Source organism: Eschrichtius robustus, chromosome 13 (assembly GCF_028021215.1).
Source record: "Eschrichtius robustus isolate mEscRob2 chromosome 13, mEscRob2.pri, whole genome shotgun sequence".
Classification (NCBI taxonomy): domain Eukaryota; kingdom Metazoa; phylum Chordata; class Mammalia; order Artiodactyla; family Eschrichtiidae; genus Eschrichtius; species Eschrichtius robustus.
The window spans coordinates 91,100,405-91,222,032 of record NC_090836.1 but is presented as its reverse complement, the minus strand read 5'-3'; the positions used below and the strand labels follow the sequence as shown (position 1 = coordinate 91,222,032).

Sequence of the window (121,628 nt, the reverse complement as noted above, 5' to 3'; positions counted from 1 at the left end):
CCCGGGCCTTCTGCCTTGGGAGCACAGAGTCCTACCCACTTGACCATCAGGGAAGTACCTAATTACTTATTTCTTTATAGGGGTTAAACTTGTCTTTTAATTGTATTTTTACTAGGATTGGTGTTTTTCTGTTGTTGTTAGTGCTGTGGTTATTAAGTTGCATACATTTTAAGTGGTCTGGCTCAACCAAATATTTTCCATAAGACGTTGTTTTAACTGTGCTTCTTCGCAGAATGGAGATTTTTCTGAACATACATATGGATTCTTGTAGAACTGCCTGTAGTTCTTGCACTAGCCACCAGCTGGCATCACCAGGTGGTTGCCCCAGGCAACTTTGCTTTCCAGTAATTCTGAGAGGTTGGGGTCAGGGAAGTTCCAGCTTGGGTAATGCCTGTTCCCACAACTTGCCTCTTCTCACTTGCCTCAATCTTGTCTGCTAACTATTCTTACTTAAAAATCTAGCTTTAAGGACAAAAGACTTGCTCTTCCCTCTTCTGCCTTGAGTTCATAACACTTGTCATTTATGAGTATTTTCTTTAGAGAGTTCCTAGCAGAACTTCTTTGGCCTTGATTAACTTATGAAGCAACTCCTAAATCCACTTTTCTACCCTGACCCTTCTCTAAGTGCTACCATCTCAACACAGCAAACCCAGGAGTGGCTGGTTTATTCTTCATCAGATGCTGAAGAATTGTGGAGATGAGTCCTTTAAAAGCACATCGATAGCTCTGAGTAATACGCAGCACAGTTCAGTGCCATCTTTCTGCCCTTTCTTTCCATCTCCGCCCTCCTACGCTGATGTTGCAGTTATAGCAAATACCCTCCAGGTTTCTGTCACTGTTCACTAGGTTTTCAATTTATACTTGACAACTGTTTTTCCTCTATACACTTTACCACATGAACACTGTTATTTATTTATTTATAACATCTTTATTGGAGTATAATTGCTTTACAATGGTGTGTTAGCTTCTGCTTTATAATACACTGAATCAGCTATACATATACATGTATCCCCATATCTCCTCCCTCCTGCGTCTCCCTCCCACCCTCCCTATCCCACCCCTATAGGTGGTCACAAAGCATCGAGCTGATCTCCCTGTGCTATGCGGCTGCTTCCCACGAGCTATCTATTTTACATTTGGTAGTGTATATATGTCCATGCCACTCTCTCACTTCATCCCAGCATACCCTTCCCTCTTCCCGTGTCCTCAACTCCATTCTCTACATCTGCATCTTTATTCTTGTCCTGCCCCTAGGTTCTTCAGAACCATTTTTTTTTTTTTTAGATTCCATATATATGTGTTAGCATACAGTATTTGTTTTTCTTTCTGACTTACTTCACTTTGTATGACAGACTCTAGGTCCATCCACCTCACTACAAATAACTCAATTTCATTTCTTTTTATGGCTGAGTAATATTCCATTGTATATATGTGCCACATCTTCTTTATCCATTCATCTGTTGATGGGCACTTTGGTTGCTTTCATCTCCTGGCTATTGTAAATAGAGCTGCAATGAACATTGTGGTACATGACTCTTTTTGAATTATGGTTTTCTCAGGGTATACGCCCAGTAGTGGGATTGCTGGGTCATATGGTAGTTCTATTTTTAGTTTTCTAAGGAACATCCATACTCTTCTCCATAGTGGCTGTATCAACTTACATTCCCACCAACAATGCAAGAGGGTTCCCTTTTCTCCACACCCTCTCCAGCATTTATTGTTTGTAGATTTTTTGATGATGGCCATTCTGACTGGTGTGAGGTGATAACTCATTGTAGTTTTGATTTGCATTTCTTTAATGATTAGTGATGTTGACCATCCTTTCAGGTGTTTGTTGGCAATCTGTATATCTTCTTTGGAGAAATGTTTATTTAGGTCTTCTGCCCATTTTTGGATTTGGTTGTTTGTTTTTTTGATATTGAGCTGCATGAGCTGCTTGTAAATTTTGGAGATTAATCCTTTGTCAGTTGCTTCATTTGCAAATATTTTCTCCCATTCTGAGGATTGTCTTTTCGTCTTATTGTGCAAAAGCTTTTAAGTTTCATTAGGTCCCATTTGTTTATTTTTGTTTTTATTTCCATTTCTCTAGGAGGTGGGTCAAAAAGGATCTTGCTGTGATTTATATCATAGAGTGTTCTGCCTATGTCTTCCTCTAAGAGTTTTATAGTGTTTGGCCTTACATTTATGTCTTTAATCCATTTGGAGTTTATTTTTGTGTATGCTGTTAGGGAGTGTTCTAATTTCATTTTTTTACATGTAGCTGTCCAGTTTTCCCAGCACCACTTATCGAGGAGGCTGTCTTTTCTCCATTGTATATTCTTGCCTCCTTTATCAAAAATAAGGTGGCCATATGTGCGTGGGTTTATCTCTGGGCTTTCTATCCTGTTCCAGTGATCTATATTTCTGTTTTTGTGCCAGTACCATACTATCTTGATTACTGTAGCTTTGTAGTATAGTCTGAAGTCAGAGAGTCTGATTCCTCCAGCTCTGTTTTTCTTTCTCAAGATTGCTTTGGTTATTTGGGGTCTTTTGTGTTTCCATACAAATTGTGAATTTTTTTGTTTTAGTTCTGTGAAAAATGCCATTGGTAGTTTGATAGGGATTGCACTGAATCTATAGATTGCTTTGGGTAGTATAGTCATTTTCACAATGTTGATTGTTCCAATCCAAGAGCATGGTATATCTCTCCATCTGTTCCTATCATGTTTAATTTCTTTCATCAGTGTCTTATAGCACATGAAATTTCTTTCATCGGTGTCTTATTTTAAATAAATATATTGCCTTATATTGCACAATTATCTACTCCTTTGGAATCTTTTCTTCATTTCTTTAATTTTTTTTTCCCCCGTGCAAATGCTACTTTCTACAAAAACCCTACCCAGATTCATCTTAACCAGAAATACTCAGCCTTCTCCCCATACTCTGATAGTCCTTGTCCTGCATCTATATAAAGGCACTTAAATGCCAGGGCAGTGAGAGCAGGAGAGTATGCTGGGCAACCCACAGCCTCTGGAGTTGGGAGAACTTGGGTCTGCTTCCTGCCTTTTCCACTTTTGAGGGCAAGTTATGAGGCCTTAACTACTTTGGGCCCCAGTTTTCTCATCTGTAAAATGGGAACAGTGATATCTACTTTATACGGCTGTTGTGAAAATTAAATCACGTACCTAAGGTTCTTAGCACAGTGCCTACTATAGTAGTTCTGTGTCTGGCACATATTAAGGACTGAATTGATCTTGGATATTATTAATATTATTTAGGGTATTTATCCATTCATTCACTCTATAAATACTGTGGGGTGTCTTACTTCCTTTGGGTTGCTATAACAAAATACCACAGACTAGATAGGTTATAAACATCAAAAATTTATCCCTCACAGTTCTAGAGGCTGGAAGTCCAAGATCAGGGTGCCAGCACAGGCTCTGGGGAAGGCCCTCTTCCCACTTGCAGACTGCCGAATTTTCACTGTGCCCTCAGGTGGTGGAAGGGGTTAGGGAGCTCCTTGGAGCCTCCTTTATAAATCACTAATCCCATTCATGAGGGGGATTAGGATTTCAACATATGAATTTGGGGGCAGGGAGGGGGGAGACACACACAAACATTCCAGCCCATAGCATGGGGCTTACTCTATAGAGTGGACTGAAATGTGTCCCCCCAAAATTCGTAAGTTGAAGTCCTAACCCCCAAAGTGTCTGTATTTGGAGATAGGGGTACGGTCTTCCTGCAAGTATTTAAAGTTAAATGAGGTCTAAGTATAGGGCCCTGAACCAATAGGATTAGTGTCCTTATAAGAAGAGACACCAGATAGTTCTCTCTCCCCATCTCTCCACCTCCCTCTCTCTCTCTCCCTGCCATGTTAGGATACAACAGAAGGTAGTCTGCAAACCAGGAGGAGGGCTGTCACCAGAACCCGACCATGCTAGCACCTTGATCTTGGACCTCCAGCCTCTGGAACTGTGAGAAAATATATTGTTTAAGCCACCAGTCTATGGTATTTTGTTGTAGCAGCCCAAGCTGACTAATACGGACATGTAACCAAATAGATAAATATATAATTCATATACCGATGAGTACTAGAAGAAACATAAATGTGGGTGAGGGGATTTTAGAATGATAAGTATAGATACAGTAGACAGGAAAGGCCACCCCAAGGAAGTGACACTGGGACAGACACCTGAAGGAAATGAGGAAGGATTTATGAGAATATCTTGGGTCACAACATTCCAGGCAAACAGCAAGTGCAAAGTCCTTGAAGCATTCTTGGCCTGCTTGAGGAACAGCAAGGAGAGAGTAAGTGGGAGAGTGAGAGGAATAGGGATGCAGACCAGATTCCACGGCCAGATAGCTTGTGTAAGGTCTTTGGAGTTTCTATAATAATTGGCTGGATTTTGTAGTAAGTATAACATTTTTTCAGTCCACAAATCATGGTCCAAAAGTAACTGTCTTTATTTTTCTATAGCTAAACGTAGTTTCTATCTTAAGGTCTCAGTCTGCTCACTGGTTGAAAACTGGTCGGTCAATTCAGGATTTTCCTGTCATTCCAAGTTTAAAATCAATCAATTCTAAAAAAAAAAAAAAAATTTTTTTAAATCTCCTTTTCTCTGCTTCTCTCTAGGGTAGCATTTAAGTTCCCAGATATTTAAAGGACAGTGCAAAGGAGTATTGATCTGTCATTCCTTACTTGCCAACACTGACACCTGCTGAATGTCTCATCCTGTCTGGTCCTCAGATGTCGTTATCTCTCCGGGATGGCGTCTGTTGAGATGCCCACATCTCCATCTAGTCCTTGGTCACAATCTTTTGTGACATTTTGCACATGCTGTACCCTTTGGCAAAACCCCTTGGTTAACTGGTTTTCTCTTACAGCTAACTCTAAGGAAGCCCTCTAAGGAAGAGGGGATGTCTAGAAAAATCCAGCTGTTCTCTTAGCCAGCAGGATGCTTGGCAGGGCTCCCCAGGCCCTCTCTGTCCAATGGCATCCCTCATGGGCTTTTGGGCTGGGTCACAGTAAAGTGGTAATGGAACTTCCGTGAGGGGTCAGCCTCCAGATTTCAGATGGAAAGTTGGCACAGTCTATTCTACTCTCAGATCACGCTAAGCTTATCTAGGAATCTGGAGTTAAGCCAAAAAGGATAGGTGAGATTATCTTCTTATTTTAGAAAAGATAGATAATTATCTTTCTCATTCCCCTCATATGGCACTCATTTCCCACTTGCCCCCTGCCAGGATAATTCGAAGTAAATGCTGTGTAAATAGAAGTAAATACAGTGTAAATTTTATGTAAATAGTTGCCTGTGCACAGCAAATTCAAGTTTAGCTTTTTGAAACTTTCTGGAATCTTTTTTTTTTTTTTTAATATTTTTGATCTGCAGTTGGTTGAATCTGTGGATACGGAGAGCCAGAGAGCCTAAGAGCCTGATGTATGTTCCTCCCCCAAGTGCCTGCGGCATCAATGGAACAACAACAAAGAAACCAAGCATACCAGAACCAGGAAGAGAAGCCCCTTCCTCCTTCAGTTTCCCTCCAGCACCCTCTACTGGCAATGTTTAACATGGTGCCAGTGGTGAAGGAGAAATCCTTACAGAGGTTACTTCCATTAACACAGAGGAAGCACAAAAGGTGAATGTGGAGCTGAGAGGCAATAAGTTGATAACTGACATGTGGATGACGTACAGCGTTCATGTGATCAACTGGGTGTTATCACAATTTGTAGAAGAACATTGATTGAGAGTCTGTTGGGTACTGGGCACTGTGGCATGTGCTAAGGGTATAATGAGGAACATGATAGATCAAAATATCTGCCCTCCTGGAGTTTGCATATGGGATTGGGGCAGGCATAGATTGCCTGACAATAAATAAGTAAACAACCAAAAAAATACAGATAACAATCGGTGCTATGATGAAAGTAACAGGGGACTATAATAGAAACTAAGAAGGGGTCCTTTTTAGAATGGGCTGACAGGGAAGACCTCTCTGAGTAGGTGACAAAAATTATGAATGACTTTGAAATGGGCAAAAAAGATTACTAGGTCTCTTGTTTGGGGTACCCTTCAAGTTATTCTCTGCCTGTCATTATCTTTAAACTATTTTACAATTCTGTAAATTGTAGATAAACGATGCAATGCAAAGGAATGTTAACTATGGACATGTAAGTGGATTTTTCCTGTGAAAGTGAAATTGATTTCCCTCCCCCCAACCTCTCTGTAGAAGTGTTTTGCATATATTAAGCAAATTCACTTTTAGCATTCCTGATGGCCTACATGTATAACTGCTCTTTGGAATCTCCTTTTATTTCATTGTAACATCTTACTGGTTCCCTCATTAATTAACAAGTTTAGTGAAATCTTTGACATGTGTTCATTTTATATTCATATGAGAATGACGTCATTAAAAAAATGACGATCCTGGGGGGAAGGCAAAATGGGTAAAGGGGGTCAACTGTATGGTGATGGATGGAAACTAAACTTGGTGGTGAGCACACTGTAGTATATACAGAAATCAAAATATAACATTATACACGTGAAACTCATATAATGTTATAAACCAATGTTACTTCAATTTAAAAAAAGATCCCTGAACACATTTAAATTCAATCCCCCCAAAGACTCCAGTGCTGGGGGGGTCACTCAGCCAGGGACTACTAGCCTAATATTCACATCACATCAAGACTGAGGGAGCTGATCACACTGTCTACTCCTTCATTATTTGTGTGTTGATAACACATGCCCAAAATCACCTCTATAAGATAGGGTCAAGGGAGAACACAGGCTTTCAATTTAGAGGCTGACACAGTTTTATCAAGGGTGCTCATGAAATCAAAGAGATATTGATTTTTCTAACATAGTGGGCAGTTAAAAGAACGTTTAATAGGACTCTTCATAGATATTTTTGAGCCCATGACAGGGCTGTGCTTATAGACTCCTAGAATTTTAAAATAGTATAGCAAACTTAGAAATCTAGTTCAATCCCCCCATTTTAAGCAAGCCAGGAAAGCCTAGATGACTAGCTCAAGATCATTAACTAATTAACGGCGAGCTGAGATATAACCCAGTGTCTTCCTCTTAGTCCCATACTCTTTCTACCACCAGGATGTTGAAGCCAACCAGAATTTCACAAGAGATTCCCAGCAATGCTCCCCATCCCTTCTTTCCTTCTTCATACATATACACTCACTCTGAAAAAGAAAGGGAGTGGTGGTGTCAGTGATGGTATGTGATAAGGAAAGAACTCTGGCCTCAGAAACAGTCTTGGTTTTTCATCTGGTTTTACTACGTATTTGTATTTCTGAGCTTTAGCGTCTTCATCTGCAAAGTGGGCATAAACTATTACTAAATTATAATAAGCTGCCTTATAAGATTATTCTGAGGGTTAATAATAACCTATATAAAGTGCCTGGCATATAGTAGGTGCTCAATAAGTCATAGCTTTTATTAAATGCTTACAAAAATATATTAAAGTAACAACCTACATGCCATAAAAAACCTTTACTCTTTGAGGAATGCACAGTTGACAGTACTGACATTTTCATAATAAGTTAGTACTTTCATGTGTAAATGAAAGTTATACACCCACCCACATACAGCCGTCTGTTAAAAAAAAAACCCATCTTTATTGAATGGACAACTGGCGAACATAAGCCAACTCCACACAAATCAATATTCTCTCTACCTCCCACTGTTTCACTTAGATGCTTAAAATAATTCTTACGTCTTTAGACAAAATCTGCTTACTTTTTTTCGTTTGTTTTTGTTTTAATATTTATTTATTTATTTGGCTGTGCCGGGTCTCAGTTGCGGCATGCCGGATCTTTAGTTGTGGCATGCGGGATCTTTTTTAGTTGTAGCATGCGAGCTCTTAGTTGTGGCATGCAGGATCTAGTTCCCTGACCAGGGATTGAATCCAGGCCGCCTGCATTGGGAGCACAGAGTCTTAACCACTGGACCACCAGGTTAAGTCCCAGAATCTGCTTACTTTCAAACTGCCTAAAATGAAACATGAACTAGAAACACTGTATTTTTAAAAGTACAATAGCCCGTGGAGTATGATGCAATCCAAATGAGCGCACAGCTCTGTCTGCCACATCCTCTGCAAAAGTGATGGGACCCTGGGTGTGGTAATTAACCAAGGCTCATCCCCACTGATAAAAATAACTGTTTAATACTTCATAGTGAACAACAGGTTTTCATATACTATATAATTTTAAATGTTCTTAAGAAACTAAAAAGAAGATGCTATGCCCTCCCTATGGCAACAAAAGCAGGGTTAGGGAAGACTATCCAGACATATTGGCTCACTGGAGGACTAAATTTACATTACAGCTGTATTAGTTTGCTAGAGCTGCTGTAGTGATGTACCACAAAATGAGTGGCTTAGAACAACAGGAATTTATCGTCTCACAGTTCTGGAGGCCAGAAGTCTGAAATCAAAGTGTTGGCAGGGCCATTCTCCCTCTGAAGGCACTAGGGAAGGATCTGTTCCAGGCCACTCTCCTAGCTTCGAGTAGGTCCTTGGTTTGTGGCAGCATAACTCCAATCTTCACATGGCCTTCTCTGTGTGTGGGTCTGTGTTGCATCCAAATTTCCCCCTTTTTAAGATACCAGTCATTGGATTTGGTTCCCTAATGACCTCATCTTAATTTGATCATCTGCAAAGACCTTATTTCCAAATAAGGTCACATTCACAGGTACTAGGGCTTATGTGAATTTTAGAGGTACACAACTCAATCTATAACAACCACCTCAAAGGTGGTTGTAGTGAGCAGCAGATTCTAAAGAAGAGCATTTTATAGAGGGAAAAATAGAACATATAAAGGTTAAGAGACAGATTGTGAACTCTGTGAGGGCTGAGATATTTGTCTCTTTCTCCCTTGTATCTGCAGCACTTCGAACAGTGCCAGTTCATTCAGTAAGTGATTGTTGAATGAATATACGGTCATCGCATGTCTAAGGAATGGCATGGCCTTAAGTTCATTGTCCCCAGAAAGGTAGGCAAAGGCCCTATTACGAAGAGCCCTGCAAACCACACTAAGTGTAAGAAACTAGGGCTGACATGTTGACGATATTAAGGAATTCCACGGATGCCTGGCACCCGCCCCGCCAGTTACTCCTCTTCCCGAGAGCACGTGCAAGGGTGCCACGCCTCGAGGGCCGCAAGAAGAAGGGCGCCAGCTCTACACACTCCAAAGTAGAGTTGGGTTCTCCAGCTAAAGCTGGGTGGAAGCACATGGTTTGGGCTCCAAGTCTACGTGGAGCCTCCTACTTTGCTCTTTCCAACCTATCCTGCCCTCACTCCCCGCCCGGCTGCCCCGCCGACTCCTGGAAGACACCGGGCTGTCTCCAGGGCTCCGTGAACCCCGTGGCAGGAATCCCGGAGCGCACTCCAGCCCCCGGCCCCGCCCTCCTTCCCACTGGAACACAGCGAGAGCGCAAGCGCGCCTTCCAGAGCAGAGCGCGCGCTCGCGAGCTCCCCGCATACCCGTGCTCATCCGGGTCTCGGCGAACCTCAGCCAATGGTGGACGTTCACGGCCCTCGGGGGCGGGGCTAAGCCTTCCCTCACATGGGGCCTCTGCTCACAGTGGGCGCTTCCAGGCAACACCAACCAGTCAGCCGAGAAAAGTGGCAGAGGCAGAATGTCTAGCGTCTGGGCGAGGATCGACGGTTTTGATATGGAGCAGCTGTCGCCCCGTAGAAGCGACTGAAGTGCAAGCAGATTCCCCAGTCAGAGCCGCTGTAGTAAACACACTTCAGAAACGTGAGGTGCCGGTGGTCACGTGGGGAGTGCCCCCTCCAATGAGGAGCCGAGGGCGGGGCCGAGGCCGCTGACGCGGCGGTGGTGGCGGAGTCACCCGGCCAGCCTCGGGACCGGTCACCGGCCGCCAACCGTCCAGCGGCCTCGACCACCGCTTCCGTGCTCCGTCCTCACTCCTCTTTCCCGAGCCGAGAGGCAGCGTGGCCGACAGTGGCTGAATTCTCTCTCATTCCTGTCGGCGGCTCGCCTCAGGCGGGCCGTCTGCTCCTCGGGGGCCGCCTCGGTGGGGCTGTTTCCGTGACGAACCTCCTGGGGCTGCCCGCGCCCGCTCGGGCCGTCGTGTCGGCTCGGTGTTGTGGAACTTGCTCACCCTCCGGCGGTCCGGGGCCCTCGAAGTTATGCGTCTCGTCCAGGAGGTGGCGGCGGGTGCCGGCTCCTAAAGGCGTCACACCCGGACTCCGCTGACTGGGCAACCTCCATTCATCTTCCAGCTGCGCCGCCAGCGCCCTCTCCCTCTCCGGTCCCCTCCTCGGACTCATTTTTTCCTTCCCTCCCCTCTGCCGCCCTTTCCTCACTCCTTGGGTGCGGCGATTCTCCTGCGGCCGGAGGTGTCGGTTATGAGCCGGACCCCCTTGCCCTGAATTTCTCCGCGGAGGAGCTCGGCGGCGCCCCGCCACCCGCCGCGTCCCCGGGATGGGGGTGAATGCTGTGCACTGGTTCCGAAAGGGGCTTCGGCTTCACGACAACCCCGCCCTGAAGGAGTGTATTCAGGGCGCCGACACCATCCGCTGCGTCTACATCCTCGACCCCTGGTTCGCCGGCTCCTCCAATGTTGGCATCAACAGGTGGCGGTGAGTCAAAATCCCGTGGGAAATTGGTTTCGCTGTTAGATGAATCAAGACTTCACATGCGATCGGCCAGACCTGAGAATTTAGACCTGGCACCGGCTTGCCTATGCTGTTTTAATTACTGCAGGTGCTTTAAGTATTAAATAGAACGGATTTAATAGTCCTCTGGCCAGAGAGTGCTGTGCTGGCAGCCTGGAACACCTTGTCCTTAAGGTGTGAGTTGCGTGTCTCTGCGCTAATGGGAACTCTTCCCCTGGATTTATGGAATGCTTAGTGCTGGAGTTAAAGAAACACCCTTCCAGTTCTCAGTGGCCCGTGGGTTGATTTCCTTGGCCTCTTTATGGCGTTTGAAGGGATTGCGGTTTTCAATGTTTACGTTTGTGTGTGTCTAGTTAACTCATAGTATGGAGAAAATCATTCATTCAGTAGAGTCGCCTCCAAATCTGGTTTTCTTCCACCATGAGGTTGCCACAGGCAAAGCAAGGGAAACATTTCTCTTTGCTCGGCTCTCCCTCTCCACTCCTCCTTGTGGTTGACTAGACAAGCACAGTTTTTCTTTCTAGGCAATGTATAATCCTTCTAGGATTCAGAGCACTGGAAGAAATCTTAGAGAAGCTTTATGATCTTTTCCTGAAACGCCAGGCTAGAGGATTGTTAGGCCCCCTGGTGGAAATGAAACCGTTCTTTCAACAGATTATTGATCACCTACTGTATACCAGGCACTGCTTTAAACACTAGGGATACGGTAGTGAATGAAACAGATAGAACTTCTTGTCCTTTTCAAGCACGTGTCCCAGAAAGCATGTAGTATTTAGTGATGATAAAAGATTTGCAGAAATAGAGATAAAAGGGATGAAAAATACAAGGGGTTGGGGTTGGAGTAGCAGTTTAAAATATGGTGATAGGGAAAAACTCAGAGAAAGTGACAGTTGAGCAAGATGATGAAGCAAGTAATGCATTACAGATATCTAGGGAAAAGCATTCCAGGGAGAAGGAACAGTAAGAGAAAAGGGCCTGAGGTGGAAATATGCTTAACCTTTGGAAGGAACAGCAGAAGAAACCAATATGGCTGGAGCAGAATAAGTGAGAGGAAAAGTAGTGGATGAGGTCAGAGATGTAATAGGGCCAGACTGAGTAGAGCTTTATAGGCAGTTGTCACGATCTGGGCTTTTACTCACAGCAAAGTGGGAATAATTGTAGGATTATGAACAGAGAAGTGATGTGATTTGACGTTGAGTTTTTAAAAAAGTTCTCTGGCTGCGGTTCTGAGAACAGACTCAAATTGTGGGATGGAGGTGGACAAAAAGCAGTAAGACCAGTTAGGAGTCCATTGCATTCATCCAGGTAAGATATGATAATGACTTGGACCATAGTAATTGTGGTGAACGTGGTGACAAGTAGTCAAGTGCTGAGTATATTTTGAAGGCCGGATTCACAGAATTTATTGACAGATTGGATATATGGTGTGAGAAAAAGAGAAGGAATTAGGAATGATTTCAAAATTTGACTTGAGAAACTAGAAGGATGGAACTGCTCTTTGCTAAGTGGTCAGTTGAAGAAGCCATTGAGAGGGTGATTTGAGTTTTCTTTTGAACTTGGTTAAGTTTGAAATGTTTATTACACATCCAGGTAGAGATAGCAGATAGGTAGTTGGATATATCTGGAGTTAAGGACAGAAATCCAGGCAGGAGGTATAAATTAGAGAGTCATCACTTTATAGGTAACTTTTAAAGCCATTTATTAATCCATTCAGTCATTGAACAGATATATGGCATGCATCTACTACATGTCAGACACTTTTAGGTGCAGGGCATTCAGTATAAACAAAATAGCTAAAAAATCCCTATCTTGTTGGAGCACATTCTGGTAGAGCCATGAGACTATATGAGAACATTAAGAAAATGACTGTAGATAGAAAAGAGAGGCGGTCCAAGAACTGAGCCTCGGGTACTCAAATGTGTTGAAATTGTGGACCTGTGGAAGAACCAGCATAGGAGTTTGAGAATGAACATCTAGGAAGATAAGAAAACCCAGAAGAGTATGGTGTCTTGGAAGCCAAGTAAAGAAGGAGAGAGAGTGTTTCAAAGAAAGTGTTTTACCTTTGTCAAGTTGCTGGTCAAGTGAGATGAGGACTGAAAATTAAAAATCATATTTAGCATTTTGAGGTCATTCATAATCATGACTAAAGTGGTTTCAGTAGTGTCAGAGACAAAAGCCTTTTGGGAATGGCTTGAGAGAGGCTGAGAGAAGATGGGAGACAACTCATATAGATAGCTCTTTTAAGAAGTTTTCCTCTAGGGGAATCAGAGAAATGGTGTAGTTCCTGGAGGAGAACATGAAGTCAAGAGAGGATTTTTTTTTTTTAAGATGGGAGAAATTACGGCATGTTTGTGTACTGATGGGAATGATATAGCAACTCTATATAAAACACTTTCCTTAGCAGAATTGGTGTCAAAGTTGATTCTGGAAAAAGATAATAAATGTTATATATTTTAATCTATTAATATCTTAATATAGTAATGATTCCCTCTTCATAAGATTGTTAGGAGGATTAAATTAGTTTAAAAATGTTAAATGCTTAAAATGTGAGTGGTAGTAGTAAGTGCTTATTTGCTATTTGCTCTTAAATTGGAAGTCCTAGGTAAATAATATCTAGTTAAATGCCTACAGTCAGTTTCTTCTAGAGTACTTTATAAGTTTAGAAAATCTAGACTATAAAATTCTGTAGATTAGGGGTTATATATTGCTTTACTTTGTACATCCAACAACTCACATTGTTAAATAATGAGTGAAATAAAACTCGTAAGCATAATAGGAATACTCCCATATTTTCCTTTTTAAAAAAGATTTTTTTTAACTACTAAATATTGCCCTAGATGAGTAACAGATAAAGATGTAAATAATGAAGAGACAGACTGTTTTCTTCCACTGAAGTCTGTTATAAAAAGGAGGGACAGATTTTATTTAATTTGTTCTCATAGCACCAAATACAGTGCTTTTCATATAGTAGTAACTCAGTTACTGTTTGTTAATGAAATGACTTCCAGGAGTCAATAATTTTATGTTTAAACAACTTTATTAATTTACTCATTGACCGTAGAATAAGGTGCAAATTCCTTAGCTTGGCATTCAGGCTGTCTTGTGGGTTTCTGTCTTCTTTCCTTTGTGCCATTTCCTTTAATCAACAGTGCTTCCTAGATTTTTGGATTTAACAGGAAAACAAATTTTTAAAAATTTATTTTGCCTAAGTAAGTTAACAGAACTACCTTTTAATGTTGCCATCATTTCATTTAAAGCAACTAGAGAAAGAAGAACAAACAAAACCCAAAGTTAGCAGAAGGGATGAAATCATAAAGATCAGAGCAGAAATAAATGAAATAGAGACTAAGAAAACAGTAGAAAAGATCAATGAAAGTAAAAGCTGGTTCTTTGAAAAGATGAACAAAATTAATGAACCTTTAGCCAGACTCATCAAGGAAAAAAAAGGGAGAGAGCCCAAATCAATAAAATTAGAAATGAAAAAGGAGAAGTTACAATGGACACCACAGAAATACAGAGGACCATAAGAGACTACTACAAGCAACTACATGCCAATAAAATGGACAACCTAGAAGAAATGAACAAATTCTTAGTAAGGTGCAATCTCCTAAGACTGAACCAGGAAGAAATAGAAAATATGAACAGACCAATTACAAGTACTGAAATTCAATCGGTGATTAAATAACTCCCAACAAACAAAAGTCCAGGACCAGATGGCTTCACAGGTGAATTCTACCAAACATTTAGAGAAGAGTTAACACCTGTCTTTCTGAAACTATTCCAAAAAACTGCAGAGGAAGGAACACTTCCAAACTCATTCTATGAGGCCACCATCACCCTAATACCAAAATCAGAAAAAGATACCACAAAAAAAAGGAAATTACAGGCCAATATCACTGATGAACATAGATGCAAAAGTCCTCAACAAAATACTAGCAAACTGAATCCAGTCGTACATTAAAAAGATCATACACCATGATCAAGTGGGATTTATCCCAGGGATGCACAGATTTTTCAGTATCCACAAATCAATCAGTATGATACACCACATCAACAAATTGAAGAATAAAAGCCATATGATCATCTCTGTAGATGCAGAAAAAGCTTTTGATAAAATTCAACATCTGTTTATGATAAAAACTCTCCAGAAAGTGGGCATAGAGGGAACATACCTCAACATACTAAAGGCCATATATGACAAACCCACAGCTAACATAATCAATGGTGAAAAGCTGAAAACATTTCCTCTAAGATTAGGAACAAGTCAAGGATGTCCAGTCTTGCCACTTTTATTCAACGTGGTTTTGGAAGTCCTAGCCACAGCGATCAGAGGAGAAAAAAGAAATAAAAGGGAGCCAAATTGGAGCAGAATAAGTAAAACTGTCACTGTTTGTGGATGACATGATACTATACATAGAAAATCTTGAAGATACCACCAGAAAAATACTAGAGCTTATCAATGAATTTGGTAAAGTTGCAGGATACAAAATTAATACACAGAAATATGTTGCATTTCTATACAGTAACAATGAAAGATCAGAAAGAGAAATTAAGGAAACAATTGAATTCACCATCACATCAAAAAGAATAAAATACCTAGGAATAAATTGACCTAAGGAGGCAAAAGACCTGTACTCCAAAAACTGTAAGGCCCTGATGAAAGAAATTGAAGATGACACAAACGGATGGAAAGATGTACTGTGTTCTTGGATTGGAAGAATCAATATTGTCAAAATGACTCTACTACCCAAGTCACTCTACAGATCAAATTACCAATGGCATTTTTCACAGAACTAGAACAAAAATTTTTAAAATTCGTATGGAAACATAAAAGACTGTGAATAGCCAAAGCGATCTTGAGAAAGAAAAATGGAGCTGGAGGAATCATGCTCCCTGACTTCAGACTATACCACAAAGCGACTAATCAAAACAGTATGGTACTGGCACGAAAACAGAAGTATAGATCAATGGAACAGGATAGAAAGCCCAGAAATAAACCCACACACCTATGGTCAATTACTCTACAATAAAGGAGGCAGTAACGTGCAATGGAGAAAAGACAGTCTCTTCAGTAACTGGTGCTGAGAAGACAGGACAGCTACATGTAAAAGAATGAAATTAGAACATTCTTTAACACCATACCCAAAAATAAACTCAAAATGCATTAAAGACCTAAATGTAAAATTGGATATTATAAAACTCTGAGAGGAAAACAAAGCAGAACACTCTTTGACATAAATCGCAGTAATATCTTTTTGGATGTGACTCCCAGAGTAATGGAAATAAAAACAAAAATAAACAAATGGGACCTAATTAAACTTAAAAGCTTTTGCACAGCAAAGGAAACCATAAACAAAACAAAAAGACAATCTACAGAATGGGAGAAAATATTTGCAAATGATGTGACTGACAGGGAATTTATCTCTAAAATATACAAACAGCTCATACGGCTCAATATCAAAAAAAAAACAACCCAATCAAAAAATGGTCAGAAGATCTAAATAGACATTTCTCCAAAGAAGGCATACAGATGGCCAAAAGGCACATGAAAAGATGCTCATCATTGCTAGTTATTAGATAAATGCAAATCAAAACTACAATGAGGTATCACCTCACACCAGTCAGAATGGCCATCATCAAAAATTCTACAAACAATAAAGGCCGGAGAGAGTGTGGAGAAAAGGGAACCCTCCTACACTATTGGTGGGAATGTAAATTGGTACAGCCACTATGGAGAACGTATGGAGGTTCCTTAAAAAACTAAAAATAGAGGTACCATATGATCCTGCAATCCCACTCCTGGACATATATCTGGAGAAAACCATAATTCGAAAAGATACATGCATCCCAATGTCCGTAGCAGCACTATTTACAATAGCCAAGACCTGGAAACAACCTTTATGTCCATTGACAGATGAATGGATAAAGAAGATGTGACACACACACACACACACACACGCACACACTGGAATATTACTCAGCCATAAAAAGAATGAAATAATGACATTTGCAGCAACATGGGTGGACCTAGAGATTATCACACTAAGTGAAGTAAGCCCGGCAAAGACAAATATCATATGATATCACTTATATGTGGAATCTAAAAAAAAAAAATTATACAAATGAGCTTATATACAAAACAGAAATAGACCCACACACATAGAAAACAAACTTATGGTTACCAAAGGGGAAGGGGGGAGGATAAATTAGGAGTTTAGGATTAACATATATATACTACTATATATAAAATAGATAACCAACAAGGACCTACTATATGGCACAGAGAACTATACTCAGTATTTTGTAATAACCTATAAGGGAAAAGAATCTGAAAAAGAACATATATACGTGTGTGTATATATATATACACACACACACACAAACACACATATATATAGTTATAGCTGAATCACTTTGCTGTATGCCTGAAACTAACACAACATTGTAAATCAACTATACTTCAATTTTAAAAAAAGGGTGCTCTGCTATTTACAATAGCCAAGACATGGAAACAATGTAAATTTCCATCAACAGCTGAATGGATAAAGAAGATGTGGTACACACACACACACTCATACACTGGAATATTACTCAGCCATAAAAAAGAATGAAATAATGCCACTTGCAGCTACATGGATGGACCTAGAGGTTATCCTACAAAGCAAAGTAAGTCAGAAAGAGAAAGACAAATAACATATGATATCATTTGTATGTGGAAGCTAAAATATGATACAAATGAACTTATTTACAAGAGAGAAACAGACTCACAGACATAGAGAACAGACTTGTGGTTGCCAAGGTGGAGGGGGGTGCAGGAGAGGGTTGGATTGGGAGTTTGGGACTAGCAGGTACCAACTACTATATATAAAATAAAGAAGAAGGTCCTACTGTATAGCACAGGGAACAATATTGAATATCCTGTAATCATAATGAAAAAAATATGAAAAATAATATATATGTAACTGAATCACTTTGCTGTACATCAGAAACTAACACATTGTGAATCGAATATACTTCAGTTTTTTAAAAAGGGGGGCTTTAACATTAAAAAAAAGTTTGAAGCAACAAACAAATTGTTTTGTAACAATAAAAGACAGTTCTTTGATTTGAATAAATTAAGCTTTATGAAAATTCACTTTGCCCCATTTGATCTCAGACCAGTGAAAACTTTATCGTGAATTTGTCATCTTTGGATTTGAGTGATTTATAATATTTCAGTTCCTTCCTTCACTTATTTCTTGTTGAAGTTATGTGACACAAAAACTGATATGTGAACGTCCATAGAGTTACTATCATTCATAATAACCAAAAGGTAGAAACAACCCAAATGTCCATCTGTTGATGAATGGCTAAACAAAATATGATATATCTGTACAATGGAATATTATTCAATCATAAAAAGGGGTACTGATACATGCTACAACATGGATGGACATGAAAACATTATGCTAAGTGAAGAAGCCAGTCACAGTATCCCACATGCTTTTTGATTCTATTTATATGAAATGTCCGCAATGGGTAAGTATGTAGAGATAGAAAGTAGATTAGTGGCTTCTTCGGTCTGGTGGGGGAGGGGTTGTGGGAGTTGAGCTAAGGGGCATGGGGTTTCTTTTTGAGGTGATGAAAATGTTCTAGAAGGTGATGGTTGCACAACTTTGTGAATATACTAAAAACCATCGAATTGTACATGTTGAAAAATAAACAAAACCCCAGAACCCTACTCACCTCTTTAAGGCCCAGTCCAAATGACACCGTTTCCAATATACCTTTCTTTATCATCTTGTCTGGTTGATGAACAGTCTTGTGAGCTCTTATATCATTTTTTGATACTGCTTATATCATCCTTAGTAATTACTTCTTTCATTTGTAAATATTGATATAGTTCTCATATATTCATTTCTTCCCTGTTTAACAGATTACACTTCTTCTTCCTAAAGAGAAGATACCATTCATTTAATCAGAGTTTATTTGGGGTTCATATTCATGGCAGGCACTATTCTTGGTACTGGGGATACAACAATAAATAAACAGAAAAAGTCCCTGCCTTGAGAAGCTTCTAGTATAGGAGGAAAAACAGACAATAAAACAAACATGTCAGGTGGTGGTAATTGTAATGGAGAGAAATAAAGCAGAATGTGAGAACAGAGACCTAAATGGTGGAGAAAAAAGCTATGGAAATATCTGGGGGAAGAGCCCTGTGTATTCTTCACAATGTCTAGCATCATGTCTTGTACAAAGTAGGCATTTGGTAATTATCTTTTAAATTTTCTTTGTTAAGTCTAGGATTTGGGAGACGGGCAGTTACTTCCCTTAACTTAGATGCTAACGTGTAACAAACTCATAATTTGGAAAAATAATTTTTAATGAACAGATTACTTTTGATATTTAAACTTAAACATGTTTATTACACAGTTGATGCTGTCACATGAGAGTCTCTTAATTTTCAGTAACCGGATCTATAAATGTATCCACATCCTTACTTATTCTTTCCTTCTACTGTATGACTTCAGTGAAAGAGATATTGCTTACACTATTCAAAACCAGTATCTTTTCTCCATTGTATATTCTTGCCTCCTTTGTTGTAAATCAATTGACCGTAAGTGTCTGGGTTTATTTCTGGGCTTTCTATTCTGTTCCATTGATCTGTGTGTCTGTTTTGTGCCAGTACCATATTGTGTTGATTACTATAGCTTTGTAGTATCATCTGAAGTCAGGAAGCATGATTCCTCCAGCTTTGTTCTTTCTCAAGATTTGGCTTTTCAGGGTCATTTGTGTTTCCACACAAATCTTAAAATTATTTGTTCTAGTCCTGTGAAAAATGCCATTGGTATTTTGATAGAGGTTGCATTGAATCTGTAGAGTGCCTTGGGTAGTATGGTCATTTTAACAATATTGATTCTTCCAATCCAAGAACACAGTATATCTTTCCACCTGTTTGCGTCATCTTGAATTTCTTCCATCAGTATCTTATAGTTTTTGGAGTACAGGCCTTTTGCCTCCTTAGGTAGGTTTATTCCTAGGTATTTTATTCTTTTTGATGTGATGGTAAATTCCATTGTTTCTTTAATTTCTCTTTCTGATCTTTCCGTATTAGTGTATAGAAATGCAACAGATTTCTGTGTGTTAATTTTGTATCCTGCAACTTTACCAGATTCATTGATGAGCTCTAGTAGTTTTCTGGTGGTGTCTTTAGGATTTTCTAATTTGAAAAGATACATGCATCCCAATGTTCATAGCAGCATTGTTTACAATTGCCAAAATATGGAAGCAACCTAAGTGTCCATCAACAGCTGAATAGATAAAAATGGATAAAGAAGATGTGGTGTGTGGTGTATGTATATGTATGTGTACACACACACACACACACACACACACACACAATGAAATACTATACAGCCATAAAAAAGAATGAAAATTTGCTGTTTCCAGCAACGTGGAGAAACTTGGAGGGTATTATGTTAAGTGAAATAAGTCAGACAGAGAAAGACAAATACTGTATGATATCAGTTATATATGGAATCTAAAAAATACAACAAACTAGTGAATATAACAAAAAAGAAACAGACTCACAGACATAGAGAACAAACTAGTGGTTACCAGTGGGAAGGGGGAGAGGGATAATAGAGTGGTGGGGGAGTGGGTGGTAAAAACTGTTGGGTGTAAGATATGCTGCAAGGATGTATTGTACAACATGAAGAATATAGCCAATATTTTGTAATAATTGTAAATGGAGTGTAACCTTTAAAAATTGTATAAAGTAAAATAAAATAAATGCCTTTAAAAATCCCAATATCTTCATCTGTACTCTATTTTATAAACTTTGTTAGCTTTATTGAGGTATAATTGACAAATTGAAATTGTATATATTTAAGCTGTAAGATAGATGTTTTGATATATGTATTCATCGTGAAGCTCATTTTTGATTATTCACTTTCACCTTTTCTTTAACGCCGTCCTCTTTTTAAGTTGCTTCCAATCAACATTTAAACATGCTTAAAACCAAATTCTATAAACAAACAAACAACAACCAAAAACCAAACAGGAACAAAACCTACCCTTGACATTCCTCTCCTGAAACTATGTTTCTCAGTTCCTTTATAGCCACACTTCCTGAACAAGATGTCTAAATACTGACTGACTTCATTTCTTTATCTTCTACTCACCCTTGAACCCACTCCAAACTTGGTTTCACCCGCCCCCCCCCCCCCTTCTCCACCAAAACTGTTTTCATCCAAAGCATACTTTAAAACTTTTCATTCCTGGACTTTTTACTGTTTGACACATTTGAGTACACCTTCCTCTTCTTCCCTCTGCTTTGGTTAGAGGACTCTCCTATGTTTGTTTTTCTGCCAGAGCTATTAGTGTTCCTTGACTTCTCTTTTTCTGTTCAACCCTTAAATGCCCCTTAAGTCTGTAATCTCCACCCTCTTTTGCTCATTCCTAGGTAATCTCTCTTCATAAAGTCAGTTACCAATCTATATGCCCAGAATTCACAAATTAGTATTTGCAGCCCAGATCTCTCACCTGACCCCCAGATATGTGTCCACTATATATAGATTTCCTCCATATTTGAATGTATTATATTACCTTAAACTCAATTTGTTCAAAACAGAGTTCATCTTTTCCCTTACCTCTTTCACAAAAACAAACAAAAAACTCCAAACTGACTTTTCTTGTGTTTCTTATCATAAATAATACTGCCATTTGCCCAGTTGCTCACAGAGTTTACATATTAGGTTGTTAATTGTGTATTCATTTATTCTACAAATAAATGTGTGTCCCTACTGTGTGCCAATCACTTTGCTAATTTCTGTGGATAAAATGGTAGTCAACAGCTAAATTCTCTGTCCTCAGGGAGTTTACAATGTAGAGAGAGATTTATTCAGAATTAAGTAATCATGGAAGTACATTCTTCTATCTCCATTGCCACTTTAGCCCATACCACTATCCTTTTTGTGTAGATTTTTCGTAGTTTACAAATCATTGTTCCCCTTGCCTTCCTCTAATTCATCCTTTACACAACAACCAGAGTCATCTTTTAAAATTGTTAATCTGATCATGTCCTTTGCTATTTTAAAATCCTTCAATGACATTTATTTACCCTTACGTAAGGGTTCAAAAAGCCATAGCATGGTTTAAAATCTCTGTGTAATCTGGTCTTCTGCTTCTTTTCCCAGCCTCCAGGGATTGCCTCACTGAGGCATTTGAACTAAGCATTGAAGTATGAGATGGATCTTAATAAACAGAGAAAAGAGGGAAGGGGATTCCAGCCAGAGGGAAGAAAATTCCAGACTGAGGAAATAACGTGAGGAAGGCACTGTATTCTGATACTGGCAAGGAGGTTGATGTAACCGAATCATATCATGCATAAAAAGATAGGCGGTGTTGTTTAGCACTCTTGGTTCAGTGCTTTAGATGGTTGCCTGACTAAGACGAGCTTAAGCAGAAAGACAGTTTATTGGCAAGTGTAATTGAACAATCCAAGGGAAATTGGCTTCAGACATGGGTTAATGCTAGGGCTCAGAAGGGCCAAATTCTCTTTGCATCTCCAAACTTCACTTATTCTGCACTGGGTTTTCAGACAGGCTGTCCTCTGGTGGTAAAATATAGCAATAACAATAGCAGGTATATAGTAAAAAGCATTTGCTTCTGACCCAGAAGTATCAGCAAAAGTCTGTGGCATTTCAGTGGCTCTGTTTGGGCCAATTCTGAACCAGTCATTATGAACCTGATTGTCTGAGCTGGAGTTGTTTGCCTCATGGGTGGAATCAACTTGACTGGACTGAAGTAACTGAAGTAGAATAAGTAGGAAGTAGGTGGATGTCCTAAAACAACAGATGCCTATTATATAAGAACTTGGATCAGAAAGTGGGACCAAGTCAGAAAAACTTTGACCCCTGTTAGGGAACTATAACTTTGGCATCTGAGTGAATGATAGAGAAAAGAGACAATATAGCAGTGTGAAGCTTTATCAACAGTTCAGTTGAAAGATAATATAGACTTGAATTAGGGAAATGGCTGTGAGGAAGGGGAGGGACGCAAGAGAGTAATTGTAGAGGTGCGATGGATAGTTTAGGTGACTGTAAAAGGCAGTTACGTAGAGGAGGGTGAGGGAGAGAGTAAAATGTAAGATTCTCATGCTTTATGCCTCTTTGACAATTAGACATTAACTAAGTTAGGGATAGATCATATTTAGATGATGACAAGAGTGAGTTTAGTTTAGGTCATGATGAATATGAGGTGCTGCTAAGATATCAGCATGGGAAATGGAGAAAATAGAAGTTCAAGTTCGGGGAGTATAGACATTAGAGCTGTGGATATGGGAGTAATTCCTATAAAATTAATAGGGGAAGCATGACTGATGATATTAGATAGAATAAGACCCATCAATACCTTGGAGAATACTGTATTTAAGATGAATAGGAAGTGGTGAAGGAGACTGAAGAGAATCAGAGAGAAAGGGAGTCAGGAAACCAAAGGTGGCAAGAATTTTCCTTCATTGTGCTAAAGAAGGCAGGTTAGGATGAGTTTTGACAGTTATGCAGGAAAAATTTGTCAAGGACTTGGAAATGGGCAGAAGAAATTGCTGCGTATCTGAATGCTGGGCATTGGACCCTCCAGAACCTAGAGGACCCTCCAGGAATTATATTATTTTGATTTAGAGATATATATTTTTGTCCTTGATTGACTAGACTGTTTTACAACTCTGCAAAAAGGCAGCAAAAGTTTCGTTCTGGAAAACTGGTAACAGAACAGATGTTTCCTGCCTATACTAATGCAATTATTCCTGTTCATGCCATGCAAATGAATTTTATAGACTGGGCAATATAAATCTCTGAATGTCAGATTCTCATTTGAACCAGTTTTAACATCTTACTGGTTCCTTCATTCATTAATGAGTTAAATAAAATCTTTGCCATATATTCATTTAACATTTGTATGAGAGTCGTGATTTAACCATTTTATAAATTATACTTTAACTGTTACAAAGGCCTTTGGTAAACTTTGGGAAAGCAGCTTCAATGTAGTTGTAAGGACAGAAATCAGATTGTATAGGGTGTTACAGAAAGTGTGTGTGTGTGTGTGTGTGTGGCTGGTGTAGGGGAGGAGGGTGATGATTGAGGGAATGGTGAAGAGAGTTTTTATGGGAGAGGTAAGACATAAGCTGGATGTACAGGTTCTGGACAGGCCGAGGAAAAGTGAATTTTGGGTAGATCAACAGACTTGTAGTCCAGACAGGATGACAAATAGAAAATAAAATATATAGATAAGGTGAGGCCCGAATGTGTAGTCCTTTTAATGACAGCCTGAAGTGAGTTTAGAACATCTGACTGTCCTAAAACCTAGATACTAATCCCTGCTTTCCTATTCAGTAGCAATTGGGCTGACTTTGGGTAAGTCACTCCTCCTTCATTTTATTCATTCAGTAAATGTTCATTAAGAGATTGTTATCTGCCAGGCACTTTGCAAGGCACAAAGATGAAGGTCATAGTTTCTGCCCATAAAGAAACTTTCATACCACTCAAGGACAAATAATTAGAATATAGGATGTTAAATAGGACTTCTGTAGGGGCTTCCCTGGTGGCGCAGTGGTTGAGAATCTGCCTGCCAATGCAGGGGACACAGGTTTGAGCCCTGGTCTGGGAAGATCCCACATGCCATGGAGCGACTAGGCCTGTGAGCCACAATTGCTGAGCCTGCGCGACTGGAGCCTGTGCTCCGCAACAAGAGAGGCCGCGACAGTGAGAGGCCCGTGCACCGCTATGAAGAGTGGCCCCCACTTGCCACAACTAGAGAAAGCCCTTGCACAGAAACAAAGACCCGACAGAGCCATAAATTAATTAATTAATTAATTAATTTAAAAAAAAATAGGACTTCTGTAGAAATATTCTGGAACTCCTCCTCTCTCAAACCAGTATCTCCCTCCCTCCTACCTCCTACACTTTCCCTCCCCGCAACTCACTCTCTCTCTCTCTTTCTCTCTCTCTCTCTCTCTCTGTTTCTCTCTCTCACACACACGCACACACCACCTCTACTCCTAATCCCTCCTCCTCCCCCAGGGTTGTCTCTCTTCTGTGCTCCTAAGATTATCCTAATATGAAAAGGGAGATACTAAAAAAAAAGCCCTTTTATCTGATATCATTGGGACTAGCAGTTAGTTATTTGAAAAAGGCAAGTATAAAAAATAACATATAAATGTACATTAATTTGACAGCTTTTGATGTAGGGTGGAATTCTAGATCTCGATTCTCTGTCTCTCTTCTTTATCCACGTTTACTCCTTAGGTGATTTAATCTAGTCACATACTTGAATACCTCATGCACTTCCTGCCCTGACCTCTATCTTGAGTTACAGACCTAGGTATCCAGTATTTTTACTCAGATTCCAAATAAGCATCTTAAACTTAATTTTGCCTCCCTCTCCTCCACCTCCCACTGTTTCTTTATGTCACATATGGCAACATTCACCTCGTTGCTCTGCAAAAACCTAGGAACCATCTTTCCTTCATTGCTTTTTTTCCCTCACAACCCCATCTCTAGTCCTTCAGCAATTACTATTGCTTTTCTTTCAAAATAATTCCCATATTCATTCAAATCTCATATTTCCGCTGCTATCATACTATCCAAGTCAACATTTCTTGCAGGACTACCGCAATAGCCTCCTAACTTCTCTACTTCCATTTTTATACCTTCCTTCCCAGTCTCTTCCACGTGGAAGCCAGAGTAGTATTTTAAAAAACCTTAATCAAATCAGGTCATTCCTACGCTCAGAATCCTCCAGTGACTTCCAGGGTATTAGCATTTCTACTTCTCTACCCGAACATTATATTCCCTTATAACTTAACAGGGCTCATTCCTTCAGTATCTCTCCTTAGAGAGGCCTTTTCTGACCATCCTGTGTAATTGCCCCTACTCCTTCCCTACGTCTCCCACTTTTCACTTTCTTTCTCCTTGCCCTGTTTTATTTTTCATGGCATTAATTACTACCTGAAATCATTGATTGATTGAATGACTGATTGATTGATTGTTTTATTCCTTCACCAAATTACACAAGAGAGGGGTTGATTCATTATTGGTTCCTCAGTCCTGTAGCACAGTTCTCAATGGTTGGTCTAGGGACGTTTTGGGTTCCCAAGACTCTTTCAGGGTATTTGTGAAGTCAAACTATTTTTGTAATAATACTAAGACATTATATGACTTTCTTACTGTCATTTTCTCATATCTGTACAGTTGAGTTTTCTAAAAGCTACATGGTAAGTGATGACACTATTGGCTATGATGGCTAATGGAATGTGTGCTGATGTATTCTTGTGTTTTAAAATTTTTTCAGTTTTAATTTCTCACATGAATGTTGGTTGATATTACCTATAAGACAAAGCTCTTTGGGGTTACTCAGTAATTTTTAAGAGTATAAAGGGTCCTAAAGCCAAAAAAGTTTGAGAACTGCTGCCTTAGAACAGCACCTGGCACAGGGTAGGTGTTCATTGTACACTTGTGGATTGAGTGTCTAAATGAATATTGTTCTGCTGAGTTTGCTAATGGAGTTTCATGTTGGCTTTCATGCATAAATTACACTCAGTATGATATTGCCTATCATTTTCTTTAAAGTTGTTTAAAACCTTAAAGACACTTGTGAAGCAAAGCAGTACAGAATTCCTCTAGTACATTTTTTTCTTCTGATCTATTATAGCTATCTTATCCACAGGTAATTAGAAACTTTTTTGGTGATTTGCCGTTTATCAAGCCTTTTTGAAGCATTCAATTTAGTTTTCTTTTTACACTCATTCAGTCAGTTTATATAAAATGTAATTATGTGATTACAATAAGAAATTCATCTGGCATGAACAGGTTTAAATAACACAATTGACTTGACATGCCTAGAAGTTTAACTGATTAGAACAATAATCGGATGTAACACAGAGCAATAGCTTGCTTTTCTTAAGCTGAATTTAGCCATGGCCATCAGTCAGTCAGTATGGCTTTGTATGTTTCACAGAAGTTATGGAGAGATTGTATGATGTCTGTATGGAAATAGCAAAAATAGTTATTAGTAATATAAAAGCTGTAACTTTTCTTTTTAACTTGATATTTTAAAATTAATTCTGACATTTTTATTTGGTTTGGAGTGCATATTTGTTTTAATTGGGCATTAGAGTTTCCTAGAGATGAAAGAAGGAAAAATGCAGTTTTAAAAATGGGATTCTATTGACTCTAGTTATTTTTGCCATTTTTATCTTATCCCAGCTCTCTCCCCTCAGTAGCAACAATAACAACAAACTAATATCTTAACATTTGTGGTTTTTTTCTAGTTTTGCTGTTTTAAGTGATATAAGCCAGCAGGAATTAAAAGGCTATAAATACAATGACTTAATATTAAACTACTATGCTATAGTATGTATGTACTGGGCAATCTTTTTACTGTTATTAACATATGATGGGTGGTCAGATTCTAATTTGGGGGTTAAAATACCTTTTTTATTATAGGATTTAATGTTATTATTTTTTGTAGTGAGGGTCATAATTTTGGATGATATAATGGGAATAGAAAGGAAAGATTGAATGAAAGGGAAATACTAAAAAGGATTTGGCAACATATATGAGAGATTTTAGAAAAAGAAACAATGATGATTCTAAGTTTTGAGATACCAGAAAGGGAGCTATAAAGTCAGAAGGAGCTAGTTCAGGAGTTAGGATGATAAGCTTGTTTCATGGTGTACTGTAGTTAAGGAAACAGTAGGATACCAGGTACAGGTACAATTGGTTAACAGGGACTGAAGCTGGGAAGGGAAGTTGGGACTAGATGTATATACATAATTGGAAATAATCCTTTGTGAGGTAATAATTCAAAATAGAAAATTATGAAAATACTAAAAGAGGGACATAAGAGAAAACAAAAAGGAATGACAGTCTTTATGATTTTTGAAAAAATATACACGTTAAAATCTTTGTACTCAAAATTTTTGGTTTATAGCAGTAATAATAAGCTTCAAAGGGCCTTTCCCACCCAAAGATGATATATTTATCTGTATGCTTTTCTAATACATTTATAGTTTCATTTAAACATAAAAATATCTACTATTATATTGACACTGAGGTTGAACTCTAACTTCTTTTTCCCCAATTGAAGGTCATTTCCCCCAAATGGTGTTCAGATGCTCCAACAGTATTTATTGAATAATATCCCCACTGAAGTGATATCTTAACCATATACTAAATTTTTTAATATTTTGAGGTCTGTTTCTAGGCTATTTAATTTTCAAAATACGAATTTTTTTCTGATGAAAAATAAATTGTAAATAATTCAAACAATATGAAGAAAGTATCTGGTAATAGTTTAAAAGTGCAAAAATATGAATGCATATGTGTATTAATATTAAGCATATTTATACATAAACTTTGGTGTCTCTATTCAAAAATGTAAATGATTCATTGAATATTACTTTGGGAGCTAATTTTGTTAGGTTTTGATAATGGGATCATGTTAGCCTTGTAAAATACCTTATATCCTTTTTATACTCCCTAACATTATAAAAAAGATGAATTCTCTGTTCCATAAGGGTTAGCTAGAATTCACCCATAAAGTCTTTTGGGTTGGGGTCTTTTGGGAGTAGGCAGATTCTTTTTGTAGATATCTCAGGGTACCTGTGCAGTCCACACACTGTACTGCCAACATCAAAAACCTTGCTAAAGGGATGAATTTTAGCTTCCATTTTAGTAGTTTATGACTCTGTAATCTACTTTTCCTATGGACCGTTTATTGGATTTAGAGTCCATACCTGACCCAAACTGTTCCAGTTTGGAATTTGGAAGTTTGGAAAAGGGATACACAAACTCTAGTTGGTTGATACTGTGCCTTGACACTGAGCAGTCATAAAAAGCTAGATATCTTAGCATAGAAAGGTGATTGTAGAAAGAGAAAAACAAGACCATTTATTTCCAAAAAGGAGCAGGTATCCTGGGTTCCTAACATTCCAGAATCCTTAGACTTGACTGTATTTCCTGAGCATAGGTTACATGAGATACTCCAGTATTCTTCCAATTTTCTTTTTTTGTTTTTTTTTCTTGACTTAGTTTCTTTTTGGTCACTTTGATAATTGAATTTGATAATAATTCATATTTTCTTAAAATGTCTACCACTTAATCTAATCACATTTTTGTATGTATTGCCAAAGTTGTATACTATATTCTTTTATTTTAATAACCACAATTGATGTTATGGTCCCTTTCTTACATTACTAATAGGTATTTGTATAGTTTTCTTTTTTTATTTTTTAGTGAGACTTGACAGATGCTTTTCTGTTCTATTGATCTTTTGAAAGCATAGCTTTCACAGAAGGAAAAAAGAATATTGCCAAGAGTTACCTCCACAAAATGCATCGACTCAGATAGTTGGGTTCTACCAAACTTTTAAGAACATGCAGCTTCAGTGCTATAAAAAGCACTGTTCTGTAGTATGGTAAAAGAAGAGGGAACTATAGTCCAGTATTATTTAGGAATAAAATGTACAAATTTATCAAATGGAATACAAAATCATATTTTAGAAGTATACTCTATTGCATATAGAAAATGCAAGGATAATTCAGTATTGGACATATATTAATATAAATCTCTATATTTAAAGAACAAAGAAAAATCATAAGATCATCTTCATAGATGCTGAAAAGACTTTTGATAAAGTTCAACATCCATTCTGAATAAAAACTAGCGCTAAACCAGTAATAGAAGGCTGCCTCCTTAATACAGTTATATTAAAAAAATCAGCTCAAAAGCCAGCATCATGCTTAATGAGTAAATTTTGAAAGAATTTCTGTAGAATTGAGAACAAGATACAAATGCTTGTTACCATCACTATTACTGTCATTGTGCTAGAGGTACTAACCAGTGAAGTCTAAAAGGCGTAACAATGGAAGAGAAGGTAAAATTATTGTTTTTAGATGATATGATTGTACATCTGAAATGTCCAGGAGAATCAACTGAAAGTGTTGTAAATAATAAAAGAATTTAGTAATGTGGCTGGACACTATTTTTCTTAACCTTGGGTGCAGAGAGTTAAACTGATGTTTAGGTCAAGACACATTGTTGTCATGGGTGTATATAAAATCTCTTGCTTGATTTCTTTCTTTCTTTAGTCTCCTTTGTATCTATCTATTTGAATTTCCTTTCCCTCATAAAGAAATGTCTTAATGTTTGTTTATGTTATATTATTTTTCATAAAATAATTATATAGTATGTTATTACCTATATTCTAGTATATTTGTTTATCTTTTTGTAACTGTATTCTTGAAAAAAGGGTATTATTGTTTTCTGTACATTTATTTTTTAAGTTATGTAAAAGTCATAGAGTAGTAAATCTTATTCTGCTACTTTCTGTCACTAGGCGCTAAAATTTTAAGATTTACTCATGTTGGTACTTCTAATCCATTGCCTCTAATAGCTGCATAATACTTTTGTGGGACATTTACCTCATTTTACCTACCTGTTATCTTAGTGATAGCTACTTCCAATTTCCTGACATCACAAATTATGTTGCAGTGAACATCCTGTACATGACTCTGTGTAAGGATTTCTTTGGAACATGTATAAAAATGAATAGAATTGCTGAGTCATAAGATAACCCTGTACTTGGTTTGACTAAGAAATGCCAGGTTGCTATCCCCAATAGCCTAACTAGTCTATATTCCCACAAGCAATGTATGAGTATTCGTATATTCATATATACCAACATTTAAAAGTTATCCAGGTTTCTAAATTTTACCAATCTAATAAGTGTAAAGTAATGTCTGATTGTTTTGTACTTTTCTGATTATAATAGGTTTGAACATTTCTTGTTACATTGGCTTTAGAGGCTTTTTTCCTTCTATAAATGGCCTTTTAATAGTCTTGCTCATTTTTCTATTGATGTTTCAACTGTCTTTTTAAATTTTATTTGTAGGAGTCTTAAAATAAATATATATTAAAAAATACCAACAATGACTAACAAGCACGTAAAAGGATATTCAACATTGTTAGTCATTAGGGAAATGCAAAGCAAAACCACAGTGTAATACTACTTTACACCCACTAGGATAGTTATCATAAAAATTCTTTTAAAGGAAAATAAGTACTGGTGAGGATGTGGAGAAATCTGAACCCTCATACATTGCTGGTTGAAAGTGTAAAATGTAAAATGATGTAGCCATTGTGGAAAACAGTTTGGTAGTTCCACAAAAAGTTGTAAACAGAATTGTTTGTGGCTGTGTTATGGGTCATACCATATGACCCAGCAATTCCACTCTAAGAATTCCAAAAGAATTAAAAACAGGTATTGAAACAAAAATTTGTACGTGAGTGTCCATAGCAGCTCTGTGAACAATCACCAAAATGTCTTATCAACTGATGAATGGATAAAATGTAGTATATCCATACAATTGAATGGTTATTCAGTGATAAAAAGGAATGAGGTACTACAACATGGATGAATGTCCAAAACATTATGCTAAGTGAAAGAAGCCAGACACAAAAGATCACATATTATATGATTTCATTTATGTGCAGTATCCAGAATAGGTAAATCCATAGAGACAGAAAGCAAATTAGTGGTAGCCAGGGATAGGGGAAGGGAGAAATGGAGAATGATTGCTTAATGGGTACAATGTTTCCATTTGGGATGATGAAAATTCTTTGGAACTAGAAAAAAGATAATGATTATGCAACATTATGAATTGAAGTAAATGCCACTAAATTGTGCACTTTAAAATGGTTAAAATTATGTGATGTGAATTTTACCCCACAAAATTACAAATAGCTTTCTTTCATATTAGGGATTGGCAAACTTTTTGTGTAAGGGCCAGGTGATAAATATTTTAGACCGTACAACTTTTGTCACAACTACCCAAATCTCCTGTTGTAGCATGAAAGCTGCCATAGACAATTTGTAAACAAATGAACATGTCTGTGTTCTAATAAAACTTTATTTACAAAGCAGGCAATGAGCTGGATTGGCCCACGGGCCATACTTTGCTGACCCTCTGTTACATATAAACAACCAGTTAGAAAGTATCATAGGAAGAAAAATCCTTTTTATAACAGCAACAAAGAGAGATGACAATACCCAGTGATAACTTGAATTCAGATACAAAGAGATTGGTGATTGGATCTTATTCTCTGCCTAAACTCTTGTTCTCAAATAAGGGAGGAGGGAGATGTGAAATAGCTAGGAAATTAACTGCTTCATGATCCATGAGACTTCCTCAGTTGAGAAGGTTCTTTCAAGATTGAACAAAGAATATAGTTTTAAGCTTTCCAATGAGAAGAGGCAGAAAACCTATAATATCAGTTATCGGTCATTTGTAAGGTTTCAGCCTACATACAGACTCTTGCTCATTTTCCTCTTCCTCTTTTCTAAACTTTTCCAACATCTCCCTTCCCCAGTCAGCCTGCAGTCTGGTATCCTGCTGCGTAGATTCTCTTCCTTTTCTCCTAGAAAGGCCTCAGGAAAGTAATCTGTGTGTCTCAGTGGTTTAAAATATAAAAAACAAAACTATAAAACTTGTACAAGAAAACTAGGGAGGAATTTTTAAAGTACTCTTGAAGTACAGGGTATATCTTTCTAACATGCAATTTAGAAACTAAAAAGAAATGATTGGTAAATTCAGTTAGATAATCATAGAGAAGTTGTACATGCCAATATAATCATAAAGTCTGAAGACAGTATGTATAGGGGAACAAGTCAATATGTATGATAAAAGTCTGGTTTCCTTAATATATTAAGGCCTCCTATGTATAAGTTAACTATGCATTAGTGTAGATTGTACCTTGGGTCAGCAGATTAAAGGGCTAGATGGTAAATGTTTTAGTCTTTGTGACCCACACAGATAGTCGCTGTCTTTTTTTTTTCTCTTTTTAGAGAAGAATTTTTTTTTCTTAATTAATTAATTTTTTTTGGCTGTGTTGGGTCTTCGTTTCTGTGCGAGGGCTTTCTCTAGTTGCGGCAAGCGGGGGCCACTCTTCATCGCGGTGCGCGGGCCTCTCACTATCGTGGCCTCTCTTGTTGCGGAGCACAGGCTCCAGATCTGCAGGCTCAGTAGTTGTGGCTCACGGGCCTAGTTGCTCCGCAGCATGTGGGATCTTCCCAGACCAGGGCTCGAACCCGTGTCCCCTGCATTAGCAGGCAGATTCTCAACCACTGCACCACCAGGGAAGCCCCTAGTCTCTGTCTTATATTCTTCTTCTTTCTTCTTTTTTTAAATATAACCCTTTAAAAATGTAAAAGCCATTGTTAGCTTGTGAGCCAATATAAAAACAGGCCATGGGTCAGATTTGTCCCATGGGCCATAGTTTGCTGACCCTTATTTTAGACAGTTCCTTCTTTCTTTTTGTTGAGCATTTTTTTTTCTTTTTGCCTTGTGTGATGTTGTTAATGTTGCGATTCCTGCTTTCTCTTTGTTTTGACTTGTCTGCTCTATCTTTGCTTTTATTTTTTGTATGACTCTTATAAACAGTATGTACCTGAGTATTCTTAACCTTATTTGAATTTTTAATCTTCAATAGCGAGATATGATTCATTCACATTTGACAGATTCAGTTCCCTATTTCAGAGACATTTTCTTCTAACATAGTTTTGAATACTTTTTCTATTCCATGTGTTGTGTTCACTACTTGAAGTTTACTAATTAAGTTGGATTGGCTTTGACTTTCCTATCTTTATGGTTTCAATCATTTCATTGTTTTTCTCTCAAATTGTTGTAGTCTACATGTCATCTCCTACAATTCCTACATGTTATAGTCATTTGGGTATACTGTGTGGATTCTGCCCTTTTCTATTTCTAATATAATTCTGTAATGGGGGCCTATTATTAGTTTTTATTCTTCTTACGTAGCTCTGCAATCTTTTTATCTCATTTTTCTGTTTTATCATTTTTGTCTCCAAGCATTTGGTAAATTGATTTTATGTTCTTTTTAAGTTCATCTGAAGGTGCAGATCTTTTTGGCAGATTTTTCTGCTTTTTTCTTGTGTTCTGTTTTCTTCTGTACTGGATTTTATGGGTTTTTTGCCTGCTGTGGAATTATTTTTGTCTTTTATTTGCATTAATATTGCAATGTTATTTCTTTTCATCTTATTCATGCATGATGTGGGAACGGTATTTTACTTTTTTAAAAATTTAAATTAACATGTAGTAAAATTCACTTTTTTTGGTATACAGCTCTGAGTTTTAATGCACAGAACATTACAACCACCACCAAAATCAAGATACAGAATGGTTCCATCATTCCAGAAAAATTCCCTCATTCTATCCCTTTGTATTCACACCCCGCCCCCGCCCCCCCCTTTAGCCCCCTGGCAACCACTGATCTATTTTGTATTTTCTAGAATGTCATAGCATGTTGCCTTTTGAATTTGGCTTCTTTTACTTAGCATCATGCATTTGATATTCATCCATGTCATTGTAGGTAGCAGTAGTTCATTTCTTTTCATTGCTGAGTAATATTCCATTGTATGGATGTTCTATGATTTGTTTATCCATTCCCCAGTTCAACAAATATTTGGATTGTTTCCAGCTTTTGGCAATTAGATAAAGCCACTGTGTAGAAAAGAGTTAACATAACAGACCTGAGATTGCTATCCCTGGAAAGCCTGTTTGCAAGGTTGGCTCTTGGCTATTGTCTGGAACTCGGATTTCAAGAGTGTTCCCACCATTCTCTAACTGATAAGCGTGGTTTATGTGCCTAAACTGTTTATGCTAAATACCTTCATTCCTTCTGGAAGTATGGAATTTTGGTACATACTATAAGCTATGGTGACTGTATGACCAGCCCCCAATAAAACCTTGTACTCCTAGGCTCAGGGAAGTTTCACTGGTAGATAGTACTTCATATACACTGTCGTAATTCATTGCTGGAAAGATTAAGTGCATCCTGCTGGGAGAGGACTCTTGGAAGCTTTCATCAGGTTTCCAATTTTACCCCATGTGCCTTCTTCCTTTGCTGGATTTGCTTTGTTTCCTTTCTCTGTATTAAATCTTATTTGTAAGTATGACTATATGCTGAGTCCCATGAGTTCTTCAAGTAAATCACTGAACCTAGGCATTGTCATGGGGACCTCCCACATAACCACTATAAACATTCACACACAGGTTTTCTTGTGAATGTGGTTTTCATTTTGCTTGAGCATATATCTAGGGGTGAGATTGCTGGGTCTTATGGTAAGTATATGTTTTAGCTTTATTAAAAACTGCCAAATTGTTTTTATACCATTTGCAAATGCAAATTGTACCATTTTGCATTTCCACTGGCAATGCATCAGAGTTTGAGTTGCTCCTCATCCTTGTCAGCATTTGGTATTATCAGGTTTGTTTTTTTTAATTTTCATTCTAATAAGATGTAATGGCATCTCATTGTGGTTTCAGTTTGCATTTTTATGTACTTCTCATATCTGTATCATCTTCAGTGACATGTGTGTTCTAATCTTTTGCTTATTTTTTATTAGGTTGTTTTTTGTTGTTGAGTTTTAAGAGCTCTTTACATATTCTGGGTACAAGTTGTCAGATGTGTGATAAATGATTTGCAAATATTTTCTCCCAGTCAGTAGCTTGTCTTTTCATTCTCTTAACAGTGTCTTTCAAAGAATAATTTAAAATTTTTTTAACAAAATTCTGTTTATTAATTTTTTTTGGTATGGATTGTAGTTTTAGTGCCTAATCCAAAGTTACAAAGATTTCTCTGGTGTTTTCTTCTAAAACTTTCATAGTTTTACATTTTATATTTAGGTCTTTGATTTGTTTTTAGTTAATTTTTGTGTGAGGTGGTGGTATGTGTCAAGGTTCATTTTGTTGCATATGGATCTCAGGTGGTTCCAGCACCATTTGTTGGTAAGACTGTCCTTTCTCCATTGAATTGCTTTTACATCTTTGTCAAAATTCAGTGTGTATGTGTGTACTCATGTATAAATTAATTTATTTGTGGTCTCTCTCTTCTGTTCCATTGATGTATGTATCTGTCCTTTCATGAAAAACCATACTGTCTTGAAATCAGGTAGTGTGAATTCTCCAAATTTTTTCTTTTTCAAAAAAATTTTTTGTCTATTCTTGTTCCTTTGCTTTTCCATGTGAATTTTACAATTAATTTGTCAATATTTACAAAAATTCCTGCTGGGATTTTGACTGAAATTGCACTGAACCTATAGCTCAGTTTGTATAAAACTGACATCTTAACGATATTGAGTCTTTCAATCCATGAACATAGTATATCTCTCCATCTATTTAGGTCTTTTTTTATTTTCATGTGTTTTGTAGTTTCAGCATGCAGAGCCTGGGAACTGTTTTGAAGCCCTCTGTTTTGTTATAGTATGTGTGTGTTCTCCCTAACTCCTTTCCTATCTATCGACACCTTTTCAGTTTTTCCCTGGAAACTATACTTGGAGCTAAAACATTGCATTTAATCTACTTCTCTTTACTTGGTGGCATTGGGGTGTGTGAGTGTGTGTGTGTGTGTGTGTGTGTGTGTGTGTGTGTGCTTTGATTAGACTACAGCTTTTGCTTTAGAGCTGAACTCTGCTCTGTGTTAACTTGTGTTAGAGTTCTATACTAGTGTTCTTTCCATCTAGATTAGGAAATACCCTTTTCTCATGGGGGCATACTCTCAGGTTTTGAATTGTGAATCTTCCTCAATTTGGGGCCCTAGAGCTATGTTTTCAACATTTAAAGTCTGCCATGGTTGTTCTCCAGGGGTATCTATATCTCCCAAGGCAAAAAATGATAAGGGTTCCTGTGGGTTTGGGCCCCAGTATTGATAGTTGCTGAAAATGGGAGTGGGGAGTTAGAGAGGAGCAGTTCACTCTGATTTTATTGTAGGTTTACAGAATCTTAATTTTTTTCTCTTTTACTTCTAGTTTGCTAAGACTTTGTTGATAGAAGTAAATAGCTCTAAGTAGTTATGACCATTGAGTTTTTCCTTTTGGCTTTTCTCCTAACGTAGAGGGACCAAAATGGCAATCCCTGTTAATTCCTCCCTCTTCTGCAGAAATTCTGCAGTCCTGCAGTGGTTATATGGGTTTCTAGTCTCAGTAGTTGTGTGCATTTCTTTATAACACTGATCATCACACTTCTTTATACGCTGATGCCAATAAAATGTTATTTTTGTGACTGCCAGTGGCTTATTTATTAAGTAGTGAATCTTAATGACATGTTACAGTTTCTTGGTGGGGCAAAAATAGTGATTTTTAATGTTGAGGATAAGATAAAAGGATTTCTATAGACTGAATTGCAGTACAGATGGCTTAATAGTCGAGTTTGACTCTTTCCTAGCACTTGATGATTTTGTTCATTTGTTTAGAGAAAGAAATTAATGACATACTAGTGGGTATATTAACAGCAAATGTGTATGTTTGTGTATAGCAATAGAATTTGAAGATATAATTTTAAGTCCAAATGCAGGTAAAAAGTAGATTAGCAATCCATTTGTCACTGTTTCCCCAATTCAAGCATTTAGCTGTCAGCTTTTGTGGGGGTGCATTGATTTAGTTTCTGAGTTCTTAAAGTATTCATGTCCCATTTTTGGTTATGAAATCAATTTTGCAGGTTGTAATGGACATTAAAAATAATGATATAGAATTAGAACTATCAGAGGGCACTATGTTATAAGGGTAAGCCATTTTATGAAACTTTCAGTTATACACATAAACACATACATGATTAGTTGTTCTCAATCATATTTCTTGCTATGGATCACTATCAAAAAAGTCACTGATTTAGTCTATTTGTCAGTTGGAGAAATAGGTCCAGTGAGATTAAACCACTTGCCCCAGGCCATGTCTATGCCAATAGTGTCTTAATATAAAGCATGATTATTACATTCAAAATCCTTTTTTGTATAATTGAAAATAATGATGAAATTGTCAAGAGATATATGAGTACAGACATATGAGTACAGAAACTCACAGAGTTTCATATTAGAGTCCTTGCTCCAGGTTAACATTAACTAATTCAACAGTTCCCTATTGAATACAATTCATAGTTAAAAATATTATCAAACTGTTCAGAATTTTCAATATTGTCCACAAAAAGCATCATTAACTTTGTCATATATCCATCAGTCTAATAGTCCTGTCAGAAAGTGAAAAGAGATTGTTATCTTGCTGTTAACTTACCAGCAATTCTGTTTTTGTTTTTAGAACAAGCGTTGTTTTCTAAGTGCTTCTAAACTTTACGTTTAGTAACCCTTTCTATTATTTTCCAGGGGTGAATAATTAAACTTACTAGCTTATAGTTTTTGAATCTTCCCTACACATACACACCTGTTAAAAAAAAAAAAAAACAGACTTATTTTCTCATCTGCCGTCCTCTGACTCTTCTCAGTTTGAGCTTGTTCATTATTCTTGCCAAGATTCATCTCTTGGACTTCTGTTCTCTCTTTAGGTTTGTACATCCCTATTTAAAGTTTGTTGTTAGGGTATGTATATTTACCAGGGGCTAGTGGAATAGGACATTCTCTATTCTCTGTCATCTATTAATATTATATTATTATCCTGAGTATAGACTTGAATTCTCTCTGTTAATTTTCTTGGCTTGAGCATGATTTTTAAAAGGGTTGTGTTGTCATATCTAGCATTTAAAACAAAAACAAACAAAAATTTCAGCCTTAACATTGCAGACATTTTTTTTAAAGGTTTTTGTTTATTTTTTCAATTTTAATTGGTTATACACCAGTCTTCTCACTTTTGAAATTTGGGCTTATGAGAAAACTCCTTTAGAGAGAGAGAGAGACATTCTTTTATCCCCTCCACCCCCAACTTAGTTTTTTTTTCTCATTGCCCTCATTCATAATAGGGTAGTCAGGACTTTATCATTTTTAATTCCTATGCTATATTGCTTCTTGATTTGCCAACCCATCATGTAACAATTGTCGTTTATGCCTGTTATGTAATAGGTACTTTGTAAATCTTTCTACTTGGCATTTTTTGTTCTTTCTTTATACCATTTTCAATCTTGTCCAGTTAGTTCAGATTTTACGGTCTTATCTACAATACTTTTTAGATTATAGTGCTTATATAACTCTTTCCCTTGCTATATTATAAACACTTGGAAAGCCCCTAATTCAATGATTCTAAATATGTATCTGAGTTAGAACAGGAAACTCATACTAGGAAAGATCAGTGGTTTGTGTATTATTTTAGAGTTGGAACTAGAACCCAGATCTTCTGATTATTAAATATTATTCTCCCTAAGATAGGAGTAACTTGGTATCCATGTGGGAAAAAAAATCTGAATCCCTACCTTGTTCCATAACACAAAAAACCAATTGGAGATCCAGATGAGTAAGGTGAATCAGTAATGCTCTTAAAGAATAAAATGTAGGAGAGAATCTCCATGAGCTTAGAGGAGGCAAAGATTTCTTAACCAGGTTGCACATTCTTGTGTACATGTGCCTGCGCGTGTGCGCGCACGCACACACACAAGCATTAACTGTAAGGGAAAATACGATAAATTGGAATTCTTTTAAATTAAGAACTTCTACTCATCAAAAATGGCAATAAGATAGTAAAAAGGCAAGCCAGTGAGATGCCAGTGGGTGAAGATATTTGAAACACATATGACTGACAAGGGAGTTGTATCAGGAATGTATAAAGAACTAAAAGTCAGTAATAAAAATATAGATAACTCAATTTAAAAATGGGCAAGAATTTGAATACGCGTTTCACAAAAGAAGTTATCCAAATAGCCTTCAGACATGGTAAAAATTGCCCAAACCATGTTAAATATTTGGAAAATATAAGTTAAAACCACAGCGGAACACTGCTACATACCTTCTGGATTGATTGGCTAAAATTAAAAGATCTATCAGTACAAAGAACTGATGAAGATATGGAACAGCTGGAACTTTCATACACTGCTATTAGGAATGTGAACTGTTAACACTTTGGGAAACTCTAGGTCTCTATGTTGAGTGTTACATTACCAGTAACCCAGCCCTTTCACTCCTAAGTATATACTCAATAGAAATCTATGAACATGTGTAGATGAGTTCACTTTATATTCCTAGCAACATTATTTGTAGAAATAATCCCAAAATTTGGGAATCCCAGTTGTTCTCAAACTAGTAACAACCCAATATTCACTAACAGTAAAATGGATAAATTGTGGTATATATTTATATATAAAAAAGGAACTGCAGCTATACACAGTGACATGGATAAAACCCAAAAATATGTTTAATGAAAGGAATCAGAAAAAAAAAAATATATATATATATATATATACCACATAGATTCCATGAACTAAAGTTTAAAAACAGGCCAAACTGATTTTTGGAATTAGAAATCAAGAGAGTAGTTTCCTTTGTGATTTGGGAAGGCGTAGAAGGGGAGTTTTTAGAATGTTGGTTATGTTCTGTTCACAACACAAAAGTGATTAATCAAGGATGTTTGCTTCATTGTATACTTAACTATATTTCAATTTTAAAAGCTAAAAGAAGCAGTATGGGGGGGATAAACAATGGAATGCATTGAAGAAAGATTGGAAAGAATGGAAAATTATTTTTTTAAGAGTCAAGGTGAGACCTTCTAAATCCATTCATCCATTCATCCAAAAGCAACAGTTGCTTAAAATTTGGCACATTTTCATTCATTGTTAATATTTTTTCTTTGCTATGTTTATCTTTATCAAAGTTAAATATTTTTATAGTTTAAAGTGTCAAAAAATGCTAAGGCTCCTTAGAAAAAGCACAACATGGTCCCTGTTGTCCCTTCTCCAATCATCCTCTTCCCTACTCCCACAAACCACCCATTGGAATTTTTATTGGAATTGCATTGTATTAAATCTACATACAAATTAGGAGGAATCGGTATCTTTACTCCATTGCGTCTTCCAATCCATTTTATAGTATATTTCTTCATTTACCTTGGCAATAGCTAAAATTGTACTGAAAGACATTTTTCTCCATAAAAAGCTTTTGCACTTTTGTTACATTTATTCCTAGATTCTTCATGTTTTCTAATGCTATTTGACACAGTATCTTTAAAAAATAAATTTGTTTGTTAGGAGAATATAGAGATGATTTATATCCATTAATGTTTAATTCTTATTTACCTATAGAGTCTCTCAAATTTTCTATGTATACATATCATCTGAATAATGGTAATTTTGTTTCTTCCCTTCCAATCACTGTACTTTTTATTTATTTGGTATTTGTTTGTTTAGCTGATTGTTGTTTGTTTGTCTTACTGCACTAGTTAGGACCTCTAAGAAGTACTGAATAGAAGTGGTCATAGTAGGTTTCCTTGTCTTGTTCCACTTTTTAAAGGGAATCTTTTAATATTTCTCCATTGAGTATGCTTTTTGCTTAGATTTTTCATTAGTAGCTTTTTATCAGGGTAAACAAGTTAAGGAAAATTATTTCTAGTTTTCTAAGAGTATTTTCATATATGTGGTTAAATTTAATCAAGTGCCATAAATATAATATATTCTATGACTTTTAAAGTGAAAAAAAAGATAAGAAGATAATATACTTAATTTTTCAAAGCCTGAAGTAGATTCATACCTTTTGCTTTACCTCCTGCATAGTACAGGGAGTCTAGAATCTCATTTACTCCCTTCCATACTTAAACGTTTGCTCTGTGTTTTAATTCTGTCCTTTTAAAAAAATTCTATTAGGCATTATTACATAATTATTTTGTAAAGTCAGAGTTCATTTATATTTACCCATATATTTACTACTTTCTTTTCTCCTTGTTTTTCTTGCATACTAGACAATCATCTGAAATCACTTTACTTCTGTCTGAAACATCATTTAGAATTTCCTTTAGTGAGATCTTTTAGAGACAGAACTTTTCATCTTTTATCATAGTATGTCTATATGTTTATCTCAATTCTTGAAAGATATTTTCATGGATATAGAATTTTAGATTGCTGTGTTTTGGGTTGTTTTTTGTTTTTCCAGCTTATTGAAAATATACTACTGTCTTCTAGTTTCCACTGTTGCTCCTTTGAAGGTAATCTGTAGTCTACCCCTACCCTCGAGCTGCTTTGAGGATTTTTCTCATTGTCTTTGAAAATTATTGGTGGGAAATTCCTGAGGGTTCCTTTCTTCGGAGAGAATTTGAACTTAATTCTTAGTGGCATTAGAGTCATTGCCATTTGAGGGACACTTTTAACTTTTTGGTCTGAAGTTTCTCAGACTATCCTGATGATTTGAATTTGGGCTGCAAATCTGCCCCAGGGCTGGTCAGTGCTTACAACTTAACAGATTCATTTCTTTTTGTTTATTTTCTTCCCTCCTTTTCTGCTGAATGCCAAGGCAACCTCACCATAGTGCGGTGTGAAAGATTTTGTATCTGGTTTACTCACTTCCTAAGAATTTGTGTAGTGTTTATTTGGCATATTGACTTAATATTTTTGGGTATCTTCTTTTAGACTGTCCGTCTTGGACTGATCCTAGGCTTTGTCTTCTGTTCGCCTTGCATCATTAGGTGATCAAAACCGCTCTTCAGATGCTTTGGGATTAGCAAATGCTCTTAGGGTAAAAGCTGATTATGTGTTCTACTTAGCTTTTAGTTTGTTAATTTTTATTGTCTTGTCAGCTCTTAGCTGCTTTAAGAAGATGTGTTTTTATATATATATTAACCAATATTTTTATTTGTTTTTCATGGGAATGTTGATCTAAATAATTAGGCCATTACTTGAAATTGAAACCCACTTATTTTTGTGTGTGTGACCCAAATGTATGTAGCATCTGGACTTATTTTGCCCTTTTCATTCTTGATATTGCTTATTTGTGTCTTCTCCCTTTTTGTTGTGATGAATTGATCAGAGGTTGATTAATTTTATCATCTTCAGAGAACCAACTTTTGTCCTTGCTGATCGTCTTTCTCTATTGTAGATTTGTTTTCAATTTTATTAATGGCTCCTGTTACTTTTATTTCTTCCTTCTGATATCTTTTTCTTACTCTAACTTCTTGAGATGCATACTTAGGCTAATAATATTTAGCCTTTTTTCCCTAATAAAAGCATTTAGGTGTGTAAATATACCTTTAGTATTATTTATTTATAATATTTATATATTTCAAGCCTGTAAAGTTTTTCTAATTATCTTTTTAGTATTAATTTTTAGCTTAAATACACCAAGGTCAGAGAATATGCTCTGCATTGTTTAATTCTATGAAATTTGTTTAGACTTTTTTAATGTCCCAGTATATTGTCAGTTTTTTAAAAAAGTTCCATGTTCATACTATTCTTCCAGCAGTAGTCTACTACTGTGATTGCATGGAGTATTTTTTTTCCTCATTCGGTCAAGGTTGCTAATGTGTTGTCCAAATCTTCTGTAATCATTTTTGGTCTGCTTGTTTATCTCAGTTATTATCAGAAGAGTATTAAAATCTCCCCAAATTTACTTATTTATGTATTTTTATTTTTAAATTTTTTTTAAATTGGGGTATAGTTGTTTTACAATGTTGTGTTAGTTTCTACTGTACAGCGAAGTAGAGTTCCCTGTGCTATACAGCAGGTTCTCATTAGTTAACTATTTTATACATATTAGTGTATATATGTTAGTACCAGTCTCCCAGTTCATCCCACCCCCCCCCTTTCCCCCCTTGGTGTCCATACATTTGTTCTCTACATCTGTGTCTCTATTTCTGCCTTGCAAACCGGTTCATCTGTACCATTTTTTTAGATTCCACAAATATGCGTTACTATACGATATTTGTTTTTCTCTTTCTGACTTACTTCACTGCATGACAGTGTAGAGACGTGGATGGACAAGGTCCATCCACGTCTCTACAAATTACCCAATTTTGTTCCTTTTTATGGCTAAGTAATATTCCACTGTATATATGTACCACATCTTCTTTATCCATTCGTCTGTCAGTGGACATTTAGGTTGCTTCCATGACCTGGCTATTGTAAATAGTGTTGCAATGAACATTGTGGTGCATGTGTCTTTTTGAATTATGGTTTCCTCTGGGTATATGCCCAGTAGTGGGATTCCTGGGTCATATGGTAATTCTATTTTTAGTTTTTTAAGGAACATCCATACTGTTCTCCATAGTGGCTGTATCAATTTACATTCCCACCAACAGTGCAAGAGTGTTCCCCTTTCTCCACACCCTCTCCAGCATTCATTGTTTGTAGATTTTCTGATGATGCCCATTCTAACTGGTGTGAGGTGATACCTCATTTTAGTTTCGAAAATCTCCCCCAGTTTAATCGTGCTTCTCTCTGAAGTTCTGTCACTTTTTACTTTATACATTGTGAGATTATTATAATAGATATATGTCCTCCTGATTAATCAGTGCTTTTAGTTTTTATCATTATGAAGTGTGATGGGTGTATGTGTAAAATTTATATATATATATATATATATATATATATATATATATATATATATACACACACACACACACACACACACACATATATATATATATAAAATATTTTCCTGGTGAATTGAAGTGTTATCATGAATGGTGCCAAGTATTTTTCCTTAAAGTTCATTATTTGATAATTGATACGGCTACGGCAGCTTTCTTTGATATTTTTATGGTGAACTTTTGGTATCCTTTTGTTTCAGTTTTTCCGGAAACTTTGTTTTAGATGTCTCTTGTAAACAGCATATATTTGGTTTTTTGGTTAATTGGTCTGACAGTTTGTATTTTTTTAATTGAAGCCTATTTACATTTGTTATAATTGCCTATGTGTTTGGATTTATGTCTACCATCTTATTTTGTGTTTTCTTTTTGTTCTGCCTGTTTTATTTTTTTATCTTTGCTTCTTTTAAATTTAATTAATTGTTTTAAATTTTATTCATTTCTTTGTACAAGCTTGGGAATTATACATTATTTTAACTATTCTTCTAGCATTTACTCTAGAAATTACTGCAACTATACTGATCAATGTCTAAAGTTAATCAATGACTTTGTCCATATATTGGATCATACCTTAAAACACTTAAACTTTTAAACTCCAGTTAGTTTTCCTCCTGACTTATATATTCTAATTCTGTCTGGTTTTTGTTTGTTTATTTGCTTTTTAAAAAGCCAAAATGCATTATTTTTATTGTTTTATAGAACTAGTGTTTATTTACCTACATATTTACTACCTTCTGTGTTCTTTATTCTTCCTAGCATTTCAAATATTACACTTGGAATCACTTTTCTTTTATCTCAGATATATCTTTTAGAATTATCTATAGTGCTAGTGGCAAACTCTCTCAAGTTTTGTTTGAATACTGTATTTCTGTCCTTACACTGGGTACAGAATTCTAGATTGACAGTATTTTTTTCTCAGCATATTGGAGATAATAGTTATAATCAGCCACCATTCCCACTGTTGCTTTTTTGAGGGTAATATGTTGTTCCTTTTTGTCTAATTTTAAATCTTCTCTTTCTGTGATATATTCTTCAGTTTTTCAATGATGAATGTAGGTGTGAGTTTCTTTACTTTATTTATTCCTCTTGGATTTGTAAGGCTCTTTGAACCTGAGAGTTGGTATCTTTCATCAGTTCTGAAAATTTTTCAGCTGTTACCTTTTCAAATATTGCCCTTACTTCATCTTCCTTTCTCCTTTTGGAACTCTATTTGTACATGTGTTAGATATTTTCACTGTGTTCTTAAGGTCTTCTCCATATTTTTCATTTCTTTGTCTCTCAGTATTTCATTTTATAAAATTTCTTTATGTCAGCTTTACATTTCATAAGATCTCTTTTTAACTGCATCATTGTGTTTTATTTCAATTCGTTTTTAATAGAAGTTTTCTTTGGTTCCTTTTCAAACATGCCATTTCTTACTCCCTAAACTTTTTGTCTTGTTTTTGTTTTTTGCGTGTTTGCCTGCTTTTATTTATACTTTTTTACTTTAAACATATTAATTAAATTATATTGTATCTGCTTTCAAAACGTATCCAAACTCAGACCATGTTTCATACCTCCATATTAACTACCTTGGCCCAAGACACTACATAGAATATTGCAATAGTTTCCTTTTAGACCTTGCTGGTTCTGCCTTTCCTCCCATTTAATCTATTATGATTCTTTGTGACCATAAGATCAGTCTTCTAGTGACTTACTTCTCAGAGTAAAAGACAACATCCTTACAATAGTTTATAAGATACTATGTGAACAGGAACTTGACAACTTGCTAGCCTAATCTCTTAACCACTCTGCCTTTCACTCTGTGTGCTGCAGTCATACTGGCCTTTTGAGTATTCTTTTTACAATATTAGGCATATTCCCCATCTGGACTGTACATTTGCTGTTCCTTCTGCACAGAATGTTCTTCTACCAGCATGGCTTGCTCCCTCACTTGCCTTCAGGTCTCTGCACAAATGTTTCATTATCACTGAGGATTTACCTGACAGTCTTATATAAAATAACAATCTCCATTCTTTTATTCCCTACAATCCCTATTCCCCCTTGAACCTTGTATTATTCACTTATTATCATTTGACTGATTTCTTTTTTGTTTCTTTATTATTCTGTCACCATCCCTCCCCCACCAGAATGTAAGCTATAGAGTAATAAGAATGTCTTTTTTAAAAAATGTCACAGGGGCTTCCCTGGTGGTGCAGTGGTTGAGAATCTGCCTGCCAATGCAGGGGACACGGGTTCGAGCCCTGGTCTGGGAGGATCCCACATGCCGCGGAGCAACTGGGCCCGTGAGCCACAATTACTGAGCCTGCGCGTCTGGAGCCCGTGCTCCGCAACAAGAGAGGCCGCGATGGTGAGAGGCCCGCGCACCGCGATGAAGAGTGGTCCCCACTTGCCGCAACTAGAGAAAGCCCTCGCACAGAAACGAAGACTCAACACAGTCATAAATGAATAAATAAATAAATAAAAGAACGTGAATTTCTTTAAAAAAAAAAAATAACATGTTGTTGCTTTCGATTTTCTACAATTAGTATATGGTGCCAGAAAATCTTGGTACATAAAGCTTGATTCTCTTTCCATCCGTATAAAAAAAAAAAAAAATGTCACAGCTATGTCCCTAATATCTAGTACAGTCCCTGGTGCCTAGTAGATTCTCAATAAATACTTGTTGAATAAATAAATGATTATATAGCATTGTTCAAGCCACTGTCAATATGGTGAGTAGGTACCATCATTTTGGGAAAGTCACAAATCATATTACATTAGAATACTGTGGTTCACCTTCTATGACTTTCTAGATTTCTTCTTCTTTTATTGTTATTGTTATTTTTGGTGTACTTATTTGGTTACTAATGGGGAAAGCTTTTGGCAAACGAGATAATTGTGTTTAATTTAGGTCATGGATCAGAAAAATAAGTATAATTTTCAGCATTTTTTAATATTTTCAGAAAAGAAATTTTTTAGGCTATCTGACTATAAAAACCCATTATATATAGCTCTCTAAAACAGTTTTCTGTTTACAAATGTTTAACAGATTTTATTTAATTCCATGTAAGTCCCGTAGAGCCCCAAAATAAATCTCCTACCTGATTTTTCCTGTCCTTTTGAGGTTACAATGCAGTGCTCTCTAAAAATAGACAAAGATTAGTAGGAGGCCTAGATTACAAATACTTCAATGCGATTTTTGAAATGAGGACAGCATAAGTTACATATACTTGTACTAGTGTAATTCAATTCCAGAAGGTATATGATACTTGTATTAAAGATCATCTTACATTGCTAACACAAAGTGAAATGCTGTGCTATTAAAAGACCCATATCAAACATCATCTTTGTGAAACTTTATGACCCTCTCTTGACAGATTTAACTCCTCCCTGTTTTCTTAGTACCATAAACTTTGATCATACAGTTTAATAAGAAATATAATAGTTTATTTTTATACCTTATTTTCATTAAATTTGGGAGGCCTTCAGGATGGGAGTTTTGTGTTTTTGTAACCCAAGAAAATGCCCAAATGTTGATTTAAAGAACGAATGAATGAAAATGCTTCAGATATACTTTTCTATATTTTGTCACTGGTTATTAATATTAAAAAATTATAAAAATGGTGTGGACCATACCACCAGTGGACCATAAAGATAGTAAAAGTTAATACACACCTAAATATGATTTTTTACCTAAGTAAAATAATGTACTTCACACAATTAGTTCATTAAGTACACTTCTGTTGTTGCTCTTTTTTCCTCTACTTAGATTATGTTTTGTCATACAATTATGTAATATCTGTATGGTCAGGGAACATTTTTTATTTTCTGATGTGCAAACACATGCAATTGGAATTTGTTTGTGGTCCGTGACAGGTCCAGACACTCTTGTTTGGAATTTAAGAAATGTCTCTTTCTCTCTCTTTCTCTGTCATTGGAAACTGCATGACACAATAGACCAGTTGAATTTAATTGATATCTACAGGACATTACATCCAAAAAGAAACCCAGAATACACATTCTTTTCAAGCACTCATGGAATGGTCTCTAGGATAGGCAACATACTAGGTCACAAAACAAGCCTCAGCAAATTAAAAGGATAGAAATTATTTCAAGCATCTTTTCTGACCACAGTTGTATGAAACTAGAAATCAACGACAGAAAGAAAAACAGGAAAAGAATTAACACGTGGAGACTAAACAACATGCTACTAAAAAAACCAGTGGGTCAACAATATGATCAAAGAAGAAATTAGAAAATACCTTAAGACAAATGAAAATGAAAACACAGCCTTACAAAATCTATGGTATACAACAAAAGCTGTTTTAAGAGGGGAGTTCATAGGGATACAAGACCTTCCTCAAGAAACAGGAAAAATCTCAAACAACCTAACCTACCACCTAAAATTATTAGAAAAAGAACAAACAAAACCCGAAGGCAGCAGAAGGAAGGAAATAATAAAGATCAGAGAGGAAACAAATACAATAGACATAAAAATAGAAAATAGCAATAAAATCAAGAGCTGTTTTTTTGAAAAGATAAAGTTGACAACCTCTAACCATGCTCACCAAGAAGAAAAGAGACTCAAATAAAATAAGAAAAGAGGAGAAATAACAACAGATACCACAGAAATACAAAAAAATCATAAGAAGTACTATGAAAAGTTATATGCCAACAAATTGGATAACCTAGACGAAATGGAGAAGCTTCTAGAAACATACAACCTGCCAAAACTGAGTCAAGAAGAAATAGATGAGTTGAACAGACGATCACTAGAAGTGAAATAGAATCTGTAATTTTAAAAACTCCCTCCAAATCAAAGTTAAGGTCCAGACAGCTTCACTGGGGAATTCTACCAAACATACAAAGAAGAACTTATACCTATCCTGCTCAAATTATTACAAAAAGTTGAAGAGGAGGGAACACTCCCAAATTCATTCTATGAAGCCACCATCACCCTGATACCAAAACCAGACAAAGACACTACAAAAAAAAGAAAATTACAGGCCAATGTCCTTCATGAATATAGATGGGAAAATCCTCAACAAAATATTAGCAAACCAAATCCAACAATACATACATACCATCATCAAGCTGGATTCATTCCAGAGTCACAAGGATGGCACAGCATACCCAAATCAATCAATGTGATACACCACATTAACAAAAGGAAACACAAAAACCACGTGAGCATTTTAATAGGTGCAGAAAAAGCATTAGACCAAGTTCAATGTCCATTTATGATAAAAATTCTCACCAAAGTGGGTATAGAAGGAACATACTTCAACATAATAAAAGACATTTATGACACATCCACAGCTAACGTAATTCTCAATGGTGGAAAACTGAAAGACTTCCCACTGAATTCAGGAATAAGACGAGGATGCCCACCCTCACCACTTTTATTCCACATAGTATTGGAAGTCCTAGCCACAGCAGTCAAACAAGAAAAAGATATAAAAGATATCCAGATTGGAAGGGAAGAGGTAAAACTGTCAGTATTTGCAGATGGCATGATATTCTATACAGAGAACCCTAAAGTCTCCACACAAAAACTATTAGAACTAATAAATGAATTCAGCAAGATAGCAATATATAATATTAATATACAGAAGTCCATTGTATTTTTTACACTAACAATGAAATATCAGAAAAAGAATGTAGAAAGAATCCTGTTTAAAATAACATTAAAAAAATAAAATACCTAGAAGTAAACCTAACCAAGGAGGTGAAAGACCTATACGCTGAAAACAATAAAACATTGATAAAGGAAATTGAAGATGATTCAAAGAAATGGAAAGATATCCCATGCTCTTGAAAGGATTAATATTGTTAAAATGGCCATACTATCCAAAGCAATCTATGGATTTAATGCAATCCCTATCAAAATACCCATGACATTTTTCATAGAACTAGAACAAATGATTCTAGAATTTTTATGGAATCACAGATGGCCTAGAATTGCCAAAGCAATCCTGAGGAAAAAGAACAAAGCTGGAGGCATAACCCTCCCAGACTTCAGACTATACTACAAAGCGACAGTAATCAAACAACATGGTTTTGGCACAAAAACAGATATATGGATCAATGAGACAGAATAGAGAGCCCAGAAATAAACCCACACACCTACAGTCAATTAATCTATGACAAAGGAGGCAAGAATATACAGTGGAGACAAGACAGTCTCTTCAGTAAGTGGTGTTGGGAAGGCCGGACAGCTCCATGTAAATCAATGAAATTAGAACACTTCCTCATACCATATACAAAAATAAGCTCAAAATGGCTTAAAGACCTAACTATATGATATGACACCATAAAACTCCTAGAAGAGAATGTAGGCAAAACATTCTCTGACATAACTCATAACAATATTTTCTTAGATCAGTCTCCCAAGACAAAAGAAATAAAACAAACAAACAAACAAAAAAACACATGGGGCCGAATCAAACGTAAAAGCTTTTGCACCGCACAGGAAACCATCAACAAAATGAGAAGACAAACTATGGACTGGGAGGAAATATTTGCAAATGATGTGACTGACAAGGGGTTAATATTCAAAATATACAAATAGCTCATATAACTCAATATTGAAAAAACAAACAATGTAATCAGAAAGTGGGTAGAAGACCTGAATAGAAATTGTTCTGAAGAAGACATACAGATGGCCAACAGGTACATGAAAAGATGCTCAACATCACTAATTATTAGAGAAATGCAAATCAAAACCACAATGAGGTGTTACCTCACACAGGGCAGAATGGCTATCTTCAAAATCTCTACAAGTAATAAATGCTGGAGAAGGTGTGGAGAAAGGGGAACCCTCCTACACTGTTGGTGGGAATGCAAATTGGTGCAGCCACTATGGACAACAGTATGGAGGTTACTTAAAAAGCTAAAAATAGAGCTACCATATAATACAACAATCCCACTCCTGGACATACATCCAGAAAAGACAAAAACTCTAATTCGAAAATATATGTGCACCCCAATGTTCATAGCCAACATGGTTTACAATAGCCAAGACATGGAAACAACTGAAGTGCCCATTAACAGACGACTGGTTTAAGAAGATGTGATATACATATACATACGTATGTATATGTATATGTATACATACGTATGTATATGTATACATCTGTATGTATATGTATACACACACACACACACAATGGAATATATACTCAGTCATAAAAAAAGAATGAAGTTTTGTCATTTGGACCTAGAGAGTATTATACTTAGTGAACTAATTCAGACAGACAAATATTATATGGTATCACTTATATTTGGGATCTAAAAAATAATATAAATGAATACAAAACAGAAACAGACTCACAGACATAGAAAACAAATTTATGGTTACCAAAGGGAAAAGGGAGGGGGGGAGGGATAAATTAGGAATATGGCAGTAACAGATACAGACTACTATACATAAACTAGATAAGCAACAAGGACTTACTATATAGCACATGGGATTATGTTCAATATCTTGTAATAACCTAAATGGAAAATAATCTAGGAAAAAATATATATCTGAATCACTTTGCTATATACCTAAAACTAACACAATATTGTAAAACAACTATACTTTAATTTTAAAAAAGAGAGATTTCAGAAGGATTCCAGGCAGTGGCTAGTAGATCCTCCCAGCTAGACTAAAGAGCTGAAAAATCTTAAGGCTGTTGTCCCATAGAACTTTAACATCCTGCCCAAATTGGAGAGAGCCCTGTCTAGAGAAGAATTGAGGGTGTGACCTCTCTTGAATGGAGAGGACTAAAGTCAGACTCATAGGAAATTCCTTGTTTTAAAGAGAGTTCTCCTGGTGGAAGCACCACAGTGTGAACTGAGATGGCTCTAGTTACACAAAGACTTCTGGGGGCCCAACTTTCTTTGAGTAGGAACAGAGTGAGAAAGCCAATCAGCTGCCAACAAGGGCCATTTCTCATGGAAATGCAAAGACCCCTCCAAGGGCAGAGCTCTGAAGAACAAAGGACTGCAGTCTATTCTACTTAGTAAAGCACACTTTCCTGACTTTTCTCTTCCCTGTCTCCTCACTGTGCTCCCTGAGATGACCGTCAAGTAAATTTCCCAATTTCAAGTTCTTGTCTCAGGGTCTGATTTTGGAAAATCAGGCTATGATGCCAGACATCCTTATTTTGTCCTCGACTATACTGGAAACTCTACCAGTGTTTTCCCACTAAGTATGATGCTGGATAACTCTGGAGAGAAGGGTTGAGTGACCCAAGACCTGGCAAGAAGACACATGTATAGGGAGAAGCTGAGGAGGATGAGGAGTCCCAAGAATAAGATAGATTTGGGGGCCAGCAGAGGGTCATGGCCAGTGAGAAAGTTGGGGTAGGGAATAGCACTAGTGCTTTAGGGTAGAGATGTCTAATATTTAACTTTTGTTACCTGTCTTGTAGTGTCATTTCCTACCACTACCCTAAACTTTCAATAAGAGCCTGCTGTCCATTAAAAAAAACGATGGTGAAAGATAGGTATGAAGTATCCAACTATTTTTTTATTACTGTTTTTATTATAGATTAGTTGTTGAATTCCATCAAGTTCCTTTTATGAACATCGTGACTCATCCACTCTTCTCCAGAATGATCATTATGAGTAAAGCTACTGTGAAAATTTTTGTATATGTCTCCCATTAAACATGTCCACACATTTTGGGGGGATATATACATAGGACTGGCATTGCTGGGTCATAAGGTGGGCATTTCTTCACTGTTAGTAGACACTGCCAGTTTTCCCAAGTGGTTATATCATTCACATTCACACCAGCAGTGCATGGGAGTCTGAGATTACCTATGTTGTTGTCAACACTTGTTATTGTTACTCTTTTTATTTTCAGTCATTCTGATAGATGTGAAGTGTTATTTCATTATAGCTTTAATTTTCACTTCGTGATTACCAAAGAAGTTGGGCATTTTTTCATGTGGTTAGTAGTCATTGGATACTCGTTTGGGGAAGTGCCTGTTCAGCTCCCATGTCCGTTTTTCCATTGTGTTAATATTTTTCTCACTGATTTATAAAATTTCGTTAAATACATTTTTAAAACAACTTAAATATGGTGGTTAAGATGGGCTGAAGTAAAAGCATGGGAAAAGATATATACCATGCAAAGGCTAACAGAAAGCTGGTATCGCTTTAGTAATATCAGATAAAGTTTAAAGCAAGAAGCATAATTGTTAGAGATAAAGAGGGATGTTTCACAGTCATTAAAATGGACAGTCCTCCAGAAAGATATAGCAATTCTAAATTTGTATGTGTAAAATATAGCCTCAAAATACAGAAAGCCAAAGCTGATAGAACTAAAAGGAGAAATAGACAAATTCAAAGTCACAGAGAAATATTAATACACTTCTTTCAGTAACTAATGGAACAAGCAGACCAAATATCAGTAGTGTTATAAAGGATTGGAACAATATGATTAACAACTTTGACTTAATTCACATATGTAGAGCATTTTATCCAACACCTATAGTGTACATACTCTTTTCAAGGGCACATCGAAAGATTAACAAAATTAATTGTATCCTGGGTCATAAAGCAAGTATCATATTTCACAACATTGAAGTAATAGAGAATATGTTCTCTAATCACAAGGAAATAGGCTCAGAATTAATAACAAAAAGATAATTAGAAAAGCCCCAAATACTGATAGTTAAGCAATATTCTTATAAATAATAAAGAAGAAATCACAGTGGAAATTTTTAAATATTTTGAACTAAATGGTAATGATAATGACATACCAAAATTTGTGGAATACAGCTAAAGACATTTATGGCCCTAAAAGCATCAAGTTGAAAAGAAGGAAGACTGAAAAATCTGAAACATAAGCATTCTTTTCCAAGAAGTTGAAAAAAAAATCAGAAAAACTAAACTGCAAGAAAGTGAAAGGAAGGAAATAATAAATATGAACAAAAATTAAAACTGAAACAAACAAAATTAAAATTAAAACCTCTTGAAACAAACAGAATAAAACAAACAAAATCCCCAAAGCTCTTTGTCCTGTATTCTCCCATTTCAGTAAATAGAAATTTTATCCTATCATATGCTCTGTATTTGGAATCAACCTTGACTGCTCTCTTTCTCTCATACCTCGCATTTGTGAGGTGATCCTATAGATGGGGGGTCCCCAACTCCCAGTCCGCTGACCAGTACGGGTCCGTGGCCTGTTAGGAACTGGGCCGCACAGCAGGCGGTGAGTGGCGAGCGAGCATGCTGTTCCCCATTGCTCGCATTACCGCCTGAATCATCCCCCACCAACCCCCATGGAAAAATTGTCTTCCACGAAACTGGTCCCTGGTGCCATAAAGGTTGGGGACCGCTGCTATAGGTTATACCTTAAAAATATATCCAGAATCCAGTCACTTCTCATTCCCTTCGTTGATTACAGCCTGACCTAAGCTATCATTATCTCTTACCTGCATAACTGCTGTAATTTCTTAATTGATCTCTGTATTCCCTCTTTTAGCCCAGTTCTTCATATGATAAGTCAGAATTACCCTGTAAAACCTTCATGTCACTCTTGCTCTCTTATCTTTACAGTCCCTTTCCATTTCTCTTGGCATAAAAGCCAAAGAAAGCCCTTACAATGGCCAAGGAGACCCTGAATAATTTGCTCACCTCGTCTTATTTTTTGCCTTCTTCCTGTCCCTCTCTGAGCTACAACCATACTGGCCATCTTGCTGTTCTTCAGACATGCTGTTGAATCTCTAGGCTGTCGCACTTGCTGTTCCTTTCCCCAAATATCCACTTGGCTTACCTCACTTCAGAACTCTGCTAAGAATCACCTTATTAATGAAATCTTCTCAATCAGCCCATAAAACAGCAATCCCCTTCCCCCATACTTGGCACTCCCTACTTTTTTTCTGTAATATATGCCTGGCACCTAGTAGACACTCAAGTGTTTATTTGTTAAATGAATAAATTCATGGATGGAACTATTCAAGTGGTTACTACCGGAAGTGATGTGAAAGTAATATTTATGTAGGAAAAACTTCCCAAACCTGTTAATTTCAGGATGCAATGCTCTGATTCTTCTGTTTTTTTTGTTTTATCTTGAAATAAGTTTAGGCTTACAGAAGAGTTGCAAAAATAATACAGAGAGAGGGCTTCCCTGGTGGCGCAGTGGTTAAGAATCCACCTGCCAATGCAGGGGACATGGGTTCGATCCCTGGTCAGGGAAAATCCCACACGCCACAGAGTAACTAAGCCCATGCACCACAACTACTGAGCCTGCACTCTAGAGCCTGCGAGCCAGAGCTACTGAGCCTGCGCACCACAACTACTGAGCCCACGTGCCACAACCACTGAAGCCCACGTGCACAGAGCCTGTGCTCCACAACAAGAGAAGCCACCGCCATGAGAAGCCCGTGCACCGCAACGAAGAGTAGCCCCTGCTCGCTGCAACTAGAGAAAGCCTGCATGCAGCAATGGAGACCCAACACAGCCAAAAAAATAAAAAATAAATAATAATAATAATAATAATACAGAGAGTTACCGTATACCCTTCAACCAGCATCTCTTAATGTTAATACCTTATATAATCATAATACAATTATCAAAAGTAAGAAATTAGCATTGGTACAATGCTGTTAACGAAAGTACAGACTTTATTTGAATTTCACCGATTTTTCCACTAGTATTTTTTCTGTCCCAGAGTCCAGTCTAGAATTCCCTATTGCATTTAGTCGTCATGTCTCCTTAATTTCTTCTGGCTGGTAACAATATCTCAGTCTTTCCTTATCTTTCAAGACCTTAAGACTTTTAAAAGTACTAGTCAGGCATTTTGTAGGATCTCCCTCAATTTGGACTTATCTAATGTTTTCTCATGATTAGATCAAGGTTTTGCGTTTTTGAAAAGTACCACAGAAGTGATATGGCTTTGTCGTATCAGGGGAGACATGGTATCAGTGTGTCTTATTACTGGTGATATTACCTTTGATCATGTGGTTAAAATAGTGTCTTCTGGGTTTCTCCACTGTAAAATTACTATTTTTTTCCTTTGTAATTAATAAATATTTTGGAAGAGATATTTTGATAAATATTTTGATAAATTTTCTTTTTCTCCTGATACTTTCAGATATTAATTTTAGTATTCATCAGTGGATCTTGCTTGAAGCAATTATTATGTGCCATTCCAATCATGATTTTTTCATTCCTTCTATATTTATTAGTTGGAATTCTTCTGTAATGAAGACTTGTTCCTTCTCCCCCCATTTATTTATTCAATAATTTATTTATAAAAGTGTGGGTTTGTGAGTATTTGTTTTATTCTTTGGGTTATAATCTATTACTGTTACTGTTTATTTTGTTTAAATTGGTCCAGCTTTGACATCCATCTTATTTTTAGACATGCACCCATCTTATTTCTCTTGAGCATTTCCTTACTTTCTGGCACCATGAGATGCTCCAGCTCATCTTGTATTTTTCTTGCTCTGCCCTGAAATCAGCCACTGCTCTGTGGAATCCTGGTTCTTCTAACTGGAGAAGGATATTTAGAAACCAAGATCTGGATACTTGTTTCATCTTTTATAGCCTTTTTTTGTGTCCTGGCACTCTTTTTTTTCTTCTTCTTTTTTCATAGTCCTACCACCATGAAAACCTCTGAAAAACTTGACTTATATCCAGAGGAAAGTTAACATTATTAGAAGAGAATTTTCTGGTAGGAATATCAGAAAACCAATATATGTAACTCTGTCATTTGCTTTTGTACATGTGTTGAACAGATTTTATTTAGTTCTATTTTAATCCTCTAAAGCCTAGAAGTAGATTTTAAATATGATTTTTGGCCTATCCTCATAGTGTTACAATGTAATCGTTTCTAAAAATACACATGGGATAGTAAAAGTCTTAGATTTCAAGTACTTTGTGATTTGGGGATTAGGGAGGCATAAATTACATAGCCTTATACTAGTGTAAATTAACCTCAGAAGTTAAAATATATTTCAAGTAAAGACTGACTCAAATTGTTATCCCAAAGTGCTGTGATAGATATTAAAGATCCAGATCAGTCATACCTGTAAAATTTTAGAGCTCTTCCTCAGCATAATTGCCTTCCTTTTACATGTCCTTTAACAATAGGGATTTCAATAATACAATATATTAATTACTAGAATAATAAATTTGCACATCTTATTCTCATTGAACTTGGAGGCTCCAAGGACTGGAATTCTGGATGTATTTATTTATTTATTGTTTATTTTTATTTTTGGCTGAGTTGGGTCTTCGTTGCTGCGTGTGCGCTCTCTCTAGTTGCAGCGAACGGGGGCCACTCTTCATTGCAGTGCACGGGCCTCTCATTGCAGAGGCCTCTCCTGCTGTGGAGCACGGGCTCCAGGCGTGCGGGCTTCAGCAGTTGTGGTTCACGGGCTCAGTAGTTGTGGCTTGCAGGCTGCAGAGCGCAGGCCCAGCAGTTGTGGCTCACGGGCCTAGTTACTCCGCGGCATGTGGGATCTTCCCGGACTAGGGCTCGAACCCATGTCCCCTGCATTGGCAGGCGGATTCTCAACCACTGCGCCACCAGGGAAGCCCTGGATTTATTTTTTTGTGTCTTATGTAGATGCCCAGATGTTGGTTTATGAATGAAAGAATGTACCTCAGAATATGTGACTCTACATTTTATTAGATTACTAATAATTAATTCTCAAATATCTCTAAAGAGAGTAAAAGTTAATGTGAATCTAAATGAGTCTGTTTACCAAATAAGAAGTGATAGGATAGTACTTCGGGTCCATTTAGTTTCATTTATGTTTCTCTGTCTAAGCATAGAACAAGTTCTGTATTAGTTATATAGCATCTGTAAAGATGAGACGTTTCTTATTTTCAACTATGAAATTAATGGGATGTGTTTGAGGTCCATGACTGGTTCATAACTCACTTATTAATAATTAAGTAAAATTGACCCCTTTTTGTTATTGAGAATTGCATCAGACTTAGAATTCTGAAATTTCAGTTTGATTTCCATGTTATCTTCTTCTCTGCCTTTTTTTTTTGACCCTTTACCATCTCACCCCCTACTCTATCCTTCTTTGTTCATTCTTGCTTCTCTGTCCCATATAAGACATATAAGAGTATATGTCCCATATACTCTTGCTTCTTTCTATCATGTGTCCTTACTTCTCTCATGTGTGTTACTGCATCTTTATCCCCTCTCCCTCCCTTCCTTCCATCAGTCATTCTTTCCATATTTCCTTCTAGGAGTACACATATCTAGCCTCTGCTTCCGTATATCCAGACCTCATTCCATCCTTCCTTTTCTTATTCCTTCTCTCTCTCCAGCCTTCTTTCTGTCCTATCATTCCTTCTGTTCATTCAAAGCGAAGGTCCTTTCTTCCATCAGTTCTTCTTTTCTTTTATCTAGTCTAATGACTACCATATATGTACTGATGAATTCCAATTTTATATCTTCCACCCACACACTTCTACCTTGGACTCCAGATTTAACAATCCCACTTCCTGTGCTATATTACCTCTTGAATTCCTACCCAGATACCAACTGCTCTTATCATTTTCACTATTACCACTGTTATTCATGCCACCATCATCTCTTCTCTAGAGCAGTATAGTAGCCTCCTAAGTGGTCTTCCTATTTCTGCCCTTTGCCTGATAACTCATTTTCTACCCAGCAGTCCAAGTGATTATTTTAAAAGTTAAGTCATGTCATGTCCCAGTCTCTGCTCAAAACCTTTCAAAGGATTCCTATCTTTTTATATTATTATTGAGGTAACATTGGTTTAGAAGTTTCATGTGTAAATTATAATTTAATTTATGTGTACACTGCAGCATGCTTACCACTAATACAGTCACCATACAGTTAACCCCCTTTACCTATTTTGTGCTTCCATCCTCTCTGGTAACCACCAATCTTATTTTTCACAGATGAAAATAGAGATCTTATTTTATTCTTTTTTCCCCAGCTTTATTGAGATATAATTGACATGTAACTAGTCTTTTTCTGAAGGAGAGAAATTTCAAATAGGACTGTTAGACTACTGAAAAGCATTACACATAGATCTGGGAAAGCATGCTTTTGAACACGTTAGACATTTTATTTAGTTACGTGTAAATCCTTTAAAGCCTAGAAGTACATCTTATACTTGATTTTGGCCTAACCTGGTAGAGTCACAATGCTGTGGTTTCTAAAATTAGACAAGGAGTAAGAGTTCTAGATTATACATAGCTTTGTGTGATTTTTGAGATCAGAGAGGCTTAAGTTACATAGATTGTATTAGTGTAAATCGATTCCAGAGATTGAGTGATCTTGGCCCTTTTAAACTCTATTATTAATTCTAATAATTTTCTGTGTATTCCTTTTTTTATATGTCGATAGTGTCAATACCCATATCATCTGTAAATAATCATGTTTTTGTTTCTTCTTTTCCCATCCTTATACCCTTTATCTCTTGATCTTCTCATTACTACACTTGTTGGTCCTACTAGTACCAGGTTGAATAGAAGCAGTGGCAGGCATCCTTGTCTTCTTCCCAATCCTAAAAGAAGTACTTTCAACATTTTACCATTAAATATGATGTTTTCTGTACTTTTTGTGAATGCCCTTTTTCACATTAAGGCGGTTATCTTCTAGTCCTGCTTTGTTGAGGCTAAAAGGAAATTGAATTTTAATAGCTACTCTTTCTGCATCTGTTCAGTTGGTCATGTGAAATTTCTTTATTCTATGAATGAGGTGAATACACTAACCAGTTTTTAAACATTAAACTAATCAACTTTCTGTTAATAAGCCCAACTTGATCATGATGTATATTTTTTAATGTATTGTTGTATTTGGCTTGCTAATATGGTATGCTTGTGAGTGAGATTAGTTTGTAATTTTCCTTTTGTACTGTCCTTGTCTGATTTTGGTATCAAGGTAAATCTCACCTCATAAAGTGAGTTAAGGAGTGTTCCTTTTTTGTCTATCCTCTGTATGAGGTTAGAATCCTCTGTAAAATTAAAACTGTCTATTTCATGAATGTTTGGTAGAATTCATCTGTACAGCTGACTGGCTCTTGTGTTTTCCATATAAGATTTTTAACCACTAATTCAGTTTCTTTAGTAGCTATGAGACCGTTCATGTTCTTTTTTTGCTCTTGAGTCAGTTTTGGTAAGTTTTAAATTTCTTCTTGAGTCAGTTTTGGTAAGGAATTTATCCATTTTATCAAAGTTTTCAAATTTGTTTGCATAAAATTGTTCATACTGCCTTATTTGCCATTTAATCCCTGCAATATCTGAGATTATATCATCTTTTTTATTCTTAATATTGCTTATTTTGTCTGCTCTCAATTTTTCCCTTAATTTACCTTGTCAGAGTTTTACAGTATTGTTTCTTCAAGTAATAAATTTTGGCTTTGTTGTTTCTATTATGTATTTGTGTTCTCTTTTCACTAATTTCTGCTCTTGATCATTTCCTTCTTTCTTTTTCTTCTTTAGAACATAGAGACCAATAGGTGAACAATAGAACAATAAACACCTTTATTACTTGAGCTAAGATAGGAGGGAGGAGGATTTGTTTGCCTTTCCGGGCCTTGATTTTCCTCAGCTAGAACTCCAGCTCCTTGCACTCTAGCACATAGCCATCTGCTTTGCCACACTGGCCTGGTTTTGAAACAATGCATGCAAGGAGCTTGCCCTGCTGGAACTGCTCCTCCAGAAGACTGCTGATTTTGGCATTCTTTTTCCTTTCATCATATTTCTTCTGAATCTTCTTTGATCGTTTTTTGTTTAAAATCTCTTCCACCTCGAAGTCAGCTTGGCTCCCTTCTTGCGGCCCCAGGGCAGTGCGTAGTGGGACTCCTACCACTGTCAGAATAGTGTGCTGTCAGTGAGCACGATGCAGTTCTTCACCAGGGTCTTGGTACTGACCAGTTCATTGTTGGAGGCACTGTAAACAATAATGAGCCTCGTTTTGCACGTACAACACTCCAAGCCTCAGGGGAAGTTCCCCACGTCCAGCCTCAAGGTACGGTATTTGTTGCCTCCCTGCATGTGGAATGTGTGTATGAGGCAGGGTCAATCTTAGTGTTGGCAGCGGGGATTCCCAGCTCATACTTCTGCTTCTTGTGGTAGGTCTTTCTCTCGTTCCTAGTCTTGTGGCGCTTGTGCCAGTTGTTCCGAGATATGCCTATTGCTCAGTGCTGGCTGGAAAGAGATAATTTCCTTCTTTATATTTTTTTTAAGATTTATTCTGCTGTTTTCCTAACTCAATTTCAAGTCTTTTTTTCTAATGTAAGCATTTAAGCCTATATATTTTCTTCTAATACCTCTTTTTTGTTGTTTTTCATTCTGCGCATTTTAGATATATTTTTTTCATTATCATTCAGTTTTAGGTATTTACTAAAATCCATTGTGATGTTCTTTGATAAATTGTTTGGAGAAGTGTTTTTTAATTTCAAAATGTATGATAGATACCAATTCCTTTCAATCTGTTGAATAGTATTATGACCTAGTACAGGGTCAATTTTCATGAGTATTCCATGTATACTTGAATAAATGTTCTCTACTTATTGGATATAATGTTCTCTGACTGCTTTATATCTTATGTCTTTGTCTTTGGTTTTGTGTAGTTTCAATATGGTGTATCTAGATGTGGATCCTTTCTCTGTCTCTGTCTCATCTCTCCCTCTCTGTATCTCTGCTTATTTTTATCTGTTCTTTATTTCTGTTTTTATTTCCCCTCCTCTCCATCCCACCTCCCAACTGTATCCCCATGTTCCTCTCTTTCTTACCCTGCTTGAGATTCATGAGCTTCTTGAATTGATATCTTTCAGTGGTTCTGGAAAATTCTCAGTAATTTTCAGGTCTCTTATTCTGCAGGTCAGATTAAGTTCGTTTCCTTGTGGATTTTATGATTGATTGATTGATTTTTGGTGGAACTTTTTCTGTAGAAATTGAAGCATGGGTTGAAGTTGAGAATCCAGAGAGGATTTATAATTTCTTTTAACAATTATCTCAGATCACAACCAACCTGGGACCACGTTAATGCAATGATATGCTTGAGATGTTTGGTACCATTTAAATTCCATGAATTTGCATTGAGATTATGCATGGGGGGGATGCACAAGAATTTTTTAATAAAATAAATAATTTTAGATTTATAGAAAACATGCAGATATAATACAGAGAGTTCCTGATTACTCTATACCCAGTTTCCCCCAATATTAACATCTTACATTACCACCGTATTTTTGTCAAAACTAAGAAATCATAGCACTAGCTAAATTCCAGACTGTATTCAGATTTCCACTAATGTTCTTTTTCTGTTCCAGGATTTCATCCACATTACCACATTGCATTTAGTCATGTGTCCTTAGTCTCCTGTGTCCTGTGACAGTTCCTCAGGCTTCCCTTGTTTTTTATGACCTTTTGGATTTAGAGTACTGGTCATGTATCTTGTAGAATAGTCCTCAATTTAGTTTTGTCTGATGTTTCTCTCATCTTTAGAGTGGGGTTATGGGTTTTGTGGAAAATATCACAAAGGTGAAGTGTTCTTCTCATCACATCATACCAAGATGTACATGATACATGACTGACTTATCACTGATGATGTTTGCTCTGATATGTGGTTGCAGTACTGTTTGCCAGTTTTCTCCACTGTGAAATTACTATGTTTAACCTTTCCATTCAGGAATGGGAGATTTTATTTTCTTTCAGCCCAGACTGAGTAGAGACAGGCAAGTTTCCTTCCTGTCCTATTAAGATTTATGTCTTATTTACATTTGAACTGTGGATGGAGCTCTTTAAAGCCCAGGTTTTATATTGAGGGTCTATTATTAGTTTCCTCAGTTGGATGGGCCTTGGGCTTTATCTCCTGTCCTCCTCAACCTGGATTATGTTTAAGCTTTCCAGGGCTCTGTAGAAATCCTCAAGGCTAAAGCTGACCTTACCACTCTGCTTAACCTCTTATGATTCCTTACTTTTGGGGCAGTCCAGTGAATTATGTTTAAAAGTTTTCTTTTGTTGTTTTTTGTTAACTTTTTGTTATTTCCACTAAGGTATCTTAATCCAATGTACTGTCAGCAACAGAAGTTAGTAGGTTTCTTTTGACATTGATTTTGAATATTTTAAAAAATGTTAACACTTGTGTTGGGGGGAAATACAGCTTAGAAAGTATGTTACTTGTAGTCATTCTCCCAATTCCTCACTCCCCCCACCCAAACACACACAGTTCTTATGAGTTTCTTAATTTAAAGATACTGTTTTCTCTGCTGTGATTGATCTTTCCTACTTGATCCTCATGATCAACACCTGTTGATTCCAAACTCTGCTCAAGTGTTTTCTTCCTCATGCCTTCTCCTGTCTCCTTTCCCCTGCCCCCACACACAGAGTTTGATTTCATCTGTGCTGCCATAATATACCCTTCATTAAGAAATATGAATACATATATATCAATGTTGGTTTGAATATTATGGTAGATGTTATTATTGTTCACCATTATTCACCTGCAGGAAATTTATGCTTCTGCCTTCTTGAAGTTTGGCTTGCCCATGTAACCTGCTTTAACCAATTAAATGTGAGCAGAAATGCCTTGCCTGATCTGCAGTAGATACATAGCATGAGTGAGAAATAAACTTTAGTTATTTTAAGACACTGAGCTTTAAGAGTTGTTTGTTACCTCAGTGTAACCTAACATGTTCTGTCTTAATTGACACACATGCTCAATCCCCCATCTTGAAGGCAAAAGCTGTATTTTAGTCGTCTTTATGTCCTTAAAGCTGCCAGCCTAATTTTCTTAAAACATTTTAGATTATTACATATCCTTCAGGAAAGTAACATTATATAGTGCAAAGAGCGTGGGTTTAGAGTCAGACACATCAAAATTAAAAAATTTTTTTACTTGATTGCTTAGCTGAGTTACTTTGGAAGATGTCCTTGAGTTTTAGATTCATTTTTAAAATGAGATACCTTATTAAAGTTGTTGGGAATATAGTATATGTAAAGTACCTAGTACAGTAGACATTCTTTCCCTCTCACATTTCTTACTTCTCCATTGACTATTGAATCAAGTCTTTAAAAGTCCCTTTCTCCTGCTTTCATTAATTTATTTATTTGATTAGTCATTAGATAAATATTTTTTGAACTGCTACTATATGTCAGGCATTGTCTAGTTACTGGGAAGTGGTGAACAAGGCCTAGTCCCAGTCTTTAAGGTGGTTACAGTCCTATGGCCAATAATTCTCCCTTCCTGTCTTCAGCTATCAAACAAAGTTATATTAATACTGCAAGTCCTCTCTCTACCATCACCTTGAAAATTTTGCCTAAATTTCTCCACATCTCAAAAAAAAAGAAAAAAATCCAGAACTGATTGTTCCCTCCTGATTGTTCAAAGCAAATTACTGGTATTCATATGTGTCTCTTATAATATATATTGCATTCTGCCATAACAGGTTCTGTTATATTCGTATATATCATGTACATTTTCAAGTTTCTTTTCTAAATTTTAAGCTCCTTGAGTGTTGGAATTTCATATCATTTATATTGTATTCCTCAAATCAAGAATATTATGTGGATAATGAATAATGTCATTCGTTAGAAGGTGTTTTAGGAATTTATGGGGGCATTTTTGGTAGTCACAATGATTGGAGGGTCCTAGTGGAATTAATGAGGAGAGACTGAGGATGGAAAACTTCTTGCAGTGCTCAGGACGGTCTCTCAAAATAAATAGTTGTCCTGAGTCCCACATAACTTTCAAATATTCTACTAGACGTTTCATGAAACACCTAGTAAGTGAAAAACTTACTCATGATTTTCAAAACCTAGAGCCTAAATCCCTTTTTATGTGTAAACACTAGGTATTTTTTACACAATTTTAATATACATTGAGTGTTCCTGAAATATATTGATCACCGATGTGAATCAAGGGAAGATTGAACTTTGTCCAGACGTCTACTAAATCTTGCTCAACATTACAGGAAACCAAAGGCAGTAACACTTATGGTATTTGAGTCACCAATAATACAACTGTATCATTCTGTTTTTGTAGCTGTTGAATTTAAAATGATTCTGTATGTAGGTGTAGGCATCCAACTAATTCATTGTCTTTTTGTTTCATACCCAGATTATTTACTTACGGTAAGTAAATGTTGCTTCTTTTTAAAATATAAATGACTTCCCTTAAACTTCTCTCATATATTACATTGGAGCATTATATTAATGCTTTAAAATTGTATATAAAGATATGTTATCTATGAATTTCATTTCAGAATTTAAAATAAGGCAGTGAAAATTATTTGTTATAAAAAGTGACATTGTGTCATGGTTTAGAACCACTGATTTATGAACCATTAGAGCCTGGAAAAATATAAAATTTGCTTTTAAAATACATATTTAATCCTATTCAACATTAAACTGTTCTCTTCAGGGAAAGTGTATATCACAAATATTCTGATAATTTGAATAATGTTAGTTAAGAGCACTAAAAATTTGTTACAAACCAGAAAAAAAGCATATGTAAACTATATTCAATTTATAAAGAGATAAATTGCTATTTATAATTTTTGAACTTCTAATGAAACACCAATGACTGCTTAATGGCTGAGACTCTCCATTTTTTCCTTTATTATAGTTAGTATATCCAGAACTTTTATTTTAAAAAATTTAACTCTGTTGTTTTACAAGGAGGAAGGGTAGAAGAGAAGATATTTTGCATGTGATTTAATGATCTTAATTTATAGTCTGTAAATCAGTTCTCTAGGGTCAGCAATGAATTGTTTTGATTTAGATATTCTAAGTGTAGTTTTCATTGTTGAGCATGTGATAAGATATATTTTATAAACTCAAGTGCAGAACCAGATGGCTTTATTCTGGTATGATACGTGTTAATTCATAATGCCTTGTTTTTAGCAGGAATGGGATTATGTTGTATCTTACTGTTGCCTTTTTTAGACTATTTTATAGACAGAACTAGAAATTCTAGTTCTATAAAGCTGTACTAGCACAGGCTGGAAAGTAGGTCATTGTTATGGGGAGTATACCAAACTGCCCACTGGTTGCTATAGCAATGACCTACTTTAAGAAACTATTTCTGTTGATTCATGTTGAAATCATCTTTTGGAACCAGCATAAAGAAACTCACCGCATGTAATTTTTCCTAATAGCAGTAAGGTAGTGATCGCTGGAGGTGAAAAAAAAAAATCCTTAAAATGTTTAAAGTGAAGAAATATATTTTCTCACCTAACACCTCTTCAATTTATTTTGAAGTGCTGCAATTAGTATTGTAATTAAATAGTACCAGAACTATTCTTCTGTGTAGGCAATACAATTATGCAGAGGGGTGTAGTGAGTTTTACTACCCTTTGGCCTATTTAAAAATCAACCCGTTACGTGTAGTTAATAGCATTATTAACTGAGCCTTCAAATGGGTATGGTTTCAAGAAAACAGTAAACATGCCAAATTGGATAAGGTCTGAAAATAAGTTCCTATTAAAATTGTACCTTATGGGGAGTTCCCTGGTGGCCTAGTGGTTAGGATTCTGGGCTTTCACTACCGTGGCCCTGGTCAGTCCCTGGTTGGGGAACTGAGATCCCGCAACCTGCACGGTGGGGTCAAAAAAAAAATGTACCTTATGTAATTTCAATGTATTGTATTAAATCATTCCATTCAATATTGGATTCCTGTTCTTAGGTACATGCATTCGTAATATATAAAGGTTGAAATTGGTGTGTTCTCTGAAACACATTGAATCTGAACTCTGGCAGAACTCACTCTCTTCCCAGTTGAGGGTAAAGGATGAAAAGTTAGACTATATAGTACCCTTTGAAGTAACATTTTTCCTTCAGCACTAAAAAGAAATCTTACCTGTCAATGAGTTGATATTTTGAACTTGGTGTATTGGAGATTTTATGGTATTATCAAGGAAGAATTATATGCTTAGAGATTAGTTGATTCAGGGTCTTAATTGCACTGTATCTTGTTGTATATATATTCATATTCACATTTGCCTTGCCTTGTGGGAAAGATTTTCATCAAACCTTTGTTCAAAGTCACATTCAGAGAAAGTTAAGAGTTCAAGATGATTGTGTATATAGATGTAGGCATTAACTAATTCATTATCTTCTGTTGTCATGCCCCGGTATTTACATATAGAAATACATGTTACTTCTTTCAAAACTATAAATTTTTCCCAAGGGGGAATAATTATAACTTCTGCTGAATGAATATCTACCAAGTACTAGTTATTTTATGCTCTTTCTATCCTTTCAGCAGATGTTCAAGACAACTCTATAGGTTATTTTCTACTATTTCTGATCTTTTCAACAAATTGTGTAAGGCACATGATGAGATTTGTTTGCCAAATGTAGAATCCAAAACACAGGTAAAGAAAACTGTGTAGTTAGGAGTGAGACACAGATACTTAATTTGAAATCCTTCAGGAGGAGAAGGTGATCTATATATGATAGCTATCATATAACGTACAATCTGAAAGTTTCTCTAGGATGAGGTTATATCCTTTGAGGGTTTAGGGGATGGAGACATTACTTTCAGGTGGAAGACTGAAGATTAGTAGAATATGAACTTAAAGAGATGGGAATTGGGAAAGGTACTCCAGGCCGAGGGAAAGAGCATGGAGCAAATTCCAGGAGATTGAATGTGTGGGGAAAAGAGAAGTAGTTTGGTTTGGCGGGAGGGAAAGAGGAATGGTAGGAAATGAACCCTGGAACCCTAAGTTAGTCAAACAAAATAATTTGTTCTTTATTCTATAAAGAATGAAGTTTTGAAGACCTTTTTACAGGAAAGTGTGCCTCAGGAAGATTTCATATTGTGTATAAAATGGATAAGAGTGGAGAGAGATTGTTGGTCGGCAGAGCCATTTTAAGGCATTGCAGCAAATAATACTAGCAAGAGATAACAAGGGATAGAATTATTGTAGCAAGAATAGAAGTGATAGGAAGGAGGAGACTAAAAAAATAATAGATAACAGTTATATAATCATGCTTACTATGGGTCAGGCACTGTTCTAAGAGCTTCACATGTTATTTAATTCTCACAACAATAGTGTGATGTGGGCCCTGTTACTACTCCAATTTAACAGATGACGAAATTAGAACTTTTCAGGATTGATTGAGGGATAGTAACTTGTTGCTATCAATTGTTAAATTATGGGACATCTATGCAATGGAATACTATGAAACCATGAAAATTGATGCCATAGAAGTATGTCTGTTGCTTTGAAAATATGTTCACTATGTGTTAAACCAGGTTTACAGTAAATATAATATTTCTGTTTTGTTCTACTTTGAATGAATATGCTAATTGTCAATTTTATAACTTTTATGACATTTGAAAAAAGTGTGTATTTCTCTCTTCTTTACCCCCACCCCAAACTCCCTCTCCCCAAGGGTAGCTATTATTAATAGCTTGGAGAGTATCCTTCCAGTTAACAAGTAGATATATGCAAAGTAAATTTTATTTTATCAAAATAATATATGCAATAGTTTTAAAAGTCACAGTGCAAAAAGCCTTATAACAAAGGACAGCATCACCGATATGTTCTCCTCCAACCTGCTCTTTTTCTTTTCTTCACAAGTCTTTTCTGAAATACCTATTTGAGTCCACTGTATCTCTGCAATCTTTATGTGAAATTATAGTGATATAAACAATAACATCCATGTAAGAAAAACACCTTCAATAACACCTATGGGAGAAAAACATCATACCGCAATACAATTTCTGTTCCTTTGTTTTATGAAGTGCCAAAACAAAATTAACTTTTTGGTTGCAAAACTTTTTCCATTGCTTCAGTCCACGTCATTCTGTACAATGTTTGTTTGGTTCATAGAGTATTTATTGAAAAGCATTAAGAATGCTTATTCAGCTTGTGAACAAGAAAGGGAAAAATAAAGGGCTAATTATTAACTAATCCAGGCTTACTTGTTCATTTTATAAATGAATCAGATCCTTTTTTTTTCGTTTCCCATCTTGTTGTCTATCATTGACCTGCTTGTACTACATAAAAACTTTTCTAACAAAAAAGTAGAATATGGTGAACTCTTGCTACTTACTACCAGCTCTGGTAGAGAAGATACTGAAACTAATACTACAAAAGAGATTTGAGGATTATCTCTGCCTTGGATTATCCTTCCAGGACATTTTAGTTTTGTACTGTTAAAACTTAAAAATTGCTAGTTCACTCAACTTCTTAATTTTTGATCTGAATACTACAGGCTCTAAAAATTCTTTTGCCAAGCAAATACAGAAAACTAGATGCTTGCCAATAAACAGTTGTCACCGAACATGATAAGTTATTCGTAGTTATGGATAATTTTACAAAACTTAGATACTTTTATATTGCTCTAACAACAAACAACAACAGTATTCTCCCCAAAGTATTTGCACATTGGCAGTGGTGGGTTGGGATGGTGATTGGGTATTAGGGAGGTAACTCCAAACCAAGACAGAAAGGGGATGTGGTGAAATATAAATGTGAGTATATATTTGTTTAAGGACAACTGTGAGACTTCCTAAGATGAAATGGTGGGATGTCTTTAACATCCTCATGAGTATAGCACTGTGACTTCCCAAGCCCGTAGAGATGATGATTCCTAAAGGAATTCCTTTAGGAATTCCTAAAGGAATATCAAACTTGACTAGGTATACTGATGTCACTAATAACTACAGTTGTAGAAAATTAACAAGACTTTCTTGGTGAAATTATGGGATCAGAATGGGAAAAGACAACAAAATGATCTATTCTGAATAATCTTCTAGAAAAATGCTGTCCAGTAGAACTTTCTGCAATGATGGAAGTGTTCTTCACCTGTGCTGTCCAATATGGTAGCTACTAGGCACACATGTAGCTCTTGAGAGGCCTTGAAATGTGGTAAGTGTGACTGAGGAACTGAATTTTTAATTTTAATTAATTTAAATGGCTACACGTGCCTAGTGGCTACCATATTGGACAATGCAGTTCTGAAATATGCCTTTCCATTCATTTTAACCACTCCTTCTGACAAGTAAGACACAATCATTATTCTGAAAGAGCACATGGCCTGTAGAAAAGGCAGATAGATATTTAAGATGAAAAACAAAGAAGAAGCAGAGTAGAGAGGAAATAAGATATATCCAGCTGAGAGGAACAGAATCTAGATGAAATATTAGAGAAAAGTAACATGAGGCAAACAATGAGGTTGAACCTTCCAGGGGTGATATCTCTTTTGGATTTGCTCTTGTGGACTGCTCCATTTCTTCCCAATGGAAGATGCAAAGTAAGCAGTCTTCTGCCTCTGCCCCAGAATTTCCCCAGATATTATGCATAAGACTTACTGATAATTATTTCATTGAAAAAAGGTCTGTAGTCCCACCTGCATCATGAAACCTTTTTTGAAAAAATTAATCTGGCATTCTCTACACTCAGAGAGTTAATGCCACATAATTTAACATCTATTTATTATCAAATTCTTTTTCTTTAATTATATTAGAAATTTGAAAATGGGCATTACACTTTCTCTCTCGTACGTAGATAATTACGATTGCTCAGACTGATTAAATAGGATGTTACCTTTTCTTCCAGTAGAAAATGTTCTAGATTTTACAAGGTGGCTTTCCTATATGAACTTGAATTTATTTCACCAAGTTTCAACAATGAGATCAATTCATTTAATTACTTTATTTCTGTTTTAAAATATTTATTTATTTATTTATTTATTTATTTATTTATTTATTTATTTATGGCTGCGTTGGGTCATAGTTGTGGCACGTGGGCTTCTCTCTAGTTGTGGCGCTCGGGCTCCAGAGCACGTGGGCTCTGTAGTTGCAGCGCGTGGGCTCCAGGGTGCTTGGGCTCCGTAGTTGCGGCACGCGGGCTTTCTAGTTGTGGCACACAGGCTCAGTAGTTGAAGTGTGCGGGCTTAGTTGCCCCACAGCATGTGGGATCTTAGTTCCCCGACCAGGGATCGAGCCTGCATCCCCTGCGTTGGAAGGCAGATTCTTAACTACTGGACCACCAGGGAAGTCCCTACTTTATTTCTTTATATGATTTTTATGTTTACAAATTAAACTTTGCTAACAGTCACTCGTATTTAATGAAAGTTAGCAATTTAATTTAGGAACTTTATTAAAAAATACTGAGAAATTTGTGCTGTAATTAAAAAAAAATTATAAGTATGATTTCTGGAAACTAATTTCTATATAAGCTGGAAATAATAAGATGATAAGAGTAAAAAAGGTGATGGGGTGGCATTTCAAATTTTAGAATAACATGATTTTACATTACTTTATATCATCTAAATATATATTTTGAAGAATTTAAATAATATTTCCCTCTCTCTAGATTTTTGCTTCAATGTCTTGAAGACCTTGATGCCAATCTGCGAAAATTAAACTCTCGTCTGTTTGTGATTCGTGGACAACCAGCAGATGTGTTTCCCAGGCTTTTCAAGGTTATTGGAAAAATCTTTGCATAAAATAATAATCTCTTGTCAGAGAAGACACGTATTTGGGGTAAAGTATGGGAAATATAAGTGCTTTTAAATAAAATGTGGATATTTTCTCTATTTAATAAAAATGTTACACAGTGTAAAATCAGACAGTGAAAAAAATGATTTACAATGAAAAGTTTCTTTCTTCTACCTTAAACTGACAGTTCCCCTCTCAGAAGCAACAACTACTACCAGTTTGCGTATTCATTAGAAATATTCTTTGCACAAATAAGAATGCATATGTGTATGTGTTTATATACACATATTTGTGTTTGTGTGAATGTTAACCATCCCCCCTTTTTAAAACCAAGGTGAGAACATGCTATGTTATACCATTCTATGCCGTGCTTTATTCACATAACCATATATTTTGGAGATTGTTCCATGTTACTTTCTCAGTCTTTTAAATGGCTTCATAGTACTGCATTGTGTAGATATGCTGTAATTTCTTTTTTTAAAAATTAAAGTATAGTTAACTTACAATATCATATTAGTTTCAGGTGTACAACATAGTGATGCAATATTTTTATAGATTACACACCATGCAAAGTTATTATAAAATATTGACTATATTCCCTGAGCTGTATATTATATCCCTGTGACTTATTTATTTTATAACTGGTAGTTTATACCTCTTAATCCCCTTCACCGGTTTCACCCCTACCCCTACCCCACTCCCCTCTGGTATCCACTAATTTGTTCCTTTTTGGTTTTTTGGTTTTTTTAAAAATAAATTAATTAATTAATTTATTTTTTTGGCTGCTTTGGGTTTTCGTTGCTATGCCCGGGCTTTCTCTAGTTGCAGTGAGCAGGGGCTACTCTTCGTTGCAGTGTACAGGCTGCTCATTGTGGTGGCTTCTCTTGCTGCAGAGCACGGGCTCTAGAGTGCATGCTCAGTAGTTGTGGCACACGGGCTTAGTTGCTCCACAGCATGTGGGATCTTCCTGGACCAGGGATCGAACTAGTGTCCCCTGCATTGGCAGGCGGATTCTTAACCACTGCGCCACCAGGGAAGTCCCCACTAATTTGTTCTTTATATCTGGTGAGCCTATGTCTGTTTTGTTATATTTGTTTGCTTGTTTTTTAGATTCCACATATAAGTGAAAACATAACAGTATTTGTCTTTCTCTGTCTGACTTATTTTCACTTAATCATAATGCCCTCAAGGGCCATCCACATTGTCACAAATAGCAAGATTTCATTCTTTTTTATGGCTGAGTAATCTTTCAGTGTGTGTGTGTGTGTGTGTGTGTGTGTGTGTACATCTTTATCCAGTCATCTGTTGGAGGGCACTTAGGTTGCTTCCATATATTGGATATTGTAAATAATGCTGATATGAACATTGGGGTACATATATCTTTTTGATTTAGTGTTTTTGTTTTCTTCAGATAAATACCTAGGAGTGGAATTGCTGGATCATATTACCATATTATCTGTGTTCTATTTTTAATTTTTTGAGGGTATAATTTCTTTCACTAGCTTTCGGTTGAACATTTAGTTATTTTTCCACAGGCCTTTTGCTAATACAAGTAATGCTATCAGTGAACATCCTTGTTCACAAAAAAACAAATCTTTGCTCACATGTGCCAGTACATTTGTGGGACAATTTTTATAAGACTTTCTGAGTCAAAGGGCTGTGACAATTGACATGCTACAAATCTGTAATGTTTTTAACTTGGTACAATCTTAAAAATCTCCTAATCTTATTCCTCCTCCTTTTTTCCAAATGAAAAAATTAGTCCTAGAGAGATTAAGTGAGCTGACCTAGGTCATAAAACTAGCTCATGGAAGTGTTCAGACCAGAAACTGAGTTTTCTGGCTTTGTCAATTTATCCCTTCCTATTTACTACCATTAGTATTCCTAATGTAAATCTGTTCTTTTCTTGCAGCTGTTTGATTCATCAAATTTTTATAATAGCATTGTTTCCACTTCTAATATACGGGAGAACAGTTCCTTTTCCTGAATGAAGTATCCGCAGTGCAGGGAATCAAACCAACACTACCTAGCCTTTTTTTCATCAGTGTGAAAGAACCTTTTAATGTTTATAGAGTTTGGCTAATACAACAGTTGTAGCTAGTGAAAATTTATTTTATAAAAGTTTTCTTACTACTGTAGCTACTTAGAGTCAGAATTTAACCTAGGTACATGGAAGAGCTCTGAGAAGAAAGGATATCAGAAACAATGGTAATAGTTTATCAGCATCTCACAAGTATAAAAGTATATGTGAATCACTGCTCAACCCTATCTAAATCCATGTGTTATAAGTAAAATGAATCTTAAGAGGATTTTAAGTACCTTTAAAATAACAAAACATTTACCTGCTTTAAAAAAAATGGTTTAACTCAGCAAGTCTTTTGTGTTCTTTATTTTGAGCTTTCTTCTGCCTGAAATAGCATATTATTGGATCAAACTATCTTCCATATATAGATGATGTCCTGTCTTGTTACTTTGGCAGAGAGGCAATGGTTTCTGCAAGGGCCATAAAATACAGATACGTGAATATACTTTAATATACCTAGAGTGCTTATTATTGTATTCTGATACAGTAGTCTATATAAAATGTCATTTATGAAAACTTTCAGATTTATTTAATATGTCTGAACCATAGAGGGAGTTAATTCCTCTTTTTATTGTATTGATATTTTTATTTTTACTTTTTGTTTAGAGGTACTATATGCATGTGTTTCCAAAAAAGAGCCCAAGAGTATGTACAATAAAAAGCAGGTCTCCTTCTCACCCCTAACCTTTACACCCCCAATTTCTCTGAGGAAGAAGATTCTTTTGTCAGTAACTAGCTGGCTCATTTACATTACTGTCTCTGGTTTTATTATTCTAGTACAGCAGATAGAGAGAACTTTAATAGGTAAGTATTCCAGCTTCCCACATTGGAGGTAAAACTGGTTTAGACCTGATAACAGTGCCTTTAGTTTACTGGGGTGGAAATAGTGATTTCAGTACTGACGTCTCCTCTAGTGTGCACCTTCTTTCTATAGCATTCACTCATTTTATTCTGTTTATACTAAGTAGATTTAGGAATGGGGCCAGAGCATTTTTATAAACACATTTTTACACACACCTATGTTGGATAAACTTGTGTTTTTTTACCTTTTTTCTACTTAGAATTTTTCTCAGTTAAATTCTAACTTAATATAAGCTGACAAGATGGCTTTTTTTTTTCTTTTCATGTTCTACTGAAGAAATGATAAACTTAGCAGACACTAGCCTAGGCAAAACTTGAATGACAGTATTAATCATAGGTATCTTATATAAATTATTATTATTATACAGTTAAATCTTATATCTTCTACATTTGGTGCCAGAGTGATAAGCTACCAAGACCACACATATTCTAGGGCCTGCAGAAACTTTTTATGAAGAGTTTGAAGTATCGGTTTAAAACATTCTCATTATATCCAAGAAACAGAGACATGTGTCTGAAATCTTTATAGATGGACACACTGAAGCATAATAAAATGTTTTGTTCAAAATCACAGAATAAATCAAAGAAGAACATATAAAACCACTAACATTTCACATGCATAAATTTATATTATGCTTTTTGAGTCATTTTTTTTTTTTTATAAATTTGTTTATTTATTTATTGGCCGAGTTGGGTCTTCGTTGCTGCATGAGGGCTTTCTTTAGTTGCGGCGAGCGGGGGCTACTCTTCTTTGCGGTGCGCGGGCTTCTCATTGCAGTGGCTTCTCTTGTTGCGGAGCATGGGCTCTAGGCGCATGGACTTCAGTAGTTGTGGCATGTGGGCTTCAGTAGTTGTGGCTCGCGGGCTCTAGAGCACAGGCTCCGTAGTTGTGGCACACGGGCCTAGTTGCTACGCGGCATGTGGGATCTTCCCCGACCAGGACTTGAACCCGTGTCCCCAGCATTGGTAGGCAGATTCTTAACCACTGTGCCACCAGGGAAGTCCCTTTTTGAGTCATTTTGGATTCTTGCTTTATTATTTCATGGTACATGCTCATTTGAATAAGATAATTCATTCAACAGATATTGATTGAGTGCCTGCTATGTACATGGCAGTGTTCAAGGTGCTGGGGATATACTGGTGAACCAAACAGAAAAAGTTCCTACCTTCATGGCACTTACACTATATTGGGAAGCAGACCAATAATAAAGTAAATATGCAATGTCAGGTGGTGATAGGTGCTAAAATAAAATGTGGGATAGAAAGTCCCAAGGTGAGGGAAGGATAGTTACTTTATATGGAATCATGGAAGGCCTCACTGATAAGGTAACCTTTGAGCAAATATATGAAGAGATTGAGCCATGCAAATATCTGGGGTGTGATATATTGAATCCACAAAATTTTGCAGCTTGTTCATCAAAAGGTAGAGTTTATTTTCTCACTCCCTTAAATCTGGGTTGGCCTTATATCTTGTATTCACTAAGTGCCAAAGGAGATACCGAGTTTCAAATCCTAGGCCTCAAGCGACCTTGCAGCTTCTACCTTTGCCCACTTGGAATGCTCCTTGTACCATGTAAGGACTGGGCTAGAATGTCACATTATGGGAGACCACGTGTAGAGAGAGTGGGCCAACCAACAGCCAGCACCGAGGTCTGAAATGTGTGAGAGAGGTCATTTAGATGCTCTGGCACCAGCCAAGCTGCCAGCCGATTGCAAGCTTGTGAGTGAGCCCAGGTGAGACCAACAGAAGAACCATCTAGTTAACTGACAGACTTGGAGAGTTAATCAGTTGTTTTAAGCTGCTAAGCTACTGCAACTTGGGGAAAGAGTGTCACAGGCAGAGGGAACAGTAATTACAAAGGCCCTGATGTGGAAGTGTGCCATGACTTGTTTAGGAACAGCAAGGAAGGAGGCCGGTGTGCTCTAGCCAAAGCACAGTGAGTGAAAATAAGAGATAGGGTCAGAGAGGTTGCAGGAGCCAGATCACAGGGCTTTACCATGTTAAGGACTTTGGCTTTTACTCTGAGTGAAATGGGATGCCATGGGAGATTTCTGAGTAGGAGAGTGACATGATTTCACTTACATTTAAAAGAATCACTTTGACTGTAGAGAATAGATATTGGAGAATGGAAATGCTGTAAAGACTTAAGCAGAAAGATCAATTAGGAGGCCATGGCAGTTATTTGGAAACAAGATGATGGTGACTAGGACTAGAGTAGCAGTAAGGGTGTTGAGAAGTCGTAGGATTTTGGTATATTTTTTGAATAGAGGCTATTGGGTTTGTTTATATGTGGTATTTGAGAGTCAAGGATGACTCCTAGGTTTTTAGCCTGGGCAAATGACACAGTGGGTTGCCATTTAGTGAGATGAGGAAGACTATAGGAGGAACAAGTTTAGGGAAAAATCAGGAGTTCACCTTTTTTAACATTTTAAGTTTGAGACACCTTTTAGACACCTGAATGTATTTGTTGAGTGGGATTCAAGTCCAGAGCTCAGGGGAGAAGTCTGTACTAAATTTAGGAACCTTAAACATATAAATTGTGTTTAAAACCCTGAGACTAGATCTATGGAGTAAAGGAAGGGCTGATGGATGGATGCGTGGAAATTTTTAGAGCTTTACCTTCTTTATGTTTGGGTTATTTTGTGAGATAACTTTTTTTAATGTAATTATACTACTTCAAATGCTTTCTCCCAGGAAGTTTGTTATTTATAACTTTGTTTTCTAAAAATTTTATGTTTCTTAATTATTTTCACAATATTACTCGTGACTGTTTAAGAACTGCACATCCATTTAGTGGTTTATATTATGCCTTCTGAATGGTTAAACAAATAATTGTGATAAACAAAAACAGATACGAATCTTAGTGCCTAAAATTGCAAAGTGAATATTCACTCATTTCACATGAAAATATTTTAATACTACATGCAATCTTATTGTTATATTTACTGTTGAAATTCAAAGATTCGCGTGTTGCTTAAAATAAAACCGGGCTAAAGAGTAGATAGGGACTTCCACCTCTGGTTAAGATGTAGAACGTTGCAGTAGACCAACATTCCTGTCTTAACAATGTGAAGAAAGTAAATATGCCACAATATCATAGGTTTTTTGTTTGTTTGTTTTTAACCTGTTAGAGAGTTGATGACACAAAGAAACCTAAATAAACCAAATTGCATAAAGGGATGAGACTTTCATGGGAAAGAAGAGACCCATGGCTACATCCCTGGAATCACAGCAGGAAGAGAAGGGATTCTACCATAGTTGAGAGAGAAGAGAAACCAGTTGAAATTTTACCAAGCTTTTTGTGGTCATATGTGGGCTGACATGGCAGATAAGAATTTCAAGAAGCCCTAGTCACAGAGTAAGTTTACACCCACTCTCCAGTTCTTTCTAACAGTGCCTTCACGGAGTACCAGTGGCAGTGTGCCAAAGGCTGGGGCGAGGGAAAAGAGTTGAGAGGGTTCCCTCATTGAAGTGCACTGGGCATTCACTTAGTGCAAAGTAGCAGTTCACTGAAGCTGGAGACAGGACATCAGGGTAGAAAGATGCCTCCAGAGGTGTAGAAAATTAGGGGACAGGGCTGGAAAACAAAGAGAAGTCCTTAGCAACCATAAAGCTGATGGGTAGACAGCAAAGCGGAGAGAGATGTCCTATAGTTTGTAAAGCTAGTGACTGGGCTGTAAAGCAGAGAGAGACATCTGGAGTCTTGTTAGTACTCACATCTCAAGCCCTGTTGAAGAAAAATCTGAATCCTGCCCTCAAAATATTTGAAGCCAGTGGTGAATGAAATTTAATTAAAGCAACAACAAAGCCCAGACCCAGCTCAATTACTGACTCCAGCAATTCAACTTCTATCAGAGCAAAGACTATGCACTTTTCTAGAGATAAATGTTGTTTATTCCATTTCTAGTCTTTTATAACATTGTCTGTTGTATGATCACAAATTATGAGACATATGAAGAAGCAGGAATATGTAACTTGCAGTCAAGTAAAAGAAAAACCATCAGTGGAACCAGTCCCACAGTTGATGCAGATGTTGGGATTAGAATAAAGAAAGGACTTTACAATAATTACGCTGTAGATAGTAGAGAATCTAGTCAACAGGTGAAAAACTATGTGAAGAGATGGTAATTTTAGTACAAAAATGGAAAGTATTAAAAAGAACCAAATGAAACTCCTAGAACTGAAACATGCAATATCAAAAATGAAAATTCATTAATTGGGTTTATCCAGATTGAACAGAGCAGAACAAAAGATCAGTGAAGTTGAAGACAGTCAGTATCCCAACTGAAGCACAAAGAGGAAGATTTTTTTAAAAAGGCAATAGAGTGTCTGAGACTTGTGGAACAACAGTAAATGGCCTAACATATCCATAATTGTAGACCTAGAAAAAAGAGGGAGAGAGAGATTGGGACAGAAAAAAAATATTTGAAGAGATAATTGAGTTTCCAAAATTGATGGACGATATCAACCTACAGTGCCAAGAAGCTCAACAAACCCCAAACAGCATAAACATAAAGGAAACCACATCTTGCCACATCATAATCAATTAACTGAAAACCAAAGATAGAAAATTTTATAAGCAGCCAGAAGAGAAAGGACATATTCAGGGAACCACACTAAGAGTGTTCGATGGTTTCTTATTAAAAAAAAAGAGTCCAGAAGACAATGGAAAGGCATTTTTAAAAAGCTAGAAATAGCAAAAATATTCATTTTTTAAAAAGAGAAGGCACAATGAAGGCATTTTCAGGCAGACAAATGCAGAGAGAATTTATTTCCATCAGATCTATACTATAAGAAATATTAAAAGGGGACTTCCCTGGTGGCACAGTGGTTAAGAATCTGCCTGCCAATGCAGGGGACATGGGTTCAATCCCTGGTCTGGGAAGATCCCACATGCCTCGGAGCAACTAACCCCTTGTGCCTCAATGACTGAGCCTGCACTCTAGAGCCTGCGAGCCACAACTACAGAGCCCACATGCCACAACTACTGAAGTCCATGCTCCACAATTACTGAAGCCCGTGCACCTAGAGCCTGTGCTCCACAACAAGAGAAGCCACTGCAATGAGAAGCCCACGCACTGCAGCAAAAAGTAGCCCCCCCTTGCCACAACTAGAGAAAGCCCATGCGCAGCAACGAAGACCCAATGCAGCCAAAAATAAATAAATAAATCTATTTTAAAAAGAAATATTAAAGGAAGTTCTGCTAGGTAAAAGAAAATAATTCTAGGCTAAAGACAGGATCTTCAAAGAAAGAAGGAAGAGCACTAAAAATATGGGTAAATATAAAAGACCACTTTTTTTTTTAGTTATGTATAAATATATCCTATTTTAAAAAGACCATTGACAGATTAAAACCAACTAATATTGTTAAATTGTAGGGAATAATATGAATATAGTGGGGCTTGAAACATATATAGAAATAAAACCTGTAACAAGATCACACAAGGTAGGAAGAAGGTAAATAGAAGTATGTGTAAATTCTTACATTATTCAATTGTAATATATTATTTGAAGGTAGACTGTGATAACAATACATATTGTGATCTAAAATAACCCAAAGAGCTATTTCTAAAAAGTTAATAGAGGAATTTTAAATGGAATACTAAAAATATTACTCATTCAAATGAAGGCAGGTAGGGGGCACAGAGGAGTAAAAGAAGAGATGGGCAAATGGAAAACTTACCTACATGATAAAATTAAACACAACTATATCAATAATTATATTAAATATAAATGGTCTTTTTTAAACTCTCCATTTAAAAGACAGTTTATCAGACTACATAAAAAAACAAGCAAGAACCAACTGTGTGCTGATTAGAAGAGACACTTTAAATATGAAGAAACATAGTTTGAAATAAAAGAGACTGAAAAAGACGTACTTTGTAAGCAGTAAGATAAAGAAGTAGAATTCAAGACAAAATTACCACAGATGAAGAGTAAAGTCTCACATCAAAAATATATAACCTGGACTTCCCTGGTGGCGCAGTAGTTAAGAATCCGCCTGGCAAGGCAGGGGACACGGGTTCCACCCCTGGTCCGGGAAGATCCCACATGCTGCGGAGCAACTAAGCCCATGTGCCACAACTACTGAGCCTGCACTCTAGAGCCCGTGAGCCACAACTACTGAGCCTGCATGCCACGACTACTGAAGCCCACATGCCTAGAGCCCGTGTTCCACAACAAGAGAAGCCACCGCAATGAGAAGCCCGCACACCACAACGAAGAGTAGTCCCCGCTCTCCACAACTAGAGAAAGCATGCGTGCAGCAACGAAGACCCAATGCAGCCAAAAAGAAAGAAAGAAGGAAAGAAATGTATTAAAAGAAAAAGTATAGCCATCATGAATATGTATTATCTACTAATAGCATAAAAACACATGAATCTCAAACTGATAAAACTAAAGGGAGAAATAGATAAATTCACAATCATAGTTGATTTTTACATCTCTCATTTATTGATAGAATATACAAAAACTAATAAAGATATGGATGATATGAATAACACCATGAAATCAATTTGTTGTAACTGATATTTGTAGAACACTACACCCAAGAACTAGAGGATACACATTATTTTCTTGTGCATATGAAACATTCACCAAGATAGACCATATGTTCAGTCGCAAAACAGTTATCAACAAATTTCAAGACTGAAATCTTACAGAATAATATTCTCTGACTTCAATAGAATTAAAATGAATAGCAAAAATGTGTTCTTTTCAAGAAGTTTGATTGAATTACTGTATACATTTACTGTCCTATGTGACAGTTTTATCATTGTTAGAGATTTCAGTAATTAAAATGGGAAACAGAAGCTTAGGTTATTTTCCTTATCAAAACTATGTTCCGTGGAGCCACAATATTATGATGGTTTTCGTGCTCTTGTACATTGGATGTCTTAAGCTGAGTGCGGTTGAGGGGATCCTTTCTAATTACAGGAAGGTACTTCTTTCCTTCAGCACTGTGATCTGACCTGTGACAAATCTGTACTATACACTATGTAAATGGCTAACAAGTGAATTGCAAACCAACTGAATGTACAAATCTTAGTGCTGGTGCTGAAATCTCTTCAGAATAGTCATCATGATCTCAAAGTTTGTTTCAAAATTTGCAGGCATCAAGTGTCAATCAAAACTGAAGATGTAACAGTAATGAATGTTGAATTCTCATGCTTTAGGTGTACTTCCTTATTAGAGTTTTTGGTTCTCTGCTATTTTTACCATACTGTTTCATTTAAATTTCCTACAGGCTAACTTCATTTGTGTGATTGAAATAAAATCACAGTATATAAAAAAATAAATAAATAAATAAAAATTAAAGTGAATAGCAAGAGAATAGCAAATCTTTGTAACTGAATGATAATGGAAATACGGTATATCATACATACCGTATTTGAATACGGTATATCAAAATTTATGAGATTCAGCTACAGCAGTGCTTAGAGGAAACTTAATAGCTTTCAATACTCTATTAGAAAAGAATCAAAGAACTAAGTTTCTACCTTAAAAAATAGAGAAAGAACAAATTAAACCAATAGTAGGAGAAAGGAGATAATAAAGAGAGGAATGGATATCACTGAAACTGAAAGCAGACAAACAATAGAGAAAATAAATGTGGAATAGACAATTTCTTGTCTCTCAGCTCCAAATCCACCCTTCTTTGCCCTGCTTTGTGATACTGAAGCTGGATGCTGTAAACTTTTCTCCTTTGCTGGCTGGCTTGATTTTAGGTTTTGTCAATAGAAATTGCTGTTGGTTCTTTGTAAGGTCATAGCAGGAGAGAAGGGGCTTTCTTTTTGGTATCTTTATAATTTTTTTCCTAGCACCTTAGCTAGCAAATGAGCATGTGGGAGGACCACTAGCACTTACCTCAGTAGCCCTCACCTCAGTAGCCCTCCTGGACAAGCTCCAGCTCATTCACACCCTCTGGCAAATGTCCCTGCCATGCAGTGGACCAATTCTACAGATCAGCTCCAGTCAGCCCATACCCTGCAGGAAGTTTCTCAGCCACCCACTGGGCTGTTCCTAGGAACCAGCTCTGGCCCTAGCCCTCTGGCAGGTTTCTTCCCTACAGGGAAGGTTGTTCTTGAGGCAGCACACCCCATACAATGAGGTGTGAATCTCAGCAGCAGGGAAGAAAGGGAACTTTCTTAATTCATTGCTTATTTTCCCTCCATTTAGAGGTGGTAGCTGCTTTTGGACACCTTAGAACAATACTATCCAACAGAAGCTACATGTGTAATTTAAAATTTTCTAATAGCCACCTTTAAAAAAGAAAAATGTGAAGTTAATTTTTTAGATGTATTTTATTTAACACAGTATGTCTAGAATATTATCTTTTCAATATAAAATCATTACAAAACTATTAAACTATTTTAACCTTTTTTTATATGAAGTCTTTGAAATCCACTGTATATTTTATGCTTATAACACATCTCCATTCCAACTAGCCACATTTCAAGTGCTCAGAAGCCACTTCAATGGCAAGTGGTTATCTACCATATTGGACAGTATATAGCCTTAACTCCTCTTCTTTTACTTGCTGACAGTTCTTCAAGTTAAATTTTCCCTGTTCAAATTACTAATGTGGTTTCTGTCTACTGACTGAACTCATTGATTCAGAGTTCAGTTTTCTTTTGAAAAGATTAATAAAATTGATAAACTCTTAGCAATACTGATCAGGGCCAGAAAGGGAGAAAACACAAATTACCTTAAGAATAAAAAAGGGGACATCACTAGAGAGTCTCTAAACTTTAAAAACATAATAAAGAATATTGTAAACATCATAATACCAATATATTGTACAACTAAGATGAAATGAAAAATATTCTTGAAAAGTGCAACTAACTAAAATTCTCAGAAGAAAGAGAAAGAAAAACTGAATAGCCCTCTCTTAAAGAAATTGCATTTGTAATAAAAAAAACCTTCCAATAAGTAAAACTCCATTTCCCAGATGGCTTTACTTGTGAATTCTACCACATGTTTAAGAAAGAAATAATGCCAGTCTTATGACACTCTTTCAGAAAACAGAGGATAATATTGGGGACACAGAACTTTTTTATGAGGCCAGCATAACTCATACCAAAACCTGATGAAGAACTTTTAAGAAAGAAAAAAAAAGTACAGCCAAGTGTCCCCCATAACACACACTTAGATATCCTTAATATATTAACAAATAGAATTTAGCAATATTTTAAAATAATACTACATCATGATCAGTGGGGTTTATTTCAAGAATACAAAGTTGGTTCAACATTATAAAATAATAAATTAACATAATCTATTCTATTAATAGAGTAAAGGACAGGGTATTATGGTTGTCTCAGTAGATGAAGAAAAATCATTTGACAGAAGTCAACACCCATTTGTAATTTTTAAAAACATTATGCAAACTAGGAATAGAAAATTGATAAATATCAATTTGGTAAAGATTGTCCACAAAAAGCATAGCTAACTTCATACTTAATTGTGAAACACTGAATGCTTTACACCTAAGATAGGGAACAAAGCAAGGATATTCACTTTCACCACTTACTGAAAGTCTAGCCAGTGTAATTAAGAGTAGATAATTAACTTACCAGCTCTCCCTCACCCCCATATCCTCTATCATAGCATCCTATTTTTTTTCTAATAGTTATTATATATTTAATTATTTATTTACCTCTGTAAGTTCCTCAGTAAGTTCCAGGAGGGAGGAACCTAGCATAGGAACTGGCCTATACTAAGAATTATAATAAATACTTGGAATATGAATGAAAACTCTTTTTTGTGTGTGCTTTATTTATTTTTTTACTATATCTTTATTGGAGTATAATTGCTTCACAATACTGTGTTAGTTTCTGTTGCACGACAAAGCGAATCAGCCATATGCATACACATGTCCCCATATCCCCTCCCTCTTGAGCCTCCCTCCCATCCTCCCTATCCCACCTCTCTAGGTCATCGCAAAGCACTGAGCTGATCTCCCTGTGCTATGCTGCTGCTTCCCACCAGCCAACTATTTTACATTTGGTAGTGTATATATGTCGATGGTACTCTCACTTCGCCCCAGCTTCGCCCTCCCACCCCATGTCCTCAAGTCCATTTTCTGTGTCTACCTCTTTATTCCTGCCCTGCAACTAGGTTCATCAGTACCATTTTTTTTTAGATTCCATATATATGTGTTAGCATACAGTATTTGTTTTTGTCTTTCTGACTTCACTCTGCATGACAATCTCTAAGTCTATCCACCTCACTACAAATAACTCAATTTCGTTTCTTTTTATGGCTGAGTAATATTCCATTGTATATATGTGCCATATCTTCTTTATCCATTCATTTGTCGATGGACATATAGGTTGGTTCCATGTCCTGGCTATTGTAAATAGTGCTGCAATAAACATTGTGGTACATGTCTCTTTTTGAATTATGGTTTACTCAGGGTGTATGCCCAGTAGTGGGATTGCTGGGTCATATGGTAGTTCTATTTTTAGTTTTTTAAGGAACCTCCGTACTGTTTTCCATAGTGGTTGTATCAGTTTACATTCCCACCAACAGTGTGGGAGGGTTCCCTTTTCACCACACCCTTTCCAGCATTTATTGTTTCTAGATTTTTTGATAATGGCCATTCTGACTGGCATGAGGTGATACCTCATTGTAGTTTTGATTTGCATTTCTCTAATAATTAGTGATGTTGGGCATCTTTTCATGTGCCTCTTGGCCACCTGTATGTCTTCCATGGTGAAATGTCTGTTTAGGTCTTCTGCCCATTTTTTAACTGGATTGTATGTTTTTTTGATATTGAGCTGCATGAGCTGTTTGTATATTTTGGAGATTAATCCTCTGTTGTTTCACTTGCAAATATTTTCTCACATACTGAGGGTTGTCTTTTTGTCTTGTTTATGTTTCCTTTGCTTGCAAAAGCTTTTAAGTTTAATTAAGTCCCATTTGTTTATTTTTGTTTTTATTTCCCTTACTCTAGGAGGTAGGTCAAAAAAGATCTTGCAGTGGCTTATGTCAAAGAGTGTTTTTCCTATGTTTTCCTCCAAGAGTTTTATTGTGTCTGGTCTTACATTTAAGTCTTTAATCCATTTTGAGTTTATTTTTGTGTATAGTGTTAGGGAGTGTTCTAATTTCATTCTTTTACATGTAGCTATCCAGTTTTCCGAGCACCACTTATTGAAGAGGCTGTCTTTTCTCTTTGTCGTAAATTAGGTGCCCATATGTGCGTGGGTTTATCTCTGGGCATTCTATCTTGTACCATGGTTCTATATTTCTGTTTTTGTGCCAGTACCATACTGTCTTGATTACTGTAGCTTTGTGGTATAGTTTGAAGTCAGGGAGCCTGATTCCTCCAACTCCGTTTTTCTTTCTCAAGATTGCTTTGGCTATTCGGGGTCTTTTGTGTTTCCATACGAATTGTAAGATTTTTTGTTCTGATACTGTGAAGAACGCCATTGGTAGTTTGATAGGGATTGCATTGAATCTGTAAATTGCTTTGGGTAGTATAGTCATTTTCACAATATTGATTCTTCCAATCCAAGAACATGGTATATTTCTCCATCTGTTTATGTTATCTTTGATTTCTTTCATCAGTGTTTTATAGTTTTCTGAGTACAAGTCTTTCGCCTCCTCAGGCAGGTTTATTCCTAGATATTTTATTCTTTTTGTTGCAGTGGTAAATGGGAGTGTTTCCTTAATTTCTCTTTCAGATTTTTCATTGTTGGTGTATAGGAATGCCAGAGATTTCTGTGCATTACTTTTGTATCCTGCAACCTTACCAAATTCACTGATTAGTTCTAGTAGTTTTCTGGTGGCATCTTTAGCGTTTTCTAGGCACAGTATCATGTCATTGGCAAACAGTGGTAGTTTTACTTCTTCTTTTCCAATTTGTATTCCTTTTATTTCTTTTTCTTCTCTGATTGCTGTGACTAGGACTTCCAAAACTATGTTGAATAAGAGTGATGGGAGTAGACATCCTTGTCTTGTTCCTGATCTTAGTGGTAATGGTTTCAGTTTTTCACCATTGAATATGATGCTTACTGTGGGTTTGTCATGTATGGCCTTTACTATGTTGAGGTAGGTTCCCTCTATGCCCATTTTCTGGAGAGTTTTTATCATAAATGGGTGTTGAATTTTGTCAAAAGCTTTTTCTGCATCTATTGAGATGACCATATGATTTTTATTCCTTAATTTGTTAATGTGGTGTATCACATTGATTGATTTGTGTATATTGAAGAATCCTTGCGTCCCTGGGATAAATCCCACTTGATCATGGTGTATCATCCTTTTAATGTATGATTGGATTCAGTTTGCTGGTATTTTGTTGAGGATTTTTGCATCTATGTTCATCAGTGATATTGGTCTATAATTTTCTTTTTTTGTGATACCTTTTTCTGGTTTTGGTATCAGGGTGATGGTGGCTTCGTAGAATGAATTTGGGAGTGTTTCTCCCTCTGAAATTTTTTGGAAGAGTTTGAGAAGGATCGGTGTTAGCTTTTCTCTAAATGTTTGATAGAATTCGCCTGTGAAGCCATCTGGTCCTGGACTTTTGTTTGTTGGAAGATTTTTAATTACGGTTTCAATTTCATTGCTTGTGATAGGTCTGTTTATATTTTCTAATTCTTCCTGGTTCAGTCTTGGAAATTTGTACCTTTCCAAGAATTTGTCCATTTCTTCATGGTTGTCCATTTTATTGGCATATAGTTGTGGCAGAGTCTCTTATAATCCTTTGTATTTCTGCAGTATCAGTTGTGATTTCTCCTTTTTCATTTCTTTTTTTTTAAATTTATTTATTTTATTTATTTATTACTTTTGGCTGTGTTGGGTCTTTGTTGCTGTGCATGGGCTTTCTCTAGTTGTGGCGAACGGGTGCTACTCTTTGTTGTGGTGTGTGGGCTTCTCATTGCGGTGGCTTCTCTTGTTGTGGAGCACGGGCTCTGGAGCGCAGACTCAGTAGTTGTGGCGCACAGGCTTAGTTGCTCCGCGGCATGTGGGATTTTCCCAGACCAGGACTCAAACCTGTGTCTCCTGCATTGGCAGGCAGATTCTTAACCACTGCGCCACCAGGGAAGCCCCTCCTTTTTCATTTCTAGTTTTATTGATTTACGTCCTCTCCCTTTTTTTCTTGATGAGTCTGGCTAAGGGTTTATCAATTTTGTTTATCTTCTCAAAGAACCAGCTTTTAGTTTTATTGATCTTTGCTATTGTTTTCTTTGTTTCTATTTCATTTTTTTCTGCTCTGATCATTATGATTTCTTTCCTTCTACTGACGTTGGGTTTTCTTTGTTCTTCTTTCTCTAGTTGTTTTAAGTGTAGGGTTAGATTGTTTGTTTGAGATTTTTCTTGTTTCTTGAGGTGAGATTGTATTGCTATAAACTTCCCTCTTAGAACTGCTTTTGCTGCATCCCATAGGTTTCGGGTCCTCGTGTTTTTGTTATCATTTGTTTCTATGTATTTTTTTATTTCTTCTTTGATTTCTTCAGTGATCTCTTGGTTATTTAGTAGCGCACTGTTTAGCCTCCATATATTTGTGTTTTTTACAGTTTTTTTCCTGTAATTGATTTCCAATCTCATAGCATTGTGGTCAGAAAAGATGCGTGATATGATTTCAGTTTTCCTAAATTTTCCAAGGCTTAATTTGTGACCCAAGATGTGATCTATTCTGGAGAAGTTCCATATGCACTTGAGAAGAAAGTATATTCTGCCACTTTTGGGTGGAGTGTTCTATAAATATCAGTTAGATATATCTGGTCTATTGTATCATTTAAAGCTTGTGTTTCTTTATTTATTTTCTGTTTGGATGATCTGTCCATTGGTGTAAGTGGGGTGTTAAAGTCCCCTGCTGTTATTGTGTTACTGTTGAATTCTCCTTTCAGGCTTGTTAGCATTTGCCTTATGTATTGAGGTGCTGCTGTGTTGGAGCATAAACATTTATAATTGTTATATCTTCTTCTTGGATTGATCCTTTGATCATTATGTAGTGTCCCTCCTTACTCCTTGTAACAGTCTCTATTTTTTCTGATACGAGTATTGCTACCCAGCTTTCTTGATTTCCATTTGCATGGAATATCTTTTTCCATCCCTTCACTTTCAGCCTGTATGTGTCCCTAGGTCTGAAGTGAGCCTCTTTTAGACAGCATATATATGGGTCTTGTTTTTGTATCTATTCAGCCAGTCTCTGTCTTTTGGTTGGGGCATTTAGTACATTTACGTTCAAGGTTATGATCGATATGTATGTTCCTATTACCATTTTCTTAGTTGTTTTGGGTTTGTTTTTGTGGGTCTTTTTCTTCTCTTGTGTTCCCCGCCTAGAGAAGTTTCTTTAGCATTTCTTGTAAAGCTGGTTTGGTGGTGCTGAATTCTCTTAGCTTTTGCTTCTCTGAAAAGCTTTTGACTTCTCCATCGAATCTGAATGATAGCCTTGCCAGGTAGAGTAATCTTGGTTGTAGGTTTTTCTCTTCCATCACTTTAAGTATATCCTGCCACTCCCTTCTGGCCTGCAGAGTTTCTGCTGAAAAATCAGCTGACAACCTTATGGGGATTCCTTTGTATGTTAGTTTTTGTTTTTCCCTTGCTGCTTTTAATATTTTTTCTTTGAATTTAATTTTTGTTAGTTTGATTAGTATGTGTCTTGGTGTGTTTTTCCTACGGTTTATCCTGTATGGGACTCTCTGTGCTTCCTGGACTTGGGTGACTATTTCCTTTCCCATGTTAGGGAAGTTTTCAACTATAATCTCTTCAGATATTTTCTCAGAGCCTTTCTTTTTCTCTTCTTCTTCTGGGACCCCTATGATTCGAATGTTGGTTCATTTCGTGTTGTCCCAGAGGCCTCTGAGATTGTCTTCAATTCTTTTCATTCTTTTTTGTTTATTCTGCTCCTCGGCAGTTATTTCCACCATTTTGTCTTCCAGCACACTTATTCGTTCTTCTGCCTCAGTTATTCTGCTATTGATTCCTTCTAGTGTATTTTTCATTTCAGTTATTGTGTTGTTCATCTCTGTTTGTTTGTTCTTTTGTTCTTCTAGATCTTTGTTAAACATTTCTTGTATTTTCTCAATCTGTGCCTCCTTTCTATTTCCGAGATTCTGGATCATCTTTACTATCATTACTCTGAATTCTTTTTTAGGTAGATTGCCTATTTCCTCTTCATTTATTTGGTCTTGTAGGTTTTTACCTTGCTCCTTCATCTGTGACATATTTTTTTGCCATCTCATTTTTTTTTTTTTTTATGAGTGGGATTGTGTTCCTTTCTTACTGGTTGTTTGGCCTGAGGCTTCCAACACTGGAGTTTGTAGGCTATTGTGTAGAGCTGGGTCTTGGTGCTGAGATGAGGAACTCCGTGAGACCTCACTCAGATGAATATTCCCTGGGGTCTGAGACTCTCTGTTAGTCCAGTGGTTCGGACTCGGAGCTCCCACCACAGGAGCTTCAGCCTGTCTCCGGGCTCGTGAACCAAGATCCCGCAAGCCTCCTGGGGCAGCAAAAAAAATTTAAAAATAACAAATAACAAAGTAAAAAATAAAATTAGACTAGGAAACTAAGAGATATTTTAGGAAGAATATAAAAATAAAAATATAGATGAATCAACAACCAGAAGGTACATCAGTACCACAATAGTAAAAAAGAGGAGGAGGGAAAAGAAAAAAAAAATGGGGGGGGGGAGGCCTTGGCTCTGGAGGGCGGGGCCTAAGCAAGGGCGAGGTTTGGATGGTGGGCCGGGCCAATGCTCAGGACCCACAGGGCTGGAAAAGGCCCTAGGGGATGGAGCTTAGGCTCAAGGAACAGAAGGGGCCCAGGCGTGCCCCCAACCCCTGGTCTCAGAGGGCAGGGGTGAGGCAAATGCCCTCCTCTCCTCTCCTGCTCCTCTGGTCTGGGAGGGCCCCCGCCGCCTGCCTCTTCTGATCTCCCCGGCCTCCCTCCTATGCCCCCAAGGACCTGCACAGCCTGGAGGGGGCTTTGGAGGGCAGGGGACTGGCCTGGGAGCTCAGCAGGGTCCCCGGGCCTGAGTGGGTGGAGCAATCACCCTCCGCTTCTCTCCCGCTCCTCCCAGAGGGCCCCTCCCGCCTGCCTCTCCTGATCTCTCTGGCCTCCCTCCTATGCCCCCAAGGACCCATGCGGTCTGGAGGGGGCTTTGGAGGGCAGAGGATTGGCCTGGGAGCTCAGCAGTTTCCCTGGCCCAAGTGGGCAGGGCTATCGCCCTCTGCTCCTCTCCCGCTCCTCCTGCCCGCCTCTCCTGATCTCCCTGGCCTCAGGGGTGCCAATCCAGTCTGAGCTCCACTTCTCCTCCCCCCTCAGTCCCCCTGCGTCCTACCGTTTCACTTTGGGGTTCCTCCCATCTCTTTTGGCATCAGAGTCCACCAGCAGCAGCTGGCAGGCACCCTAGTTGTGGGGAGATGCTAACTCCTCGTCTTCCCACACTGCCATCTTGACTCTGCCCTGAATACTTTTAATGTGTGGGGAACATTCTCTTCCCTAGCTTTTTTCCCTAGCTTTTTTCTGGAGAGATGTTCACTAATTTATCCCCAGGGAAGAAGTAAATGATCTCATTGGTGAGTTAATAGAAGGAGTTAGGTGAGTATCACTCATATCATACCTTTTTGCCTATTCAGTTGCAGAGAGCACTTATCCTAGTCCCTTCCTCCATGTAATAAATTTTATAGGGGCAGCCCACACTGCAAGGAAGGTGCTGCTTATCATTGGGTAGCTAAATCTGGTTAATTCAGGGGTAAAAAATTAGCAAGCTTATCTGTCCTTAAAAATATGTTTTCTCCAATTCAACTTCACTAGTAATGTGGTCTATATATATATATTTAAATTGAAGTATAGTTGATTTACAATATTGTGTTAATTTCTGCTATACAGCAAAGAGATTCAGTTATACATATATACATTCTTTTTTATATATTATTTTCCATTATTGTTTATCATAGGATATTAAATATAGTTCTCTGTGCTATACAGTAAGATCTTGTTGTTCATCCATTCTATGTATAATAGCTTACTTCTGCTAACTCCAACCTCCTACTCCATCCTTCCCCCCAACCTCCTCCCTCTTGGCAACCACAAGTCTGTTCTCTATGTCCATGAGTCTGTTTCTGTTTCATAGGTTCATTTGTGTCATATTTTAGATTCCATGTAAAAGAGATATCATGTGATATTTGTCTTTCTCTTTCTGACTTACTTTACTTAGTATGATATTCTCTAGTTGCATCCATGTTGCTGCAAATGGCATTATTTCATTCTTTTTTATGGCTGAGTAGTATTCTGTTGTATATATGTACCACATCTTCTTTATCCATTCATTTGTCAGTGGACATTAGGTTGTTTCCATGTCTTGGCTATTGTGAATAGTGCTGCTATGAACATGGGGTGCATGTATCTTTTTTTAATTAGAGTTTTGTCTGGATATATGCCCAGGAGTGTCACTGCTGGATCATATGGTAATTCTATTTTTAGTTTTCTGAGGAAACCTGCATGCTGTTTTCCATAGTGGCTGTACCAACTTACATTCCCACCAACAGTATAGGAGGATTCCCTTTTCTCCATATCCTCTCCAGCATTTGCAGACTTTTTAATGATGGCCATCTGACCATCAGAATCAGTGTGAAGTGATACCTCATTGTAGTTTAGATTTGTATTTCTCTAATTATTAGCGATGTTGAACATCTTTTCATGTGCCTATTGGCCATTTGTATTTCTTCTTTGGAGGAATGTCTATTTAGGTCTGCTGCCCATTTTTTAATTGGGTTGTTTGGTTTTTTTTCTGTTGAGTTGTATGAGCTGTTTGTATTCAGCCCTTGTCGGTTGCATTATTTGCAAATATTTTCTCCCACTCTGTAGGTTATCTTTTCATTCTGTTTATGGTTTCCTTTGCTGTGCAAAAGCTTGTAAGTTTCATTAGGTCCCATTTGTTTATTTTTATTTTTATTTCATTTGCCCTGGGAGACTGTGTGATCTATATTTTTACCTTTGTTTTCTGACTTATATTCCCTTCCTTTTCAAAAAGGGAAAAGGGGAGGGAGTGTTATTGACTTGTTCTAAATTCCAGCATTTACTAACTAAAAACTAAATATTTGTCAAAAAAATCATAGAATTAAATTACAAACTATTTAGGAAAAAAAGTGACCCAGGTGATAGAGAAGGTTTGCTATCATTAAACTATAAGGAGCTCTTACAAATCCTTAAGAGAAAAATTAACTGTGATAGAAACCCAAGAAAACATAAGCTGCAACTCACAAAGTAAGAAATATACAAATGGCTAGTAATAATGACAGCTATTATTCACTGAGGACTTACTATGTACTATGTCCTAAACAATTTACATGCATTGACTCATTTAATCTTTCAGCAACTTGGTAATGTGTTATTTTTTTCCATTTTACCGTGACAAACACTTATATATAGTGTTTGTTATATGCTAGGTAGAGTTGGAGCTTTTCACTTTTTTCCAGCCCATGTCGTTGTAATAGAAAAAATAATTATTAAAATTTATGTATGTTTTTGCCCCTTTCTCTTATTTTAGGAATGGAACATTACTAAACTTTCAATTGAATATGATTCTGAGCCCTTTGGAAAGGAACGAGATGCAGCTATTAAGAAACTGGCTACTGAAGCTGGAGTAGAAGTAATTGTACGAATTTCACATACATTATATGACCTAGACAAGTAAGTTTTTTTAATGGTAAAATACATATAACATAATATTTTTCATCTTAACCATTTTTAAGTGTACATTTCAGTGGTTTTAAGTACATGGAAAATGTACTGTGGGAATGTACTGTGGGACTAGTTTATAAAGTGGAAATAAAAACATACATAATAGAGTTGTGGTAGAATTAAGTGACTATGTGTCAAACCTTTAGCATTTTATTTAACCTCTGTGATTTTTGTTTACCCAGTGACAGATACCAAAATTACAGACATAAGTACATAAGATAAACATACTCAGAATTTCAATTTCAAAACTATTAAAAGCATCTCACAATTATCTTTGACTATTCTAATTCAGCCTACTAACTTGCCTTTCTGGGCTTTTAGCAATGTTAATTTTATAGTTTATATGACATACATAGCCACAAACTGCCTTGATATATTTTACATGATTGTCATAAGTTATTTTATTTTATGTGTGTATATCTAGTCTCTCTGGATTTTAAGTCCATATGCAAATTTTATGTAATATTACATAGTCGTCTGAACAATGGTATAATATCTTATTTCTCAAAGTATATTTCCTGAACTATCAGTTTTTGGTGATGCTTTGTCCAACAAAGATTCCGTGGTCAAGTTTAAATTTATAAAGTTTTATATGCTGTAAGATCTGAAGGTTCATAAGATTTGTTAACATTAACCTTTAGCATACTGTCATCCTTACAAGTGCTGAAATCTCACAATTTACGTACCTTTTAAATTATTTTACTTTTTTATTTTCACATTTTGTCAAGTTAATAAAGCTAATTCTGTAAGTAACATGACAGCTAGTTAATTTTATTCCAAGTGTATCAAAAAATTGTGGTTTGATTTAGTCAAGGGTCTTACTTGATATTAAGCCAGAAGTCATATATCCTTCGATAATAAACTTGCCTTCTAGTTTACCAGATTTCTTAATTTTAGAGAGCTGATAGCAAGGAGGCAAAACAAGATAAGAGCAATTGCTTTAAGTGGGAAACTCAGTGTTGTGCATAAAATTGGAATGTTTGTTAGATTGAGTGTGAGTATTTACTACATATAATCCGTCATATAAAAATGTAACATATAGAAAGCATTTTTTCTAAGATTTGTGTTTTGCCTCTGTTATGTAATTAGCAGTGTCCCCAGTAGTATCATTGTAGTATCATTATAGTGGACAAATTTCATTATGACCCTATGTATAAACTCAAAGTATTACACCAAAGCAAAATTACTAAAAGCAGAGAGCATAGTTTTTATGCTGGTTACTTTCTGTATGTACAATTGATACATAATTATATGTGATATAATGAAAACTGTACTATATTTGGATTAAGAAAACCTTGGTTTGCTATTTATTAGTTATGTGACCTTGACTAGTTTATTAAATTCTCTTGAGGCTTGAGTTGCTGATGCATAAAACAATGGAGTTGGATTTTACCAATAATTTTTTATTAAGGCTAAATGCTAGTAAGCAAATGGCCATAGTGAAAAAGAATAATTGGTATTTCCAAATTGTGTCTAATTCAGACTACCATTGGTAAGGCTTATCTTTCCTTTTAGTATTACTTGAGAAATTAGTGATCAGAATTAAATATAAAATATATACATAAGATACGTATGCTGACATTTAACAAAAACATGAGCATGATATTAAATAGCAAGTGATTATCACTACAGTAGTATAGAATCCTAATTAATGAGACTTACTGATTTCTCCTTGGTATAACATTGGCCTGGTTTAGTTTTTATTGATGATTAAGAGATTCTTTGAGCTGTGTTGTGGTATGTTTTTATATTTCCATATATATTATTTTTTTGTTTTTGCCTTTAGGCTTATTTAGCCACTTGTTTTTTCCACTCATAGGTGCTTAATTCCCTTTGTCTTAAAAGTTTTGATATTTGCACACGGTATATTTTTGATACCTAGCAGATGTCTATAAAATGAAGAGAATGATTTTTAGATTTGTTAATTATTTTAACAAGTTTCTTGGTCCTATAAGAAGCTAACATTCTCCTAGAAGTCTTAAGTGATTCATTTAATTTTCTGATTTTAAGCCTTTTGAGTTTATCAATCAAAATATATTGTCCTTTTTTTAATACTAACAGCATTTTACTAACTTTTGTAATAGGATCATAGAACTAAATGGTGGACAACCACCTCTTACTTATAAAAGGTTCCAGACTCTCATCAGCAAAATGGAACCACTAGAGATACCAGTAGAGACAATTACTTCAGAAGTGATAGAAAAGTGCACAACTCCTCTGTCTGATGACCATGATGAGAAATATGGAGTCCCTTCACTGGAAGAACTAGGTAGGTGTAAACGGTAATACATGTGGAGCTTAAGAGTTAATAAACCATTCAGAAAAATCCCACTTCTAATTTGACATGTAAAGTATTTTGCGCTAAAAGGAAAAGAAAGGAGAAAAAAGAAAAGAAACTCTTAAACTAAGAAGTGATAAATCTGTGCATTATTTATGTGTTCTATAAATATGTGGTCTATCTGTTATCACCTTAAGATGTACATCTTAAAGAACAGAGACCATGTTATATATCATCTATTTTTGAGGACCTATCCAGGGCTGTCATTTCATTTTTACGCTACTGTCAAATTTGTTTTCTTTTCTTTTTAGGTTTTGATACAGATGGCTTATCTTCTGCAGTGTGGCCAGGCGGAGAAACTGAAGCACTTACACGTTTGGAAAGGCATTTGGAAAGAAAAGTATGATAATACAGATGATGTTTATATTGTCAAACTGGCATTTTAAAAATAATTTCACTCTTTTTTAAAAACAAAAAAATAGACTGTTGAAAAAGAAGGATTGAGAGAAATAGTTAAAATAGCACAAACCTAATTGTTTGAAAATTAACAACTATCTCTTCATTTAAATACCCTTCTTCCTCCTCTTCTGATTATTTCCTCTTTAGCTACTATCAATACTACCCCTTCTATTCTTTCTTTGTAAGCTGGTATCTGATGACTATAACTTTGAAGCTAGGATAGAGTTCTTCTGTTTCATATTTTTCTCAGTGTCAGAGAGACAGATTGAAGGTGCTCTCAGCCTTGTGTTAGGAATTTACTGCATGAGGATGGCTAAAACAAAAGAATGATCACTTTTAACTTTCTTGTTTTTTATTAAAATCTGTCATTTGTGGCTAGAAAAATGATATTTTATTTTCCAGGCACTATGTAACTTTTTAAAAAATCTCAACTTTAAACAATCTTTTAAAATGGAAAAGGCAATTAGTTAGCATAATTTTCTCTGTGTGTTTTCAGGCTTGGGTAGCAAACTTTGAAAGACCTCGAATGAATGCGAATTCCCTGCTCGCTAGCCCTACGGGACTCAGTCCTTATCTCCGATTTGGTTGTTTGTCATGTCGACTATTTTACTTCAAACTGACAGATCTCTACAAAAAGGTATTATCTGGAACTGGAGCTTATTTTTCAAAATACTTTTTTTTTAAATTGCTGATAATACTTCTTTGCCTTTTAATCTTAGGTAAAAAAGAACAGTTCCCCTCCCCTTTCCCTTTATGGGCAACTGTTATGGCGTGAATTTTTCTATACAGCAGCAACAAATAATCCACGCTTTGACAAAATGGAAGGAAATCCCATCTGTGTTCAGATTCCTTGGGATAAGAATCCTGAGGCTTTAGCGAAATGGGCAGAAGGACGGACAGGCTTTCCATGGATTGATGCCATCATGACACAGCTTCGTCAGGAGGGTTGGATCCATCATTTAGCCAGACATGCAGTTGCTTGCTTCCTGACACGAGGTGACCTGTGGATTAGTTGGGAAGAAGGAATGAAGGTAAGTGTTCTTCCAACTAATGTAGTATGGCCTTATTTTGAAGAACTCTATACCTTTATAAAACAGTTCCTAAAAATTGTCTACTATGTAGATTCATTTATAGTCTAATTTTTTCAATAGAAAAGCATTTAATTCTTATCATACAGACACACTTTTGGGGAACAGAATGGCATAATCAGTTAGGAGAACTGGTGAAAACTGGTTCAGTTAACCTGAAGTCATTTCAATGGCTAAATCAGCCTAGCCATCAAGGGAGCTATAAGATTTAATACTCCAGACTTATTGGGTCGATATATATTTATAGGTGATCATTTCTGTCACATAAAGGATTCATCTGAGTTCTTAGAAATAGCAAATTTGTTTTATAAATTTTAAGCTATAAATCATTTCATCTCACTTCAACACCATAGCTTTTTAGTCATAATTATATTATGTAATGTGAAGCATACAACATTTTGTGACATCTTGTGGTTATATATAATAGGACTTAAATATGTTTTACCTTCCTGCCTATTTCATAAATTTCCCCTATCCAAAGACCATTTCTGATCCTATGTTTTTTTACATCTCCTGTATTTCCTAGTACAAAGTTGTGCATGAGGTAGATGTACAGCACACAATGAATTTATAAAAAATAATTTATTTTAATTCTATTTCCCTTTTGGATCAAGGAATCTCAAATTTAAACTGTATAATACTAATGAATTTTTAAAGGTCATTTGTATTTGATTGCTCCCATTATGTAGGCCAATGTACTAAGCTTCTAAGTTTTTGTTGGTGGTTTATTTGGTAGCATTTTCGCATTCTTGAAAGTGTTTACTGCTTTTTTTTCCATTTTTTTAATCTTCTCATATCCCATCTTATCCTTTTAAATTGGTGACTTTAATAACTTTTACTCTCCCCTCTTCCAATAACACTGCAAAGATTAGAATAGTAAATTCTATTCAGAAATCTATATATTACTAATATGGTTCTTTCCCTGAAATAACTCATTATAGAATAGAACACAGACAAGGAAGCTAACTTTGGAGTGTTTAATTTTACAGTTCTGTGCTAGATTTTCTTGCCTTGACTTTTGATCTGCAGAGACCTAGAAAAATGCTTGCTTTGAGAATTATGTGTGTGCAAACTAATTGATTACTGTTACTTCCGAAGGTATTTGAAGAATTATTGCTTGATGCAGATTGGAGCATAAATGCTGGAAGTTGGATGTGGCTGTCTTGTAGTTCCTTTTTCCAACAGTTTTTTCACTGCTATTGCCCTGTTGGTTTTGGTAGGAGAACAGATCCCAATGGAGACTATATCAGGTAAATCAAGAAGGATTATTATTCAGTTTGGAATAGCTAATCTAGGAAGAACTTTTCATGTTTAAGCAATGCTTAAGGTATTCCCCACTCGTGATGGGCAGCAGAGATGAGGAGAAGGGTAACAAATCATTTAAATGGTATTGATTTGATTTTGGTCATTCATAGCTAATAAATAGTTTGTTATAATTTGCATATAGTTCATTTTATTAATAATTTTTCTTCCTTCTCCCAAAAGACGTTATTTGCCTGTCCTAAGAGGCTTCCCTGCAAAATATATCTATGATCCCTGGAATGCACCAGAAGGTATTCAAAAGGTAGCCAAATGTTTGATAGGAGTTAATTATCCTAAACCAATGGTGAACCATGCTGAGGCGAGCCGTTTGAATATTGAGAGGATGAAACAGATCTATCAGCAGCTTTCACGATATAGAGGACTAGGTATGTCAGTAAATGCCTTTGATTTGTTTCTTTGGCAGCTGTTTATGTACCCATCCTTGAACATGATCTTGATCATAACTTAATAGGAAATTTTTTCCCTTTAGGTCTTCTTGCATCAGTGCCATCTAATCCTAATGGGAATGGAGGCCTCATGGGGTATTCTCCTGGAGAAAATATCCCAGGTTGTAGCAGCAGTGGAAGTAAGTGAAAAGGAAATTTCTGCTCTTAGTAACATAAAGAGATTAATAATAAATATATTGTTTATTGTACCTCACTATAATATGTTTTTTAAAATCTATCTTTAAATTGTGTAATAGGTTCCTTGTACACATGCATACATGCACGTATACATACACACATACCCTCACTCCATTAGTGACATTTTAGAGATAGAAACATCATTATATATAGTGGAATTTGGGTCAAGGTAAAGATCTTCTTGCAAACTGAATGAGGTTAGCAATTTTTAAGGATAAAATGAAACTGAAATGTTATATTTTCAGAATGGTCATTATTTTTTACTCCCTTTAAGTATATGTCAGCTATAAGGTAATTAGTTAAGAAGGTCAGAGGCCCTGTGAACGTAGCCAAAAGATTTATCACACACATGCATAGGGCCTCTAGTCCTTTTGCGCATGAGTTTTTTCTTACAAAGCCTGGTCTATAATGGTTTTCTTTGTGATATATATAGTTAGTTGCCACATGTATTCTTAATATGTGTCAAGAAGTCAGTATGTATTGGAAATTTGAATCATATCAATTTTCAAAAGTTCTAACCAAAAATAGCATGAAGCTAATTAATTTGATTAAAAACAAGGCTGAATGGCTGGACTTATTACTTTCTGTTTGGTCGTGTAAGGGGATAAAAACATCCATATTCTAAATTCTAAAACATCATTTTGTGGTTTGGAAATAAGGTTTTTTTGGTATTTCAGTTATAGGTAGTAAAATAAATAATTCTGCATGGTTACTAAAAGGAAAAAAAAAAACCAAGGCTGCATTAGAGGAATGCTTATTTTTTTAAAAAAAAAGAAGTCAGCTATTCAAAATTTGATATTAAGAATAACACCTTTAACAAATTGCACCTTTCTGAATTCAGAAATATTTTGCATGCTTTTGAGAGCATCAACAATTAGCTTAAGGAGAAAGGAACGAAAGCACTCATATCTTGACTGCCTACTTTGTGCCTCAGTATGAGGGTATTTTGGCCACATACAATAACCTTGAGAGGTGGTGGTAGGCTTCTCATTTTATGATTGGGAAAATTAGCCTAGAAGAGTTAGGTAACTTAACCAAGATCCCACAGTTCGTGAGCAGTTGAGCTAAGATTCAGATCCAAGTCTAACTAGTCCTAAAGTTCATACTCTTTCCTGTATCACTGGGTCTCCCCTGCAAATGTAATGCCAAATGTAGTGTTCATAGACAAAATATTTTATTACTGGAATGTGTTTCACCTGCATTCAAATTGTTGCTAATGATGGCAGTGTACTTCAAAAATGTTCTTTCTCAGGGTCTCCTACAATTTGAAGTAAACTTTAACAAGGTAGCATTTCAAAAGTTCTATCAGATTTCTTATGCAGTTCACAGACTGCCTCTTTTGCCCACACATGAGTTTGAGGGACAGAAGTTCTGTGAAGCACTAAGATAACAGGCAGGTGGCAGAGGGTGGAAAGCAACAGACTCCAGTTACCTAGCTAATGGACAATGATGGTACATACTGTTTCTTAGTCCAGTCAAATCTGTATTTATCTGCAAAACTAATCATGTTAGCAAGTTAAATTGGAATAATTTTGCTTCACAAATTTATAAACATGATGTTTTGTGATAGGATTAATAAATCTTGAAAGTAGTCTAATCATGTAAATATTTGCCTATAACACACTTTGTAGCTAGGTGCTTTGAGGCCTTCAAAAGACATAGAAGACATAAAAGCTACATAGAGCTTAGAGTCTAAATGGGGGTGTGGAAGGAGGGAAAAAAAACAACTGAAAAAAGTGATAAATTGTTAGACGCTGCCTCCTCATGCAATAGGAAAAAAGGGAGTTGAAGGAACTAGGAAACTTTTCTTAGAAGATGGTGGGGGACTTCCCTGGTGGCACAGTGGTTAAGAATCTGCCTGCCAATGCAGGGAACATGGGTTCAAGCCCTGGTCAGGGAAGATCCCACACGCTGTGGAGCAACTAAGCTGGTGCGCCACAACTACTGAGCCTGTGCTCTGGAGCCCGCGAGCCACAACTACTGAGCCCGTGTGCCACAACTACAGAAGCCCATGTGCCTAGAGCCCGTGCTCCGCAACAAGAGAAGCCACCGCAATGAGAAGCCCATGGACCACAACGAAGAGTAGCCCCCACTTGCCACAGCTAGAGAAAGCCCACACACAGCAACAAAGACCCAACGCAGACAAAAATAAATCAATAAAAAATTTTTAAAAAAAAGAAAAGAAGATGGTGGGGTGGGTAGCATTTAAGTAGGCAGATGAAGGAGAGAGCATTGTAGACCTGAAAATGGGAGTGCTTATGGCAAGATCCTTAGGATACTATGCTGTTAAGAATTTCTCCCCTCAGGTTTCTGTTCCATTTGAAAGGACTTAACATGGGGACTTCCCTGGTGGCACAGTGGTTAAGAATCTGTCTGCCAATGCAGGGGACATGGGTTCAATCCCTGGTCCAGGAAGAGCCCACATACCACAGAGCAGCCAAGCCCGCACGCCACAACTACTGAAGCCCGCGTGCCCTAGAGCCCGCATGCTGCAACTACTGAGCCCACGTGCTGCAACTACAGAAGCCGGCACACCTAGAGCCAGCGCTCCACAACAAGAGAAGCCACCGCAACGAGGAGCCCACACACCGCAGCAAAGAGTAACCCCCGCTCACCGCAACTAGAGAAAGCCTGTGCGCAGCAATGAAGACCCAACGCAGCCAAAAAATAATTAAAAAGTTTTTAAAAAATGCTAGACAGGACTTATACTTCGGAAGCGTATCCCTTAATGCCCCATACTTACCCTATTCGTAGGCTTTTATTTGCAATGTCTTAAAGGCATTTCAAAGGGCAAGGTTATTTATGATTTAAGTTTTTTAATGACTGTGCAAAAATTCTTTATCTCTGCAACAGAAACTGCATTTTCGTCCTCTCATTTTTGTAGACTTTTTGTGCTCAGGAAAGGAATAAACTAACATACATAGATGTCTTGAGGTATTTTTGTTCTTATAATAAAGCAGACTACTAAAATTTTTTCTATTATAAAATACCTGTTCAGCATTATTAGTCATTGGGGAAATGCAAATTAAAGCTACTAAGAGATAGGACTTCACACCCACTTAGGGTGACCAGTTATCACTGATTGCCTGGCATTGAGGAGTTTCTTGGGACACAGGACTTTCCATGCTAACACTTGAAGAGTCCCAAACTGGGATGAGTTGGTCACCCTATAACCACTAGAGTGGTTGAAATAAAAAAGACAGTAACAAGTGTGTGAAGGATGTGAAGAAACTGGAACCCTCATACATTGCTGAGAGGTAGGGTGTAAAACAGTGAAGCCATTTTGGGAAGCAGTTTGGCAGTTTCTTAAAAGCTAAACATAAATTTAACATACAACCCAGAAATTCCATTCCTAAGTATCTATCCAAAAGAAGTGAAAATATATGTCTACACAGAGACTTATATGTGAATGTTTATAATAGATTTATTCATGATAGTCAAAATGGAGTATATCCATACAATGGAATATTAATTCATAAAAAGGAACAAAATGCTGATATATGCTACAACATGGATAAATCTCAAAAATACTATGTTAAGTTAAAGAAGCCAGACACAAAAGACCACATGCTGCATGGTTCCACTTACATGAACTAGTGAGAAAAGTCATGTTTCTAAAAGAGAGAGTAGATTAGTACCTACCTTAGGCTTATAGGTGGGAATGGAGAATGAAAGCAAATGGACATGAGAGATCTTTTGGAGGTGATGAAAATGTTCTAAGGCTGGATTATGCTGGTGATTACACAACTCTGTAAATTAACTAAAAATTATTGAATTGTACCCTTAAAACAGTTGAATTTTATGGTATATAAATTATTCCTCAAAACTGCTTTAAAAAATTATTCACTATAGACAGTTTAGAAAATTCAGAAAAATAGAAAATAACAATAAAAATCAAATAAATACAATAATTGAAAAATGTATTTGTTGAAGTTTTTTTAATTGTAAAATATGCACAACATAAAATTTAGCATTTTAACCATTTTAAATGTACAATCCATTGGAATTAAGTACCTTCACATTATTTTGTGAAGTTTTCAGTAGAGTTGTGCAAAGATGCATGATGACAAGTATCACTATTAGGGGAAGCCCTGATGAAAATAAGACCAGTAGCAGCACCATTCAGCGGTGAATTTGCCACAGTCCAGAGTCTGACCTTCAGCCTTACAAGTCTAAAGCCTGAACGTTTGCTATAATTAGTGGTGACCATTCTGTGAATGACAGACTAGAAATTTTAAAATCATATGAATTAAAATATCAACAGGGAACATTAGTTTATTAGCTAATGGTGGAAATATTCCTTTCCAGAAGTCCTCAACCTTGATCAGGGCATTCACTTTCCCAATTTTGAGTACCCGAAAAGCTGAATTCTTTATCCAGAGAAATGTGATAAGTATGAAGTTACACTAAAAATAAGTAGATTGTCTTGTTCGGGCCATCATGCAACCACTCCTAGGGGTAGGATCCTCATATTTTTCCATAATGTTTTCTCTAGAATCTACTTTTCTGTGCTAACCCATTCTCCTATAACATTTTTTTCTTTTTAGGAGAATTGATGCAATTGCACAGGCTAGGTAACTGCTCCATTGTTTAACTCTCATCTGGCAGGCCCTTATTCCCTTACTGTATCTCCAAGGACATATGTTTTAGATAGGTGCTGAGGGAGGAGGAGGTGAAGGAAGGATGTATATCTCACTGATGCCCTATGTTTTGACTTCATGATCAAGTGTCTAATTGTCATCCAGTAAAGAAGTGTTTTTTAGAAAATGATTATCAGTGATTTTGCCTTTGAACAGTCAACATTTCTATGACCCTAACTTTAAGAACAAGTTAAGTTTTCCTGATTTGGGTATGATTTTTGGTTCATATGAAGGGTTGTGGATTAATCCTAAAACGCACAATACAAATACTAAAAATTAGATTTGTAATCGTAATACATACAACTTGAAATTTATTTTAAGTAATTTTACTATGTTTAAAATACTAACAGGTTGCACTCCAGGGAGTGGTATTTTACATTATGCTCATGGAGATAGTCAGCAAACTCACCTATTAAAGCAAGGTAAGAATGTAGCATTTGAGCATACTCTTCTTCTCACCTTTCTTATCTTAAACATACATTTTTTAAAAATGTGTAGGAAGAAGCTCCACGTGCACTGGTCTCAGCAGTGGGAAACGTCCTAGTCAGGAAGAGGACACACAGAGTATCGGTCCTAAAGTCCAGAGACAGAGCACTAATTAGGTAAATATTTTAGAGCTTTATTTCTTGCTCTAGCGGAGTGTATAATCAACATAAATTAATATAATTTCCAAAATGGAGCTAATCTCTATTTTCAAACCAGAGAATCTGAGGCATAAATTTTTCTGTGATTGTTACAAAATCAGTTAATTCTTAGACAAGAGAAATGTATCTGTCCTGGACAAAGTGCTGTACTCAGTTTTATGGTCGTCTGAACTGATGATCTTCAAATTTGAAAAGCTTATGATGTCATGCTCAGGTTTTTCCTCGGAAAAAGCCATCCTTTTCATTTCTTTCCTGTGTGACCAGGAGTCTAAAACAAAGTGACTTTTTTATTTTAGTGATATTAATATAATCCCTTTATGAAATTTTCCGCAAATCTTCTCTTGTGTTTATAAATTTCTTTTAACTATTGTGATACTTCTAAAATCTAAATTATTTCCAGTTTGGGAATAGTTTAAGTTTTTTTTAAATGTTGGCCCTTTTTAGAAGTGTCAGAAAGCCATGCCTGTATTCAGTTCAACTGGTTATGGGATACCATTTTGTGATTTAAATTTATATGAAAAGTATTCATATAGTGCATTTGCCAGTTTTTAAAGACTTGTTTCTTCAGTTATCTTGAACTGTTTACATTTTTAAAATCATTGCTATTTTTTAATGCCAATATAATTAGTCTGTAAATTTCTTGAAGATCAGTAAACACTCATCAGATTTTTGTCATTCCTTGCAATCAAGCTTTACCCAGTTTTTTTTTCCCCTTAAATCACAGAAAACATTCAGAAGGAATACCGTTGCAGCAGAAATTGGTGGGCAGTTCAATACTTTTTCAGTTAAATTATTTTAAAATGTTCTTCATTAATGGAAAACAGTTACATATTGAAATGCATTATTTCTAATAACATTTCTGTAGTTTTTAACTTTTTAATGAATTTGACATAGGACAAATGGTAATTTGTATATAAAGAACTTGGTAAAAGAATTTGCTTAATGTAAATATAAATAGTCACAATTAGTATAGACCCATCAATATATTTTTGATAATCTTTCATGTATGGTAAAAATTAAAGTGGCAAACTGATATTCTGATACAAAAATCAAAGTTTTGAGAGTCAATGTGAGAATATAGGATTTTAGACTTTCTTAAAAGACTGTTAAAATTTTAAGACAGAATTTTTCTTGACATCATTATTTGGTCTAACTTTGAACTCTTTGACAATAATGTTTCAGAAAAGGTGTAATCAAAATTGGTAGTTATAGCCTCCATTAATATAGACAATATATATTTTAAAGCTTCATGTATGCCTGTTTTCACCCAAAGTTGTGGATATCATGGTATCATGTGTTAAGTTCTTCTTGTCTCCCTTTCTTTGTTCAGTTACAGCTAAAGTGACTTTGTTATTAAAGTATATGCATATATGGAATCCTGTGTACTTGGTGGTTGCTTTTTTTTTTTTTTCCTTTTCTTTTTAAAAAAATTTTTGTTTGTTTTAGGTAAGGGGGAGAGCACTGGTATGTGAGATGTGATCACAAATTAGAAACAGATTCTGTAAACTACATGTCACCATTCTGAATGAAGAAACAGCTAATATATATTTAGTAAAATACTTTTCAAAATTATTCCAAGTAAGAATACTATCCTCCAAATACTTCGTACTTTTAAAAATAAAGTTATCTGTAAGAAAGATTTAAAACCAAAGAAAGTTTTTTCAAGTAATTGGGCTTATAACTCTGAGTTAGTCAGTATGGGGTAGCAGTTAAGAGTGTGGGCCCTGGAGTCAAATGCCTGGCTCTGTCACTCATTAGCTTTGAGATTATTAACCTTTTGTGCCTTCTTTTTTCTCTTCTATAAAAAGTGAGGATGAGAGTAGTATCTGCTTCATAGTACATATGAAATGCTCATAACAGCGCCTGGCATGTGGTAGGATGCTCAGTAAATATTAGCTACAGGATTGCCGTTCTGTGTAGCTCCCTGAAATGTGCAGTGCATAGTCTACATAACTGCCTGCTGCAGCTCTGGTTAGCTGCCATTATTGTTATCATTATTATTATCCCTTTACTGTTCTCCAGTATGCCAGTTCTTACCATTTGGAATTATAACCATTGGCTTTTGTTTTCCCATCTTTATTAGTGATAAGATGTTCAGTGTGGTAATTGTATTTAAAGGTAACTCAAGATAAATTTGAGTCAGAAATCCAGAAACGATCATTTTTATTTTTAGATGAGACACATTTTAAAAAGTATCCTGGATAATGAATTAATACTGATCAATAAATTCATTACTGAGGAAGAAAAAACTGCCTTATCTTCTTTCATCACTGTTAATAAGGAGTAATATTTTGTTTTTCACACCTGTACTTTACTTCCTGCTCTTTGGACCTGATTGTACTATACAGAATTGAGAAATTCATTGACTTGGAATTTACCATCACCATTTGGGGAATAAAAGATGCAGTTTTAATATGAATAAATCAGTATTTTAGTAAAAGAACACTATTTCAACATAGGCACTGATATTTTACTTTTAAATGTAGAAGGATTTTAATATGTTTGGGGGGGTGGGGTGGGGAACGCTTTTTTCAGTTTGGTCTAAATTGTGACTAAAACAAAAAAATCACCAAAAGGGAAAGAGAGGTATCAATCAGTGTGCTCCAGCTGAGCAAATGCACTATGTTTGAATACAGTGCTGTCCCCCTAACTGGAAGGGTTAGTGTTCTAAAAACCCTACAGCGGGTGGTTGAGGGATTTTAAGACATTTTGTTCATTCAGCAGATACTTCTTGAACTCTTATTACCAAAAACTGTGCTTAGCAACTTGGAAAAACTGAATTGAGGGAACTACGTTTTTAAGTTTTTCACATTCACTTAAAACAGTAAATTTGGGATATAAAAGACTGATAGCAATATTACTTTTAACCATGTCTTACGTACTAGAAACTTCAGGATCTTCCCACAATTTCAAACATATGTTTGTAATGTTCTTGTAGGTAATATGCCTAATACTAGGTTCTTTGAACCCCTGTTTCTCCATCCAAGTGTTTTTCTGATTGTATGGTTCTAGAAATGAACTCTAAACATTTAGGATGGAAAAAACTTTGGGTAGCATTTATTTAAGACAACTGGCATAGCTAAGTTGGTCAATTTCAAGTGTGATTACAATGCACAGGGTTATATGTATTGTCATTCCTCATACAGTTATGTGGAGCCCTGATACAAGCTGCTAGCACCTTAATGCACATCTCTGCTCCCTCCCTCCTGACCAGTGACTGCAGCGTGCAGTTCTAAGGCCCTAGTTTACATTCCTTAACGGCCCTAGTTTACATTCCTTAACGTCCTTCTCTTTTCTGTGTCCTACTTTAATTCCCTTTTCCTAGATGCAGGTGACACACTTTGGTTAGTCTGGACCCCAGATCCTTGTATTTCAGGAAGAAGAGTGCGGTAAAGCCATAAATAATGGGGCTTTTGTATACGGGTAACTCAGAGGGAGAAGGGTTACTGGACAAACACTCCCCTACCTCACATACATTAGCCACCCAGTTAATTCTAGAATATCCTGGAGATCAAAGTTGACCTAGAGACAAGGAGCCAGGATTCTTGCTGCTACTCTGTGGAATTAAAGTGCAACTTGTCAGTCCCTCTAAACAAAGCCATTGAGCATAAACTGGGTAATAAGTCTAGACTCAAAGATTTGGTTAGCATTTCCTGAGTCCCTACCATATGCCAAGCACTGTTCATAGGAAAATTAATTCATCAGTATCCACAAGGAGTTCACTCCACAAGGAGAGAGGGCCATCTTGAAGAATTACAGTGCTGCATGTTAAGGCTGTGTTAGAACTGTGCACAGTATACTATGAAATACGCAAAGTGAGGGGCCTATAGGCTGGGAAAATCACAGCTTTCCTGACCCCCAACTCCACACCCAGCATAGGACAGCTAGGCCAGTCAGGGCACCCTGTCCTTGGAAACATTTAACTCTAGTTGCGATTAATCATGTCATTGGTTGTTAATGTCTTTGTCCTCCACTAGAATGTAAACCTCATCAGGATAGGGAATGTACTTTATTCCCCCTTGTCTTGTGCAACGCTGTTTTGTCATTGCAGCTTCACATGCTTGACACTTAACAGGCATGCCATAAATATGTGTATGGATAAATATGAGAATAAATGGGACAGACATTGAGCCTGGCTTTAAGGAGAAATTTGTTAGTCTATGAGGTTGGCATCACAGGTAATAATTAGAATGTAAAGCACCTAGCAGTTTATCAGGAAAGGTGAGTATTTGGGTGAAAGAGGCAGGAGGGAGGCTGTTAAAGACGCATCAGACACTGTAGCTGACTGCTGGATTGCGGGGGGGCGGGTAGAGGGGGAAGGAAAGCTAGATATGTACTAGAGAAGTTTCGGGATTTTTTAAACTACGTTTCTTTTGTAACTTAGTTCTTTACCTGTCGACTAATTTTGGGAATTCTGAATGGCTACAGCGTAAAGATATAGCGGTTTGAGTTATTTCTACCCTTTTTTTCTCCCAGGCTAGTGACACTCCCCAAGGGACAAAAGGACTGAAGCTCCAAGTTCTCTAAAATACTGGGAGGGAAAGGGTGAGAACATGCCGGAGGCAACAGTTGCCGGCCAGAGGCGCTGTTCCCCGCACAGCTGACCCGCACGCTGGCCCAACTCCGCAGCTCCCCTCCGCTCCGCCGGGCCCCGCCCCGCCCCGCCGCGCCGCGCTGCGTCAGGAGGGTCACGTAGCCTGCGCCCCGCGCCCTGATTGGCTGCGTTGGGGGCTCTAGGGCGTGTCTGTGGGTTCCGCGGGCCGGAGCTGCTGAGGGGAATTGGTGGGCGGCTTGGGACCCTGGCCCCTGTTCCCAGGCCTCGGGAGGACGCCAGGCCGCGGGGAGCCTCGGCCTGGGGAGGGAAGGAGGACGGAGCCCGAGACCCGGAACTCGCGCCTTGTGCAGAGTGGACGCCAACAGGTGAGTCGCCCCGGTCCTGCGCCCCTGGGGGTGATCGTCCCCGGCCGCACAGCGGCCGAGAGGCTGGAGTCGGGAGCTGCCCACCCTGAAGCCAGACTTCCCGCCAGCTGCTCAGCTCCGCCTGGCTGGCTCGGGCGCTGGGTGGACGCTGGGGCGCCGCCGGTCGGAAGTTTCTCTGGATAAGCGCAGGCCCCACATGATGGATGTGCGGCTTTCGATCGCTCCCCAATATCCTCTGCCTTGGGCTCTTGTTTTTCCTTTCTTACAAACATTGGGGTTAATTTGAAACTGTCAGCAGGTCGTACATGTTATAAAAGTAGAAGTTAACTGAATTACTGGTGTTCGTCGAGGGGACCGTGTTATGAAAACTGTGCATATTACAGAAATGGGTTTCACTCCTCAAAAACGCTTAAGAAACATGAAGTATCAGAAAATAAACCACGTTGTGATTTAGAAAACATTTACCTGGATCATTGCTATGTGCAGAGCTTGGGGCTAAGAGCAGGACTCAGCTAAGCTGTTGGGTTTGAATCCAAGGTCTGCCCTTTATTAGCTGACCAACCTTGGGCTACTTTACGTGCATCTGTTAACTCATCTTTAAAATGGGTTGCTGTGATGGTTTAATGAGTTTCTGAATGCTTTGTGATTTACGGTATTAATTAATTTAACCTTCACAATTACCCAGGATGTAATCTTCACGAACACCTAGTGATGCCATTTTCCTGGTGCTTAAACTGAGGCACAGAGAGGTGAAGTGACTTCCTCAAGTCACAGCACAACTAATGACCAGGAATTAAGCCCAGGCAGCCCACAGCTGTACCCACTACATTAAGTTGTAGTGAACTTGGTTTGTCTTCGAGTTTCAGTTGACAGATACTGATTTTGTTTCTGTGGACCAAGTTCTTTGCTGGGTACAGGGGATAAAGTAGAAGAGCACGCAGACCCTGCTTTCCAGGTGCTTGCAATCTGGTGCAGGTTGTTCATAGTTAGACTAAAGGGTGCTCATGAATCCTGCTAAAGTCTTTTGCAAAATGTGAGTATGGGTCCTTTTTTGGGAAAGAGAGGGAGTGTGGCTCACACCGTGTTCTCTGGTGGGTCTTTGATTCAAAGGTATGAAGAAACATTTTAGCAGAAAAGCTAGTGTCTAGCATAATGCCTGACACACAGAATGAGCCAAACAAACAAAAACCAAAAAACTGGTTGAATGAATGAAGAACTTACAGGAGTATAAGTGCCACAGTAGGGTCAAGAGCAGGGTGCTGTGGAAGAGCACACATGAAAGTCACCTGCCCAGGAATGCCTCCTAGAGTCAGCAGTGCCAGCCAGGTGAAACGTAGAGAAGCAATTCATTGGAACATGGCAGTAAACCGTCTCTGCCCTCATGGAGGGTGAGACAGAAACCACACATGAACAGCTGCAGCTGTGACAAGTGGCACATAGGAACAGTCCATGGTGATAAGAGAGCCTGTCAGGGGGACAGGAAGCCTCATCTATTCATGAAGGGCAGGGAACTTTCCCTGAGAAAGTGACACTTAGACCTAGGGGTTAGGAGCATTGCGGGCATGGGGAGTAACCCTCAGTCTTCAGAGACCCTGTGATGGGAACAGGTAAAGCACCAGGGGCAGAAAGGAAGCTGGTGCAGCTGGTGTAGGCAGAGGGGGACAGGAGATTTGGGTGGTGACAAAGCCTAAGACAAAGAGGCCTTGCAGGCCACGGTAAGGCTTTTTTACTTTATGTCTTTATCCTAAAGTGCCATCGAAAAGTTTATTGCAGGGAGGTGACAAGATCACATTTTGAGAAGAAGCTGGAAAGAAGCCCGAGTGGATTAAGAAGCCCCGGATGAGGACAGGATCTCTGGGGAGAAACTCTAAGGTAAGAAGAGGAGAGGGCCTAGAACCAAGCCTTGAAGATGAGCCTGCACAGGAGACAACTAAAGGACAGTCAGGAGTGTAGGAAGGAAGGAGGAGAACCAGGGGAGTGGGAGGTTTTGGAAGTCAGGTTTGAGTATTTCACAGGGAAGGTGGTCACCTGTGCTGAAAACTGCTGGTGTCAAAAGAGGGAGGAACTAAAACTACTCATTGGCTTTAATCACATGGAAGTTGTCTTTATGGGAAGTTATATAAATAGGAAGAGAGGAAATGGAAAGAAAGAAGGAGCTGCAAGAATTAACCTGAGGGGAAGAGAAAAATGGGATTTTAGTTGGAGGGGCAGAGAGAGAAAGAGCCACTGAGGTGAAGGGTGGGAACCTCAGAGAGGAGGATGCAGCTGAAGGAGTGAATACATGAGAAAGAAGGGCTCTAGACACTTCAGGCCAGAGAGGCTGGGATCAGCACAGGAGCAGGAATTACCCTGGATGATGAAAGATGTCATTGTAGGGAAGGGGAGATAGCAGAAGGTTTATGTTTGGTGTGATGAATTGCACTCCTTTCTTTGTACAAGTTAGAGGCAAGGATATTGGTTGAGAGTGAAGGAGAGAATGGGTGTCAGGGGAAGCTGGAGGTCTGAGTTGAGAAGATTTGACATAATTGTTGGGGGATGTGAAAGAGTGAGTTGACCAGAGATTGTTTTAGGATGCTCTGGCAGAGGCAGCCAAGTATGCAGCAAAGGCCGGAAATTAGCCACCTGGCTCATTCAGGGAATTGCAAAAATAGTAGGGGAGTGAGGATGGAGGCTAGCTAGAAACAGAAACTACATTTAATACAGTATAACAAAGGAGGCATCACAAATCATGGGGAAGGAAAGGATTGTTCAAACATGGTGCTTAGAGATAGCTAAGCTATTGATAAAATCTATTTACATTCTTAGCTCACAATCAGAAATTTCAAATGAATTAAAGGAGCTAGCTTTTAAAATTCAAACAAAGGTCAGGCGCCTTCAACATGGCAGAGGAGTAAGACGTGGAGATCACTTTCCTCCCCACAAATACATCAAAACTACATCTACATGTGGAACAACTCCTACAGAACACCTACTGAATGCTGGCAGAAGACCTCAGACTTCCCAAAAGGCAAGAAACTCCCCCACGTACCTGGGTAGGGCAAAAGAAAAAAGGAAAAACAGAGACAAAAGAACAGGGACGGGACCTGCACCTCGGGGAGGGAGCTGTGAAGGAGGAAAAGTTTCCACACACTAGGAAGCCCCTTCACTGGTGGAGACTGGGGGTGGGCACGGGGGGAGCTTCGGAGCCACAGAGGAGAGCGCAGCAATAGGGGTGCAGAGGGCAAAGCGGAGAGATTCCCGCACAGAGGATCGGTGCCAACTCTCACCAGCCTGAGAGGCTTGTCCGCTCACCCGCCGGGCCGGGTGGGGTCTGGGAGCTGAGGCTCGAGCTTTGGAGTTCAGATCCCAGGGAGAGGACTGGGGTTGGCTGCGTGAACACAGCCTGAAGGGGGCTAGTGTGCCACAGCTAGCTGGCAGGGAGTCCGGGAAAAAGTCTGGAACTGCCTAAGAGGCAAGAGACCATTGTTTTGGGGTGCGTGAAGAGAGGGGATTCAGAGCACCACCTAAATGAGCTCCAGAGACAGGTGTGAGCTGTGGCTATCAGCGCGGACCCCAGAGACGGGCATGAGACGCTAAGGCTGCTGCTGCAGCCACCAAGAAGCCTGTGTGCAAGCACAGGTCACTATCCACACCTCCCTTCCTGGGAGCCTGTGCAGCCCACCGCTGCCAGGGTCCCGTGATCCAGGGACAACTTCCCTGGGAGAACACACGGCGCGCCTCAGGCTGTTGCAATGTCACACTGGCCTCTGCCGCTGCAGGCTCGCCCCACCTTCCATACCCCTCCCTCCCCCCCAGCCTGAGTGAGCCAGAGCCCCCTAATCAGCTGCTCCTTTAACCCCGTCCTGAGTGAAGAACAGACGCCCTCAGGCGACCTACATGCAGAGGTGGGGCCAAATCCAAAGCTGAACCCCAGGAGCTGTGCAAACAAGAGAAAGGGAAATCTCTCCCAGCAGCCTCAGGAGCAGCGGATTAAATCTCAAGTGCTCATGGAACATTCTCCAGGATAGATCATATCTTGGGTCACAAATCAAGCATTGGTAAATTTAAGAAAATTGAAATCGTATTAAGTATCATTTCCGACCACAACGCTGAGACTAGATATCCATTACAGGAAAAAATCTGTAAAAGATACAAACACATGGGAGGCTAAATAATATACTACTAAATAATGAAGAGATCACTGAAGAAATCAAAGAGGACATCAAAAAATACCTAGAAATAAATGACAATGAAAACACAATGACCCAAAACCTGTGGGACACAGCAAAAGCAGTTCTAAGAGGGAAGTTTATAGCAATACAATGCTACCTCAAGAAACAAGAAATGGGACTTCCCTGGTGGCGCAGAGGTTAAGAATCTGCCTGCCAATCCAGGGGACACAGGTTTGAGCCCTGGTTCGCGAAGACCCCACATGCTGTGGAGCAACTAAGCCTGTGCGCCACAACTACTAAGCCTGTGCTCTAGAGCCCGCAAGCTAAAACTACTGAATCCTGTGCACCACAACTACTAAGCCTGTGCTCTAGAGCCCGCAAGCTAAAACTACTGAATCCCGCGCGCCTGGAGTCCATGCTTCATGACCAGAGAAGCCACCACAATGAGAAGCCCGCGCACCACAATGAAGAGTAGCCCCCGCCTGCCACACTAGAAAAAGCCCGCACGCAGCAACGAAGACCCAAAGCAGCCAAAAATAGAGAAAGAAACAAGAAACATCTCAAATAAACAACCTAACCTTACACCTAAAGCAATTAGAGAAAGAAGAACAAAAAAAACCCCCAAAGTTAGCAGAAGGAAAGAAATCCTAAAGATCAGATCAGAAATAAATGAAAAAGAAATGAAGGAAACGATAGCAAAGATCAGTAAAACTAAAAGCTGGTTCTTTGAGAAGATAAACAAAATTGATAAGCCATTAGCCAGACTCATCAAGAAAAAAAGGGAGAAGACTCAAATCAACAGAATTAGAAATGAAAAAGGAGAAGTAACAACTGACAATGCAGAAATACAAAGGATCATGAGAGATTACTACAAGCAACTATATGCCAATAAAATGGACAACCTGGAAGAAATGGACACATTCTTAGAAAAGCACAGCCTTCCGAGACTGAACCAGGAAGAAATAGAAAATATAAACAGACCTATCACAAGCACTGAAATTGAAACTGCGATTTAAAATCTTCCAGCAGACAAAAGCCTGGGACCAGATGGCTTCACAGGCGAATTCTATCAAACATTTAGAGAAGAGCTGACACCTATCCTTCTCCAACTCTTCCAAAATACAGCAGAGGGAGGAACACTCCCAAACTCATTCTACAAGGCCACCATCACCCTGATACCAAAAGCAGACAAAGATGTCACACAAAAAAACTACAGGCCAATATCACTGATGAACGTAGATGCAAAAGTGCTCAACAAAGTACCAGCAAACAGAATCCAACAGCACATTAAAAGGATCATACACCATGATCAAGTGAGGTTTATCCCAGGAATGCAACGATTCTTCAATATATGCAAATCAGTCAATGTGATAAATCATATTAGCAAATTGAAGGAGAAAAGCCATGTGATCATCTCAATAGATGCAGAAGAAGTTTTCGACAAAATTCAACACCCATTTTTTGATAAAAACCCTCCAGAAAGTACACATATAGGGAACTTACCTCAACATAATAAAGGCCATTTATGACAAACCCACAGCCAACATCATTCTCAATGGTGAAAAACTGAAACCATTTCCACTAATATCAGGAACAAGACAGGGTTGCCCACTCTTACCACTATTATTCAACATAGTTTTGGAAGTTTTAGGCACAGCAGTCAGAGAAGAAAAAGAAGTAAAAGGAATCCAAATCGGAAAGGAAGAAGTAAAACTGTCACATATACACACTACCAAATGTAAAATAGCTAGCTAGTGGGAAGCAACTGCATAGCACAGGGAGATCAGCCTGGTGCTTTTTGTCCACCTAGAGGGGTGGGATAGGGAGGGTGGGAGGGAGATGCCAGAGGGAGGAGATATGGGGATGTATGTATAGGTATAGCTGATTCACTTTGTTATACAGCAGAAACTAACACACCATTGTAAAGCAATTATACTCTAATAAAGATGTTAAAAAAAAAACAAACGGGGCTTCCCTGGTGGCGCAGTGGTTGAGAATCTGCCTGCCAATGCAGGGGACACGGGTTTGAGCACTGGTCTGGGAAGATCCCACATGCCGCAGAGCAACTACGCCCGTGAGCCACAACTACTGAGCCTGCGTGTCTGGAGCCTGTGCTCCGCAACAAGAGAGGCCACGACAGTGAAAGGCCTGTGCACCGCGATGAAGAGTGGCCCCCGCTTGCCGCAACTAGAGAAAGCCCTCGCACAAAAACGAAGACCCAACACAGCCAAAAATTAATTAATTAATTAATTTAAAAAAAAAAAACAGGGACTGAAAAATAAATAAAATTCAAACAAAAATATAGAAGGAAATAGGGATGAATTTTTATCTTCTCATCTGATGCATAAAAGCAGTAGGAATCCTAAAGGAAAGGGAAACTTCCCTAATCCTTTGACCAATTAAAATTAACCGATTTGTCCTGACACATGCTACACAATGTATGTAGCTTGAAGACATTATGCTAAGTGAAATAAGCCATGGTCACCATTCCACAGCTAACATGATTTTCTGTGGCTTCACTGGGGCAGTCACATGGCATTCCTCATTTTACCTGGCTGAGACTTATTTTAATTCTAGATTTATAAAAAAGTTTTTCACATAATTCTCATAAAAAAGCATACATTTATTCATTCATTTTAGAGAAAACAAATTCACTGACTTATTTTGATAAGTTATTTAGCAAAAAAATATTTACTCTAAAATATAAAATTAGAGTTGACACCCCTCCTTAAAAAGTATTTGCTTCAGCTAAACATCAGCTTGAAAATGTAAGATGTTAAAACAAAAAAATGGGTGTGTGTAAATAGTGTATGTGTCCTAAACCCAAACGTATCAGAGTTGAAAGGGAATGTGTGTCAAAATAACATTTGAGGCTTGTGAATCTTTGAACTCCTTGTGGTTTTGCTACTGGTCTGTAAAATGGAGCTAACTACTGCACGAGGTTGTTGCAAAGCTCAAACAGACAATGTATAAAGTTTAAGATGTGAAGCAGTGTATTAGTTACTTCATCAATTATTTAAGAGGCTCTATTTAATATACTCCACATGAGTTGTCTAATTTAAGTCCATTTTATTTCCATGCTTACTACTTACAGCTCAAATTTGTGTTTGTATTCTAAAAGTCAACACCCTTTATGTTAAAAACCTGTATTTTCTTTCATATAGGTATGATGAGTACCTTCTGAGTCTCAGGATGGTGGGAATTAGCCAGTGGATTGCAGGCATGTTGTGGAAGTTGCTGATGAGATCCCAGCCCTGCAGGCTCTGTTCTTTCAGAAAGATGCTATCAGCTCCAAAATACACACCTTTTCCAGCATCCTTCACCTATACAACTGATAATCAGTCAAATAGAGAAAATAAAAAGACAGTAGAAAAGCTCTATAAATTGTCAGTTGACATCAGGAAAATTCAAAGATTAAAAGGATGGGTACTTCTGGAGGATGAAACCTATGTTGAAGAAATTGCAAATATTTTACAACAGGTAGGTGCCGATGAGACTGCTGTAGCCAGGATCTTGGAACACTACCCAGAAGCAATTATCTGCAGTCCACCTGCTGTTAACACCCAGAGAGAACTCTGGCAGTCAGTTTGCAAGAACGAGAAAGAGCTAGTTAAGTTAATAGAACAGTTTCCAGAATCTTTCTTTACTGTTAAAGACCAGGAAAACCAGAAGCTGAATGTTCAATTCTTTCAAGAGCTGGGACTCAAAAATGTGGTCATTAGTAGATTTTTGACAGCTGCGTCTAATATTTTTCACACTCCTGTTGAGAAGAATAAGCAAATGATAAAGTTTCTTCAAGAGAGTTATCTAAATTTAGGTGGCTCTGAGGTCAACATGAAAGTTTGGCTACTAAAATTACTAAGCCAAAACCCATTTATTTTGTTAAATTCTTCTGCATCTATAAAGGAAACACTAGAATTTCTCCAGGAGCAGGGTTTTACAAACTTTGAAATTCTCCAACTTCTCTCCAAACTCAAAGGATTTCTGTTTCAGCTTTGCCCAAGAAGTATACAGAACAGTATGTCCTTCTCTAAAAATGCTTTCAAATGTACTGATCATGACCTGAAGCAATTAGTTTTGAAATGTCCTGCCCTTTTATATTATTCTGTTCCAGTTTTGGAAGAGAGAATTCAGGGATTATTGAAAGAAGGAATTTCCATAGCTCAGATAAGAGAGACGCCAAAGGTTCTTGAATTAACGCCACAAATAGTACAGTACAGGGTAAGGAAACTGAATTCCTTAGGCTATAGAATAAAGGATGGATATCTAGCAAATCTAAATGGAACAAAAAAAGAGTTTGAGGCTAACTTTGGTAAAATTCAGGCCAAAAAAGGAAGGCCATTATTTAATCCTGTGGCACCATTAAATGTTGAAGAGTAACTTGCTGACTGATGTTGCTTCTTTCTATCAGTGCCGAGTAAAACCGAGTAGCAAAAACTTAAGTGATTCAGGCATATTGTGGGCACCAGTAATTTTAAGAACCTACTTAGCTTCTGAGTTGTGTTTAAATGACCTCTAAGTAGAAAATCACTCAATTGCTGTACTTAAAAATATAAATTGCATTTATTTTAAAGTTTGTAATTTTGACCTTGAGCTATTTCAAAAAACTATTAAATGGTCTATCAGTGTGATATTTTATAAGTGAGTAATTTCTAAGAAACTGACGAGTGCACTCCATTCAAAGTATGGATACATTTTTACTCATATAGCACATTTCACTTGGGATGCAGACCCAGCCTTCTTTCTCACCACCAGCTCTGAAACATCACTCTACTATGGTGTGAATTCTGTAGCTTAGTGTTTAGTGAAACATAGCAAACTTCTAATACATTTTTGTGGAGAAAGTTGATTTCATCTCCAGGTTGGAATAAGGGAATATCTTTGAGAACAAAGTATTGCCCATCAAAAGGAATAATTAGAGCTTATTTGTGTGGTCAGTTTATTTAAAATTGACTCTTTTATTTCATGAAACACTTTTATATGCATTTATTACCTTCCCCTTTTTACAGATGAGGAAACAAGCTTAACAGAGCCATCTAGCTGCCACATGCCAGAGCCCAGATTTACTAAGATCTCTCTTCTGTTCAAACCTTGTGAACAGAAGAAGGATTGCTTATGAGTTGACATAAGAAAAGTCACCCCTACCTGATATGCTAAAAGAGTACCAACTACAAATTTAGGGATTTTTATGAAAACATCTCTGTAAAATTCCTTAAATTTGAAATGATCTTATTTGTATAAACTTTCTGAAAATCCAGGTCTGACTGTAAAATATGAAAGGTAAAGTGTGTGATGGTTGGTACTGATTTTAGTTAGGTTTCAAGTTTCTATTTCTAAACTTTGTTCCAAGGTAAATATTATGCAAATAAAGACTGGCTCACTTTCAGCTGTGGAGTTTGAACTCTGTAACAAATACACAAACAATTGACTCTTGACACTCAAACATCTGCGCTATGGCCTTAAGTCATGAAAAAATTATGAAAAACGCAGGCCACGTCTTCACTCTATTCCTTCATTCAGCAAATGCAGGTAATCCTCACTCTCCCAATCTGTTCAGTTCCTTAGGAAAGCGAAAGGTATCTCTGTGCAGCATCTACTAAGTGCTGGGCACGTTGTGCTTTACAACTCTTAAGAGCTGAGTACCACTGTTTATTGTTCTAACAGATGAGGACATTCAGGCACAGAGAGGGTAAGTCACTTACTCAAAGTCACACAGAAATGTCTGTTCAAGAGAAAGCATGGCAGCCAGTATGGTCGGGGCAGAGTTAAGTGATGGGAAGAGTGACAAAAGATGAGCATCACAGGTCCACCTAAGGAACAGGATCTCATTCTAAATGTGATGGGAAACCCTTTGGCAGATTTTAGTTTATGCTTGCTGTCCTGACGAAATTATCAGCAGTGCTTTCACCCCCAAAAGTATCTCAGTTTGGAATACATTACACATTATATGGTCACCTTGGTAGTTCTATGTTAGATGTCAATTTTGAGATGCCTACAAGAATCAGAGCAGAGATTTCAAATAGAAAAATGGTGAGGTCTGGAGTAGTGAGAAATCAGGACTGGAGATACAGATAATCAGGGATCATCTGCGTATCTATGGTATTTAAAGCTACAGCTCTGGGTGAGACTGCCAGAAAGAGGATAGATTTGGAGTAGTGGCTGACCAAGCCTAGAAAGGATTGACCAGAGTAAGTCTGCCAAGAAAAGAGGGCATTTTCAATAATATTGAATACGATGGGGAGGTCAACTAAGATAAGGAGAAGTGACTAGTGGATCTGACTAAAGGGAAATCATTGGTTGGCCCTATCAAGAGTGATTCTGGGGGATTCCCTGGTGGTGCACTGGTTAAGAATCCGCCTGCCAATGCAGGGGACACAGGTTTGAGCCCTGGTCCAGGAAGATCCCACATGCTGTGGAGCAACTAAGCCCATGTGCCACAACTACTGAGCCTGCCATGAGCTCATGAGCCACAACTACTGGAGCCCACGCACCTAGAGCCCATGCTCTGCAACAAAAGAAGCCACCGCAATGAGAAGCCCATGTACTGCAACAAAAGAGTAGCCCCCGCTCACCGCAACTAGAGAAAGCCCACGCACAGCAACAAAGTCCCAATGCAGCCAAAAATAAGTAATTTTTTTAAAAAGAGTAATTCTGGTGGAATGAGAAAAGTAAGAAGGCAGCTGGAGTGGGTTGAAAGAATAGGAGATGAGGGCTTCCCTGGTGGTGCAGTGGTTAAGAATCCGCCTGCCAATGCAGGAGACATGGGTCAGAGCCCTGGTCCGGGAAGATCCCACATGCTGCAGAGGAACTAAGCCCGTGTGCCACAACTACTGAGCCTGCGCTCTAGAGCCTATAAGCCACAACTACTGAGCCAATACGTCGCAACTGAAGCCCGCGTGCCTAGAGCCCACGCTCTGCAGAGAAGCCACCACAATGAAACCTGCGCACTGCAACGAAGAGTAGCCCCCGCTCGCTGCAGCCAGAGAAAGCCCGCACATATCAACAAAGACCCAACGCAGCCAAAATAAATAAATAAATAATTAAAAAAAAAGAGAGAGATGAGGAAGAGTCAGGGACTATACAGTTTTTCAAGTTTTGCTGCAAAAGGAAGCAGAAAAATGGAGATTGAGATTAATTTTTCTTTAAAGAAAGGAAATAGTGGAACATGTTTATATGCCGATGGGTATGACCCAAGGAGAGAGAGATGGATGAGACAGAAAATTAATCTTCAGGGTTAATATCCTTGAGGAAGTGAAGGTGGACTAAGGATAAGAGCAGAGATACCAGTCCTGGTCCACAGAGCATGGGAACAGATGCAGGCAGGTCGATAGAGTGTGCATTGTGAGAGGCAGGAGTCTTGCTGTCTGGTTGCCTCTTTTTAAAGAGAGATTTAGAATGGGAAGAGGGGAGTGTAGCAGGAGAGATGGAAAGAGGAGGTATGAAATAGTCATTTTGAGGAGTAGGAAAGTAAACAAACATGAAGGTATATAAGAAAGCTTAGCAGAGTTGAGTGGCCATGTGTGCTTTGTGGCCATTAATTTAAGAAGAGCTTTGTCAGTACAGCAGCAAACGAGGCAGTTATGGTTACAGAAATGCATTTGTAGCTTACTCTAACTTGAAAAGTTGTTTACACTAAAAAAAAATCCACATTCATGGTCAAACATGCAGTATACCGACCTGTCCTTTAGACCAAATCCTAGTCCGTTATCTTTTAGCCCTTGAACCTCTGCCTTTTTCTATTCTTGCATTCTTACTCAGATCTTCCTACAAATAAAATTTAGGTTTTCAAAATCAACAACATAACGGGGGGAGATATCCTTACATAAAACACTAGAGTCAAATTTCATTTCCTCTGAAAAAATGGCTATAACAAAATACATGATTTCCTTTAAACAGTTGTTTATGTATAAATTCATTTCTGTGGCAGCATGTAATTAGCTGTCAAAGTAAATATGATCACCCAGAAGACTTCCAGTGAGCTCAAATCAGACAGCCTGGTAAATCAAGCATACAGGCAGCACTAATGCCAGCAGCGGAATGAAGGACTAGCTATTGAGTAGTCCCCTTTGCTTCTGGACATAAGATGGAGAGGTTCTGACTTACACGAATTCAAAAGTGTTACGGGAAATTCAACTATAAACACTGGAACTGTGCTTGCTCCATATTTGTAAAAAGGGAATAAAGATACTTTTCCTCATAAGGTCCTCATACTAATTAAATCAGAGAATTTATGGACAGTGCCTGGTAGGTAAGTAGATGCCCAGTAAATATCAATTTTCTTCCTTCCTCCAACTGGTTCCCATCCCTTTGAGTCACTTCTGGCCAGTAAGAGGTCTAAGTTGGTTCCACAGCTGCCTAGGACAGAGGGAAGTGTGCTCCCTACTTTATAATTCCTCCGTCAGTTCCCAAATTTTGGACTGCAAAAGAATCACCTGCAGAGGTTGTTAAAGTGCAGTCTTGGATCCCACCCTGCAGAGATCAGCAAGTTGCAGTCAAACCCAGAAATCTGCATTT

The 121,628-nt window shown here is 37.2% G+C and overlaps 2 protein-coding genes and 1 pseudogene across 7 annotated transcripts; 2 read left to right on the top strand and 1 right to left on the bottom strand.

The window, feature by feature from the left end:
- The first annotated feature begins 9,790 nt into the window (after window positions 1–9,790).
- On the top strand, window positions 9,791–105,413 carry CRY1 (cryptochrome circadian regulator 1). 4 transcript variants are annotated; one of them, XM_068560944.1, is made up of 13 exons: window positions 9,792–10,596; window positions 71,226–71,334; window positions 92,795–92,937; window positions 95,073–95,257; window positions 95,578–95,666; window positions 96,222–96,362; window positions 96,445–96,756; window positions 97,912–98,063; window positions 98,299–98,501; window positions 98,606–98,701; window positions 103,750–103,821; window positions 103,902–104,001; window positions 104,768–105,413. In XM_068560944.1, exons 1-13 carry the CDS (start codon window positions 10,439–10,441, stop codon window positions 104,892–104,894), a joined length of 1,887 nt encoding a protein of 628 aa, XP_068417045.1. In that variant the 5' UTR covers window positions 9,792–10,438; the 3' UTR covers window positions 104,895–105,413. The 4 variants fall into 4 exon arrangements, with proteins under 4 accessions (XP_068417042.1, XP_068417045.1, XP_068417043.1 ...); XM_068560942.1 differs by having other exon boundaries at window positions 9,793–10,596; window positions 103,898–104,001; XM_068560943.1 differs by lacking the exon at window positions 103,750–103,821 and having other exon boundaries at window positions 9,793–10,596; window positions 103,898–104,001.
- Window positions 60,362–67,022, bottom strand: LOC137775154 (small ribosomal subunit protein eS8-like; annotated as a pseudogene).
- A 3,365-nt stretch (window positions 105,414–108,778) lies between the features above and the next one.
- MTERF2 (mitochondrial transcription termination factor 2) lies at window positions 108,779–118,011 on the top strand. Of its 3 annotated transcripts, none has more exons than XM_068560166.1 (3): window positions 108,779–108,963; window positions 110,737–110,835; window positions 116,279–118,011. In XM_068560166.1, exon 3 carries the CDS (start codon window positions 116,307–116,309, stop codon window positions 117,492–117,494), a length of 1,188 nt encoding a protein of 395 aa, XP_068416267.1. In that variant the 5' UTR covers window positions 108,779–108,963; window positions 110,737–110,835; window positions 116,279–116,306; the 3' UTR covers window positions 117,495–118,011. The 3 variants fall into 3 exon arrangements, with proteins under 3 accessions (XP_068416267.1, XP_068416266.1, XP_068416265.1); XM_068560165.1 differs by having other exon boundaries at window positions 110,727–110,835; XM_068560164.1 differs by having other exon boundaries at window positions 110,714–110,835.
- The last annotated feature ends 3,617 nt before the right edge of the window (window positions 118,012–121,628 follow it).

What these genes read in the sequence shown, in the direction of transcription:
- CRY1 (XM_068560944.1), top strand. Translation starts at nt 10,439, where the DNA reads ATGGGGGTGAATGCTGTGCACTGGTTCCGAAAGGGGCTTCGGCTTCAC. An exon ending in ACATTATATGACCTAGACAA is followed by an intron (nt 92,938 to 95,072) that starts GTAAGTTTTTTT and finishes CTTTTGTAATAG; the next exon opens with GATCATAGAACTAAATGGTG. An exon ending in CCCTTCACTGGAAGAACTAG is followed by an intron (nt 95,258 to 95,577) that starts GTAGGTGTAAAC and finishes TTTTCTTTTTAG; the next exon opens with GTTTTGATACAGATGGCTTA.
- MTERF2 (XM_068560166.1), top strand. Translation starts at nt 116,307, where the DNA reads ATGGTGGGAATTAGCCAGTGGATTGCAGGCATGTTGTGGAAGTTGCTG.